Below are 144,179 nucleotides of genomic sequence, written 5' to 3' on the forward strand. Positions count from 1 at the left end.
TAATTTTAAATGTTAGATCTCCACTTTGGTTTTAAAGAGTGGAAATATACAGTGAAAACGCATGCATATCTTGGGGCAGAAGTAATGATTGTGTTTTGCTACAATAAAAATATATTTTTTCCTTTTACATCTGTAGCTTCATGAGCTTTCATTAAAAATTCAAAATCGTGTTTGCTGTCAAAGGTAGTTTTAACTTTCCTTATTAAAATCTATTCAGAAAACCCTATGCCACATAAGATAGAACACATTAAAGAAAGTCAGTCTTGCTCTTTTCCTTTCCCTCCCTCTCTTTTTTTTTTTTTTTAAAGGAGTAACTTAAAATATGTGTGCTGTGTAAGAACGTGTGCTGAAGTTTCATGTTTCAGGTAATCTTCTTTAAAATAATGGGAGTCTAGATTGCATCAGTTAGTTTAAAAACTGCTATGCTATTGGTAGGGACAAAATGGGATTAGAGCCAAAATTTGACTGTGTTACTGCCAAAGTCTGTATCAGATTTAAGACACATGCTTCTGCAAGCTTCCATGAAGGTTGTGAAAAAAGTTTTAATACAGAGTTGGATTACAGCTCTCGAGCTCAAAACATTGGCCACTACACTACCATCTTAAAAGGCTGCTGTAACACGGAGCACAGAATAGAGCAGATTTCTTACATTTTCAGGACCACAGATGGATTTTGAATGCCTCTTTGTGTCTCAATGGAAGATATATTAACTTCATTAACTGGAATCCATACCTGATCACTTGTGAGCACGTATGTGTATCTATACAGATACATGTCTGTTTAAATCCTTATCGTGATTTTCTTTCAAGTGTATCTAAAATCTGCTCTGAGAAATGACATTCTCTAGATGAACTTACAATTGTTTTGAGCAGTAAAGAGCCAGATATTTACTCTCTTATGCTGGAATCCTTTGTGAGTTTATAAAAGAAATTCTGGAAGCTTTTCTTTTCAGTATTGCTGATAGAGAAATGCATTTCGAAACAGACGCCTCTAGCTGTATGACGACGACTGCGTAGTAACCTGTGGATTTTAAACATCAGAATGTACAAAGCGTGGGCAACTGCGAATATTTTCATAGTTTCTTTTCTACATCTGCTGCAAGGATCTGACTATGAGAATGGATCTGTGAAGGTAGGTGATCTTTACTGTCATTCTTAATAATTCAAATTACCAGAATTACATACATTTAATGTGCAAGGTGGAGGTCTTTTTGCTGTTCTGGTGTTTGGGTTTATTTTGTGGTGGTTTAATTGCACAGATGTTTAGCAGCCATAGAGGAAAGGAGAACCTATAAAGAAGTTCAATCCATATTTGCTGTTTAATATTTTATGTCTTTTCACTAGTTATTATTAAGTACTTGTTGTATGCTTTGTTGTTAAGTTAAACTTTTAGTGTCAGTCATGAAATAAAACCAAAATCTAAACAAAAATGTAAGCCAGAGGATTTGGAATATTTTTAAATACACTTTTTAATTTCAGGTATTTAGAATTGCAGGAATTAGTGTCCTGGTACTGAAAATTTTCCTCTAAAAACATGTGTTCACTTGTTTGCCAGAAATCAGAGAAATGTTTTTCTTTTGTTTTATTAGGAGATGTTATCCAGGACTTTAAAATAAGCAGCAACTAGTAATAACAGAGCACATTGCCTGGGAATTAACTTTTCTTCTGTTATAATGCATGCAACAAAATTTAAGCTGAAGCCTCACCTTGAGAGCAGGATTTTTCAGATCTGACTTTCTGCGACAATGTGAGAACATCCAGGATAATCATTTAGAAAAATCAGAACAAAAACTGGAACAAGTTTCTACATGTGCAGTGTGTCCAAAAATGATTAATTCGGTGTGTGGTCCAGAACAAATTATTTGTTTTTCACTAACAGAACAAAACAAGCTAATACTCTTGTTTTCAGTTCAGAAAACCTTCCGCTAGCAAGAGATGACCACACACTAGTCTGTGAACTGCACTGCGTCTTGACCTGTGTTTTAGAAAAGAAACGCTAAGTTCTGTGCTTAATTGCAGACTGCTGTTGCCAGCACAAGAAGTTAAGCAGTGGTGAGCGCTGTGTGCCTCGGGATGACTAATGACTAACCCATTTGCCTGCTCACCATTCACAAGCTTTTAATTTACAACCTCAGCAATCAGTGCTCTGAAGGCATTAGGAACAGGGTAATCAGTCTTGTATACATTACCTTTATGAAATGCATGACAAATCACTGGTTTCTTGCATGTAGGAATCACCTTATTTAAATCAGAAAGTGCTTTCTAATGCAGAATCCTAACCATTGTATAATTGACAGTGATGATAATTCTGTCTTCAGGTGGGACACAAGTTTATCCAGCATAATAGTAAACCGCTGGTTAGTCTCTTAATTAAATTTTGAAACCATACCCACTTTGCCTAGAATAAATGCAAGAGCTCTTCTTGCTGATTTAAATTGGTTTATACATTATTCACTGCGATAGCATTGTCCATCCGATGTATGTATATCTGTAATTGTTTCCATTTTAATTTGGCTACCACTCTCAAGCAGCCAGCATAGCCACAAAGCACTGTATATAATAACAAACCGCTGTTAGTTTCCAAGACAATCCTGAAGGTATCGTGTAGATCACACTAAAAAGGGCTGTGTTTGACATGCATTGGCTACTGATTGCCACAAGGATAAGGCTGGTTTTCTACTTGTTCTGGCTCTTTCTTCGCAGACAGAAATTGTTGGCTAAGCTGTCGATTATTTTTCTTTTAATGTTTTACATAGTATGCTAGATTTCTGTGTTGCTTTAGCATGTATGACCTGTGGGCTTTTGTATGTGTATATATGCGGATACACCCCTCAAAAAGTCATTCATGTTACAGTGTTTAAGGGTACACAGGGTTATGCCTATTCTCAGTGATTCCACCTCAAATTGAATTTGCAGAACACAGAAATGATGTATTGCATTCACCTATCATAACTTACTTTAAAAAAAGTTGCTGAAGATCAATGACAGTATTGCCTGGATAAAAAAAAAAAAAAAAAAAACAAACCACAAGGTCAGGATGCAGGTAATATGCAATTAGTGAGACCCAAGAAGGGTTAACCACCAGCAACCTGCTCTTCCCCCATTTTATAAGGTCAAGCAGATGAGCTTTACCCGGGACACCTGAAGTTTTAAACCTGTTGATGGTTTAAACTATCAGGTGGTGTCAGTGTGGTATCATGCAATACAGTTTTCAGGGGCTAAGGATTTACTCTCTTATCCCCCTTCCTCAAATATCCTAATTAATGCCGTGAATATTAAAAAGCTTATGTACAAGCTGCTGTGATTCAGCAAGTACCTCTGTTGTGCTTGGCTTTTACCAATTCTTCAGAAATGCTATCTTCCGCCGGCTACAGGAGTCCCTTTTTACCCCCACGTGCGCATCAAGGCCGGTTGTCCCCTGCCCATCAGGCCCAGCTCCTCTTTCATCTCTTCATTACTGACCTGGTCCAGTCCCAGGATTTGACCAGTGTTCCCTCACGTGCAGGACTCGGGGTCTCGGTTTCCCTGCTGGGGTCCTGCTTGTGCTCTCCATGTGCCACCCTCCTTCCCATTTGCTTCCTCCTGGGTGGGGATGTCCCACTTCTCTCTCAGACCCTCAGGAGGTCTGTCCCAATTCCTCAGAGACAGGTCTACTAGACCTTTTTGCTTTACAGTCATGTGTGACCATGGTCTCCCCTTCCCTCCTCCTTCCCTAGCTTCTCACTTTGTCTCTGTGGTCAGAACTTCCTGGCTTTCCTTTTCCTGACCCTAGTTTCTAGTTCTGGTCTCCCTGGACACTTTCAGCCTCCTCGGCCAGGTCTTGCCCTCTTCCATCAGTGTTCATCTCCTTTCCCTTCCACAGGCAGATCTGGCAGCTTCCCTTCCCTAGTTGCCCAACCCCTGTGGCCTGAGGGAGAGGAAGGGCATGCCCTCCGCTCCCAGCCCCATGGGCTGGACCTGCAGTGGCCTGCACCCACGTCCTGCTGTGCTCCCAAGTGGAATGGGGTCAGCACAGGCCCCATCTGCTGAGCGTCTAGCTGCTAAACCCTGGCAGGTCTCTGCTGTTGCTCTCAGAGGTTTTTATGTTTGGGTGGATTTTTGCAGAGATAGCAGTAGACACACCTGGGCCAACCAAGGTTCCTCAGGTGTCAAAACTACACATCTGTGATCCACAGTGGGGAAATGCCAGACATTTACAAAGATGAGATTGCCAGAAAATATTTTTGCACAGATAAAGAAGGAGCTTCATCCTCAATTGTGGTCAAGCCATTTTGACAGAGAAAGCAAAAAAATTATTAAAATCGTTTTGAGGCAGACATCTGGTGTGGAAAGTTTCAGCCTGCACATCTAACATCTGGCATTGTTATAAGCAACTGGAAAACGGTCTCATGATGGGAAGTGGGGGGCAGCCTCAGACTGGGACAGCACAGCCATGCAGGTGTCAGGCAGAGCTCCTTAGCTGAACCCACGTCAAGGCTGGCAGCAAGCCCTCTGCCTCACACACTAGTGCTTGGTTCAGGATGCCAGCCTGACATATGAAATCCTCATTGAACAATTAGATTTCCACATGGGTTTTCTGAAGACTAAGCATTATTATTTTATTTTTTTTTTTTATCAGGAAATGCTTTAAAAAATTCCTTGTTGAAGTTTTGTCCTGACAGTCTTCTTACACTTTGGAAACCCTCAGCTAGGGAACCGCAAACTTCTCCATCTCTTTTCCTGTTTCTCCCCCACACATTTTTCCTCTCCTAGAGCAATGACAGACATAGGCTACTTTTTCCAGAATTTTAAAATTAGATGCAAAGAGCTATGTCCTGTATTCATCAGAGCGGAGGTGATTTTTTTGCCAAGAAAAGCCAATGATCTGTCAGAGTTGCTCCTGCCTTCCAACACTAAAACTGCCTCTCTAATGAGGCTGCAAGATCTTGATCTCTGAGAATGTGAGTCTCATTGCTCCCTGCCCTATTCTGCCCCTCATGTTACCAATAAAGTGCTAGCGGGAAGGCAAGAGACAGGGACAACTGGTAATGCCCAAGTTATAACAGACTCACAGCCTTTTCTTTTTGCAGAGGTCTTCTCCCCACGGGGAACTCTCCTTTGGTTCATTGGAGAGGAACCCACAGCTGATAGGCCTGAGGAGTATCATTGAACTAGTGTCCCGGTTTGAGGTAAATCTGCTTTCTGACCAGAAGACCGAGGGGTTAGTCAAGCTTAGCCCTGGAGGTGAAGATGGATGCTCTCTGTTACACGTACTCCTTTTTCCACAGCTTTTTTACTTCTGCACTAAACAGTGATACAGCCTTGAGTGGTCATTTCTGCTGTAACAGATCTTAGATTCAACAATCTCGTATTGCCACTGTGAGCTGGCCAGAGGGGGAAGCCACTTTCCAAAACCACCTGGTGCATAGTCCCTGTCTGCTGATGAGTGTGAAACAGCACTTCGCCATGATCCTCAGTCCCCAGACCACCTAAGTGGAGAATGTTTTGCCCCTGGGAAGGTATGGAAATACCAGAGAGCCATCACACCGTGAGTGGAAGGAATCGGGAAGCTCTTTGCATCTCTCCCTTCCTAGAGCCAGCTGCACTCTGTCTGTCTGTACAACCAAAACAGACAGAGCTCTGCAAAGAAACCTAAGCAGCAGAGCTGGACATAAGCTTTTGTCTCCGTAATTAGGACCGACACTGTTTTTCAGATAGATCTACACAGCTGTCTAATAACTGCTTGCAAACGTTACTCAGTTTCTAGAAAAGAGAGATTCTAACAAATCTTCTATCTCATGGGTTATCTTCCTCAAAGGCAACTCCTGGAAGTACAGCAAACAGCTCAAGATCTAGAAAAAGCAACTCTAAAGGTTGTTGGATACCATTTCTCTCTTTAAACCAGGCTTTTCATTCTCGCATCCAGCTTCCTTTCAAAGTTAGCAAACTCTTTTCAATAAAGGTTATGAAATTGTGGTTTTCAGAAGTGCTTTATTATCCCAGTTTTGTCACTGCTGCTTTTGATTCTCTGTGATTACCATCTCTGATAGGCATGATGAGCCAAAAATGTGTGAAAATGTACTTGCCGCATTCCTGCAGAAATGATCATCTGTGCTTTTCCTTTAGGGGTGGGAAGCTATCAGGGAGGTTGTGAGGAAAGCCAATTTGTTCTGACTTATCTGCTACTGCCTTGACAAGGTACAGCGAAGGATAAGAGAACAATTCTGTATTGTTGCCACGCCACATAGCATCCGTCCTTGGCTCTTATCAATTTGGAAAGGAAACTATGAACACACTGCTACTTTATCATGAGCAGTTCTTGCTCGTGAGAAATAGCCAAAAAATCTCTCCCAGCTGCCGTTCCAGTCCAGTCCATCTCAGCTAGGACTGTAATGTCTGAGTATAGAGAGAGCTCTGAAAAGTACATCAGGCTGTTCAGATTAATGAGATGCAGCATTCAAGCAATTCATTCTATTAGTCAGCTGTTTGAAATGAAGACAGCGCTAATTAAACTTTGACATCAGCCGTGGCCCACATCTGAAACTCTGTGAATCCAAAGGAAGGCAGGTTCAGAAGGCAACAGAGCAACTTTCTTTTAATTTGTGGTCACAAGGCAACCAAAACAAGCAAGGCTCAGCGAGTGTTGCTTGTTTCTGCCTTATGTAGCCTACTCATGCTTTCTCCCTCATGGGCATTTGCATTGTTTTCTAACCACTGATGTGCTGGTACTGATGCAGGCTCCCACAGGAGGCAGAGAAATAGCCTGCCTGAAAATGGAAAATAAACCCCTGGCGCAAACTCTGGCTTGTGAGACCTCTGCCGTTGTGTCTGCAAATTTTGTTCCAATCACTGCTGTCCCTACTCCAGACGAGAGCTGAGTAAGGTTTACTTGTGTCTTATCTCATGTGGACACCGTAACAGTATTTGGGAAAAATAATGAGGTACAGTTGTTGTAGGTGATAACTCATTTATTCTTATTCCCATCAAAAACATTGCACAGTAGTTTTTATAGTTATCACAAAATGACTGGGATATGTATTTCCTTTAGACCTTTCTCTCAGGACAAGTAAGTCCAGTTACAAAACTGGGGATTGCTGCTTCTGGCTTGGCTTTGAGATATAGTCCCAGACTTTGCTGGGGGGAAGAAATGACTCAAAATACTTTGCTGCAGGAAAGTAAACTCAGTATGAGGCCTTTCCTAAAGAAACCCTTATTCCTTAGGAATTCCTTATTCCTCCCACTGTGTGCCAGTCCCTTACCTGCTTCTCCTCCGGCTCCCTACCTCCCCGGCACGTTTTGGAAATCTTCATAATCCTTGTTGGGATTTGGGGAATGTGGACAATATGCTATGTGCCCCCACTACAGCTGCAGAGATACAATTTGCTCATGGGAAGACCAAGCAGAATTTGCTCTTTTTTTTTCTGTCCTTGTGAAAGAGCTATATATGGGCTTCTGTATCAATAAATAGCAGAACAACTGAGCAAAATATTTTAGTTTGCTGGCATTAAGAAAAATTCAGATTCCTGAAGGACATCTGCCTATTTTTTCTATTTTTCCCCAGGTGTGACTTCAAGCATGCGACCACTCAGCTAGTGGTAGAACGCCATCTAGGGTCCTTGCTGCTTCGGCAGGGTCATACTGAATGCAACAGGCAGTTGAACACATGGGATTTGGCAACCAGTGTGGGTGCCACATGGGTTTGGAAAGGGGTAACCGCTCTCCTTATTATCAGGATGTCAGGGATGGTTTTGTGTTAGCCATGCTTTCAGCTGGGAAGCATGCTGGGTTAGTTTTGAGAATTCATTGTCACCAGCTGCAGCGTGGTCACTATTTGTGTGCAGCTGGGGAGGGAATTCCATTTGAGTCGGGTTGAATTGCAAAAATGTTGCATCGTGTTACTGTCTCATATGTCATGTTGCAAGTAGAGAATGCGCCATACAAACAGGCAAAACTTTTCACTTTAATTAGCAATGTGACTCAGAAACCACATTAAGATACTTTCCTGCGCTGGTAGGGAAATATTACTTAAGAAAAATTACAATTCCAGGAAAATGTGTGCATGTGATTGGGGTAACATAAGTTCATTCAGTACTGGCAATGGCTTTGCTTTGTGAAGTGACATTTTGAAACCTGGCCGTCCAATTGGCTAGTCACACTTCCAAAACATTTCTTAAAGTGTCTTGGGGCAAACCCAGAAACCAATGAAAGCACTAACTGAAGGAACCTTCATCACATTAAAAAATATTTTCAAGTATTAAAAGAATACATAGTCATCTGATTTCATTCAGGTGTCTGTTACTGATCCGTTCCAGAATCACTTTCCAAACCCCAGTGACTTCCAAAGAACGGACAAATATCAAAAGAAAGTCGCTATGGTCTGGACACGCTCTTTGTAAACACATATAATATGCTATTTTTGACGTGCATACCCTGTCACAGTGTTAGTCTAGCACCTAACACTGTGTACGATGAAGTAAGTGCTATGTAATGTTTCTAGCCGTCCTCTGTACCGAGCATCACGGCTCCCTGAACAGACTGCAGCAATGCAAGACAATATGAACAAGCGCACAAGTAGAGGCTCAGCAAATGTACTGTAAGACTCCCAAAGCTGTCAGTAGCATTTGGGATATATCAATGAGTTATCACCCTGGACATCAATAACAATCCATCTGTGTCCTTTCGCTGACCAAGCAAATATACTTTGTGTGATCACCATAGGAGGGAACTAGAGGTAAACTCTCAATGTAGATGACCAGGCCTCAACAGGAAGAAACTCCATACCATACTAGACTTACTTTTTTCTTTCATCTCCCCATCCGGGTTTTCCATCACCACCAACAAAATGATGCGCAGTGAATGTTGTTGCCCTCAAAATCACACTTCAGCTGCTGTGACAAGGTTTCCCATGACAGCCAAAAGACCTGACTGTGGGAAGAAATACTTGTTTATTGAGAGTTGTAGTTGATTGTCAAAATATTTGCTGGCTGGAGAAAAAGCTGCTTCATTTTGGTGTAAAGATCTATCTGGCTAAAGGTATATAGTTGTGAGAGGTATTTTGATAAAATATTATCAGTCTCTGATTGCTTTGAACATGAAAAAGAATATAAAATATTCTGAAATTTATGTTTTCACAAAATCATGTGCAGTTCTGATGTTTTCAGATCTTTGCTTTGAATATTTTGGTCCACTCAAACCAAGAATACAGCAACCAAAATATCTTGTCTCTGAGGATTTTGATAATGTAAGCATGCTACTAAAGTGCTAGAAGTCTGATTTGTTTGCTGTAGCACCACAAAATATCTATTCTAGTTCAAAAGGCCATTCAAAATACAAACACGCTGTTCTCTTGAAGCTCTAGGGTAGCTAATATGATTTACTTGTGAAAACATATCATCTTCAGCTAAAGTAGAAGGTGTTTATCACCACCTTGACCACTAAGATTAGGAAACAGACAATTAAGTCTCTGGTCTTCACTGGCAGTGGGACTGGAGCCCAAGGAGACAGACTTCCCCTCCTTAGGGGAGTCCAAAGGGAACTTTTTACCACACTGAACACCTGAGGTGGAGCAGTCTAGAAGTTGCTTCTCCTCCAATTTTGGGTCTTAGTCAGATGATCTACTGACAAGGTTTTAGCAAAAGAGGCCCTCAAACATCACATCTGTATCATTGAGAAATGTTACAGTCTCAGATAAATGTCTCCCTGTCAGCCCCCTCCACCCTCATACAACACCTAGTCAAACTATTAGTTATACCATTTTACGTTCCTCCCAAACACACAAGCATCATATCTGTCAGTCCTTCTTTCTGCACTCTGCCAGTTCTCCACTGCTCTTCTTAGGGGACAGGGCTCTACACAGTTTCTCTTTCAGCAGCCATGACACACAGGACTTCAGGGTGAAGTGGTGTGATCACACAGGCACCCTTTCCTGAGAGGATGCATGGCCAAGGCCAACGCTCGTTAACTCTTGAGGCAGACAGGGGAGAGGTTTTGCCTAGGCTGTGGGTGGGGGAAGTAAAAGTTTTTTTCCCGTGCCTGCTCTTCAGTCCTTGAGCTTCTTCTGGGCAAGCAGGCACTGATGACGGTACTGAGGTGAGTACCATTTCCTCCTCCGCAGGCACGGCAGGAGAAGCTGTCTGGGCATTACAGCCAGGTGATGCACGTCTCACACATGCCTATTTTTGCTGGTGAGAGTTATATGGAGTCTCCCTTCGATGCAGTTGCAGAAAATGCTGTGGTAGTTGGCACAGCTGAAAATATTAGCAGTCAAATCAAGGCATCAATTCTCTGAGAGGGCAAAACAAAAAGGAATGTTCTGGTACTTTGCCTCTGAGCCCCAAAACCCCAACTTCTTTGACTATCATGTGTCTGATGCAACCTTAGGGCTTTTCAAATGTAACACAGTCCTTACTGATTTTATGTTCAGGGAAAGAATTTTGAGGCTGTTTTCAGCCCCTTAAAGAAGAAATTCAGCCCAATTGAATATTTTTTGCTACATACTTGGACAATCTAGCTCTATGCTTTCAATACAATTCTCACTGGAGAGAGCACCCTTTTAAAAAAGTGACAGCTGGAAATCTGCCTCACAGGACCTAGACTTGTCCCCACCATAAGCAGCATATCCCTCCAGGTTATCAATGCTGTAACTGTGGTTACAAGATGTAACGGTCACAAACTTCAACACAGCAAGTTCCATCTTACCATGAGGAGGAACTTTACCTTGAAGGTGGCAGAGCACTGGAACAGGCTGCCCAGAGAGGTGGTGGAGTCTCCCACTCTGGAGACATTCAAAACCCACCTGGACGACATCCTGTGCAACATGCTGTAGATGACCCTGCTCTGGCAGGGGAGTTGGACTAGATGATCTCCAGAGGTCCCTTCCAACCTTGACCGTTCTGTGATTCTGTGAAGATCAAGTGAATGTTCAGTCTGGATAAGGCAGTGCACTGAGAGTGCCTAAACTTTTTGCTAAGCATATATAAGTAACAGATTTGAATACTTATTTGAACAGTCATCATTTGAAGGTGGAATGAATCACTGCATGCTCCTGAAACTTCACCCATGCTTCTGATGGCAAAGCCTGTAATAGTCACTGAAAAATCCCATGACAAGCCCATCTGCTTCAGAGAACAATATTAGTAGGAAGTCAAAATATCTCATTGTTTTGTCTCTCTGTGGTCATGTTCACTATAATTAAAAATAGCTTATTTGTGCACTAATAACACATAGACAACCATGTTTCCAGAGGGGATACAGTCAGAGATGGGACTTCATATATCAGAAGTTCACAGCTGACAGAGAATCAAAATTCTGATCTTATTGCAGCTGTTGAAAAGTGGATGTTCTTTCTCTCCTCAGAAATGAAATACAATGGTGATGATAAAATTAGTGCAAACTAGTCTGTGTCAGACATGTGGTAGAGTTAGATGCCTCATGCCAGATGTTTATAGGGTGATGCAGTTGCTTGTTGATAAGGCAGTAAGTCACTCCTGCAAGCCTGATGTTTTCAAGCTGCAGAAGATTCTCTCACTATTTTATTACCCGTTATGCAACACCCCAAGGATACAAGATGCTGTATTATGGACAATATTTTTTATGATAAAATTTGGCAATGGTTGAGCCCCTGCTATCTCAAAATCATGGCCCATCAATCTGAGCAAGGTTTTCTGTGTTTCCTTGGTACTCCGTTTGGATGAGTGCCTTCCTCTTTTTTCTCTCATCTTTTACTTCTGTTGTAGACACTAGTTTAGGGACCATATCTTTATTTTGTGTTTGTACCTGACCCCATACTCCTAAGAGCCACAATAACGCTAAAAATACCACCGGTAATGATGAAAATCCTCAAAAGGAGTTTCTTTTCCTGCAGAGACTCCACACAATTTTGTCAGCCTCACCAGGAAAACGGTCAAACAAGAGATCTTCAGACACCATGTGGGTCTTTGTGTTGGCCTCACAATGGCAGGAGCTGCCCTGTTTTCCTGCCAAGAGAGAACAAGACTTTTCCACAGGAACTCCCTTGCAGTTCCCTGGCCGCATGGGCTGACAGTCTGTGTGCAGCAAGCTGCAGCACAGCTGGGCAACCACCCCATGGCTTTGAGGCAGGGAATGAAGTGCTTTCCTCTGCCGAGGCAGCTGCCAGTGCTGCATTCAGCCAGACCCAGGTCCTTCAAGCCTTCGTGCAGTTACGCTTCCTGGCTGTTTACTTGTGTATCTGAGAAAAATCGACCGCTGTCCCTCATATGTTGCCTGTGCTTTGGATAAGGAGAGGGGATTTCATTCCATTTGAGTGCTCTCAGTTGAGTGGGATTCAGGTCACCTAACCAACTACAGATGAGGTAGTGACCTGCTGACTCCTTCTTCAGCGTCAATGGAGAGAAAGAGGCCATTTGGAGGCACAATTTATCCAACAGACTTTAGAATGAGATGAACGTGCACCCAATGGACCTATTTTTCTCCATTAACTATAACAGGCGTCTCAGATAATTGGTTCATATTCAGTCAGGTGAATGATAGCCATAGGATCAGATTTTTTTTTTTTATTCCTAATGATCTTAGGGCGGCAGGGAGCTGTAGGCACTGTGTCTCTGAAAGATGAGCCTGTAATAATGATCAGCTCATACATTGTCGTAAAAACTTGGGCAACGCGTCACGGAAGAAAAGGAGGTTATTTTCAGGTGTAACATACATAGCAGCAAAATTCCTTGGTATTTTCATGTGGTGATGAATCATATACTGAGCATTTAAACTGGTTTGAGCCTACTTCTGAGAATAGCCTTTGGGCAGCACTGGAATGGGGACAGTTCAACTTGTGGTTGCATCAAGCCTTTGTCTTCTACATGACTCCTCTTGAACTGAATGCAGCTGCTACCGCTGCATTAAGCACACAACACTCACATAAAGGTTCAAAATATCCTCACATGCTGGCAGTACTCTTTGTCCATGTCCAACTGCCCTCACTGATTTCACCCACCCCCAACTTGTTAATTTTGAAAGATTTAGTTTGAACTTAGCTTAAACCTGTTTGGCCATGTTTGTGATACAATGGCATTAAGAGAATCATCACTGTGTTATGCAGCTACAATCTGCTTTCCCTGGCAAGATAAAGCTGTTACTGTTCTTTTTGTTGCTTAACCGCTGAGAGGATGGATCATAAAACAGTGCAAGGTTATTGAGAGTTTCCTTAATCATTTGTCCTGGCCCCAGACACAGTGATAATGTTGAAGATTTCCATTAGTATTTATGCAGCACTTGCCACAATAGTGTCTGTGACCCTAACTCAGAAAAACATTCCTTTTCAGAAGAGCTCTTGCACATGTGTTTAGCTTTAAGCAGAGGTTTGTGTCCCACGGTGGATGGGGACTGCAAGGCTGGGGCTTAAGGAAAGCAGTAATCTGGGTAAGCTTTCAGGATGTCCTTCTTGGTTCTGTGGGTGTGCTCAAGTGCAGAGTGAAATGCAAGCAGGAGTTTCCTCAGATTGAGCAAAATATGGATTATGATCAACCTTTATTTTTGCCTTCTCGTGCACACAAAATATTATGCACCATACACCTGTTTTCTCAAATAAAAATACTGATAGTTACTGATGGCCTATAAAAGAATTAATTTTGGGTCTTAGGCATGCATTTGTGCTGTGGATCCTCAAATAAATTTAGGACTTTAGAGGGCCTTCCTTTTACTATCGTATTCTAGACATCTTGTCTCCATTGTTCAAAATATCTCCAGGAGATCCTGAAACACAGCATTAATGCAAAGCCCATCTCTGTCAGGCTGGGAAGTTTGGCACTTGCAAAAAAGGGGGGTTCTGCAAACATGGGTTCTGCTGACTCACTCAAACACCAGTTGGAAAAGAGCAGGGTGTGTTTTCTTCGGCAAGAAACCTAGGAGCTTGTCAAGTATGGAGGAAAGGTGCAAACTGCTGAGCTGCAGCACCTGATAATAGACTGTCAATGCTAATTCTCAAGAAGGGGCCCAGTTTGAACAGCACAGAATATGTGTGGGATTGTGCATCTGTATGACTAACAGATATTTGACTAGCATAAATCAACGGGGTAATGAACTCAGTGTCCGACAAGCCAGCGTCCAAGGTGGGAAAGGCCACTGAATGTACCACTGCTTTTTCTCTTGTTCCTTTCCAATGCTAACTACTTTTAGGGTTTTTCTGGCATTCTGAGATTGCTAGGAAGAAGACAGATAGCCCATTATGGTTTCTTTTGGAAGGACAAAAGTTGTAATTATCCAAAAATCACAATGCTAACCCACGTTATCATTTCCTGATGTCAGTAATTTTGCTCATAGCCCAAAGAGAGGAAAACAGATATTCCTCTCTGAGTTGAAGAATAGTTTTGGAACATATGAGAGGTCAATGTTATGAAAAACATACAACTTCATTTAAATATGAATCTGATCTTTATCTCTGCGTATGGGATCCATTCTTAGATAAGATACTTAGAAAAATGATATTAAGACCAGCAGTAAGCTGAAGAGATAAGAATGAGCTACTTAAAACTACCATTTTGATATTTGTTATTGATGAGTCCTACACAAACATTTCTTGTAGGCAATAGCATTATGTATTAAGTTGACTACAGGGCATACATTTACAGGTACTGAAAGTTTAGGATGACATTTTGAGCTTTCCAGTGACATGGCTCCGCAGGTAATTTGTTCATTTTGGAGGGGTGTAAAGAACATTGCCCTGGCCCTTTCCCAACGGCCCCTTCTCTACTTTCTTTCTCTCTCAAGCCTTAATGTACATTTTAAGCTTTCTGGGGCCAGAAATCACAGTTTTGCTGCCTACGTGACCCACGCTAAGTGCAGTGAAGTCCTGATCCACATAGGTTGCAGACATTACAATCAACAACTACCACAGTGGTGATGGCTCACCCCAGCTGACTACTAAAATCTGGGTCAATGTAAGGGAAGTGGAGTGAGGGCATGGAAGGGAGAAGAATGCATGTTCTTCTGCACCAGAAGGCTGAACAGCTCAGCTTGAGGTAGGTCTCATTAGAATCCCACCTGGCAGAATATGGGGAAAGGAGTAAAGATAAACAACATAAAAGCACAATGGGATCCAAGCAGTACAAGATGTTGAAAGCAGTGGAGAACGGGAGGGGAACCTGGAAGCGAGGACTGTGGTTATCAGAGAAAACCTAAAAAAAGGGAGGTAGCGGTATCTGAGAAGTGTGACATAGCATGTGCAGATGACTACAGTCAGGAGAAACAGACTGACGGCGGCTCTGTTCCTTTTGCATTGTGTGAGGAGCTGGATCTCCCAAAAATGTCAGTGGAGGTTTGACCGCTCTCCATGCTTCCCCCTACTCCGTGGCTGAGTGTGGAGCTCCCCTCCTGTTCAAATGCTGATTTTAACTGTTGTGACTTTATATCCCTGTGAAATGAGATAAAGTCCTTGATCATCACATGAGGGGTAGGCTTGGGACATTGTTGAACCTAACACCTTCCTCCAGTTTCACATTTTGAAACTTTTATTCACCTTTCTGTACAAAGCTGCACCCTTCGAAGCAGGGATTTTCAGTCAGCCAGAGTATGTCTATATCTTAACAGGGCTTCAATTTAAACTGCAGTATATGAAAGAAGTCTCCACATCTGTGCAGTGCTAATAGGCCTATGGCCCATCATCTACGGTATTATCTGAGACCATAGGAGGTTCTGTGTTTTCATTTGATCCTGTCTTTTTCAAAATGGGATGACAAGAAATCAATGCTTCAGAAGGATTTTGCGATGACACGCTCTTCAGTGCTGCTGTGTCGTAGCAAGAGGGTGCCTGACTGAAGCAGTTCAGTTTGCAGCGTCCGAGGCTGTAGGGCTGCGCCCTGATGGTGGGGCTGATGCACCTTCCACACTCTTTTCATTTTTTAAGCTTTTAGTTTTGAATGCTTTTAAGTTGTGGACAGCTACCTCTATGGTCAAAGCGTATAAGGATGAGGGGTGTCCTAGATGCCGAACAGTCTGTCCATGCTCTAGCAAGTGTTTAGAAGAACGTTTTAGGTGAGTGTTGAACTAGTCTCAAAGGAGTCAAACCAAACACATAAGGTGATCTTCACTTGTTCCTGTTTTGGTGCTTAGGTATATTGGAACAAAATTTGGTGCCTCTCTTCATATGTTTTATACCCCAGAGAGCTGCGGTGAGATTTGTTTGACCAAAGATCCACCACACTTCTTGTGATCTGGTGAGCCTGGGCTTGCTGGGCAGCCAGCAGAAAGATTTTCAATGTGATTTCAAATGAATCATGCTCTAAAAGCATCTATATTTCTCTATCTTGGCTATAGAGGGAGCTGAGAGTAACTATCTCACAGGCAAAATAGATATCCACAATGTAAAAACCTACAGCTATTTTGGGATTCAGCTCTCCTTTAAAAGCTAGCAGTGCCATCAGCTCACCATCTTGCCTAGTGTCAGCAGTGCTCAGAGGCAGACACCGTACTTTATCTCAACGCTGTTGTTGTTACGGGAAAGGGTATTGGGAAATTCTGTACTGGATAGGGATTCCTGTGAAGAAGTTATAAAGTCAGCTGTAAAATCTGCTCCCCCCAGGAAGAAGTCAAATATAATAAGAAGGGAGGCAATTATTCTGGCATTGTGATGGTAGGCAACTGGTGATCCCATCAAACTGCAGAGCTTGGATAGGTGTTAGGAAACACAAAGAGCAACAGATATACTTCAGGGTTGAAGAGCCCAGGCCACACTGAGCGGGGCTGGAGCTGACAGAGAACTGGTAACTCAGTTCCAAGGTCTCTGTGTGAGTTTTGGATGATCACGGTTTAATTAGGATACATTTCTGATGACTGCAGAGGGAATTCTGCAATTAGCACTGCTTCTTCCATTTCCTTTGACCGTGCTTCTCCAGTTTCCAATATATGAAAACCAGTATGAGAAGGCATAACCTGCACACGTAGGCAGGCTTTGTCAATACCACTATGATGCATCAATATCAGAGGTACATTTTTTTTAATTACCAGAATTCAAATACTATTGGAGATGTATTTTTGGTATAAAACTGACTTCTACTCATATAACTTGTTCCCCTTTCTATACAATAGTACTTGTGAAAGCATAAAGTTAGTTAATTTCAGTGTATTCAGTCCACGTTAAGGAATTGTATAGCTTTAAAAATACAAAAATCCCTAAAACAGTACAAATTCTTGCTTTAAATAAACCCAGAGACCTTTGCTTACCATGAGGAGGCACGTATACTTTTTCTGTACTCTTCCATCTTAGGTTTAAACCTTATTTTGCTTATATAACAATCATTAATAAAAACTCTTGGTATTTTAGTAAAAGAAATGGAAAAGCTAGTCCCAAACTACTGACCCTTACCAGAAGTACAAGGATATGTCTCCCAATTTACAGAATACTGTCATCTCATTTCACAGGTTCTCTGTAAACTCAGTCTAGTTTAGAAGTCTTGGATGCTGATTCAGATAGAACATCTTTTTACTACAAAGAGAGAAAAAAAGTGTTGTCAATAGTTAATAGAGTTCAGTTTTAATATCTTTGGTCCCATTACCATGCCAGCACGGGTTTTACACTTGCATGTTTTGCAAGGTCAAGGAGACAGTTTGTGAATGGGAGTGAATATAAGCTGTGGTTCTTAGAACAAACAAGTCTTGACGCATTGACCTCGAGCTGAATTTCAGCTTTCCAAGATCAGCAAAATTCTGGGTAACAGTTTGTAAAACTATCTTGAAATTCAGTTACTGGTGCTAAGTATTCACATTCCTTCTGAGCTGTCTGTCCATAAGTATTGAGATGGGCTTTCCAGTTTTCACCATATATGAAATATATGAGAAACCATTCACCTATGAAAACCAGCCATCTCTATAATGAAACATGGCAGCTTGCTACAGCACAATATAATGTTCTGTATAGGCACAAAAGACGAGCAAATAACTTCTTCTGAGTTAACTACATAGGGAATTTTAGGTCAGTGGAAGGTAATTACCCAAAAACGAACTTGGCCCGCGTGTACAGGCTAACATCTGTATTGTTGCAAAATAAATGCCACAGATGTTTCAATAACAAATAACAGATGCACTCAGTGCCTGGGTTTCAGATCTCATCTAAAAATGTTCTTCTTATAGGTGACCCTTTTCCCCCACCCCTTCCCCAGTCCTACACAGAGCACTCGTGTGCTACCAGCTCAGACTGCAGGCTGCTACACGCCTCGTACTGCCACTTTCTTATACTTCAGCTTTTGCTTTTAAGAACTGCCGTCTTATTTATGAGAGCTGGCACGGCAGCCCTATATTTGCAAGTCAAAAAGTACAGTCAACTGCATGAGCAGAGAGCGCGCAGCTGAGAGCACCAGCCCAGCGCAACACAGCCATTTGCAAAGATAACCTTTTACTTGGGTTGGAGGAAACGGTTTTCAGCAGATCTGGTGAGTCAGTGGAAACAAATACTCAAAGCCCTGATAAAGGCACAAACACAGATGTCGGGAAGCAGCAGCCAAAGCAACCAGTATTGTTATGGGGTGCTGTGCAATATTAAGTGTCTGTCGAACAGGTATCTTTGAAGTGAATGACAACTTTAAACTGATGGGGTTGGCCCTTGTAGGGAGTGTTCTCCCGTGGAAGCGAAGAATGGTCACGTACATCACACAGGTGGAAAGTGCAATGATTGCACTAACGCGGCTGCACAGCCACGGCACTGAGGCTGGATGGAGATCGTTTTGGCTGACTCCAGCACGACCAAAGCTGCAGTCAGGATGGGAAAGGGCAGATGCACCCTGCACTTTGCAGCACATTGAACGTTGCATTTGCCCGCCGTGTGGATGGGCCCTTGTACTTAGGGCAGCTTCCAGCGGTACCACCTGGCCATGCAGTGACATCTCATGGCTGGCACCAGCGTTTTGGCACTTGAGGTGGCACCAGTTGATCTCATTCAGGTTGTCTATGGGGGTGACCCAGGGTCCATGCTGGCACAGCTGGCCAGCTCAGGCACAGCAGCAGTGTGATATGAACATGAACGATGTGAACCAGCGATGTGAACCTGGTGTCTGGCAGGCGCCCTGGGCAGCCGGGACTCGGGGAGTACAGCCTGCATTTGTCAAACAGCTGTAGCAGCTGTGATGGAAAGGGTAAGGAAGTGGGCATCTCCCCTTCCCAATTTATATGGGCACAAATCCTGCAGATCAGTCTGGCACTGGGCACTGTCAAAGCCCGGGACATCTCTGTGTGCTCCTGTTTTCCCAGGTATTCTTAGCTGTCCTCAGTAACGTGCTGCCTTTTTTTTTTGTACAAGTGCTCCATGTGGTGCGCCGGGGACAGGCTGTAAAGGTACTGGCTTTCTGACTTCTCCCTTCCCTTCCAGAGGACATCTCTGTCAGCATTGGAGCGGTCAGAACAGCAGATCAGGAGAGCATCCAGCCTGGAAGAGCTGCTTCGCATCACTCACTCTGAGGACTGGAAGCTGTGGAAATGCAGGCTAAAACTCAAAAGTCTGGCCAATTTAGACTCCCGCTCTGCATCACATCGCTCCACCAGATTTGCTGCTGCTTTCTATGATATTGATACACTGAAAGGTAGGCGCAGGTTTGCAGCTGAATGATCAGGAATGTCCTTTCAGGACAACTGATTCTTAAACAGTAAAGGGTTAAGCACCAGGGGGTTCCTAGAGTACACCCATACTGGAAACAACAGGGCATTCACAGAAAATGACTTTGCATGAAAAAATGTCAGGCAACAGCCCCAGTACGCCTCCCTGTTTTGTTGCCAAATCAGGCTTATTGTTCTCTGTATACTCTCCAAAAGGAAAATGTATTATGTATGGATTCATCAGTCTGGCAGAAAGGAGGGCAAGTCAATGTGCAAAGAACAGGTTGGAATGAGTGGCTGAGGGGCTGGCAAGCAGCATCGTGCTAAATCTCAGAATTTGCTTGCAGGCAGGACAAACGAGAACTACTGCAGGCATAGAAATCCCTTCTTTTATTAGGTGTGCTCCGATATAAGGCACTGCATCATCATCAGCATCTGGGTGGGATTTGTACAGGAAGGAGGTATTGCCCCCATCTCCATCTATTGGAGGAAGTGTCTAAACTGGGAGGAGTGGCTGACACACCAGAAGGATGTGCTGCTTTACAGCATGACCTGGACAGGCTGGAGAGTTGGGCAGGGAGGAACCTAATGAAATTCAACAAGGGTAAATGTAGAGTACTGCATCTGGGAGGAATAACCCCATGCATCAGTACAGGTTGGGGGCTGACCTCCTGGAGAGCAGCTTTGTGGAAAGGGACCTGGGAGTCCTGGTGGACAACAGGATGACCATGAGCCAGCAATGTGCCCTGGCGGCCAAGAGGGCCAATGGCATCCTGGGGTGCATCAAGAAGAGTGTGGCCAGCAGGTCGAGGGAGGTCATTCTCCCCCTCTACTCTGCCCTGGTGAGGCCGCATCTGGAGTACTGCGTCCAGTTCTGGGCTCCTGAGTTCAAGAAAGACAGGGATCTGCTGGAGAGGGTCCAGCAAAGGGCTACGAAGATGATTAGGGGATTAGAACATCTTTCATATGAGGAAAGGCTGAGGAACTTGGGTCTCTTTAGTCTAGAGAAAAGACGACTGAGGGGGGATCTTATTAATGCTTTCAAATACTTAAAGGGAGGATGCCAGAGGGATGGGAGGAGTCTTTATTCAGTGGTGCCCATTCATAGGACCGAGGGGTAATGGGCACAAGCTTGAACATAGGAAGTTCCATCTTAACATGAGGAGGAACTTCTTCACTTTGAGGGTAGTGGAGCACTGGAACAGGCTGCCCAGAGAGGTTGTGGAGTCTCCCACTCTGGAGACATTCAAAGCCCGCCTGGACGCTGTCCTGTGCAACCTGTTGTAGGTGACCCTGCTCTGGCAGGGGGGTTGGACTAGATGATCTCCAGAGGTCCCTTCCAACCCTGACTATTCTGTGATTCTGTGATTCTGTGTCTCCAGAGAGGAGATCTTGAAACGACCAACCAATGCCTGAGTGCGGGGTATCACAATCTATTCCCTCACCTGGAGCAAAAATGAATATTGCTCCCTGTAGGTGAGAGACTTGAGAGGCATTATGTGTTCAGTGGTGTAAAATAAAGCATCAGCTACTATACTTTGGCCGAGCAAATGCATTTCTTACACAAAACCCCACTGTAGCCTAATGAAGGACAGACTGCGCTATCCTTCTTTGTTCAGTCTTTACCCTGAACTGATATGATCATACCACTTTCCTTTTGGGAAATCAGATATTGCTGATGCTGTTCCAATACCACTTTTACAATAACCACAGCCGCTTTGCACACCATTACTCAGCTAAATTATGGCTGAGCAAAGGCCTGAATTTGCATCTCTGAGCCACAAAACAGAAATGCAGACATGAACGCCAGTCTGAACAGGGTTTTCACATGGCAGGCATGGGTTTAAATTTCTCATAGAAATTTTGTACCAAAAAAAGCTAAATCTAATACACACTGGAAGAACAATTAAGAGGGCTTTAATTAATGATAAACATTTTGTTTATCCACCTTTAAAAGTCTTCACAGAAACATTAACAATCCACAGCCCTGTATTAGAAGTAGCGTCAAATGCTGTAATTCTCTACTCGCTATTGCTCATTTAGCAACCACCAGCATTTCTGACAAATTAAAATTTTCATTTCGTCAAAACAGCAAGACAACAGACGATGTTATAAAGTGCTACTGAGGCAGTGCATTGCAATATGCAATGGACTTTTTTCAATGGCAGAATAGTGTAACTGTTCAGCTAATGAAGTCCAATAACTACAGTCATATAGATGTAATTTTTCTTCTTGGAACAGCTGTTAGGTCACTTCCTACTTTCCCTTTAAAAGTCTAATTCTAGGCACAGAGATGTGAGCTTTCTTATTCAAAGTCAAGCCACTGAAATTTAAGTTAAAAAAAGCCTATTGGGTCATCTTCTCCATTCTTCCATCCAAAGTGGAATTACCTCAGGAGAAAAACTACTTTTGTTCTAATATCTTAATATGTTCAAGGTACCAAAGCTCCTTTTAAAAAATTAAGCCTATAAACATGTATTTCTTTCCCACACCCTTTCCAGTCATTAAGCATTGACCTTTTTGCCAAGGCCATCTGTTTTCTTTTAATAAAGTGTTTTGACAAGGAGACTGGATCAAGGCTCCTCGTTGTTTCACTGCTAGACCATCTTCCACAGCACCCCAGACTCCAGCAGGACCAGCTCAGGATTTTGTTCCTCTTCTCCAGAGCTTTAATGATTAATTCACTGAAAGCTAGCGCCACCCCATCTAACCACAGCCTCCCCTGAGCAGCTCAGCTCACCTAGGACTGCAGTGCTTTCAACCTTGAGTCTGTATAGGAGCCAAATTTCTCAGGACATTCCCTGTGCTCCCTCATGGAAAAGATCAGTGTGACCACGGTGCTTCTGAGGAAAATGTGACATCCACTTTGACCACCACTCCCTATAGCAGCCCTTCTGCTAAAGAAGTGGTTAATAAAGTGAGGACGTGGGCAGTTGTAAAGGTCATCATCGCCAACACTCATTGAAGTGACATCTGAAGTGATTACACGCACATACCTTAATGAGTTTGGCAAACACTTTATTTTCTATTTTAAGGCCTAGGATTGGATTGCTTTTTTGATAGACTAACACTGCTCTAGAAGAGTCTATTGATTTTAGTGATTCTTCTCTCAATTTATGGTGTAAAATCAGAACCGGGGCCCCAAGCTCTTATTTCTTGTACTTTTTGCGAGACTGGAAAGTGGAGTGAATCAACCCCGGGGGAGGACTTTGCAGGAATAAACAAACTGATTTAAATATACATAGTCAGTTGAAGAAGAAGTTATAAATAATAAAAGGAAAGTCAGCTAGGAAAGAGAAGACAAATGTTTATCCAAAGACAAAACATAGTATTTAGATTAAAAGTCTTCCAGAATTATTTTCTTTTTTTTTTTTTTTTAACTTCCCTGTAAATGTATGCACTGCTTGCACAATAGTAGGGGAGGCAGACGACATTGGAAGAGAAAGCAATTTTCTTAATAGCATAGAAGTTGCTTTTGATCTTTCAGAAGCCTGCTGGAGGGGGACAGGCAGGAAAAATGTTTTTCATAATTTTAAGCAGGACTTAAAGCATAAGCATTGATGACTCTCGAGTAATTCCATACCTTGAATCAGGTAAGCAAAAACTAAAAAAATCAAGGCCTTCGCTTAACAAGACTCGAGATAATATCATGTAAATGTCACGACTGTCTCCCTCTGGTTCAGCCAGTTAATGCATTATTCCTTCTCACAGCCAGAATTTGACAGATCAGTCTAAAATAAATTACTAGTCGACAACAATCCAGTATTTGAAAGATGTCACAGTGTTTTGAATAAATAAATCATGCTTGAATTCATATTCCTGCTATTCAAACTCGAACCCCTGAGGGTACTGAGGTGTGAGAGTGTTTGTCTTGGATTTCATTAGACATTTTGGAAACGGTGCTCGCTGGCTGACATCCAGTAGGAGTACTAATACTCTCTGACCAGAATCTGTTAATCATTAATGTGCTTTTGCTGTCAGGCCCAGGCTCTACTGGGTCTGCAGTGGGGTACATGCGAGGAGAGGATAAAATGACAATAAGGAGGTCTACCCTGGAGAAAAGGAGAACAGGGTGTGGGCCAGCTTTCTCAGACAGAGGCCGTGGAGCTGACTCTTGGCCAGGGGAAAATCAATGCAGCTCTACTTAACCCACTGGAATTAACAGAGCTTTCGGTCATCCGCATTGAAAGCTAAAGGCGAATAAATGCAATGACCTCTCTGCCAGTGCAGCTGGGGCAAGTTACTGGGATAATTTTGCACTCAGACTCTCTCTGGTCCTCAGATCAATCCAAGTAAGTGCAAATCGATCCAAGTAAGTGCAAATGGCCTGCCAGCACTTCATTTTTATTTATATAATGCTTCTGCCTCACTAATCAGAGGTTTAACTTTGCCATGATTGCTCATAAAAAGAGTGTTTTCTCCAGTCATAGATGAGGAATGGCAAAAGACTCAATGTGTGCCGAGGGAAACCTGTGTGGAAGTTGCCAAGGAGCTGGGTACAACAACCAACAAATTCTTCAAGCCTCCCTGCGTGAATGTGTTCAGATGCGGAGGCTGCTGCAACGAGGAGAGTCTGAACTGCATGAATACAAGTACAACTTACGTGTCGAAAACGGTAAATGAGGCTATTCATCTGCTTTCTTTTTACCCTGGTGCTCCGAGAAGGGAGGGGAAAGAGGATGTTTGGTTTCTGAGATCCTGTTATGAAAGATCTGTCTGCACTATCATAACAAACAGCAGAATTAATTTTTTATCCCCGTGGAGTGAATGCAGGCATGTGCAATAGCATTTTATGTTCATGTTGCATTATTAAAAATGGATGTATATGTGCTGAGATGGAAAATCAGGCCCTGAGAAAGTGACGGCAGGCTCATGTGATGTTAAGGAGTTTAATCCTTCTTTAATGTACCGTTACTTGGACCCAGGACTTCTTGAGCGTACTGCCTCATGGGAATCCTCTGCACCAAAGGATTAAGAGAGACTCTGGGAAATTTTGGTGTGTAAGGCCAGGAGTCTGAGAGCTCCATTTTCAAAACTGCTGTCAGTGCCAAAAAGGCTGGCTAACAATTTTGGGTGTGCAGTTTTGCGAGCCTAAAAAGGGAACATTTTCAGCATGAGAGGACAGATGCTGTCAATTTGAATGCCTCAGGACCTGACTGTCCCAAATCACAAGTCACTTTGGAAAAGAAAGGCTTAAGCCAGTAGTCGGCTACTGCTTAGGTGCAACAGGCAACAAATACCGGGTCTTTAATAACCGGTGCCAAAAGGGGAGCACAGAGTAGCCAGAGAGCTTCTTTCTGTAGACTCCCTCTAGCGTCTTTGTACAGAGATCCCTTGCTCCAGTGGGTGACTGAGCAGAGCTCCAAGTTTAGTACTTTCAATCAGCTCTACAGATGAAACCATCTGTGTTCATACCTACAGCAGGAGCACAGGAGGCTGGTCCTCTTAGATTAACCTTCACCTTCTGCATCCTTACTTATAGTTGATAAAATCTTTTGACCTGGAGTAATATATTAAACTCTAGTTATTAAAAAGAATTTTCTTTAAATCAGATTTTTTTTTTTTTTACAAAGATTGAGGGTAGTTGTTTTACAAAGAAAATTCAAGTCCTCATGGGCAGTAGGTCTGATTCACTTCTGTATTTGTTTCAGGTTTGTTGGAATGTAGTTCCACCATGTCTGGTTATACTGGAATACACTTGGAGTAAAATAAATGAGGGCCCATCCTTCTTGCGTCAATGTTCATTAATTGCTTTCATTCCACACAGAAAGAGAAAGCTTTTATGAGCTGTTGACCCCACACAAAAGACATCCGATCGGTTCAGGAGCTAGGTCAGGCTAAAAAGTATTTATTTATTTATGTGGTTTTGGAGCAACAGGTCATAAGTTTGTTGAAAAACTGCAGTTCTGCAGACTGTAACATTCCTTTAGCATCCTTCAGAATAACCATTCCCTCAAAAGCCGCCAGCTAAGTTCCATTCCTGGATACACCAGCGTCAGCCCAGATTTACTCGTCCAAAATGAATGGAATTACTCCCATATTAGTGAGAGCATTTTTTTTCCTGGTATAAAATATCCACTGAAGGATATTCATGCCACCTAAAATTAGATGCTGTGACACCTAAATTTAAATGACTAAACAGTCAAGCTTAGGAGTATTTCTCATCCCCTGGATGCAGTGTTAAGCCAAGACACGCTGGCATGCAAAGATGTTACCCCCAGTATTAGGATGATATGGTTTAGCATCAGTACTTAACAAGGGAAAGTGTAGGGTCCTACATCTGGGCAGAAACAACCCCAGGTTCCAGTATAGGATGGGGAGCTACCTGTTAGAGAGCAGTGTAGAGGAAAGGGACCTGGGGGTCCTGGTGGACAGCAGGATGACCATGAGCCAGCACTGTGCCCTTGTGGCCAAGAAGGCCAATGGCATCCTGGGCTGTATTAGAAGGGGGGTGGTTAGCAGATCGAGAGAGGTCCTCCTTCCCCTCTACTCTGCCCTGGTGAGACCGCATCTGGAATATTGTGTCCAGTTCTGGGCCCCTCAGTTCAAGAAGGACAGAGAGCTGCTGGAGAGAGTCCAGCGTAGGGCAACTAAGATGATTAAGGGAGTGGAGCATCTCCCTTATGAGGAAAGACTGAGGGAGCTGGGTCTCTTTAGTTTGGAGAAGAGGAGACAGAGGGGTGATCTTATTAGCGTTTATAAATATATAAAGGGGGAATGTCATGAGGATGGAGCCAGGCTCTTCTCAGTAGCAACCAATGATAGGACAAGGGGTAATGGATTCAAGCTGGAACACAAGAGGTTCCACTTAAATTTGAGAAGAAACTTCTTCTCAGTGAGGGTGACAGAGCACTGGAACAGGCTGCCCAGGGAGGTTGTGGAGTCTCCTTCTCTGGAGACATTCAAAACTCGCCTGGACGCCTTCCTGTGCAACCTCATCTAGGTGTTCCTGCTCCGACAGGGGGATTGGACTAGATGATCTTTTGAGGTCCCTTCCAATCCCTAGCATACTGTGATACTGTGATACCCCATGCTTTGGTTTTCATGGGAAGGAAGATGGCTTGGGATGCGGGGAGGTTGTGTGGGTCACTTCCACAGCTCCCACATGTAGCTGCCCAAGGAACCAGAGGTTCCACAAGGCTTCTCTGAGATCACCCTAAACAATTTGGATGCACTGAAGGTAGGCTGCTTGGTTCCTTAGGCTTGTGCTACAGTCAACAGAGAGACATTTCCAGGATGATTCCCTGCAGGAACCCAGCTGAAGCAGAATGAACTCTCCTCTATTTACTCCTGTTTCTTCCCTCTCTGTGAAGGCTGTGGGGGTTAAGTCAGGCCCCTAAAGACGCATGTTGTGATTATACTCTAGGACAGTTAAATAGCTGTCTCCATAAGTGGTTGAGATTCCACAGATAATATAACTGAGAACAAAGTTCCCAACACCTGTACCTTTTCCATTTGGCCCTAGCATCCAGAAGAGGCTTTTGAGTGCATTTGCAAATACTTTTGAATGGTCTCAGGTGTTTAATAGCTGGTAATACAGCACTGGGACCACCGTTTTGGCAAGTTCCTACCTTGGTGGGAATTGCTTATTCTTCAAAACCCTCAGCGCTCACCTGCTCGTTTATACCTATGGTAACTATCTCTTGAAAGGAGCACGGGCGGGGCACGTGGTGGGAAAGGACAAGAGGTTTTGATTTAAAAATCCAAATATTAACTGTGTAATGGAAACTGAAAAATAAATGTTATTTCACCCACCTAGCTCTTTGAGATCTCAGTTCCCTTGACAAGTGTTCCTGAGCCTGTGCCAATCAAAATTGCCAATCACACAGGCTGTAAGTGTCTATCAAATACCCAGCGCCATCAGTATGCCATCATACGAAGATCCGTCCAGAACCCGGAAGAAGATGGGTAAGCTCCCTCTTTTACAAATGGCTACCCATGTTGTGCAGTTCGAAGCAGGAAAATGATTTTGTTCTGATTTGGTCATTACAATGGTCCCTTCACTTTCTGTTATCCCAGCAGTTTTTCCAAATATTTTGATTATCACTCAGGGTTAGAAAGCTACAACTAAACCTGGTGCATTATAAGTGAATGGACACCAGACTCCAACAAACAGCAGGCTAGTTCAGCAGGATCTGGAGTCATTAAGACATTTAGGTGCCTGAGAGTGGGCTCAAAGTGCACATATTAGCACTATGCTCCACTGGAATTATTTGGGTCTGTGTGCATAGACTTACTCAATCTGACACGGGCAACTCTGCCTGCACGTTACTTAGCCAGGGCACACAGAGTGCTGCGGTCAAGCTAAAGCCCTCTGAAGAGGGACTTTTTACAGGGGTATGTAGTGATAGGATGAAGGGTAATGGTTTCAAACTGGAAGAAGGTAGACCTAGAATAGATATTAGGAAGAAACTTTTAACTCTGAGGGTGGTAAGGCACTGGAACAGGTTGTCCAGGGAAGTCATGGAAGCTCTCTCCCTGGAGGTGTTCAAGGCCAGGCTGGATGGGGCTTTGAGCCACCTGGTCTAGTGGGAGGTGTCCCTGCCCATGGCAGGGGGGTTGGAACTAGATGATCTTTAAGGTCCCTTCCAACCTAAACCATTCTATGATTCTATGATAATTCACAGCATGCTGGGTCAGGATCAGTGTAAACCATGGCTTTGCACTTTCTGGTCCAGTCCTGGTTTGCATCTGTCAGGCTCATTGGCTGGGAAAAGGGATCTCACGTCTAACTTCAAAACATGGTATAAAATACCTGTAGTTCTGGTGAGAACAGGCTACATTAATTTAAAAAATACTCTAGAAACACAAACTGGAAGTCAGCTCAGATGTCTCTGTCTAGCCTCGCACGTAGGCTTGCCCCTATAACTGCCCTTCAGTTAGACATCTGGGCTGGGGGAGAGGAGGCATTGTAGCAAACCCACTCCAGGCCTCACTCAGCCTGCTGGCCGCTCTGAATCCTCTTCCTACACAAATACAGAAGAACCTCTGCCTTCTTCCAGTTTGTTAGCTCCCTTCCCAGAGCCAAGTGCCTAAAAGTCAAACCAGCCCCTCTGACCCTGAAAACAGTCCACTGTACATCCTTAAGCACAGGCAAATTTAAACTGGAGCTGCACTTGCTGGCAGCATGGCAAAATTGAATAGTTACACAGAATGAATACTGTAAGACAAAAGGGTACCCTGGGTGGGATGGAGTTGTGTTATAGAAAAGCGGACCTGTGAAACCGTAGCTGTTTCCTAGGGATGTAATCTGAAATGCATGCCGTACCCGCTCCCTCTAGTTGCTGGGACCCAGACAGCTCAGCCCTATCAGCAAAACCATCCAGTCCCAACGTTTTCTGCTTGCAGCAGTAATGCACACAGGTGCTGTACCTTCACGCAGTACAAGTGGCAGAGCCAGCATACCTGCAGGCTCATTTTGCCAAATGACAACACTGATGCGCCTACTTTTTTTTTTTTTATTCCTATCTTAAATTTTTTTCTTCTTCTTCTAGATGCCCTTTTACCAACAAACTTTGCCATAATGGATGGATCTGGGACAGTGACAAATGTGAATGTGTTGTAGATGTGCAGCACCCCAACAGACGAGAAGGTAAAGATTAAATTCCAAATGGACACTTTTGCGTATTGTCTCCAGGCTGCTTGTGTTTCATTTTGGTTTTATTCCATTTTTTCATGAGAGTTACAGTTGATAGCTTGATTCCACATCCCTAGATAGACTTGGCTTATGGCTTTCAGGTGGCAGAAACTCACCTGAAAATAAACACTCATGTAGTCATCCTCATCTCATGGTTTTTGCTTGGACGTTTTACTCCCTCTATATTGACAACCTGAAAAGGAAATAGTAAAGTATTAAAAAGAGTTAGTGAAGTAGACACCTTGGATATTTTTTTATTTTACATGGGCCTTAAACTGTATGATGGACTTTAGGGAAAAGTTTCTAACTGTAGAAAAAAAATATGACCTGGAATATATTGCACAGGGATGGTGCTGAACCTTTATTGTGGGAAATTCTTAAGAACAGACATATCAGGAATATGAACTTTCAAAATATTTTACTATTTTTTATGATAATACTGAGGTATTTAGAAAACTTTCAAACTGATGTGCCCTACGTACCCAGGAGTATACAAGTATACACTTTCAGGTCTCTGGAAGGAAATGGAAGAGGGTAAAATTAGTAGAAGTTTACACTACTTCCCTTCTCGTTCAGTTTTTCTCAGAAAACCTTAATCTGTCAAAGAAATTTGCAGGAAATATTCTGGAGGCTGTGTAAGTCTAAAGATACTTACTAGCAGTAAACGTTAAGAGAAGTTAAAATTTCTCCAAGCCCTGTATGAGATTTTTTTAAAAATTGTTTTTCTCATGGAATTGTACTGGTCAAAATAAAATTATTATAGCAGTAGAGCAGACAGAGACAGAAGGAAGCGCTGTCTTTGTCGTTTAACCTACCTGCAGCAAGCGAAAGAATAAAAAATTCAAGGCAACAATAAAAGTAAGCTGGCAAGCAATTCCTAGACGAGCAAGCTACAATAAAACTAAATAACCTCATAAACTGGTCTGTTGATTACAATCTCCTACTGTTAATAAGCAAGAGATCCGTTGTGTAGTGGCTTCTGTAGGATCTGTTCTCATTCTGGATCAGATCATTTGACCATCAGGTTATGTAGTTAAGCTCTAATTAGACTTTTCACTCAAGAAAGGATTAGTACTCTCTGTTTCAGAGTACGCCTAAAGGACTGTGTATAGCCAGAGCCCTCCCAACTGTTAGCCTTTTGTAAGGTCAGCTTGGAGCACTAAAAATTGTGGCTTGTTGAATTGCAGCTTTTGTTGCCATAGACTCAGCATTTCCTCCGATAAAATATCATTCTCTGCAGTACATTGTGTTTGGCAGTGGCTGGGATAAAATTAACTTAAGATCTTAACTGTCTTTGAGGTTGAAACAAAGTGAGACTGAAACACTCTACACCGCTTCACACATGCCAAGCTTTATCACCCCAAGGAAGGGGTTTGTCTTCCAAGAATTTGGGGCAGATTCCTTCCTCCCTTCCAAGAGGACTTGGACTTTATTCTGTCTGGATATTGGTTTTCCAGCATTAAGAAAATAATAATGAAGGTTTCTTTCAAGTAACATGCAAGCCTTTTCCGGACACTGAGATCAGAGCTGAGGCTGCAGAGGTCGCGGATGCAGGTTACATTCCACACTCCGTAGGTTAAATCCAAGAGCTAATTGTAAAACTGCAGGAAATTACCTTCCCAATGACACATTATGTGCCATGACCTTTAACCGGGGATGTGCTGCTTGCATTTTAATAAAGCTTTCACAAAATGTGTTCCCTTTTTGCTAGGATTAGCCTCATATTGTTACTCCAGATGTGTATTTTGAGGGAAGATAGATGAGGTATTAGACAGTGCGTTCACTTGGCTGGGGTTTTGTTTCTGAAGCAAAGTATTTCCTACTTTCTTTAACTGACAAGTGTGCATATGCGCCTTATCAAAGCGCTAGACCAGCCTGCACCTTACTAGACTTAACATTACTTTTGCAAAAATTTCCAAAGTATATGGATAATGAAGTACATTGAGTAGCGCATGTGACAGTTTGCATAAATGTGCATTTTTGTCATGAGTACAGACTAAATCCTTTTGGAGATTTTCTTTTTCAAACCTGCTGTCCAGTAAAGATTTGTGCATTCCAAAACCAAACACTAGGCCCTTTTAATATACAGCCCCAAAATGAAATATTTTTATGCAGAGTTCAACCCACAAGAAACAGCAGTGTTAGAGTATGTGAAATAGTGAGCACAATCGTCTCATGTCCTTTTCTGCACTGTCAGTTACAAGAGAAATTCTGAAGAGTAGAATCTATCAGAGGGAACATGTGTGAGCCCTAGTGATTGCAAAGAAAGAGTTGGTCTCTTCAAAAGAAGGATTCAGACATGTAAAGCTTACCACTAAAAGTTGTATGTGTTATTGCAGGACTCCCTCCTCTTGCCGAGCTGGCCATGTGTGGACAACATATGGAATTTGATGAAGAAAATTGTGAATGCATCTGTAGACAGAAGTGTCCCACAGATTTCTTTCAAAGTAAAGAGAACTGCAGCTGCTATTTGTGTAGGGAGAGCCAGGAGAGCTGTGCTCTAAAACACAAGATATTTCATGCTGAAACTTGCAGGTGAGTGTTCCCTGTCATTCAGTGTCTACGCTGCTGGATCTGAATTAGCTTGAGTAGATGCTGCAGGCGTAAGTGCTGAATTAGCTAGGAGGTCCACCCAGGATAAAATACCTGGCTGCAGTTAGGGAGATAATAATAATAGAGATGATGTTTACAATACTTCATAGAACGAGGCTAAGGTTTATTTAATTAACATGCTTTAAAGAAATCTGGACAAGGACGCTATTCAATTACCAATATTTATTTCTTCCCCCCCCCCCTCAATCTTAAGGGAATGATTGTTAAAACTGTGCTACAACTGAAATTATTGTGTGACACAGGAGATTTAGTGACGTACCGAGTCCAGCATTTGTAGGTAGGTAGAACCTATCCTGTGTTCTCTGTCACAGCCAGATGCAGACTCACGGATGTCTAGGGACAAAAGCTCCCTGAGTCAGCACCCACACACTTCATTCCTTATTCGGTTCATTCCTTATTCAGTTTGTCCTCAGAACAAGTGATTTTCTAGAGCTAATGCAATTTTGTACACATATGAAGCTCTGACTCCCCTGAGAAGCTGGAAAATTGTTCTGGGGCTGTTAAACTCCATGCATTTCCCTAATCCTTTCGCGTAACCAGTTTTGAGATTTCTCTGGCAAAACTTTGATAGAAAATACCCTTTTAAAATACTCCTTTTTCATGTCTTAGTTTATTTTCAAAAATTTCCTTCTCAGAAAGCCTTGGCCACATGTAGAGATCCAGGAGCATGCAGGAGCTCTGTCTGAAACCTTATGTAAGGATGGTGAGCATCCAGTTTCTCTGGGTACCTTAGCAGAGCTGCACTTCACTGAATGGTCACACATAGCGTCCATTCTCATGGGCTTTGTAGGTTCATTCATAGAGAAGAAGCTGTAGAAGTAACCTTTGGGGCTTTAGGTTCAGCTTTGAAAATACGGACAAGCATAAAATAGTTGACAAGAAGTACAAAAATAGTTAAAGAATCAGCTGAGCTGAAAGCGAGCATGAGACACTTGGTCACTGATGTGTTGCAGATAGGTGGGAGGTGATCAATGCAATCATTTGTTTATGAGTTTGGTTTATAGAAATTGCTATAATCTGGAGACAGGACTTTTATGCCCAGTATTGCTGGAGGACCAAAGCTGAAGTGTCAGGTGAGCTAAAGTACTTCACAGATCTGAGAGCAGCACTATCTACCGCTGACACTCTGGACTTCAGTGCTCACAAGAAATGACAGCATTGCTTAGGTCGTGACTGTGGACAAATGGACAACAGCAAGACGTGTTGCTGTAGACAAGAAGTGTCAGGCAGTAAAGTCTTGTCTCCCTGTGTCGTAGGGTGTCAACGCTTTCCCAAACGTTGTCCAGAGGGCATTGTGGTGTTCAGTGATGAAAAAGTTGAGGACTGTAACAGTGAGGAATTATCACATTACAATTCTTCTCTCTTTTTGCTTTTTTTCTCCTTTACCAAACAGCTGTGAGGACAAATGTCCATCCCAACCCAGAACATGCCCAACTGCAAAACCAATGTGTTCCAGGCATTGTCGTTGTCCGAAGGAAAAGAGAGGTTCCCACGGGTCCCAAAGCAAAGAAACTCCTTGACTGAGCTTCCCCTATTCACCGAAAACCCACTGCTTCGCAAAGTAGCTGTCATTGACTTTCAAACAATAGTAAACATGAACATCTTCCACATTAATAGCAGGAGAATGAATCCACTCGGCATTTATTTATTAGAGTAATCACTAACTGCAGGTGAATCCTCTGGGACATCGGCAACGGTCCTCTAAGAGGTTGAATTGCTGGCTGCGTGGAAGAAAGAGTGGAAAGCACCAGTTCATTGTTACGTTATGGAAGCTGAAGCTGGTATATTGGTACCAAAGGCACAGTCACCAGCTGGTCTTTCAGAGCCTGAGACTAGATAATCTTAGCCTCTGAATCCCTAGCTAATGCAGCTCCTGGGTGAAAATTTCTTCAGAAATTCAGTGTACAGGATTTGGCTTCTAATAGGATCAGCACTGAGTTATTTGATCTACTGTCCAGCTTTGATTATCATTTTGAGTTTATTGTACAACTACTGTCAGATGTGCCATATTTAAGTGTATATAAGAAAATAAATACATCAGTTATTCGAGTGGTTTTGATTTTTCTCTCTGTTATTTTAAAACTCTGCCCAACAAAAAGAAAATGAGCAAAACCCCAAAGCCATGTCAAATACAGCCGCCTTGTGTTTGTCCCACTGGAACTGGCTTCTGCCCAAACCCAGGTCGAAACAAGGTCACTTGATCCAATAGTTTCAGTAAAGAAGAATCATTTTTCCCATGTCTGCCTGACAGCCATGTGTAATTTATTTATTTGTTCCCGGTGTAGCGTGTTAATCTCCCTAAGGGGATAACAGCCACACTAGCACTGACTCTTCAGTGATTTTTGGAAAGGCACCGTTCACTAAACGATGGTTTTCCTTTTAGCTTACCATGCTATAAAAATATCTCCTTTGCACTGAAATTCCTTTCACCAGTGTGAGGCCTGAGTAAAAGTGTTTTAACCAAATCAAGTACAAGGACAGCATTGTTTTCTGAGCCACTGAAGTCTGGGCTGAGCCTGTCCAGAGAAAATACCATGAGCAATAATGCTGAACTGGAAGTGATAGTTTCAACGACTGAATCATTTTTTCCCCTTTGCTGAATTCTGCAATTCTACATGAAGGGAACAGAGCAAATGAAACAACTGCTACAGAGATGGAAAGCTTGACACAACACAGGGTTGTTGTGTCAACGAAAACAACATAGAAAACGGCTTTTTGATATGCATCTGAGATTTTTTTACATTCATATAGGGAAAAACTACATTGCTTTGAAATAAAATTAGAGCCAAATCCTGAGAGATTGATTGAATTGTTGGACAAAGCACCAAACAATTTAATGCGTCTTTTGTGCGGGTGAGGTGTTTAGGATTCCACCCTGGGTGACTGCTCTGAGTGCCTCCTAAGCTGTCTGTGGTGTAGGTCTGTGCAAACATACTGGCAGGCTGGTTTTGTTATCTGTGCCAGGAAATGGCCTGGGATCCTCCGACCAAGCAACGTGGTCTGACCCGTGAGCGTACTGGGTGGAGCCCCTGCAGCAGGGTTACCTACTGGTCTGCACTGGGCTTGCCTGCTAAGGGTTTCCTTCCAGAGCGAAGGCCGTGTACAACAAGCGTGTACTCTGCACGGACATGAAGGGGAATGTGACCCCAGCGCGAAACCAGGTGAACCAGCTTGGCAGCAGAAGCACAGCCTTACATTTCCCTCGCTCCTCCGAGAGGCTCTAAATTCAGACACGTGTCCACAGTGGGTGAAGTCCCTGAGATTTATGAGAGTCCATAAAAGGAATTAACTGCCCCATCACTTCTTACCTCGCTCAGTCGGGGGCACCCCGACCTCGTGGTTAGATTGCTGATAGCCTCCACCATTAGCACATTCCTCAGAAAGCCAGGGAGCTGCAGAGGCAAACCAGACCCTTAACTGCTGGCACCAGAGGCATGAGGAGTAAAAATGCACCTTTGTGCGAAACTATACAACGGTATTTGTACAGCTAATTTCTGTGAAAGAGTTGAAGCTTTTGCATTTCCTAGCTTTTCTTAAATTGAAATTTAGCAACTGGAAACCTGTATTAATTATGCCTGAGTCTCCTCAATGATGATCTGTAGAGGCTTCCTCAGTTTTCTGTCCTGACCAGTGAATATATTAACTTCTTTTTACAAAACAGAACTGCTCCAACCTGAGAGACAAATAAGTCTGCTTCAAATCCAGAAGGCTCTTAGATAAAGCAGTCACTGAGGGGCTGAAAACCACATTCAAAAGCTTTTCTCATTGAGGCAGAGAGGGATTTGAACATGAGCCACCTAACCCCCAGGAGAGTGCAATAGCCATTAGGACACCCAGGCTAGAAAGGTACCATCGATGACCACCACTGTGAACCCTGCTCTGTGGTTTTCACACCTTCCTAGACCACTGAAAATCAGTCTTGTGCCTGGAGGTCTAACCCAGGACTGAAGATCCCAATGGGAAGGAGTGAGATGTTGCCATGTCCACTGGCTTCGTTCAGCTTAAGCCTGTGGGTGAATTTAACCCTTAACCTCAAAATTTTGTGCTTACCTCTTGCGGATCACTGTGAAATGCTTAGGTAAATGTTTTTAATAGAAACATACTCAAACAACAGAGAATGTGTGATCATGAAAAACACATCTGAAGGTCAACGCAACATTCAGCATTATTTTCACATTTAATCCCCAACAGATTCTTTTACCTGTGAGGGATTTCCACTTTGCAGCAGTGATATGGCAGAAAGCTCGTGAAGTCAGAACAGGTCTCAAGCTTACCGTGATGGAGGAAAAGAAAACTGCCTGTGGTAGCATTCACAAACAGGAGCGGCCTAAGCAGCTAGCATGCTTAAATATTTATGTAGTTTATACCTTTCATGCTCCTTACAGATTCTCAGCCCTAATTTCCAGAAGGCTTATAAATGTACTTCTTTGTGCTTCAAATCATATTGTCAACTCTGGTACACAAAGTTGAAACCCACACTCAGACCTTTGCAGGATAACAGACCTGTGGTGCGTGTGTGTGTGCACACGTGTGAGTGTGCACACACTATCCTCACCCTCCGCGCGTTCCCTCCTGGTGCAGCACAGGACCTCACACAACTCCTGCTCTCTCCTGTAATCCACTAACCTGTCACCCAGCGCCTCTGGCCCACCAGGCTGCAAAATGAGGTGGAGGTGAGCACCCACACTGTGATGGGGCTGGCAGGGGGAGGGGATGCCGGTGTCCTTTACTCAAGGATGCCCCACACACCAGGACAGCACTGCACTCCCGCAGCCTTCCCCTGCAAGTCAGTGCCATGGATCCATCCCCTCCCTCTTCACCTAACACGCGGCACTGTCCGGGGCAGAAAAGCAGAGACACCTAAGAGTTCTGAGTTGATCAGATTCACTCTTACCTGTGCAGGAACATGAAAATCATAGAATCATAGAATGGTTTAGGTTGGAAGGGACCTTGAAGATCATCGAGTTCCAACCCCCCGGCCACAGGCAGGGACACTTCCCACTAGACCAGGTTGCCCAAGGCCACATCCAGCCCGGTCTTAAACACTTCCAGGGATGGGGTCTCAACAACTTCTCTGGACAACCTGTTCCAGTGCCTCACCACCCTCAAAGTGAAAAATTGTTTAATCTAAACCTGCCCTCTTCCAGTTTAAAGCCATTCCTCCTCGTCCTATCACTACATGCGTGAGTAAAAAGTCCTTCCCCAGCTCTCCTGTAGGCCCCCTTTAGGTACTGGAAGCCTGCAGTAAGGTCTCTCCAGAGCCTTCTCTTCTCCAGGCTGAACAACCCCAACTCTCTCAGACTCTCCTCATAGGAGAGGTGCTCCAGCCCTCGGATCATCCTCGTGGCCCTCCTCTGGATGCGCTCCAACAGGTCCATGTCCTTCTTATGTTGGGGGCTCCAGACCTTTAAAATACCTTTGCCTAGCCCTACAAACCAATTGCTTGAGTATGAGCATTGGCCATCCTTCCCCTCCTGTTGTTTCCTGTAGAAAAAAGGCACTTCCACCTTCTGAAGCCTTGACCCGCCTACATTTTGGGCTGCACTCGTGCACTACTCTGTTTGCAGCACAGGAATCTTAAAGCTTCTTTTCTTTACAATAAATTCCCCTCCTAGCAGATCCCTCACCTAAAGCCCTGTGTCCTGGTTTAGGCTGGGCTGGCCACTAAATGAACAACAGGACACCCTGTGCCCGTCTCCGCATTGCAGGGTGCTGCTCTTCTCCTTCCCGCCCTCCTGTATGATTAGAAAATCACCAAAGATAGAGCATATATGGCATATTTGTAACATTCTCTAAAATACTATGTGGAAAAGCTCAAGTGTTTAAGCACAATGCTGTAAATGCCAGTGCTGCCTGACGGTCTTTGTTGCCACAGCTCCAGGAAGATGCAGATGTCGCTAACGCTGTGGCACGGCCATAAATCCTTTACAAGGAAAACCATGACTAAAAGGAGGCTCTGGATGGAGATGGAAACACAAGCAGATAATTAAAATTTGATGATAATTTATAAAACCTCATAATGTTATTTTATTTGAGGAATTCTGGGTTCTTCGATCTATTAAAAAATATTCAACAAACTTTAAAATAGCAATGCTTTTGCTATCTTTCATATCAATACATCAGAATTTAATAACAGAGATTTAATGCAACAATTCAGAAGACTTAAATGAGGTATGTAAAATTCATAGCAGATCTGTTTTTTGACTGATGTCATTAGCTCTTAACCTATGACTAAATGACCTTCTCAGAGGGAAGGTTATTGAGCAGAGGAACGTTGTCTTTGAAGTTTGAAATGCCTTTTATTACTGTGTTCAGCATGACTTGCTTTTTAAGCATATGGACATGATTTACAGATTTCATAGCCAGAATAATAATGCTAAAACTTCCTGTTATGTTATTTCTTAATTTTTATATAGTGAGAGAGATCTTTAATGTGAAATTTGGATTATGGCCTCTACATATTTACATGTATAACGGGAATGAGAATACTTAAATAATAATTGTTAATTCTAAATAAACACACATGAAGTTTCTAAAAACATCAGTTTTTATGAGTAGGTAGCTTTCACTTGCATGCGCTTTTTTCATGGAGGGGGCTGGGAAAAAGTCTGAATAATAGCAAAATATGTACATCTCATTTGAAACAGTCAGGAAATCTTTATCTACTTGCAAAGAAATGTACTTGACTTCTAGAAAGACAGAGGTATGTGTGATCTTACAAAATGCTGGTGACACTGAAGAAATTCAAGCAAATCTTGAAAGTACTGCTATAGCTTATTTCAACGGCCATCCTATGTCATGTACTGTGACATTGCTTATAGCAAGCATTATTCATAGGAAGGCTGACAGACCGTATATAAATCCTGTCATACTCATATACCTTGCAAAGATATAAATCTGTATGTATCCTTTGGGCATCAACTCCAGCTGACTCTTAAGGTCCCTTCCCGTTTTCCAGCCAAAAAAAAAAAAAAAAGTGAATCTGCTTGGGTTTTTGTTTGTTTGTTTGTTTTCTTGTACCACTGTAAGCCAGGATTTATGCTATTTAAATCAAGAGTTATTTTGCTTTACAGCAGTGTAAAAAAAGGCAAAGGAAACCTTGAAAACCCAAAACAAAGCTTGTGGAAGCTCCTTCATCTGCCAGTTTCCTTTCTGTTTTCTAAATAACTGATAAATGTATTTCAACTTTGAAATAGCAAAGACATTGTCACCTTCCAATTTTGGACTCATGGAATGAATTAGTCTCTCCAGAACTACAAGGTGGTTACCAGGACAAGGGAATCTATGTTCTCATTTATTACAGTCTACATTAAAAAACAAACAAGTCAGGGGTTACAAATGATGTACTGCCATTTGTTTTATTTCTCTCAGACTCTTACATCAGCAGTTACTCAAGAAGTTCAATAAAAATTTTCACTCAGGGGGTAGAAAGTCTGTTTTAAGTTAAGTTAAAAGGAAACTGCTCCTTTAGCCAATAAAGCAAAATGAGTATATAAAAGCATGCTGTCAGGGCTTGGTCTGTATTTTGACTTCTATGCCATTAACACCCTTCCTTGTTTCCACTTTTATCGTACTTTAGAATATTACTCAATGTGAAAGGTCCTCCCAGGGTGAGAGCATGGAGGATCCACGACTTAGTACGAACTGCTTCATTTCTTAAACATCAAAAGCTACCTTTAAAATGTTTGCGGTTGAATAATCAATGATTTAATTTTAGTCTGCATTAGTATATGCTACGTATTTAAAAATATAACAATGGTTATATTAAAAAAATCCAGTTATTGAGTGCAATTACAAATTAAGTGTCAAGAAAAGAAGGTAACAAAATAGGAAGCATTCCACCTAGTCTTCTGCCCCACTTGTTTTGCTAAGTGGTATTTGTAATTGGTGAAGACTGTATCTCTAGTGTATGCCTTAGTATCATAGGTCCAGCTGAAATGGTGATGCAAGATACCCAGCCTAACCCATCGGTTTCTGCTAGGTGACTCATTGGTGTGAGTGAAGCAAGTGTGAAACCTCCCCTTGACCCCACATCCCACTGTCTAAGCGCGCTTGTGTGCCTCCTTTGCTCTTCTTTCTTTCTTGGGAAAGCGCTTCTTGCTCCCTGCGAATGGGCTAACTGTTCGTGATTGTGTTTGAACATTCAAATACGGTTGCATGGTGGTTATTTGGCTTCACTCCTCAAAATAAAATAACCAATACAAGTGTTGAAACACAAGGAAAAGCTCAACGCATTCATAAGAACTATGCAACCCTTCTTATCAATATTGTCTCCATAATAAATGGCAATATTTTCCTGTAGCTTAGTTACAAAGGCATATAATGAAAATACGCCTAAAAGTCTCTCTGATCTGCCATTTCCCTGTGCATCCCATTTTAAAGCCACCCACAGCTCACTCCCAAAGTTTTTGTAGCTAATAACACCTATGCCTCTCTACCTGTCCCCTGAGGCCTTATCATCTTGCTCTGCTCCACATTAATTAAATAAAACTCAGAGCACTTGTTTCCGACCTGCACAAAGCTTGAAATCTGCGGCTTCCGTTTTAAACCTCAAGAACGGTTTGTGTGCCTGGAAGCCTCTCCGAGTTTTGCCAATTCTAACAGTCAAATAAAAACTACTGCTTCCTCCACAGACTTTACCTTATTTTTATCTTTAGATATTCAAGGCTACAATAACACTATTGACTTAAAGAAACCCTTGTTTCATTTAATGGATTTTAAAGTATAATTACAGTGACTTATTCTTGCTTTGCAGCTTAAATCTGGATATAAACTATCAAAACATTGGATAGTTCATGTTTAGTTTTTATAAGAAACTCAATTTTCTCTTGATTTAAACTGTAGAAAGCAGGCGGGTACTACACTAGTGGATATCACGAGCACAGAGAACAGCGCCTATAATGTTCTGGAGTATACGTGTAGCAGAAGCATTAGAGGTAGGAAATAAAACATACGAGGTGCAGGTTCTTCAGCTTTGCACTGACAATATTTTGCGTCCCCTCCAGGACTAATACATTTTAAGTTTCCAACAGCTCCATCTGCTGTTGTCACTGCACCTTTTTTTCCCTCCACTAAGAGGTCCTTTCAGTTAAACCCATTTTGTTAGTATTTTAATACTGAAACCCATTTGAGAGTTCCAGCACCTCAGTTTGTATTGACTCTATGACATAAATTCCCGGGATTTTTTAAAAGAGTTTGTCAAGTATGGTGTTAAAGGTACAAACAGAAGACCTCTAAGACACGCCTCTTCTTCTAATGCAGCTAATGCACAAATGCCAAAACACTCTGATGTGGCCTTAAGGCTGCAGAAATGGAAATTCAGATCTGCAACTAAATAGACACTAAAATCTAGTAAAGCTGAGAAAAAAAGTAAACCCAAGTCTAGTCTGGTCAACAGGCTGTGGCTTGATAATAATTGGTACCAGACCAGTGTGTTACTGTATCTCGTTTGATCCCAATCAGATACAGACTGCATTTCTCTCAAATTAGTCAGAGGACTCGCTAGAGAGTTGATGCCGGCTGCACGCTGGCTGCAGGACAGAGATCCCTTAGGTCTGCCAGTGCAAAGGTAACTGGTCCTTCTGATGGATTTCAAATGTCAGGGAGAGCACAGCCATCACTTTGCATTGTGTGCCCAGGAATTTATTCTGCCGTGTTCAAGGAGCCCTTAAGCTGGATTGCTGACTCAGCTGAGAAGGCAGAAGACAGCCAGCACCTGTTTGTGACGACTGCTTCTGCTACGGACCAGGAAGGACTCTGAGACCATGTACTCGGGTGCCGAAATGGTCTCTGCACTGAAGTGGTGAACGACTTATGCCTGGGTGGTGTAAAAGAGGATTATTTGCAGCAACTGCCAATGCGCTGCAACCAGCTGTCCCCTACTGGTAAGGACAGAGATGTGACCTGTGTGTAAGCCCAGGGAAGCCACTCGTGGTACACCCTCCCTGACTGCTCCCAAGCCTTCATGCTCTTCCCCACCTTCACTGTCCTGATTTGAGAGGGAAGGGAAGCTGGACTGTGGGATGGGAGAGAATTGTAGTATACAGAGGGTGACTGAGTGAGTGAGACCTCGGGGCGTGCGTGAGCGGCACAGGTTACATACAGATGTGAGACCTAACACACACATAGCCTTGCCAATCAATTTCTCACTTCTGTTAGCAAATTCATCTGCCACAGATGAATTCCAACCTGCTTGTAAGGGAAACATGCCTGTAAAATGGAAAACCAACTTATTCTCTGGCACCTAAGAGAGAAACCTGGCTTAAAGAAAAGAAACCCTTTTTGCAGTTTGTATTTAATGGGCATTTCCTTCAGGGACTACACTGCAGTTTGTTAACCTTTCAACTTGAAACCTGTATTTTAAAAGTACATTAACGTGTCATTTCATGCAGCTTCTGTGTGATTTCACGAATACAGGAGAAAGACCATAAGAAAACTCAGACGCTTGCATGAGAAACCCGTATTTTTTCTTGGCTGCTTTCTGGGCGGTATCGCAGCCAGATACAAGATTGGCTCTAGGCAGTAGAAACCAGGCAAACCCAATCTTTTTAAGGTATGGTAGAAATCTTTTAGATCCTCTTTTAATTCCTACCATAAAAAATAACTTCTGAGGTACACAGTAGAGCCCTCACTCCCTCTTTGCAGGAGTGTCAGGAGAAGTGACAGGCTCTTCAGCCTTACCATATAAAAATAAACCAAATGGAAGGTCAGTTTGTCTTTTCCTTCAGGACAAAAATTCCAACTACTGCTTTCTTTCTCATTTTGGAGCATATTTAATTCCAGCATGATCAGAAACTGAAAACACTGTGGTTTTTCAAACAGGGTGTTGGGCTGTCTCTTGATCTCTCCTGCTTGGTTTCACTAATCAATCTTGCTCTATGCTTGTATCTATAGGCCATGATTCTCCATCTGGTACTACTATTTTTCATTATTTTTCTCCATTTGGGGCTTCCAATAGTTTCTGCTTTCCTGAATCCTAGGAGAGAAAATGTCCTTCACCATGAGTCGGTTGTGCACTCTTCACACCACTATTCCACATCATAAGATTTCTTTTCTAGGAGCACTGTGACTCCCTCGCTGTGGCATCAGGCTCTGGAGTGGCACTGCTTTGCAGACCTGTTGTAAACTACTTTGTGAACAACTGATTGCCTGTTTTTGTCAATTACTAATGTTTTGAAATAATAAATGTGCATGCTTTAGGCATATTAAGTGTAAGCAAATGCATTCATTTAATACAACAGCTTATTACACAAATTACTAATGCTTTGAAATAATAAATGTGCATGCTTTAGGCATATTAAGTGTAAGCAAATGCATTCATTTAATACAACAGCTTATTACACAAATTACTAATGCTTTGAAATAATAAATGTGCATGCTTTAGGCATATTAAGTGTAAACAAATACATTAATTTAATACACCAGCTTATTACACACAGCAAAGCCACTTCACCGAACGGATAGTTTTTTGCTGAAGACAGACATGCAATAGAAGCAACGCTGTCCACCAGGCTGGGGACGGAGTAGCAAACTCGGCATGAGAGGAGGCTGAGAGGGAGATGGTACAGCGGAGTACCAGTTTTCCTGCCTTTTCAAGAACACTGAAGAGGTCTCCTTGAGGCAAGACGGCATCTGCTACCAGAACAAAGCCGTTGGAGTCTCCATTAACTCAATTTATGAGGGTACTTTAGGGAGCATTTGAGGACCAGGCTTGGAAGCAGTAATTACTCTGCTGTCACTGGTTTAAAGTCTTTACTCTCTACTTTACATATCCCATAGTCTCACTCCGACCTTGTACGTGCTTTAAATGAGGGAGTGAGTGCACCGAGTTCAAGCATGTAGAAAGGAAGAAAATTTGATTTTCTCTTTAGCTGTTGATCCCTTCACAATGGGTACTCCTCAGATAAGGGCAGGACAGATTCTGGATCTGCCCAGGATCAGTGACAATGTTATGAATAAACAACACAACAACACAGCCAGAGAAAAGTGTCTGGCACCCCGTCCTTGTGAAAGAGCCATGGACAGAAAATTTAGCTGTACCTTTGCCATCTTCACAGTAGCAAAGATTCCTTTCCTTTCCATTAAGGCATTTCCTAGGCTCCTTGGTATACAAATTTTTTTCAGTCATTTGAGCACAACAACAGGAGGATGCTGCTGATATAGATGGAATTGAGTTGGACCACTGACAGGTATGACATTAAGCACAACTAGCTCTGTTTAATAAAGAACACATATGTCAGGTCACCAGAGCCAACATGCTGGGCCAAATGACAGGAAGGCTTGGTCACAATACTTTTCCTGACCTCCTTCAGAAAGACGTTCAGAGCCTATGGTCAGCTGCTGAGAAAGCATCAGCTCCTCTCTGAAGTTCAGATAAATATAGAGGGACAAAAAAATCATAGCTGCTATGGTATAAAAGAAGGTTTCTGAGATTAAGTGGATCTGTCTTGTGGAAGGTTTTGTAGGTTAGCGCCCATATCCTGGATTTGCACGGTGGTCAGTCAGCATTCACTTATGGAACACATCAAATCCCACTTCTTTTGCTGAAGAGAGGGGCTGCTACGTTGTATACCAGTTATGATTTGGATTTTTTAAGCTTGCATACCAAGAATTACAACTTCTTTAGACAGCACACAAGAAGAACTACTCTAAAAAAAAATCAAAATAATTTCCCAAACAGTTAAAACCATAACCATTGTTTCTCTGACAGATAAAATGGGAGTGACTAGTACAGCTTGATCCTTCAGGGCAGACTGATACTGAGGGAGGTCACCACCATTATTCACCAGGGATCACATCATGGGGTGCTGCAGCTGAGAACCTCCAAATGCTTTCCTCCTTTTCCTGGCACTACTTTGGGTTTTTTCCCAGATGTAATTTAAGGCAACTGTTTTACATCCAGGCTGCAGTTTCTTCTGAGAACTAGGACCCCTATGGCTCTTCCTCCTTCACAGCAAGATACCTGCTGCTGCAGGTGAGCAGCCTCCCCCTTTCTGGCCTCGTACTCAGCTTCTCATCCTGAAATTCAGGTTCTTGCCAGCAGGGAGGAGCACCTGATGACAAATTCAGGTGTGCCAACACTGGTCTCGCCTTTCTGAACACATGAGAAAAATACAAACAACGAGCAATGTTTTTCTTATCCAGCATACAAACGTCTTTCACACCTTTCAGTCCCCACAATGAAGTGCCTGATTTCCTCCTTGGTCCTGCTTGGGATCAGCATCTCCAAACTATGTCTGTCCAAGCATCAACCTAACCAGGAATCCAGCCAGCACTGCAGCCTAGGTCAGCTTGTACTGTCACTCACAACACACATATTTTCATAGGAGTGATGACAGAGTCAAATCTGACAAAATTCATATCAGAAATCTTGGCAAGGAGAAGTAGCTGCGAAGCATTATTTTGGGAACATATAGGAAAGGCACGAACAACCCTAGCCTGGTGAGGTCACATCCTTTTTGGCAGTCAGCAGGGCCGGTGCTGGAACTGCTAACAGCTGATTGCAAAGCTCCTCGAGAAGACCAGAAACACACAGCCAAGCGACACCTACCCAGGCTGCTGGAACACAACTCACACAACCCCACCGTGTTTCTCAAAGTTCAACCTCCTGGACCGCCTGTAAAAATCACGGTGTTTTTATTTTCATTTAGAGACAGCAAACTTCCAGCACTTGCAGCAAAAGAGAAAGTTTTGGGAGTTCCAGCTGTGACTGAGCCAACGACTAAACCAGAGGAGCTTCTCCTTTGAGGGCAGGGGAAAGCCTTTGGCGTTTTAAGGCAATTCTACAACTTTACATCGCACAGCTCACTTTTTTCATCACTTTGGACTATGCCTTTGGGTGGATAAGCTTTTTGGTTTTTGTTTTTTGTTTTCTTTTTGACAGCAACCGGCCAGCACGTGCTTCCCTCCACAGCAAAGGGAACACTGTGGCAGGAGAGCAGATAGCCCACTGCCTGGGGCCCGGTAGCACGGCCACAACACCGAGGGGAGGCCTGAGGCGAGGGGAGACCTGAGGCGAGGGGAGGCCTGAGGCGAGGGGAGGCCTGAGGCGAGGCGAGGCGAGGCGAGGCGAGGCGAGGCGAGGCGAGGCGAGGCGAGGCGAGGCCCGGCCCAACAGCCCCCCGGCGCCCCTCCGCCATCCGGCGGGCGCGAAGCCCGCCCCTCCTCCGCCCCGCCCTTTCTCCCCGCCGCGCGCTCGACGTCCCGCGACCGCTCCCATTGGCCGCTTCTTTTCCCGCGTGACGCGGCGCCGGGCGGCGATTGGCCGCCGCGCTGCGGCGGGCTGGAGGCGGGAGCGCTCGGCTGCGGCTGCGGTGGTGGAGGCGGTGAGGGGGAGTGGTACGGGTAGGGTGGGCGGGTACTAGTCGTGCGGTTGCCGTGGTGACCGGATGGCCGTACCCGGAAATGGGCGGGCACCGGGAAGCGCCCAGGGAGCGCCGGCGGCCGACAGGTACGTGCACGCGCGCGCGCGAACGCGCGCGCCCCCGCTCGCCGCCCCCCTCCCTCACTACCCTCCCCCACTCCCTCGAGGCGGCCGCCAGTTGCCGGGGCCATCGCCCTCTTAAAGGGCCCGCGAACACTCCCCCCCCCCCCCCACCTCCGGTCGGCCTTGCCGGTGCTGGCGGGAGCCGCGGTGCGGCCTGCGCGGGAGGGATGGCCGGGCCCGCCGGCGGGGGGGACGGCGGCGGTGGTGAGGGGGTGGTCGATGGTGAGGGGACCAGAGGTCCTCGCGGGCGGGCGCCGGCGAGTGATGGCGCCTTGTGGTTCCCCCGGCAGGAGCGGGCCCGGGATGGCGGCCGGGGTCCCGGCGTGGGGGTCGCACAGCATCTGTATGGTGTCGGACTTCTTCTACCCCAACATGGGGGGCGTGGAGAGCCACGTGTACCAGCTGTCGCAGTGCCTCATCGAGCGGGGCCATAAGGTCCTGGTGGTCACCCACGCCTATGGCCGCCGGAAGGGCATCCGCTACCTCACCAACGGGCTGAAAGTCTACTACTTGCCCCTGAAGGTAATGTACAACCAGTCCACGGCGACGACGCTCTTCCACAGCCTGCCCCTGCTCAGGTACATCTTTGTGCGGGAGAGGGTCACCGTCGTCCACGCCCACAGCTCCTTCTCCGCCATGGCCCACGATGCCCTCTTCCACGCCAAGACCATGGGGCTGCGGACGGTGTTCACGGACCATTCCCTCTTTGGGTTTGCGGATGTCAGCTCAGTGCTTACCAACAAACTTCTGACAGTGTCACTGTGCGATACAAACCACATCATCTGTGTCTCCTACACAAGTAAGGAAAACACGGTGCTGCGAGCAGCTTTGGACCCTCGGATAGTCTCTGTCATCCCCAATGCTGTCGATCCCACCGACTTCACTCCAGATCCATCAAGGAGGGATGACAGTACAATAACAGTTGTTGTTGTCAGCAGACTTGTTTACAGAAAAGGTAATGGGGGCTAAAATGTAAGTTTATTTTGGTTATTTTTTTTTCTTTAGGGTATAGTAAGAAAGGCCTTGGTTAGGTACCACTTGCAATGTATCTGTGGTATGGATTGGATTTTAAACAGGAGTTGTAAGGTGGTGGGTCTGAGCTTTTGTGTCTGTGCATTCAAGAAGAAATGTACATTTCAGTTTGTGCTTGTTGGGTTCCAAGGTGTATTTCTTTTGTAATATTGAAGATATTGAAATTTGTAAAATGTAAGGTTTGGCATGTATTTGGGATATGATTTAGGCCCTAATCTATATATTCTGTTAGAAATGTTTTAACTGTTTTTCATTTAATCAAGCAACAACAACTTAAGTGATTTTTTTTTTCATAGTTATCTCCTAATAGATCAAAAGTTGTCTTTTTTTTTCAGAATTTTGTGTTCAGTGGTGTAACTGTCTTCAAGAGATTTTTTTTTTTCTTCTTTTGAATAGAGTTATAGCAGTAGGCTACATCATGATAAGTTCTAAAATCAAATACAAGTAACGGCTTGCCTTAAATTTTCTACTCTTAGGTATAGATTTGCTTAGTGGTATAATTCCTGAGCTCTGTCAGAAATATCCAGAGTTACATTTCTTAGTTGGAGGAGAAGGACCGAAACGAATTGTACTGGAAGAAGTCCGGGAAAGATACCAGCTACATGACAGGTTTGTTCTGTGCATGTCTATGAGCCTTCAGTGTTCTTTAGGGGTGGGGAAGACAACAGCAATACCCTTTCTCCCTGCCCCCCTCCCCCCAAAAAAAACCCCAAAACTTGAGGCTGGAAAAGATGAGAACTATTGAAGGCAAGGCAGATAGACCAGACGCTAACTGAAGACTTATGGAGTGGGACTCTGATCCTGCAAGTTAATTCATAGAAATAGACCCTGGATGAACCTTCACTGGAGACAGAAAAAAGCTGACTTAGACGTAAATTTATTATATTCCTCTCTGATACTGTGATGCTTGAACCAAATATTACCATATGGCATAAGGTGTTAGACAGCTAGTCCATGTCGCTGCTGCCTGTAAGGATGACTGCTAGTGATTTATTTTATTATTTCAGTATGAAACTCTTCAGGATAGCGCTTATCTAGTATGTGTTCTTGTGGTACTACAAACGCATTCCCTGGTGCTACTGTTAGAAAAATGTTTCTGTGATGCATATGCATTTGTGTATTTCTTTGGGGTTTTCATGTTGTTCAAAAACAGTTTTATGTGGCAAGGACAAGGTTATTAACTTTCCATTTCCTTTTCTCCATTTTCTGTTACCCATTCTGTACTTCAGTCTGATAAAATTGTTTGTTAGTAGCATTCTCATTTAATCCTTTTTTGTTTCCCAGTATGTCTTCAAAATAATAGGTCCTGATCATTGTATCCTAAATACTTTTTCCCCCCCCTCAGACTCTGAGATTGATCGGACCTCATGTTGAAAATCCAGAAAACACATTTAAACGAAGAAGGGATGACATGTCTTAACTGCATGAATCCATGTTCTCTTACAGAACTAGAAAGCTCAGTAGCAATGTTTTGAAGGCAGTTGCTGTAAAACGAACAGAGCAACATTTCCCCCCAACTTTATTTTCAGAAGTTTGTTATCTTAGTGTGAAAATAAGAAGCAGAGTCTTCTATTTCTTCCTTGCTGGAAAAGTGTAAAGAAAATGGAACAAAGGCATCTGTGTTAATTCTCTCGCTATATAAGTGTGAACCAATGGTACATTTTTCAGAATGTGTAACATTATACAGCATTATTACAGTCCAAATCTAGTGTTTCTCTCCTTTTTTTTTTTTTTTTTCCCCCCGCTTATATGCAGGGTACGTCTCCTAGGAGCCTTGGAACACCAGGATGTCAGAAATGTTCTGGTCCAGGGGCACATTTTTCTCAACACTTCCCTCACTGAGGCCTTTTGTATGGCAATTGTAGAAGCAGCAAGCTGTGGTTTACAGGTAACAAAAAAAATAAAAAAATCTCAACTGTCTAGAACACGTGTATCCATTTTAAACGAAGTTCATGATTAAATAATATGTGCTTGTAACATTTGATTTCATCTGAGGCTTTGTCTTTACAAAGGTGAGAAAATATTATCCCCATTTACAGATCACCTGGAAGCTGAGACAGAAGGGTTAACCAAAACTGCTTAAGCTCCCAGAAGAAACTTGTGCAGAATTGGGAATAACATGTAGATCTGCTAACTCTCAGTTCTCTGAATTAACCAGACTGCCTCCCCAAAATGCTATTTCGTATGTACCCCTTTACAGAGTTTTGAGGTAGTCGGTGTTCATGTTTACTTTGATGTGCTACTTTAAGAGGAGCTGCAGAAAAATGGCTCATAAGCATGGGTGACTGGTCAGTCAGGCATACTGAATTACCAGACTAAGCCATTGTCCAAGAACTGTTTTCTTCCTGCACCAAGAACTGACGTTTGTTTTCTTATGTTAACTGAGGATGTATTTGCCTTACCATATAGGGATTCAAGATAAGAGTTGGAGAAAGAAAAAACAGTAAAAAACCTTCTGGCTAATTTACAACTCAGATTGACAACACAAAAAAAGTTAAATCAGCAGCCATAAAGAACTTAGATTCTCACATTAAAATATAAAGAAACTTTTTTTAAAAAGACAGACTGATAAGAGTATCTAATATACAAGAAGTAGAGATAATGTGAGGGACTTTTGGTTTTTTTATTCCAATATCCTTTGACAGTAGTTGCTACCTTGTTGTGGTAGTTATTCCCCTGTTGTGTTTTATTTTCTAGGGGTGAGGAAGTTCTGCAGTTTTCTTATTTTTGCCTGCTGTAGAGGGATGATTGCATAATTTGGGTCTTAGTAGTTTCTGATTTCCCTTTAAAAATAATAATTCAGATTAAAATTACTGAACTTCTAAAGAAATTCTTGTAAATGTTCAATAGCTTAGGAAGCATAAGATGAAGGTGGATGTGGTAAAACTGTCCTCTCCAAGTAGAGGTAACTGTTTTCACAAGGGACTATGGAGAGAGAGAAAGTTCAAAATCTGGTTACACAGATTTAGTTGTGTAACGTGACAAACACCTTTAGGAAAGAAGCTGCATAAACCACTCATTAGACCAAGTCTTCTGTTTTATCATACAACCAGAGTCATTCTGAACATCGTTAAAGTAATCTGCTATGCTCAGTCTTTTCTGGGGCCTAGACCTTTAGTTTGCATACAGGTAGAATTCCCAAAGCATGGTATCGGTCTTTGCCTTCATGGCAACCACTCACTGTATTTATTTTTTTCCTATTGTTCTGAAGTGCTGCATCTGAACAGTGTAATAGCAGTGTCATCACTCTGTTTTATTGTTATGCAGCATATATGCTGTTTCTTTTGTTTCTTTCAAAGGTGGTGAGTACAAGAGTTGGTGGGATTCCTGAGGTGCTTCCAGAAAATCTCATTATTTTATGCGAACCCTCCGTGAAATCTTTGTGTGCTGGATTAGAAAAAGCTATTGCCCAGCTCAGATCAGGAACACTACCATCTCCAGAAACTGTTCATAATAAAGTAAAGACATTTTATACATGGAGGAACGTAGCAGAGAGAACAGAGAAGGTACGTATAACCACTTCTTTTAAATCCTTTTAAAGTTCATTTCTGAAACAGCTACTTCTTTGAAAAATTACTATGTACATTCTCTGTGTAACCTTTCTGTGTATTTTTTCAGTGTGTTTCCTGTCAAACATACATGGTTTAAAAAGGTTCAGAAAATACTTTTTTCCCCGCCTGAATACATCCCTAGATAGGTGTTTCTTTCCTATTTGCATTTTTTTCTATGCTATAACTGCTGATAAATATTCTGAAGAACAGTGCAGATCTCATATTTTTTCCAGTCTTTGCTTTAAGTAACTTTTCTGGCATAACCGTAGAACATGCTGTACAAGGTGTATGAAAAGGAAAAGAGAGTTCATGGTGAAGTTTTGTCTGCTGCGTGCTAACAAGTGGTTTAAAATTATGAGGTAGTTTAATGCCAGTAGGCTGAACATAGCTGAATTTACGTAAGCTGTGGATGTAACGAAAATAAATTATCGCAATTCAGAAATTGTATTTCAGAATTAAAACTGTGCTTCAGCATAAAAACTCTGCTGTTAGTGAAGAATGTTAACTGCAATAATATTATAAACTCCTGTGGAGATCTGTTGCTTCTGACTTTAACCCCTATGTTTTAGGCAAGAGAGTAACTGCATCACATACCTCTTAAGTACATGGTAGTTTACTTATATATTTTAGGATTTATATATCTTAGAAGTCTCCTTGAAGTGTCATGTACAACCAGTTTATTTTATTGTTTTCAGGTACTGTCAGTACAATTCATTTTATGATTTTGTAACTGAAAGCAACATTTCAATTACAAAGCTTTTATAGAAGTTAGACGAGATTTCAGTTTTCTTTATAGGAACTTGCTGGGCTCACTGATTCAAGAACAGGGAACTGCTGGAGAGGGTACAGCAAAGGGCTACAAAAATGATTAGGGGACTGGAACATCTTTTTTATGAGGAAAGGCTGAGTCACTTGTGTCTTTTTAGTTTGGAGAAGACAAGAGTGAGGAGGATTTTATCAATGATTATAAATACTTAAAGGGAGGGTGCTAGGGGGATGGGGCCAGACTCTTCAGTGGTGCCCAGCAACAGGACAAGAGACAATGGGCACAAACTTGAGCATAGGAAGTTCCATCTAAACATGAGGAGGGACTTCTTTACTTTGAGAGTGTCAGAGCACTGGAACAATCTGCCCAAAGAGGTGGTGGAGTCTCTGACTCTGGGGATATTCAAAACCCGCCTGGATGCCATCCTGTGCAACCTGCTGTAGGTGAACCTGCTTTGGCAGGGAAGTTGGACTAGATGACCTCCAGAGGTCCTTTCCAACCCCAACCATTCTGTGATTCTGTGTTATAGGACAACTTCTAGGAAGGAAAATGTTAGTACAATTGGAAGAAATATGCATGGAACTTATGTTGTACAAAAAGACAGTTGTTTGTTAGTGCATTGTTAAGTTACCTGTAGGATGAAGTCTGTAATGTTCTCAAGGAAAAATCTGAATCCTTTCAGCCTTTTTTGAGTTGTGTGTAGTAGGTATTTATGTTTCTGTTCTATGAAATGCAGGACTTTTTTATTATTGGTTGTGGTTAACATATATTTAATCACTAGAAGCATGTATTTTCACATTAATTGAACTTTAAGAATTTTTCTAAGAATTATTAGTGTTTCTTTAAATAAAAATCAGTATCCTATTATCATTTGCTTGATTTGGAAGATTGCCAACTCATCTATGAGTTCATCCATCTTTGTGTTGAAAATCTAGCAATTGCATGTTCAGACTCTTTCTATGAATGGTGTGAATATGAGATTAAAATGCATTCGATTAATTAAAAAAGCCAACCCTCTGTATATAATAATACATGAGACACAAATTACGCAGCGTTCCTATTTAATGAAATACCCTTGAGGTCTGTCCTTTTCCTCCTTAAATAAATTAATGACATTTCTAGAACAGTACTCATAAATCGACACGTAGACTCTGCAAAGCTTTTGTCCTTTCTAGTAGTTAGGAATAGATAATTTGTTTTGCACGCTGATGACAAAGTACTGCCTGATTTTTGAGGTAGATCTTAAAACGATGTTGCTTCTTACTTTCTGTCTCTTTTCCCCTTAGGTGTATAACAGGGTTGCAGACGAAATGGTTTTACCAATGGATGAGCGACTTGACAGACTAATGTCTCACTGTGGCCCAGTGACTGGTTGTATTTTTGCTCTTTTTGCTGTTCTGAACTTCCTTTTCTTGGCGTTTCTGAGGTGGATGACTCCAGATTCCATTATTGATGTTGCAATAGATGCCACGGGACCTAAAGGTGCATGGACGAAACAGTATTTTTTGGGGAAAAAAGGAAGAGTTAAAGAAGACCTTTCAAGTTCCTAAAATGTTCAAATGGAGAGGAAAGAACGCATCAGCCACTAAAGGTTTTGATGCTTGCTGACAGAGACATTACTCTTAAAATTCTTCAGTTTCTTTCTGAAGTTCTCGGAAAGAAACTTGGTTAAATGTGCTACCTCAATTTAGGATGATGTTTTAATTTAGTTTTGGATTCATGCAAATTTATGGACATCTCTTTTGCACTTAAAGCTGGGAGGAGAACATGGGGTTTTATATGTGTCAAAAGCCTTTGAGACAAAAAAACAACGTTTTTCTCAGTAACTTGAATATTACGGAAAGTGACTGTAAACTTTAGTGGTATTTGGGAAAGCAAAACACAGAAATTATTAGCTTACAGTAGTCCCTGCTAATCCCTGATATTTACTGTGATTTTTATTTTGAGACCTGTTTAAAAATACTTAATTAAAAACCTAGCAAAACACACCTTTACTCTCCTAAGATGAAAATGGCACTTGAAATTAGTCATGAAGTCCATTGCCATAGAAATTTCAGACTTAGTTCTAGCAGTTGTCCCCCAGTGGCAGTGTTTTCCCTGCATAGTGTTATTATTTCGAAGTTCTTCCCTAGCCAAAAATTGGATCATCCTGTTGCTCAATCAAAACTCCGTAATGAATTTTTGATATTTTCAGAGGTGCTAAATTTGTCCCATTCACTTACATGTGTGAAAGTGATGTAAAGCTTATGGTGTTTCCTTTAAGTACATAGGTGAAGAAATTATATTATTTAGAAATAATATAGCCTTCAGAAACAGCTCAGGCCTGAAAACTGCTCCAGCAGACTATGCCAAAGTGTGAAGTAACAAGCGTGTGTACACGTGTGTGTGAGAAAGAAATGTGTGAAGCTCTTAACAAGCACCATGGTGTTCTCTCTTGCTCTCCCTACTCCCACCAGCCTTTGTGGTTTTGTTTGGTTGTTTTTTTTTTTTTTTTTTCCTTCCCCTTACTTGTGACCAAAATGGCGTTTCTGGAAGGGACAGTGTTTTGCATGCATGATTTCACCTAGACCACTGTCTGACATGTTCTGCAAGTGAAATCTTGGGAAGGTATCCCTTAAATGGAAACAACCAATAGGTATGCTGGGTTAATTTCTTTTTCAAGCATCACTGAAGACTAAAAGTCTTACGATGTTATGACTGAGTATTTTGTAGTATTGGACACTGTATTAATATTAAAACTGTGCAATATGAAAATACTGTTTTCAAACCCTTGAAGGGCAGTATTTGAAAGACAACTTCTGTCAATATCATCTTGTTTGTGTAGAGATGTAGTTACCCTAACAACGAGATTTTATAATTTCATTGAACACATTTTCATGAAACACAGAAAGGCAATGTGAAATAAACAGCATATACAAAGTCTTTTTTCTTTTACTAGATTTATTAACCTTTGGTATGTAACATATAATATCCATTGTATTACAATTTTTCAAACTCTACATTAAAAGTGGAGGTCAGCTAAAATGGTGCCACACAGATTATGGACAAATGGGTAGAATTATGGTAACATTTTACTTTTTGAAGTTACTTTTTTTTTTTTTTAATAACATTCCAGTTTATAACAACTTTTTTAAAATACTGATTATCATTCCAGGGAAACGTTATATAACATTTTTAATAATATTTTGTTGATTTTTGTTTATTTCTTTTTGGTTTCTTGCAATGTCTAGAAACAAATTTTCAACAGGATTGTGAGAATCCATTCAAAATACTTCTCATTTTATGGAACATTGTGTACTTATAATAAAACCTTGTTTTAATCTTGTTTACGAGACAAATTTATAGTTTATCTAAAATTTTATTTACCTTTCCATAAAGAATGGATATTTTTCATTAATATGGTGGAATATGCAATTAGAAAGTACAGAAATGTACTCCATACTGCTGCTTCCCATCACTGGTGGTTTGGCTTCTTTTGAGAAAGGTGATGATTAAAAAATGTTCTGCACAAGCTGCCACAAAAATTTAATCTGTAACTGGTTTAACTGCAAATATGCTATTTCTCAAGTAATACAACTTGTATTGCGCATAACTCTTTGCGGGACTGATTCACTTAATTGCCTTGTGCAGTGTAGTAAGGGATGATGTCACCAAATCATTCACCATTTTAAAAAGCATCACCAGGTGAAATGGAAAAGTTTAAATAAAATAATCACAGTAATTAAAAAACTGAGCAGAGATAATGAGTGTATTTTAGGAATATGTATTTAGAAGTTAATAAAATAACTATTTAAAAAGACTAAAATGTTTCAGCTGTGCTTGTAGGTAACATTTGATTATTGCAAAATGCTAAGGAAATGTTACCAAATAGAGACTGACACTGACTGAGTAATGCCTTGCATAGAGCAGAGCCTCCTGTGTGGAGGAGGAGGGAACACCCCAAAACCTTCTAAATAGATGGTCACCCGCTTTCATAGAAGGGACCATTGATCTGCAATAAAATTCCATCCCACAGGCACAAGGAAAAAATGTGTTTCCAATACATTATATGCAGACACTGTGAATTAAGGTATAGACAGTGTATTGATAATTGAAAATTGCGTGTTAAACCAGAACAAGTATCAAATAAAGTATGAATGTAAGATTTGTCTTTCAGATTGTGTTTTAGGGGATGTGGATATATCTGGAAGAAGGTAAATGCACTGCAATGTATTTATTTTTGTGGTCAAGTTTTTCTGCACCTTTTTAAATAAACTTATTTTTCCCCTTTTGATATTTGCTAGTCCTTTTTTTCACATCTGCTTAGGCTTCTAAACAAATAATTGTAAAATTGCATCTTTTTGGCGCTCCAGTAAAATATGGACTATGTAAATAATAGCTACAGGAACAATCAATCTCAAAAGAAAGTGGTTTAACAAACTTTTTCTAAATTAAAAAATATTTAATTATTGTTAATGTTAATTGATTTGTTATCATAAAACTACTCGTTATATTTGCTGTACATCTTTTATGACAGTAGTATGTTGACTTCCACAGTTTTTCCTAATTACTGTAGCATTGACATAGTTGGATAAAGGTGGATATTTTTTTGTTAAGGGAAGGAAACTGAAGGCAAGATGCGGTTATACATCTGAATTTACCATTGTACTGAAATTTGGCATTTTTCTTGTAAACTTAACAGGTAGATTGGATTGTTTTCGGATTCTGACTTGCTTCAACGCTGGTATAACTTCTAGAGATAGCATTTGTATGGGATTCATCGAACTTTAGCCGTACATAAGTGAGTTGTCTGGTACACGCCAGTTCTTTAAGCTGGCTGTTTAATTGGGAGTGAGTGATGGCGCGCGCCTAGAGAAGGAGCCATCCCCTGTGAGCACAGGCGTTGCAGACAGACAGGGGGAAATCGATTGCCTGCTAGAATTTGCCGTCTTCCTGCCCAGGCAGCAGCAGGAGTTTAGGTAACCAGACCTTAGGTGGTGCGATGGGTGACGGATAGGTGAGATGAATCCCACATTGGCTTGTGTGAGAGCCGGCAGTGAGTCACTACACACATCCCTTTTTAAAAGCGGGAGTGTTGTAAGTGTGCTGGCCTAAGGATGCAAATGAGGGAAGGCTTGTATGGGAAGCAGTGTCATTTATTAGATCAAACTGACAGAAAAGAAGTAGCTAGGCAATCCATATATCTTTGTTCCGATCTCTTCCCTTCGAGACAGAAGGTTTCTGTCTCCTTTTCTTCCTCAGTTGTCTTACTTTGATTGAATATATTTGATATTCAGACTTTCAACTATATACATTAGAAATACAGCACTAAAATTCATAGTGTCTTGCATAAGAACAGACTGATACCTCTTTTAATTTCTTTGAGAAGAGGATCCCTCTAATCTTTATTTCCTTGCCAAATTCTTCAGGCCATATCTGACATTTCTCACTGTTGGCTAAAGTTAAGGTGAACCGTAGTGACAATGAGTTGTTTTCTAAGTTGGACTACGTTTTCTTTTGTACTTATTCTTTACATTCCAAACTGAGGATATATAAACGTTAGCTTTCCAGTTCCTTGGAGGGTCTGGCATAACTCCTTGTATTCATTCAGCATCTCATGACAATTTTATTGAAAGATTAATATATTTTCTGGGTAATTTGATTTAACAATTTAGTAATTAGTCTAGCTGAAAGCTAGAGTGATTCATGGAGTAGTGTTGCCATCCTGCAGAAGAAGGCGGCATGTTTTTCTGCGGAGGACTGAGTTGATCTATCAATGGAATTGCATAATCCATCTCATTCAACTCTCAACAATGCTGCCAAAAACAGTGAGGGAGGAAAGATGAGATTCCTGTTTTTGCGTTGTCGTTGCTGTTCCGTTGTGTTATACCCATTCTCTTGCCTATGTAATGTTGCTCACCCTTCTTTAGTTTCAGAAATACTGTACATTTCTGAGTGATCATGCCAGATCTTGCTACAGGTTACCTGACTACCACCTTCACCAGTGTTAATATTTCCCACCACGCTGTTCAGCCATCTTCCCACTGATGATTTTCTTTTTTTTTTAATCCACCACAATCATTTTTCTAGTGTTCTTGTACGTTAAGAGCAGATTAAGAGATTACATGAGTTTTTCTCAAGTGACTCCATCATTTAACTGAAAATCTTTAGTTGTCTCGTTCTGAAGCCGGGAGGGTGATTTTGCTACTACACAAATGGAGCTTTTCCTTCTGGAAGAGTCACGTTCCTGTGATCGCTTCCAAGCGGTCAAACTTCCTCATGGCATTTTAGGCTACCTGGAAAGCTTTTCATTATTAGTAGAGTTTCACCCACAATTAGGGATAAAAGAATTTCAGTGGAAATCATCTGATCTCCAGCTTCTTGTATTCTTCTGAGGGTTGTGGACTTGTCCCGTTCTACCTACTATCTGACAGACTGATTGTGAAAGATCAATGGAACTCCTTTGCAGGCAAAAGTCTGTTTTGTGGTCTTCAAACAGCACTCTGAAAAGGTGCTGTTCCTTCTGGCTTACATCCTACTGAGTGCCAGTTTTGTGGATCCTCCATCAGAAAGATTTCTCCGTCATTTAGGCTGACTTTTTCTTTATAACAATCTTAATTATTTTTCTGTCTGTTCTCTTTCTCTGCAACCCGTATTCTGTTCTTTACACCTTTTGCTATTCCCCTGGCTGCAGGATCAGTGTTTTCACTATCTCACATTTTTCCAGGGCTAACCAATAATCCCTTTTTTGGTTCAACTTTGTTTGCTAATTTCTCCTTTTTGTTTCCCAGTTGAACAAACTTAACTGTTTTTCTCAAATTCTTGAGCTGAACTTCTTTTTCCATATAATCTGTGTCTTCAGCTCTCTTGTCCTGTGGCAAACAGCATTCAAGTGAATAAAACCAGGCAAATTTCGCCTTTTGGATTCATAGGTGTTACAGTTTCTACAGGTATATTATATTACTGTGGAAGTAAAGGTATACATAATATTTACGTAAGGTGTTAAGTTATTGATAAAAGTGTAATGTCTTGGTTTAATTCAGAATTTTAGAAAAACTGGTTCCCGTGAAAAATGAAAAAATAGCTTGGAGTGTTTTTTTCAGTCTGTCTGCATATATTTTATATAGCATTCTAGTGCACCTGGGAGGGCGGAGTGCTGAAGACGGCAAGGTACTAAGTCAGCTGGATGGCTACAAAACAAAACAAATTGCATCTACAACGTCCAGGGAAATAATTTGCTGTAAAATCTTCTTCTGCATATCCCCCATCTCCTTGGGATCTCTAAGAGAGGAGAGTCATCCCACTCTTTCCCTTGACAGGTGCGTAAATTGAAGGGTAAGAGAACTTGGGCAAGGAGGGGATTTGAAGAAAGAAATACATCTCCTTCTTGCTATGCACATAGGAAAATAGGAATCAATAAAAGTTTAAGTGAGAAGGAAATGGGATATTCTACATAGATTCAATTAATTACATGCAGAAAAAAATAATCTCCTCTCCATGTGCCTTCAGAAAGAAAAAAGGGCAGTTAAAGAAAGGGTGCATCTTCCTTCTTTTCAAATCTTGCACCTTTTAATCAATGATGGATAAAGTAAAAATATTTCCATTCTTTCAAAACAGTAAGATGCTGTTCACAAGGGATATTAATGGATGCTGTTCTTTATGCCTGAGTGACGGAAAATGCCAGTATGCTATCATGTGTTTCTGATTACACACTTTCAATATATTTTTTCCCCTCCTAGAATAACTTTGACTTCTTAGCCCTGGCTTTGAAAATATGTGGTTTTGTTTCAAATTTTTTCATGATAATGCTTTTCTTTGATATGCTTGCCTTTGTTCTGTCTCTGAGTACCAGCAAGGCCGGTTACCAAGACCTGAAAGACAGAAAAGTATCCTTCCTGCAGCATCTCTGAACAATTTCTGCAACTTTAGCTATGCAGCCTTTGAAAATGAAACTGCTACATCAAAGAATAAATATAATGTGGATGCATGGGCTTTGAGGCGGTATGGAGAGCGTCTGTCTGAAAATTTATTCTAATATCCATACTCATGTGGGTTTGGAAAGGATTTTGTTTGTTTCCTGTATGGCACAGGATGTTCAAACTATCTTATCCTTGGTTATTGTTATTTAGTATCAAATAGCCCATACCAAATAAAACCAGTATGTATTTTTGGTAACTGAGGAACAGCAGGTTCTGGAGGGTTTAAAATAGATGACATATGATACCAAGAATAGCCCGGTGCAACCCAGCCGACCTGAGAAACTATTCAAAGAGCAAACCAAAATGGAGGGCAGTTCTATACTCCATGCTTTCACTAACATTTATTTTGCCATTTTTGCTTTGTTTTGCTTCAAGCTCTTAATTAAGATTTCCTTGGCTCTGCTGACCCATTTCTATATTGTTAAAGGCAACAGAAAAGAGGCTGACAGGATAGCAGAAGAGATCTATGGAATAGTCCCAGGTAAAGTAAAAATATGGACACTCTAACTTTCAAATGTATATTTGCTACATCTTTGTAACTTGAGGCTTTAAATCATTGGGTTGCCAGTAAATGAGGAGTCTGTTGCTAAATGCGTGGGCGAACGTTTTAACCTGAAGTGCCTTCCATCTCTGGGGTCTTTGCAGCGTCAGTATGTGTTGGCATGATCGAGGTGTGCAAAATATGAGACTCCAACAATTACCCAGCTAGAATGAGGACAACATTCGCTCCAGGCGCTACAGTAAATAAAAAGATTGTTCTCGGAAGCAAGGCATTCTTTAGCGGCGGTTACAGATGGTTTTACTAAATAGCTAGCTTTACTGCCAGCGAATATTTAGGGAAAAGCTTTAGCGTGTCGGTTTTCTGAAAGGGGATGCAAGGAGGATATAACTAATGACTTTATGAATCCAAGCCAAGAATCCCTGTTTTGTTAAATCAGACGATAAAAACGGATACAGCTAAAATTATTTGGAAAAATATACAGCATGGGAATATATTGTATTTAGTTGGTCATTTAGTAGGTAATTTTTTTTTTTTATTATTTTTTTTCCAAGCGCTTTTACTCCTTCATATCACTGCCATAATAATGAATAGACAGGCGTTTGCATGCCCGGTAATTCCACTAATTAAAACGACACAGTATTTTAAACTCACTACTAATGACAACATATGTTCCGACTTGAAGATTCATATCAACCTTGTGACATCAGAGATTTTCATGTGACTCATTTGTTGGGCACCTGCTGCATGATGAACAGTGCCACCACGAACAGGCACATGAACGTGAGCAGAACGTGGGTGGTGCAGGATGGCCGCCCAAAGCAGCGTTATTAAGATCTGGCCAAGAGAAATACTGCAGGAAAGCATTTCTTACAAAGCATTTGTATACAGGCGTGTCCCCCTCTGAGTTATTAACTTACTTGTTATTCTCCGGAATATAATTCCAACCATATATTACTGTCATTTTTTCCAAGAGGCTTCACGCAATTGTAGTCAGACACGCGGCGAACAGCGGTTTTTCCTTCATGCAGGTTCTTACCGAAGTGCCTTGAAGTTTAGCAGACTACAACATATTTTTATCTGCAAGTTGCCATTTGCAACGAGCCATTAAGGATAATCTTTCAAAACATAAGGTCATGTGATGCTGTTGCTGGGGCACTATATTGGATTACAGACGCAGCTCCACAGCCTTTTCTCTATGCGGTGAAGTAGCGCAGCGGCGGCAGCAGCAGCAGGGCTGCTTCATTTATCCGTAGAAATTTAAAAAGACGGAGTGTTTTCAGCCATGTCACTCACAACTGTGAAAGGAAGATGTGCCCTCTATGGGAACTACATTTGCCACACGTTTCAGGGAGGTAGGTTGCTGTGGCGAGCGTGGGAATACGCAGCAGCATGTGTTTTCACGGTGAGGCGTGTGTGCGTGCGTGACACATGCGTGTGACGCGTGCTTGCACGTGCTACGCTATATGCATAAGAGGCTGAATAAGGCACTGTAGTTCTGCTGTCTGAGTTACTTCTGAATCTTCCTGCTGTATAAGGGCCCTGGGGTTTGTCACTTGTAACGTCTTCTAACTTTTGAACTGAACTTGCACGTTTCGGTCACCAGCATGATGAGGGACGTGGAGTTTTTGGATGTTTTGGGGAGAATGTTTCTTGGTCCCTCCTTGGTTCCCATTTTCATCATTTTGGCTGGTACGTCCTACTTGGTCCTGAGAAGCGTGGTCACATATTGTGCCGTCTGGTCTTTCCATGCCAGCCTTTTGCCCTAGGAATCCAGGAACGACTCCCTAAATAAATGGGGGGAAAAAAAAGTAATAACCATAGTTAAAACCATAACCCCATGAGCTGAAGTGCATCCCGGATCTCCAGTAACAAAAGGATACTCCCTTAGCCAAGACTGAAACCTCTGCCGCGTCCTTGGCCTGAAGTCCCCAGGGATGTGTCTGTGCCTCTCATTGATTTCTCTCTGCCTTGGGTAATACCTGAAATGGAGATAAATCACCCTTTCCATTCTCTCTGGTGTGCAGCATAGCTGAAAAAATTAAACAGGACAAGGGTTTCAAATACAGTGCTCATGGGGTTGCCGTACAACAGAGCATGAATGCAAACACTGGTATTGCTTCTGTCCTGTGGCCCTGTAAATGCAGCTGGTCTTCGGAGAAATACTACCGCACACTGTGTCGCGGTACAGTTATAAATTTGAATATAGGACAAGTAAATTTGCCCTCCACTTGAGTTGCAGGGATTTAACCTGGGCTGACAGACTATGCTTGTAAGGTAGCAGCTAAGCTAAGGAATTTCTTTTCTCGGCACGTGAATAGATTAAGATAAGAAAAAGGACAAGCCAGCATACATGGAGGAGTCTGAACAGTTCAACAGCTCAAAATGATTAAGGAAGAAAAGTAAAGCCTCAGGCAGAATTTGTTTTTCCATGTCTTTTCTGAAACCTTCCAGTGAGGAGGAGGATGAAACCTGTTACCTGGTGGTCTGAGCTGGAGGATATTATTTATGAAATTGTCAGTTCAGGAAATAAAACTGCCAGGAACATGCCAGAATTCAGTTGACGGACAAGTCATCCCCGTGTCTCCCTGCTGTGAGTCTCTTAGGGAAGTGCAAGAGAGTCTGGAATACGATTTTTGACAAAAGGTCCTTAGGGCAGAGGCTGATACAGCTTTGAATAGGAGAATTGCCGGGCTCTGAAGTCCCTGGGTGAATCCCAGCAGCCCTGAACTCACGGTCTTTGCTGAAGTGTGTTTTTAGCTGTTTTTAAAAGTTCTGCCAAGAAGCTTTTGTTTAGGTCCCTCAGCGAGTGGCCGGTTTTCTCAGGAGCGCTGAGCGCTCAGCTGCTCTGCTGAAATCAATTTATCAAACAGTTTCACTGCTGAGCCCACATTGATTTCAGTCCTGATCTGCATTTACACGCTGCTGGTTTTTTTCCCTGGCCTCCCAGGACCTGCTTTTGTTGCTTACCTGAATTAACTCTTCCGCATTTGCTGTTCCAGGCAGCTGGGCAGACCGATCCCCTCTTCACGACGCTGCCTTCCAAGGACGCCTCCTGTCTTTGAAAACCTTGATTGCCCAGGTAAAAGCCCCCAGGTAAAAGAAAAGTTTGGGAAGCAGCGGAGTTTCTGTTGAATCGCATCTGTGAGTAGGCGAGCTGGTAACAGACACCAGCAGGCCATGAGAAATACAGTTGTATAAATAATATCTCTGCGTGCATGCCTTTGGGCATGTATTAGTTTGCTTAGTTAGGATGCTGGGGAGAAGCCCAGGACAAAGACTGCTACAGCTTGTGGCTTGCTGTACGATAAATGATGATCCTTGGGCTCTTTCTCAATGATAAATGATGCAAACTGGTCTTGAGAATAGGGACTGTACATATATATACACACACATATACCAGCTATTTAAAAAAATCGGTTGAAAGCTGTAGAAGTACATCTTGCTTTAAAAACCAGCAAGCATGGTCTTCCTAAAAAGAGCGCTGTCAGCCTGAAACCCTCTGCTCCGAATGAAACCAAGAGTTCAGAGCAGAGAAAGAGACGAGGAAAGAATATACTAGAAAGGACAAGAAGCTGGATATGCAAGTGAGCAGCTGCAAAGGGACAGGTTGTGGTTCTTCGTGCTTTGCCAACCATCTTACTTACCACCTTTGCTTAAACTCCGTGCCCTCATGTGGCACGAATGAGCAACTGCCCCCCAACACCCCCCCAATCAAGAACACTGCAGGGAAGTTAATGACCTGAGTGTAAGCTCTGTGACTTGGCCATCAGACTTTTTCTATTCAAGGTTAATAATTTTTACCAGGGAGGCCACAGCTCAAATGGACAACGTTCTCAAGGAGTGGAGCTGTCAGTGTAAAAGTCTCCCTTCCAGACATCTATTGAGGCACGGTGGTGGCTAAAAGAGGTTGCTGTTTACAGCCAGTTTCCCTCCTCCCATTTCCTCAGCCCTTTTTCCTTCTCCTGCTGTTATCAAATGATCTTATGGAAAAGGAAGTGATGGAGGTTAGAGATGATAAGGAAGAGGGCTCATTCATTCAGGGCTTTGCTGGTTTTCTGACCCTCTCTACCTTCGTTTATGCTGACCTTACACCATCTTATCAGCGAGGGGCACTCAGTGTCGTGGTTATACACTAGATGCTCCGCTTATACATTCGTCATGGCTATACACTGGAGAAGCACCCAATGTTGTGATTATACATCATGTAATTAATCCACCCTTTCTCCTTCTCCCAAAGACATTTCATCTTGGGAGCGAAGGATGAGGGCCCTTGCTAATGCAAACAGATCAAGGCAGCAATGTCTGTAGAGAGTGAATTGGAGCTGATTCACCACCGCTTGATAAATGTAGGGAGGAAGCTGTTCATGGAGCAGCATAATCATTGCTCATTGCTTCTAATATACTTAAACTAGTGGCCTAAAATTAAATATGGAGCTATACTTCAGAGTATAAGTGGGACACTCGGAAGTCTCTGCCGCAGGAGCGTAGCTTTCAAGAAAGCCAGTGAGGCTTCTGCTCCCCGGAGGATGCCTGGACATAAGGGCACGATGGAGTGCTGGGATTTTAGAGGAGCTCAGGAACTCACCGATGCCTGCTCCAGCACCAAAAGAAGAGTTTGATTTTTCAGATACAATGGGAAGAATTTATAACCATCTGAAAACAAGGATTAATGTGAGCAGTGTTTGCCAGACAGCTGTAGTAAGATCTATAACTGAATCTCCATTTCACAATGGAAGGGACAGCTGTTTTGCCCAAGATTTCAATAATTATTCTTTCATTTGAAATGACTAAATTTCATTTTTTAAATATGTATATATGAACGATGATTGAGAATAGCTCTCTTCTTCTCAGGACTATCTAGAAGACGTTCCTCTTGAAGGGTTATGGCGATCATTAAGTATGAAACATCCATACAATTAGAAAATGGAATAATCTCAACTTTTTTCAAGTTTTTTTGTCTATTCCCCTGGCACCGATGTAATGCATGGGAAATTTTTAGCGACAGCTTTTACATTAATAATTCTTTCACGTAACTGAAAAACAATTGTTTTTCTATCACAGAATTTCTACCTTATGCTGGTTGCTTTTAACACTGATTGCATAGGGACTGATGGCTTTTACAGTGTTAGATTGCTCACAGATACTTCTGCCCATCTCATTCGCTACTGCCTACCAAAAAGTGCATTGCTGCCATCTTGTGAGCTGCCGAGTTTATAGCACGTCAGGTGGGGACCAGCTGCCTTGCAAAATACCACACATCAAGTGGAAAACAGAGCCGCTTCCAGGCCTGTTCTCACACATGGCCGTAAAATCGTACTTACAAGAAGATTTAGCTGCATTCTGGAGAAAAAACATATGAAATTTGCTTTCCCCTTTGTGAATATGTTGGTTTCTGTTTTCACAGGAATAGATGTGAGAACTGTCACTTAGAGAAACTCCTGTAATGAGGCATTTGTAAATCACAGTTCCTTCTGTGTAAAATGTTTCCTGGGTAGTCAAATTAGAGGAACAGATTCACGGGTGGGATTTGTCTCATCTATTTTAAGGGTCTACCAGGTATTTAGACCTCTGAGTGAAACACACTGGGCACCCCATATACCCGGTGGAAGTATTTTTAGAACACAATTCAGCTAACACACTAGAAACAGCTTCTTTAGCATGGGATGAATTGTATCCTGGGACTGCCTGGTTCTTCCCCACTGAAGGAGCCGAGGGCTCCAGCTGAACTGCTGATACCTGTACCAGAGGCATCCCCATTCAGAGACGTGAATCCCAGCAGCTGTAGCTCCTGCTGCTGGACTTAATAGGGAAGTTAACATCACCCTAATAAGTTAAAGGAATGCAATGTCTTTCCTGCGATTGAACAGTCATTGTAAAGGACTAGAAACAGAAGGCATAGCTTGTCCTCGCTTACTCTTTGAACTCATCACCAGCTGCTGTCTCTGGAGATGAGCACCGCAGCACTGAACAGCATTAATCCAAACTGTTACCTTCTCTGGACATGCACCCAGTGGCGCGGCTCTCCCCCGCTATGATCCCACTGGCCCCAGGGGAGCCATGGGGTTCGGGCAGGGCTTTCTCCTCACGCCCCCACCCTGCATTGCAGGGTTTCAACGTGAACCTGGTGACGACAGACCGTGTATCAGCTCTCCATGAGGCCTGCTTGGGTGGCCACGTCGCCTGTGCAAAGGTGCTGCTGGAGAATGGTGCTCAGGTGAGTCCCAGGGACACTGGCGGGGATGCGGGCGCCTGGAGCACAGATGATCCCTGCCTCAGCGGAGATGTTGCACAGGCTGCCTGAGCAACACGGCCAGGCTGCAGACGGACAAAGCATCTCAGGCAGAAACAGGGAAAAATAACATGGTGCTTTGTTTCCATGGGTGATGGATTTTCCTTTCTCTGGTGGTTGCTTGGGTCACCCCATTACTCTGTTTTGTTTTCCCTTTGTATGTGAAACATTGTCACATTTGATGGAAAGGGAATGAGAGATGCCAGGTGAAAGTAACTTTGAAGAGAAAATTACTTATTCCTTTTTTCACAGAATCACAGAATGATAGGGGTTGGAAGGGGCCTTTGGAGATCATCTAGTCCAACCCCTCTGCCAAAGCAGCTTCACCTAGAGCAGGTTGCACAGGATCATCATAGGGATGCCATCCAGAAGGACCTGGACAGGCTGGAGAGGTGGGCCCAAGCCAACTTCATGCAGTTCAACAAGGCCAGCTGCAAGGTTGTACATCTGGGTAGGGTCAATCCCAAACACAAATACAGGCTGGGCGGGGAATGGCTGGAGAGCAGCCCTGAGGAGAAGGACCTGGGTGTGCTGAATGATGAGAAGCTCAACATGAGCCAGCAGTGTGCGATCGCAGCCCAGAAGGCCAACCGTATCCTGGGCTGCATCAAAAGAAGTGTGGCCAGCAGGTCAAAGGAGGTGATTCTGCCCTTCTACTCCACTCTCGTGAGACCCCACCTGTAGTACTGCATCCAGCTCTGGAGTCCCCATCCAGCATAAGAAGGACATGGACCTGCTGGAGCGTGTCCAAAGGAGAGCCACAAGAATGATCCGAGGGCTGGAGCACCCCTCCTATGAGGAGAGGCTGAGAGAGTTGGGGCTGTTCAGCCTGGAGAAGAGAAAGCACCGGGGAGACTTTATAGCGGCCTTCTAGTACCTAAAGGGGGCCTACAGGAGAGCTGGGGAAGGACTTTTTACTAGGGCATGTAGTGATAGGACGAGGAGGAATGGCTTTAAACTGGAAGAGTGCAGGTTCAGATTGAACATTAGGAAGAAGTTTTTCACTCTGAGGGTGGTAAGGCACTGGCACAGGTTGCCCAGAGAGGTTGTTGAGGTCCCATCCCTGGATGGGATCCAGGGATGGGACCAATCCCTGGGATCCAATCCCAGTTGATACCTTCCTAGATATCATTTGTCCTTGTTCAGTGTTCAAGGCCAGGCTGGATGGGGCTTTGAGCAACCTGGTCTAGTGGGAGGTGTCCCTGCCTATGGCAGGGGGGTTGGAACTTGATGATCTTCAAGGTCCTTTCCAACCTAAACCATTCTATGATTCTATGATCACATCCAGGCGGGTTTTGAATATCTCCAGATTGGGAGACTCTACAGCCTCTCTGGGCAGCCTGTTCCAGTGCTCTGCCACCTCAAAGTAAAGAAGTTTTTTCTCATGTTAAGAAGGAATTTTCTGTTTTCCAGTTTGTACCCATTGCCCCTTGTCCTGTCACTAGGCACCACTGAAAAGAGTCTGGCCCCATCCTCTTGACACCCACCCTTTAGATATTTATAAACATTGATGAGATCCCCTCTCAGTCTTCTCTTCTCTAGGCTGAACAGATGCAGGTCTCTCAGCCTTTCCTCGTAAGAGAGATGCTTCAGTCCCTTGATTGTCTTCGTAGCCCCCCACTGGACTCTCTCCAGAAGTTCCCTGCCTTTCTTGAGCTGGGCAGCCCAGAACTGGACACAGTACTCCAGATTCAGCCTCACCAGGGCAGAGTAGAGGGGGAGGATGAACTCCCTCGACCTGCTGACCACACTCTTTTTAATGTACCCCAGGATACCATTGGCCTTCTTGGCCCCAAGGACACATTGCTGGCTTGTGGTCAACTTGTCCACCAGGGCTCCCAGGTCCCTCTCTGCAGAGGTGCTTTCCAGCAGGTCAGCCCCTGACCTGTATTGGCGTATGGGGTTATTCTTCCCTAGGTGCAGGACCCTACACTTGCCCTTGTTCCATTTTTTTAGGTTCCTCCGCCCAGCTCTCCAGCCTGTCCAGGTCTTGCTGTATGGCAGCACAGCCTTCTGGTGTGTCAGCCACTCCTCCCAGTTTTGTATCATCAGTAAACTTGCTGAGGGTACACGCTGTCCCCTCATCCGGGTCATTGATGAATATGTTGAACAAGACTGGACCCAGTACTCACCCCTGGGGAACACCACTGGTTACAGGGCTCCAACTGGACTCTGCGCCGCTGATCACAACCCTCTGGGCTCTGCCATTCAGCCAGATCTCAATCCACCTCACTGTCTGCTCATCTAACCCACACTTCACAAGCTTACCTATGAGGATGTTATGGGAGACTGTGTCAAATGAAGCAATAAAACATTTTATCTGCTAATAAAATAACATTTTTCTCAGTTGGACCTAAGGTAGAATGCATGTTAAAAATGGAGATACAGAAATGGATGAAATGTATAAGAAAATATTTCATTCAGCTGGGTTTTCCAGTACAGTTCATATGACAAGAAACAAAGCAATACTGAAACAGGCAATCAAGTTATCCTCTGCAAAAGAAAATACATTTGTTAACTTCCTAAACTGTATAAGAAATTTCAATCCCTTAGAAAGACGAAAGGAAAACCCCTTTCCTCTCAATTTTAGTTGATTTTGGTATATTAATGGCATTGCCTTTTTATACCTCAGAGGATCATCTCTGAACTACTTCTTGCTTTCCTAAGAAATCAGCCTTTTCCTTCTTCACTTATCTCCTTGCTCATCCTTGGTTATCAGCTTGCCTGAATCACTGGCCCTGCTGTGAAATGATGCCGACACACCCCCAGTGCCTCCAGCAGCTCCAGCCACATCTGCCCAATGAGACTGGGGGAAGGCGGGGGGCAGTCCTGGGCTGCAGGGCTGCGGCATGTAATCTGTCTGAAATACAGATACCCCCAAAGCATCTCTATTTATTTCCTTTTGCTGTTTTAGAAGCTGTGCAGGATGAGGGATAGTTTAGCCCAGCCATCAGCAGAAGGGAATCACAGAATCATGGAGTTTTAAAGTTGGAAGGGACCTCTAGAGATCATCTAGTCCAACTCCCCTGCCAAAGCAGGATTGCCCAGAGCACATTACTCAGGACTGCATCCAGGCGGGTCTTGAAAATCTCCAGAGAAGGGGACTCCACAACCTCCCTGGGCAGCCTGTGCCACTGCTCTGTCACCCTCACCGTAAAGAAGTTTTTCCAAGGATTTGAACGGAACTTCCTGTGTTCTAACTTGTGCCCATTGCCCCTCGTTCTGTCACTGGGAACCACTGAAAAGAGCCTGGCTCCATCCTCCTTCAACCCACCCTTTAGATACTTGTAAGCATTAATAAGGCCTCCCCTCAGACTTCTCTTCTCCAGGCTAAAGAGTCCCAGCTCTCTCAGCCTTTCCTCATAAGGCAGATGCTCCAATCCCTCAATCATCTTAGTTGCCCTTCACTGGACTCGCTCCAGCAGTTCCCTGTCCCCCTTGAACTGGGGAGCCCAAAACTGGACACAGTATTCCAGTTGTGGCCTCACCAGTGCAGAGTAGAGGGGGAGAATGACCTCCCTCGACCTACTGGCCACACTCTTCCCTATGCAGCCCAGGATTCCATTGGCCTTTTTGGCAACAAGGGCACATTGCTGGTTCACGGATAATTTACTGTCTACTAGGACCCCCAGATCCTTCTCCTCAGAGCTACTTCCCAGCAGGTCCGCCCCTAACCTATACTGGTGCTTTGCATTGTTCCTCCCCAGGTGCAGGACCTTGCACTTGCAAGGGGAGGCAGACTGAGGAAGAGGCTGGGATTTGTAGGGACAGTGATGTTGAAACAGTCTTAGTTGAAGCCTTGCAATTTCAGGAAGAGCAAGCTGCATTTTGGACTCCAATGTCTGAGCAGACAGATGTCCCCCATGCTGTGGTACCTGGTATGTCCCCATACCATGCCGGCTTGCCCACCTTCTGGCCCTGTCATGATTATTTTCCAGCAAGGTCTGTTCCCCCCACTGGTCTTCCATGAAGGTGAGCAAGCAGAGGAGGCACCAAGGAGCAGGGGCTGCCTCCTTCAGTGTACCTGCCTAATTTGCAAGCGTAGCGTCAGATAGGGGAGCATGGCCTGGCACTAGCTGCTGCATGGTTGGAGCCTGCTGAAGGCTGTAAGGAATGAAACACTGGAAATGGCAAAGACTGACTTTAATTGTGGGAAAAGCACCTCGTGAGAAAAGGAGTTAACTCATACAGCATCATAAACAAGTCGAATCATAGAAGGGTTAGAGTTGGAAAGGACTTTAAAGATCATCTAGTTCCAACCCCCTGCCATGGCCAGGCACACCTTCCAGTAGACCAGGTTGCTCAAAGCCCCATCCAGCCTGGCCTTGAACACTGAACAAGGACAAATGATATCTAGGAAGGTATCAACTGCAGACGTTCAGCTGCTGAATTACCCAGAATAAATCAATAGGTTCTTAAACATCACTGCCTTTCTCCACTTTAAAGGCAAAATATCTTGCTAGTTAAATTGTGTGAGCTAAGGTATTTCTACCCTCGTGCTCTGACCCCTTTGCAATTTAGCTCCTGTGCTTGCGCTGGTAGCAAAGTCCTCCAACTTCCCTGGTGGCCCAGGACTTCACCCCTTCCTCTCCCATCTCTTTCCTCTTTTCCCTGATTTGGAGACTGAAGAAATTGCCACGTGCTTGCATAATCCATTGCTCTTCTCCAGTGTGCCACAGAATTAAGGACATGGATATTTGCTGCATAAATTGCCACTGAGGGTTTGCCACGTAGTTAAACGTAGCAGCTATAGCGCTGAGCACAACTCAGCCAGGGACTGTGCTGTCCCAGTGGAGAATGACGGACGGTGGTTCTTGCCAGGTCTTTACATCAGAGGTGGAGGAAGGAAATTCTTTCTCTCTTACACACACACATGCATACAAATACAAACTCTTTCAAGCTCCTTTTCTGTTTGGGATTAAGACTACATTTCCGTGAAAATTTCTTTTGCTGGAAATGTGTTTTCAGGTGAAAATATTAAACATGAAGTAAATGTTTTCATTTAAAATGCAAAGCCATTTTCATCTGAGCATATTCTGGCTTTGGTATGGTGCAAACTAGACATTAATAAAGAAACTTAAGTTTTCCACAGAAAAAAAAAATAAAATCTGCATTTTCTGAGCAACTCTAGGAAGAGTGTTCATAGCGTGCAGTGTCACTGTCTTATGGCGCTACCTATTTGGGAAAGAGGGCAGACCTCAAAGGAGAATGTTATATATGTTGTGCCACAACGCATAACTCTGAAAGTTGTCAACAAAATTGATTCTGAAATTAAGCAAGACAAGCATCTTTTTCTGGTGCATTTCTGGTGTGCACACGAGGCACGCTGCAAGGGCGTTCCCCTTAAGTCTGATTATCCTGAGCATATCCTGCTGTTCCAGGTCAACGCAGTCACCATCGATGGGATCACTCCTCTGTTCAATGCCTGCTGCAGTGGCAGCGTGGCCTGTGTCAACATGCTGCTCGAATTCGGAGCCAAGCCGCAGCTCAGGAACCACCTTCCTTCGCCCATTCACGAAGCGGTCAAGAGAGGTAACATTCAGGCTGTGAGTGAAGCTATCAGTAACTAAGTAAGGAATACATCTTCTATTGATGTTAAAATATTTTTCAAAACAAAACTTGTCCGTACTGGTAGGGATGAATAGCCTTGGCGTATTCACAGCTCTCGTGCCTCTTTGGTTGTACCTGCGTGTATTCTGCTCTGCAGCACTTCAGTGATGGCTCTTCTTCTCTCCACAGGTCACAGGGAGTGCATGGAGATCCTTCTGGCCCATGAGGTTGACATTGACCAAGAAGACCTGCAGCACGGGACCCCGCTCTACGTGGCTTGCACGTACCAGAGGACAGACTGTGTCAAGAAGCTTTTGGAGCTCGGTACACCTAGAAAAAGGGCTGGGGGAGAGCTGTGGTGGTGTGAGCCAGCACTGCTGGTCTCTCCAGGCTGTCTCTCCACTGCAAACTTCATGGGTTATTTCCACAAGAGGTGTTTGGGCAGCCTGAGTCTGTGAGACTTGTTTGAGGCTATTAAAAATTTCACCTGCATTCGTGAAGAATTTATGATTTCCTCAGTAAAAAAAAGTGCCAATGACAGAGACCTCCCTGAGACCGTCTGAATGTGAAAATAAAATATTTGTAGTTTTCTAGAATGCTGACAGGAAGCACAGACAATTCTGGCTAATATTGGTGACCGAACTCAACTCTTGATTGTGATAAACTGCCATGTTAAGCATTACCTTCACCTGCTTCTCAGTGGATGAGGAAGACAGCAGTAAAGCTGCTTGAAAGAATAATCACTGCGGGTCCAGGCACAGCCTATGAGCCAGCATAAATTTTTGCCGTCAGTGTGCATTAGCTGACTTACACCTGCTCCGAGTGTGGCCCTGCTGTGCCTGGCGAGCCCGGGGCAAGCATTTCACTTGCTGTGCTCCCAGAGGCATTACAATGAGAAACCCGCAGGTTTGGTGTTTTGTTTGTTTTTTTTTTTACCCCTGGTAATTGAATTAACATAATCTATGTTAGATTTTTTTTGCTATTAGCAAATTTACAGAGCATGTGGTAGGCTTTGAACAGCTATTGGGTTGAAGGTCAAGCTGCTCAGTTCTGTCCATCGCAGATGGGGTTCGGTGGCTCAGAGGGCGTTTACACGGCAGGTGTTTGACCTGCCGAGTTTTGTGCTGCTGCTGCTACTGAGAGAAATGAGGGAGGCCTGCGCGCCGTCCATCCCCTTCATTTATTGAGGCTACTGGTGGAAACCAGCCTGTGTGATGTGGGTTCAGACATTTCCTGCTGCCTGCCAGATCTAACCATGCACTCTTGTTCACTCAAGGAGCCAACGTTAACATGGGGAAGCGATTAGACACCCCCCTCCACGCGGCAGCAAGGAAATCCAGCGTGGAGGTAGTCGTCTTGCTGACAGACTATGGTGCTAACCTGAAATGCAGAAATGCTGAACTCAAATGTCCCCTGGATCTTGCCGTACCCAACAGCAAAGTGGAGCAGGCGCTTCTGCTTCGGGAAGGTAACGGTTTCCTTTCTTCTCTTTTGTTAAGTAGAACAGTATTCATTTCCTTTACCTAAGTACATTTTCTTAACTGCTTTTATCAGTAATGCTCTACACAAATTCTCTTTGCTTCCCTACCGATTTCAAGCCTGCAGCACATGACACAGAAGTGAACGAGATCTCGCTGTTTTGTTGCTAGATCTACCACCAAGTGTTCGGGTTTTAGTGGGTAAACGGATCAGTTGTTCCGTGCTTTCTTTTCCTGTCTACTGAAGGAAAATTATACTTATTCACGTATCAAGATTCTAAGGATTAAAAACTGCCGTGGGAGTTTGTTCATAGACAATAGTTTAGTACCACCATCTTGTGTTCAACCATGGCTCAGTGTTCCTGCTTCCCGCAGAAGAAGTGACACGAGTTTGTGTGCCCCTGGTCGCTAGGAGAAAGCAGAGCTATTTGCCAGGTGGCTATTCAGCTTGACGGCACGCAGCTCTTCCGTGCGGCTCGTGGGGCTGCAATCCCAGCACAAACCAGCAGTGCCCTTTGCGGCTTACTTTCAGCCTTCCTACAACTACTCGTCTTTCCAGTCTACTGGAAGAAACTTCTGAGCAGAAATGAACCTAGATCCGCGCGTGCCATTTTCACCGGCACCACATAACAGCCAGAACTCGCTGCATCCAACGGCAATATCACTGGGATATGGACATGCTGAATTAAGCCACCACCCCCTCCTCTAACCTCTGTGTTTCCCGGCTCACTGGTACCCTGATAGTCGGTCTGTGTCCCCCCGGGGCTTTGCCGACATGGAGGGTGAATGGTGCTCCCCCATGCCGGCAGCCTGCCACCTTCCCAAGTCTGCTGGCTCCTTACCAAGCAGCAAAGCACGATGTGCACGGAGAGCCTGCTCCCAGCTGCAGAATAGCTCTTGGCTGGTAAATTAATATTGTCAACGTTGCGCATAGGCTTTGTGCCGGCCCCCTGCACAAAGGTGGGTTTTGTGGAGGAAATGAAACCTTCGCTTAATATCCTTCTGTCCTGCTCCCTTTCTCCGTGGCTTTTCATGCAGAGCTTTAATTTGTCATGTCTAAAACCCTCTGGGAGGGCTTTTGCTTGAATGCCTCTCACCTCTTGTCACTTCTGTCCCCATATCTGAGATGTTCAGGGCTCAGCAACAGCAGGCAGCGCTTGCAGTTGTCCTGCTCCAGTTGCCCTGTGTGAATGAGAAGTTGTGTAGATAAAGAAATACCCAATATTAATAATTTTCTCTTCCTGAACTTTCTTTTTAATTTCCACTTTCAGCTTGTCACCCTCTTCTCCCTTACAGTCACAGGGACTATAGGGGCACTTCAGCTCCTCAGTTTCCTCACCTTTCCCTTTAGTCCCGCTTTCAGATACTTTGCTGTTTCTAACATCTACAGCTGCCCTTTTCACCTACTACTTCTGTGTTTTTTGAGATCCTTCTGTTTGAAATAAGCACCACAAGGACCCATCTTGATGAGTTTTCTTTATACTGTCTCACTTTTCTGCTGTGGTTACTTAGATGGCTCCCTTTAATTGCTCCTTTTCCTAGACCTTAAGTCATGTGAAATATAAAATTTCTGTCTCCTAACTGCTTTGGGAGATGGTAGCTTCTTTCATCACTTCTAGTGACAGTAGTACAAGTGCTCTTTTCTATATGGCCCATATTTTTCTATTAATTTCTTCTCAGAGGGGGCATTATCGGCCTGTTTAAGGCTTCTAAATTTTCCTGTAGTAAAAGCACAGTTTATGAAGCTTACCTGGGAGATATAAGGACAAGCTTTTCAGCACACATCTCTACCCATTGCTTTCCAAACACTGCTGTGATGGCTACTGTTTGGTCAGAAACTGGAGGGGCAGGGCTGAGACAGGGCTCGAAAACTGAACACCTCTGAGCAGGCATGAAGGTTCAACCTAGAGCAGCTCCAGCAAGAGGAATGCAAATGGGAGGCAGGGACATGTTCACTAGCAAGTTGCATTTGCACATGCAAAGATGTGGTTGCAGAAGCAACGGAGCCCCATTTCCAGTGGGTCTGTGCCTGGTGTGCCCCTCACTTGACCCATGGTGGGGTGGGCTGGGAGGACCTGGCTGGTCAGCCCACAGAGAAGCCACCGGGGCAGCACTGCTGTGCGCAGTGCCGTGCAAGTCACTGCCCAAGACGGCCTCACCCTTGTCCTGATGATGAGTCCTCCCTCAGCTTTTCTACCAGTGGACTCTCCGATGCTTAACCGGAGTTTTTCACATGTGGCAACCTTTCCCCTAAGGCAAAGGAAGGGCAAAAAGGCCTCTTATCTTTTTATTCTTTTTTATTATTATTATTTATTTTTTTTTTAACTTCCGTGCCTTTTTGAACAAAACTTTTGGAGGCTTTCTCTCTTTGAGATGTTTCCCTTTCAGTCAGACTTAATTAAAATTGGATGACACATTAAGAAACTATTTTGAGGAGCACTGATAGACTGACTGACATACATAAATATCCAGAGACCATGTGGTCACGTACAAAGGCTAAGTTGCAATTACTACTTGTATGGGTACCTGCTGAGACCAGTGGTTGGAAGAAGCATGTTCTGTATATATGAACAGCTGACTGTATTTGCCATATCCACCCAGTTATGGCTGGTCTACATTGAGCACCTCTGCAGCTCCCCGTGATCCCTCTTGTCTTTATCCTCACAACACCGCTGGGACTTGTCTTATATCCTGAGCAAGGGCTATGCATCCCAGTGCTCTCTCTCCTCTGCAGACACCTTTATGGGACTTTAAGTGTATGCTCCAGAAAAGATGCAGAAAAGCCTAGCTGTGCACGCAGAAAAAGGATTTCAGTGCTCGTAGTTTTCAAATCACTGAAACAACTTTGACAACACAAATTAAATATGAACAATAACGTATTTAGCTCTCCCTGACTTCAGCAAGTCATTGTGTAGTGCTTGATCCGATTTGCAAATCTTACTGATGTTTGTTGCTTTCTGACTTATACCCATGGTGGGGTCGGGGGTGGTTGTTCTTGCTTTTATTTTCCCCAGGTCCTGCCAGCCTCGCCCAGCTGTGCCGGTTGTGCATCAGAAAGCATCTGGGTCGGTCGTGCCTATATGCAGTCCACAAGCTGCACCTGCCTGAGCCACTTGAGAACTTTCTTCTTTATCGATAAATCTGTGACTATCTTTACACTGGAAAAGAAAGAGGAACAAATGGTTTTTTACTCGAAAATTTTTACAGCAAAGAAAAAAATCAAAGACATCATTTACTGTCTACTGTGGATACCAAACATTAGCTGCTATGTGATGGTGCAAATTGAAATACCTTTTCAAGGAGAATGATATTATGGATACGGTTCCTTCACAATCTATTGCCAAATCCACTCACACCAGCCTGAGAAGCTGTAGTACATGAGCAGCTCAGTTGACCTGTGTTTGTAGATGCACGTGCACACATCCACCCACCCACAGGCACACAGAGGTTTCCCCTGCATTTAGTGTTACACTTATTTGTGTAGTACCTGTGCAGCTTCTTCCTCTTGTCTGTCCAATCTCACTGTCAAAACCAAGGTAGTGGCTGTTATTCTTCCACTAGTGTGGGAATGAAAGTCTTCAGTGCCCAATGTCAGCCCTACGTAATATACTGAACATCTTTTGTCAACTTTGGCTTCACGTTGTGCCATCTCTTTCCTATAGTTTAGTGGAGTCGTAGAAACTTCCAGCAGGCTCCGGCTGTCCAGCCACTGTATGTCCCCTTATCCCAATCTCTGTTGCTCACAACGCTGACACATCTTGTCCTCTGAAGTGCAAGTGATGTTACCAAAGCCAGTGCAGGAGTTTGGAGTAAGGCCACAAAAATGTGTGACAGTCTGAAATGTCTTCTTCATGTCTTCTAAAAAAAACAGTCCTAAGCTATATCACCTGAAATATGTCTGTGTTCATTACATGAATAATTTTTCTTAGTTTAATTCCATGAAAGAACTGCAAATGTTTTCAATGTCTGTCCTTTGCAAGGTTCAAAGAAAGGCAAAGGAACGAGCTGCTGCTCTTTTGGGCTTTGTGTGTCTTGATGTTTCTCAAGATAAGTCCTCACACTGCAGAGCAGGAGAGAAGCAGGGCCCCTAAGGATGGTTGTGTATCATCCAAATATTCTCCTTGTTGGATATTTCTCACCAGGAGAAGTTTGCAGGCTTGTCTGCGCCCTCGTCCCCTACTCTAGAGGCTTTCATTACCTCCCTGGGAGAAAGGATTTTTAGAGTGTTATGACTTTGCTCATTGCGGTACTAGTTTAAATATCATCAGGGTTAGTAGCTTGGACACAGAAGAGATAAAAACGTGCACCTCTTTGACCTGAGAAATGTGGGATCCAGTGACCGGTGCAATGCCTGTATGGCTCTGTAAAGGTTTGTTTATTTTTCCTGTGGAGGTTTTTCTGAGGGGAGAAATGTTTCTTCAGACCCAAGTTTTGGTAAACTTCTGCCGTGAGACAGGCAATGGTGTTTAACTGGTTGTAGTAAAAGGGGAAGTAGAGTTAAAAGGAGAGTCTCTCTCCACTCAGCTCAACTTCACAGGTCCAAGAGGCTGATGACATATTTTCAGGCTATGAGATGTAGTGGTTTCGTTACGAGCTACGCATGCTGGTACCAATTTTCACTGCCCTTACATCTTAAGTCAGGGGCAACTGGCCTGCTGGAGCCTGAGTACGGGACTGGCTTCCAGCAGCCTTTGAGCTCCTGTCCCTGCTCCGTCAGCAGCAGCCTCTCTGGCTCGATGCTAATCCCTTAATTTCACCATGACAGTTGCCCTCTCTGAGCCATAGGTCTAACATTTCCCGTACTTTCTTAAGATTAATTCAGCACAAGTAAGATAAATTGTGCTCCCAGCAGTTCGTGTTACAGCCAAAAAGGAACGTAGTTTTCAGCCTGTGTTTGCACATACTGAATGCTATCTGACGGCAAGAGCTATTGCCCATAAAGTTGTCAGTGACATGAATGACCTTGTATAGTACAGTACATCATGAATCTCAGAGATTTGAACTCTATATTCTCAAGAGTCTCTGAAAATCAAATACTATCAAGAAAGAAATGTCTATTTTAGTCTGATGTCAGCAGATTTCTCTCAGTCTTATCTTTACTGCCGGTTTATCTGCTCTGTTTATAAGGTGGCAGTCAGAATAGCATCCGCTATCTAAATAGAGAGACAGAGCCTCAGCTGTGGGGGTTGTCAGACTTGCATTGCAATCAAGGAGCTGAGGCAATTTATGGGATCTATTTCAGAACGTGTAATACTGAATTGATTTCCTCCTGCAATCATCAATGAAAGCAGTATTTCACTTGCATAGGATTTTAAATTGAAAAAATATATCTCCATTAAGGAAATGCAAAGTCTATGCAGCCTCTCAGAAAGGTTTATGTTAAGAAGCAAGAGAAGCTGCCCTATATTTATTGCTGATATTAGCTTCCTATCAAAAAATCACTTCACCTTTGCTTCCTCCTGGAGACATCATTCTTCCTGAAATTCTGTATATCAGAGACTCTGTAGGGAACAGAGCCTTAATAAATCAGAAGAGGAGCTCAGAAGTCCTGATGTTAAGAAATTTCATTAGAAACTTTCTTGCTCTTATCTCAAAAGATTAAGTTACCCATTTAATTTTCGTTGACTATGCTTTGTGTTTTAACAATGCACGGAAATATTACTGAGGAAATAGCTGGCGGAGTTATTTCATTCTTTTTGCACATATTCTGTCTCATATGAAGACAGGGAAAGACTGGGACAATTTTCTAGGAGACTACTGAATCTTAGTGATTTTTCAGAATGAGTTTGAAAAAAATCTTCGGATGTGTTTACAGCAGCTTTTCCCCAAGCAGGAGAAGGGCTCACTAAGCTCACAAGGTCTCTTTCATTCAAATAGGTGGCATCTTCTCTGTCATTCTATGATCATTGACAGAAACCAGTTATTTGTGTAAAATACGGTTTTCCTGGGAGCGAAGACATTTTTCTGTGCTGCAATGTCCATTGCTATACCACATCTATATGATTTTACTCCCAGCAACTGCCAGTATTATCTGCTCCAGTGAGAAGTGATGCATGTCTCAACAGGAAAAATTGCACAATATCCTGGCTATTGGAAAAGTTTTTCTGAACCACAAACACACACTGATTCTGAGTACAGACACTGGCTTGCAGCATAAGGTGTGAGCTTGGGCTATGGATGCTCCCTAACCATAGAGTCCTTGGTCCTGGGTATATTTTGCAGGAGTGGCTTACATAGGTTACTGACGTACGGTATAAAACCAAAAGACTTCCTTTTATCATTCTAAATCTGTTGATTCACTTCTCAGTTCTCTTTTCCATCTATTATGAGAGTTCCAGTGTGGATTCAGAAATGCCAGTGATGAGGACCTCACACATTTCAGCCTAATCAAATGTTGACTTCAAATCGTTCATTACTCAGTGTATCTCTATCATTGCTCATGATCCAAAGCAAAACAAAATTAAATGGGTCTTGTGTAAGCCCTTTCTTTATCTCTAATCTAAAACAAGCAGTCTTCATATCTACAATCTTTTTACCAGTAGATGCATTCCCATGTCTCAAAACATCTTTGCAATCCTTTTTTTTTGCCCCCACTGTATCTTTTCTCACACCACTAAGCTCCTGCTTATAGACATGCCTTTCCTGGTCATTTTTCTCCTGGATTCACATATTTCTCCTCTGTCACTAAGAAAATAGATTTTAATTTCTTCTTTGAGGAGAAGAACTCTTCAACAGCAGGCATTTTAGCCAAGGTCAGCCTGTCTCCTTGTTTGTGTTATTTCTCTTGCTCACCAGGCTGCTGTGTTGGGGTTGCCCTCTCCGAACCTGCACAGCTCAGCCCTCCCATGCCCCAGGGGAGGGCACTGCTGTTCAGAGAGTCATCACCCCACAGCACGCGTCCTGCTCACAGGTTTCTCAGTTGGCCGCATCCTTGCAATGGAGCGGGACTGTACTGGCCACTGTGTTTATGCAGAGCTGGAGCAAGTAAGCAGGCCAGGTTCTGTCTGGGCTATGTCCAGGCATGGCACCTCTACTTGCTGCCTGTCTGGCTGCACATAACCAGTTTTCTCTGTGTCTGATCAGGGCAGGAGACATGCCACTGTTGTTCACAGTTTGCACTGATTTGTAAAGACAGTTGTGATGATGCTCTTCTTGCTCCCCCCTTGTTGCTATCTCAGCACCCGAAACCTGGCTCCACAGGTTTCCTTGTAGCTTGAGAGCACCTTTTCCTAGACCCTTATGTGCAAACAGTCTGGCTCATAGGCCACCTCCTCAGGGACATACAACAGTGAAAATAAATAGAGCAACATATTTTGAGAGGGTTTAATGAACAATGTTTCCCATGGTAGGAAGGAAAAGAAAAGTTGCATTCTAATTTGGCCCCTAAAAGTTCTTTGTTTTGATCTCCTGACCAACTTGTTGGGTTCAAGGTGACCTCTGTCTCCTATGGCGCTACTCTGCTATTGGCATTTAACAACCCTCCATCCTCTCTAGGACTCAACTTTTCAGAGCAGATGTGGCAGTCCCTGGTTTTCTGTCTGTCCATCTGAATCTCCTATTCACAGAGTTAAACTAAAAAGGTGGGGGGAGGGGATACTAAGCTGCTGAAACTTGTGATCTTACTGAAGGGGCTGGAATTTCCCACATCTGCCATGAGGTGCTAACATCCCACCTTCCCAGGCAGATGCAGGCTCTGAGGGAGGCTGCCTATCCATCCACCTGCGTGCTCCCTCTTCTTGTGAGGGGACGTGCTCGTGCCACTTTGGACAGAGGGACCAGGGGCTCATCTCCTCCTGACTCTGTCTTCCCCCAAGGAACTCAAGCCTGGTCAACATCCACCTCACGGCATTTAGACTTTTTCTCACCACCCATGCTAGGAATTAGTGTTGTGCTGCCCCTGCTCAAACCCAGGCGCAGGGAGTCAGCATCCCCTCCGTGCCACTCTTTGTCCTCCACTTGCTGTCTGCTCTGCAGGGCAGGAGGTACAAGGGCTGCTCGACGCTTTTCTGTCCCAAACCTGACCTCCGCAGCGTAACTCTGCTATGGGCATTTAACAACCCTCTGGTCTTTATTGGATTGAAAATGCTGGCGGTGTGTCCCAGCAGGGCGTCAGGGCAAGTCTGTTGCTAATGAAAATGAAACACTTTCACTGACCCTTAGTTGAAAAATCTGACTGATCTATATGCTGGGCTGACAGTTCATGATGTCTTTGTGGGTTTTTTTTTTTAGAAATTAACTTTTTTCACACACCAATTGCTCCTCACTGTGATTTTTGTAATGTTCCGTGAGAGATGTATAATATGTTAATGTCAAATACAGATTATTCTACACAGACCTTCTGTCTAATTTGATTTCTATTTCTTGAAAATTCCTTTGTCCTTACATTTTATACCATTTGTATGGTCATCATGCCTATTGCAAGCAAACAGAAAACTTCATGAAGTTTGGAATTGAAAATTCTTCAATAAAAGGTACCAGGAATTGTGGAAGAAAGCACAATTTGCTTATTCAGTTGAGAATAACATCTGGAAGGGTGGAGAGAGATGAATCAGCAAAACATGCCGTTCTAGTGTTATGTTTAACACGTCAGCCAAAACAACACATTAGTCAGCAAACCATTGCAACTAATATATATACTTACTACCTACGGATAAAGTTTCACATGCGTGAAAGATTTTTAACTTATTTTTCAGTGAATTAAACTTATACATCCAGAGCTTTCCTTCACAACAATCAGAACAAAACTATTGTAAATGCCAAAACCCAACACATAGTCAATATAGAAACTTCTGTCAATATAGAAACTTCTTGCACACAGTCTGTGGCATTATCTTTTACAAATTTTTGTTACCAGAATTGCAAACACTAACTTGGCTCACTTTCATTCAAGTGCAAAACTGAGGTCTGAGAAATAGTATTATCTTCCAGCTATGTAAAAAAATTAAGTGATTTTTGTATTTATGGTAGCGAGGTATTTAATGCTTTAAACTACAAGGTGTAGCAAACACTGTGGTGACTAGGAACAGGGGAAAAAATAAGTCTCCCAAACCAGTCTTCATGGAGAAGGGAGGGTTTGGGTTTAAACTCGTGTTTTAAACAACATAATGAACTAATATACAGGGCTTTCTAATTTTGGCCTTTCCCTCAGATGTAGAGATTCAGTGGAAAAGATCTGAAGACGGTGAGAGAAGAAATATACTGCCCTTTAATAGCTTTTCAGGCCTGGAGGCTGAGGCTATTTCATCTGATCTCCACCGTAACACAAGCCACAGAACCTCACCCAGTAATTGCACTAACCAATACTGTGCTTTGGGCTACAGCGTGTTTTACAAAATGTGGAGGTCAAGCAGGCTCCCCTGCCCAGCTGGCCTCTCCGGGAGCCGCTCCGACATTGTTTCGACCCCGGCCCTGGGGAGGTGGTGGGATGAGGGTTGTCTTCTCCTTTGCCTATATCTGTTCTTGCTCAGAGCCAGGAGCTGCTACCACTGCCACTGCCAGCAAGATGGTGCGCTGTGCCGGAGGGTGGTGCCTGGACAAAGCCTGCTGAGCTAGTGCCTGTCATTCTGGTACCATGAACTTGTAGGAAATAAGATGAAAAATAAGGTCACTGAGGACAAAAATTGCTATAGTGACTGTGTGCTGGGTTTTTTTTTGACATTTGGTACGTGAATTTTTCAGCATTCTGCCATATATTTAGCTGTGTGTTCCCAGGGACTCGCTAGCAGTATGATTTCTGGAGGATGGTTCATTTTCTGCCAGGTCTACCTGCTGGCTATAGAGGTTAATGTGCCATAACAGTGTAGAAATTAGACAAGATGGGAAGGGAGGGAGATTTAGAGATTTCCAGAGAAAACTTTTTCTAATATTTTTTTTCTGTCCTGGAACTGTTTACGAGTAACACGTGCTTTTCTCTCTTAGGAAGAGAAGAATTAAAGACTCCACAGACCTTATGACCTACTCATTTTGTGATGCCTGTGTCATGCCCCACCAACTTCACAAACATTAATCCTGACTTTTTTTTTTTTTTCTGGGGTGGTGAGGAACATGCATTATGCTTTGTATTTGGAGAAGGGAGATGTATGAACTTACTGAATCCTGAAGGAAGTTAGTTTAGAGCTAGGATGTTAACAACCTTTGATCCCTGCACTTTTCTCACACTAGATGCTGGCTAAATACCTTTATTCCTCTGGTCACTATGAACACATGGTTATAGGTAGTGAAAATGGCCCTGTGTTTCTTTGAAGGCTGGTGTAGCAATGCCTCATGAGGATGACAGGGTTTATTAACAGTGGAAACAAAGCATATTTTTTCACATTTTATGCTTTAACAAAAAAAAAAATTATACTGACTAATTATGGCAACTGGGAGAGAACTTAAATTAAGAATATTAATAGTAGTGTAACACTGACTGAGGAAAGTGAAGATGATGGGGGCAAAGAACATGCAGTGATTAAAAAGTTGAGAATTTTACTGCATTTTCAAATACTAAATCAGGGTATAGCTATCCCAAATTATGTTTCAAAGAATATGCGCACTTTTCAGATGGACCTTCGTGAATTGTTAACTGTTTGAAGATCATCCTCAAACTCTGAGCCACTACGGTTCTTTTTCATGATGTCTCCATCATAATGCAAGCTGGAATATTTTTAAGGACACTGACCCAGAGGCACATCATAGAATCACAGAATCGTAGAATACCAGGTTGGAAAGGACCTCGAGGATCATCTGGTCCAAACTTGCTGTTGCTTATTATCTGTATCTCATTATCCTGCAAATAGATGCTTGCTTTTAACAGTTTCAGAAGGTGAGTTTCCGCTGCCTGTAGCCTGAGATGTGTATAAAAATACTTTGGCTTTGTCCCAGGAGCTTTGTGCCTTTCATCACTGAGTACCTGTCAAAGACCGCTCATCTCCAAATATCCCAGAATGGCTCCTAATTCGTAAGTGAGATAATTTTGGTTTGCTACTTGTGCCTTGAGTGTGACTGCAGATTTAGAGCAAGGCATATATATGAAACACGGCATCCTGAAGAGCTACAGTGACTGAGGAACAGATTTTCCGGGTCGGGGCTTTCCAAGACTTCAGTGAAAAGTTTCCTCTAAAACGAAGCCAACAAGTAATGCCAGCTTGTTTCCACAAGCAGGTTCCCACAGGCTGTTGGTGTAGACAGGGCAAGAAATTTCTGCTTTTTTGCTAGAAGTAAGTGCTTTCCAGTTCTGCCCCCGAAGCACTCCCCTCCCACCCACTGCAGGCAGCCGCAGTAGGAAGGCACCGCAGCTGCTCTGCTGGGTGGCTGGGGGGACGGCAGCTCCTTTGACATTTATTAAAGTCTTTGAGCTGAAATGACTCATTCTGTGCAGAAAATTTCCCTGCTTGCTACTCAGCTATTGTAAAAGGATGAGAAATACATAGGCTTTTCATGCTTGCAGCAGCTTGGGAAGAAATATGTTTTTGCCACTGACCATGAAATCGCTTGTTAGCATTTATGGTTTTTTTATGTGTCTTAGGCATAGCAACTAAAAAGGCTCATCCTTGGAGCAGTATAAATCTATAGCAAACTTAGTTGTCGGAGGAAACTGTAAGCTGAGTGAGGAGGTTGCTCCAGATCTTCAGATGCCTGCCCCAACAGTGTCATGAAGAGAGGTGATGAGGAAAGAATATCTGGCTGCAACCCACTCACCTTTTCAAGATAGAGAATGGTTTAGGGAACTCTTGTTTTGGGGTCTGCGGCTGCAGGCAACTTCCAGGTCTGCTCTGAAAAAGGTGGGTGTGTGGAGAACGAGCCCCTCCAAGCAGTCTGAGAGGGTGCTCAGGCTGGGAGGATGCAGGAACACATGGGTCTGGCCCCACCACCTCCCTGCACCGCTACCAGGGCGAGGGCTGGGTGCAGACCTTTTCCTCCCCACCACCAGCCAAAGGGCAGTCTGGGTTCCCCAGAGGCTCTGTTGTTCCTGTCTGGGACATGAGGGATGACCCTGGGACCTGGTGTGCAGTCCCAACTTTGCATTTTTGAGCCAGAAGGTATGGATAGCTCTTATTCTGAGCAGCTAATCTGTTCGGTAACAGATTTCTTAGGACTGAAGATAACATTTGGAACAGTTCAGATCCTGTGGGCTTGACTTAGGCTACTCCACAAGCCCCCTTCTCCACAGTACCTCATGCCATCTTATGGCAGTGGGGCAGGGACATAAGCACGTTGTTCAGGAGAGTCTGATTTTCACCCACCTTAGTAATTTGCTAATAATCTTTGCCAAAAGAAAATGAGAGTACCTGCTATGCCAGCAGGGTGCTGGAGGGGACAGAACCAGATGTAAGGTCCAGGGACATTTTCTCTCTCTGCCCGTATTGCCCAAGCAATTAAACTGGCAGTGTAGTTTTCCACGGGACATTTTTGGAAGCCAACAGAAGCCCCAGTTCAGGATGATTGTTTAAGGGATCACAGGCTAATTTTTGTGCAAGCCTACTAATTGCATTTTGTAGTAATGACAAGGTGTTGGTAAAGTTCCCTATGGGGCAGTCCTGAGAGACTATGTCTGGTAGAACAGCTGAAGCATGCTGGCTCTTCCCATCACAAGCAGAAGTGTGGAAAGATATGTCACATGAGGGAAATTTCTAGAAGAAAGCTCCTACAAGGTCTGGAGAGCAGCCCATGAGCGTGGGTGGAAGAGCTTATTGCAATGCAATTTGTTAGATAAGCAGCAAACATCTAACCCCAGAGAAACTGGGGAAGAGAAGCACCGGAGCAGAGGAGCCCCTTAATCAGATACCTCTGTGGCACTGAGCTTGCTTGTGATACATTTGGGGTTTCTCCACCCTGGTCTAATCACTGGGATTGGTGGAAAATGATCGTAACTTTTTTTTTTTTAAATGAAAATTGTTTTCCTGACAAAATTAATGTCTTTGTGGAAATTATTTTGCTTTCTTCAGAAATGGCTATTTTACACTGGAAAGTTTGGGAACCAAAAATATTTGCCAGCAAGCCAAAGAATTCCCATTGCTTTCAAAACTAATAATAAGAAGTTAGAAAAGAGGAGGAGAGAGAAATTGAAATCTGCTCTATGTCTGCATTTGGGTTTCACTTAAATTCAGTATTGGACAAGACTACCTTACAGTTAGCCAAATTCCAGGAGACTAGTAAAAAAACACCACAGCTCTCATGTTAACTAGGTTGAGGTTTTTGCTGTCATTACACCTACCGTCTGCTTATTGGTGTGTACTTGTCACATGAGATCCTTTCACCACACTAGTAACCTGGCAGTGTCGATAAACCACAATTACAGCCCACGAGACAGGATGAAAAAATCCAAAAAGAGTCTTGGAATCGTGATTGTATGAAAAAAACTTTCAGGGTTTGGATTCTTTATGCGTGGAGTGTAGTGTACAAGTTTTAAAGCCAGTTCCGAAAGCAATACCAATATTTATTTTGTAGCATACAAAGATGCTTGTGGAGGTGTTCACTGAGAGACATTTGGCACCAGATGGTGAAAAATGTAGTGTTGCTGCTCTTCTCTCTGTGAGGAGGATGCCCCCAATCCCCTTTTTGCACAAAGAAAATACAAGGAACTTGCGTGCAAGCTCTCATGCTAAGTTTGTCCTGCTCCCTGGGAAATTTAGGTGCTTCTGTACATCTGTAACGAGTTAAAGCACAGATCCAGGTGCTACGGGCACCAAGATGTGTTTGATACTTCCTTCAAGGTTTGTTGGTTTTGATTTAGAGACTCTCTTGTTGAGTAAAACTGCCAACTTACATAAAGGAACAACAGTTACTTGCAGAAGTCTGTCTGGTCCCCAACCAGGCTGACGGGATGTTTGGAAAGGGAAGTTTCTGGGAGGGTGAGAGGAAGGGAACATGAAAACATTGCATGCTCAGAACAACTGTAAGGGAGGGAAAGCCTCTGGAGGAGAGACTTGATTTGAGGAAAGGCAGTTAGGGATACAAGAACTGGACAATATTACAAATTTCTCCAAGGGAGAACCTTGTTACTGTGTCTGCTCAGAGATTTCACAGCAGCTTTCCAAAGAAAACCCAGGTACTTCTGGAAACAGCGCCGGTGATTTAGTACACCTGCAGACAAGCTCTGGCAGATTTAACTGCTGTGATTTAAGACGTGGCTGTCCCAGATGTTTGCCTTGCTCGTCAGCTGGAAATTACTGTGCTGCCTTAGAGGAGAATGTGACATGTTCTAGTGTCTCAGGGCTCAAGTTTACAGGCTGGAGAAGAGAACTGCTTTTATGGGGTTTTGAGCTAATACAACGGACTATGTACTAGTTGTGGCATCGGGTTGTGGCCAGCACTGCCACCCCGTGTAAGGGTGTGGGTAATCTCTGCCGAAGGTGGGGAAGGGGGCAGGGGGCAACAGCTTAGACCACTGCAGCTAAATCTACTGGACCTGCCTGTCAAAATCCTCCCCGCTAAGGTGTAGGTGCCCCAAAGTCAAGGTTTTGTAGTTCAGGCATTGGACAATGCTGGTCTTCTGCTGGAGTGAAGATGTTTCACCCTGAGCTGTTGCATCCAGAGGCTGTGCGGCACAAAGTGCATAACAGTGCTGAAGGGTGGTAACAGTCAGGTCACTTGGCTGTGAATTTAGCCATATTTTTAAGGTGGGTTTCAACTGATTAAACGTACCCACCTACAGCTCTCCTCCTCCTTTAGGGCTCCCTTTTCGAGTCGTTGAAGGCTGACCCTAAGGGCCTGATTCATGTCCTCTCAGAGCAGACATCTAAAATAGGTCAGATGAACCATGGTCTTAAAGTGCCTATTTCTCTTCATTAGCTCTAAAGGAAAACTAGGACTTCTGGCTCTGATTCTGAAATTAAATTGAACAAATCCCATGTTTTATGTCCAATTTTCTGAATATTTTCTATAATTGTGGTTTGCATCCTCAGAAACCAATACTGAATTTGCATGCCAAGACAGATTTACCAGCAGTGTGTTTTCACTGTTTGTAGCAATATTTGTGCTAATAATAATAATAAAAAAGTGTTACACTTGTCCAAAACAGTAAAGAATAATTATTTTCTGTGATGAATAATTGATGTGCACTATTTAAAAAATGATGAGCAAGTGGGAGAAAAAATCAAGATAGTAGAACATTTAATTGAATTACTTATAAAAAATGCATTTTTGAAAGAGAAAATAAATGTGATTCCATTTATAAGATATGGTGTAAACAGAAAAATAATATTAAGTGTCATAGGTTCAACTTTACTATGCACTTTTATCCACCAAGGATGGTTGCATTTCAATGTCGACAAAGTGATTTCTGTAGCTAGCTCTGTTTACGTAGAACTTAGGGATGTAGATGCTATTTAAATGGAAAATAGTATTGTAATGACTAAAAGCTCTGGTGTGTCTCTGTGTTGTGTAAGCTGTTTCTGATCTGTATTTGAAGTTGTGTGCTGTTTATCTTGAGATCCAGGTGGATGTTAAAACATGTTCCTTGTTACCGGAGAATTTTCTGCTTGCTTCCAAATAAGATTTGCAAATGAATCAAAGCTGTCTTGTGTATTTCCGGCACCCATCAAGGCTTTATAGACCCTGTAGGAATCCCTTGACTTTGGGATGTTTTATCTGGGAAGTTTCATTTAGCTTGATGATGCCATTCACATCAAAATGATGCTTAGCAAGTGGCTCTAGAGGGCAAAATAATATTATGGTAAATAATACTATTTGCCACACCAGGCCGAAGCCAGCACACTGCCTCTGTAGGTATGTCTGAATTACTAGCTGAAGCAAGAGCTCAAGAGACAATTAATGTCCATCGAACTCTCAACCTGTGTGTTTTCTAGCTACTCGCTGCTGTAATCTGGCTGCATATGAGCATAAGGGCACCTACAGTATAACTCCGAGGAGCACAATTCTTGGTCAGCAGAGAAGGTGAATACAATCTCAGCTCTGAGCATGCCCCACACTTGCAAATGAGGTGAAGGAGAGCTTGGGCTCACATTAAAGCAATACTTCGGGGCTTGAACCTTCCCTCTAAAGCTCCCTAGAGCTCACTCCTCCAGGGACTTACGCTTCATTGCCAGTGTAGGTGTAACCAACAAGGCTTTAATCTTGGGAGGTATGTGTCGTACAATGGAGGTTTCAGGAACCTCATATGCTGGTTTCCTGGCTGCCCATACTGCTGTGGGGAAAATCACAGCAAAGAGAAAGGGATGTAACTGTGCAATAGGAAAGAAAAGCGGTGCTTCTTTCTTTTTCACTCTGTGTCACTAATTCAGCCTTTTTACTCATTGTGCCTCTACTAAAAACTCAGTTAGCAGAATTTAAAAGTAGACTCCTTACAACTGTAAAAAGTACCAGCCTTGTTAACGTGTGTAACACCGAAAATTGCTGAAAGGTGAAATCTGGCCAAACAGAAAATAATTATTTGAGAAGAAGGTGTGCATGTGCTAGAGAGAGGCTGTGGTGGACACCACGAACAACATACAAAGGGTGGGGACCCAGGAACCTGCATTTTCACAAACCGCAAGAAAAATATTTATGGACATATGATTTGAAAATAAGGTCTCATTCATGACGGGTGAGGACCACAAAAGCATTTTCAGAAGTGGCAAAGCCTTGGAACTGCCACTGCAAATGCCAGGTAGAGAGAGAGAGAATGAGATGATGTTTCCTTCAGTTTTTTGGGGTCAGCTTGTAAATCCAAGTAGACCATCTTGTCCCTTAATAAGTGTAGAGGAAACTGCATTGTTCTGGGTGTTTGCTAAGGCACTCACTTCTAATAGGTCCCTAAGCAGGTACTTTTCCTGCTCTCCCACCACGTGATGGGAGAAACTTGGTTTTAAGTGAAGTGGGTAGAAGAAGTAATTTGGTTATATATATATGTACACAGACCTACACACACACATGCACACATACACACACATATGTGTATATATAGCATGAAATTAATCCCCAACTTGGGCAGAGCTCCCTGCCCCACCTAAATCCTAATGGACAAAGGGACCTGTGCTGGCCTCTCCCTGCATGGTCCTAACCCTGCTAAGACTGCTGTGCAAAATAGCAATGTAGATGGGTCAGACAGGGCTCCGGGGAGACTGAACCATGCGGTTTCAGGGACTTCAACATTTCTTTCAAATGAAAGCTTTACCCTACTCTGTGTGTAGAAGTAATAATCTCGTCTCATTGCTTACTGTTTCCTTGAATTTCCCACCTAATGGCTCATCACAGTCTATGCCTGTAGGCCCTTTAGGATACAAAGATAGGATAAGGTATATTTTGAAATAAAAGCAGTATATTCATTTGACAATTTTGTGTGAAAATTTGTTGAATCTTATGAACTTTTTGTAGCTTTGAAGTAATTAGCTGTGCCATCTTTTTACCTCATACTCTTACCAGAAAGAGCCAAAGCCAGCTGAATGCCTAATTTTGGGTAGAATTGTTGCTAAAACTATTAACACCTGAAGAAACTCTGCTTGCACCAAAAAATGGGTTGGCTACATCCCAAGTAAGGGCCATTTTTTCTCCAGTGCTTTAGCGGACAAGTGGGGTTTTGTAATGTGAGACGTTTCCAGGCTGGAACAAAGATGGGGGAATCATCACAGGAACTGAGGATGCTCCGGCTAAGCAAAGACTTCAGGACCAGCCCAGGGGACAGGTGTCTAGTTATTTGGGAATATACCATGACCCAAAGGAGGAATCATGCCCAAAGTGTGAAATTACAGAGTGTGGTCCTGTAGCCCTGAAAGGAGCCCCAGTTCTGAGGTATGGATGTGGCAACTGGATCTTGTGATTGTTGTGGCTTCACCCCAGTTTCTGCATCTCTGATGCTGGCAGAAGACAGGTATGATCAAACCAGAAACTCCTTTTGTGAACACTGTGTCTATTTACTACATGATATACAAATAATAAAAGGACATCAACAGCCCAGAGTAAAGTACACCTGTGTGCTACCAGCCTGCTCTGGACATCTCAGAGGCTTCCCTTTCAGAAAGGGTGATGGGGGGCAGGGATATCCGCGCCCCTGGGTGGGGTTGCAGGCTCATCAGCCCCGACAGGTGCTCTGTACAACCTTACCAGCCTCCAGGAAGACCAGGCTACAGCTTATCTGTCAATGAGAGGTTTATGTAATGCAAAGTGACCAAAATATGTGCAACCAATAACAGACTGTTCAACTGATTACCCTATAAGTCAGCAGGTCTCTTGGTCAAAGGACCAAATGGCCCAAGTCTCCCTGTCCATGGGTGGCTGGGGACTATGGGATTTCTCTCTTGCAGGCTCTTTCTTACTATGGTTGAAGCTCTTCGCTAATGCTTCTTTGCTTATAACCCCTATCATTGCATATTTGGATGCATAAGCTGAATGTGGAATTGCTGACATGTGTGCTAATACTGCTAAAGATATGTTTATATGTAAGATGCGGCAACCTAGCCACTAAACTCAAGCAGTACTAAAGGGGAAATATTGTTTTTCCATTCCTCATTTTACACGTCAGTCATCAAAACCAGTAGTTATACCACTTTCTCCATTTACACATTTTTCCCCCAACATTTTTAACGCGGAAATTTCAATGGCTAAGACACAAATGTAATTTCCAGTCAAACCAAAGTGTCAGCTCACATCCAGCATGCAGGGCCAAACCCAGAAGCCAGGAGGCGTTCAGCAGGGAGAGCCCTAGAAGGGGCAGGCCTGGGCCTCATCCATATTTCATCAGTAGTTTTGCACCCACCTGTGCCCACGTTGCCTTCACAGATTCCCTGCTGGTGGGGTTTGTGGGTGACGTTCAGCTGCTCTTTGTATTTTTTAACATAACTGATTATTTGTAATGATACAGACAAAGAAACCCTAAATATGATTCCAGATCTCTTGCATGTGTTGTAGGGAGGAATAAAAATGAAACCCAGTTGCTTAGGGTCAGCTGAGTTAGGATCAGAATTAGCCCAGGATTAGCAACTTCGTATCTCCAAATACACAAATGCAAATTCTGCTCCAGTAGACAAATTGAAAAAACAACCAACTTCATTTTTATTTACATAGTTTAGTCTTTTTCGTGGAAGTTCTGCCTACTTTCACTTGTACGCAAATGAGAAAATACTCAGGGACAGAAAAGGATTTTGTGCTTGTAAATTATACTAATTTGTGGGGAAAAAAAAGATGGAAGTGGAGATGATCCATGAAAGCAGAATTTTTGCAAACAGACCCAGAGAAATGAGGGGAAGGTCCTCCAGAAAAAAAAAACAAACACATTGCCATTTGTTCACTGGTAGGTTCGTGATGTTTGTTTTAGACCGACAAATTGCTTAAAAATGAAGGGGCACTGCTCCAATACGAAACCCGCGGTGTGACTGTGACTCAGTGAGATCGATTGAAGCGGCCGGGCGCTGCGATTTCCACGCCGTGCGGACAACGCAGGGCCTCCCGTGGGAAGCGCAGCTCCCCGGACATGTGGTTTCAATATCCATAGGGTGCGCAGCTCTCCGTGCCTCGCACACCACCTGGGCTTGGCAGATAAGAGGGGTGGTTTTGCACAGCGCGCAGCATCCAGGGAGGCGCGCGGCAAAGTTGCCGGCAGACAACTTGCTCGGGAGTGGTGCAGATCCGCGCCCGCTCCTACCTCTGCGGGTTTTCTTTGCAAATCCCCTGCAGGCAGAGTTTGCTCAACTAGTTGAACTGGCTCTTTCTGTCTTGTTTTTTTGGCAAACTAAGAATTTCCTTCCTGATAAAAACGGATGGCGGGCGCCCCGATTGGGCGCCGCGTTGGAGAGGATGTGACATCAGGCACATCTCTCGCTTTGCCGGATCGCTGGCTGCCTCCCAGGGCAGCCGGGCAGCTGTTTTGTTAAATCCCAACGCAGGTACTCGAGTTTCTGCACAAAGTGCTGCCGACACCATGTCCCAGTCTGCTGCACGGTCTGTTCGACTCATGCGCACGGCGTCTGCTTAATAAATTACTCCCACTGCCGGGGGCTCAGCGGGGACGATGGAATTTGAACTCTCAAGACTGACCACGAAGTGAAAAAACAGAAATTGGACAGACAGGGCTGAGATGGATGATGAGGGAACAAATCAAAACGCCAGCAAATTGCAAGGAGCCGGAGGCCAAGCGTCTGCAACGTCTCTATCAAACCCGCTGATGAGGGGTAAGTAACGCTCCTGCCTCGCTGCAAACTTTTGCCTCTACCAGCAGTGGCAAAGGGCAGGGTCAGGCTACGGTGGTGTGCTCCTCCTGATCTCCTGCTTCCAGGGCAGGTCTGCAGTCAGTCCCACACAATTTCCTCGTGCCCTCGCAGTTCAGAAGGGACTTTAATAAGCTATTGCTATTTAATAGTGAATTTTTGGTTGTTTTTTTGGTGTATCACAGAAGAGTGTCCGATTCTGTACTGCAGTTCGTACAAGCAGAAACAAATGCACTACTTGAACCACGGCACGCTGAAAAAGAGGTTGCAATGTGGCATGTTTGACTTAGATTAATGCCAGCTGGAAGCTCAGCACTGGCTCAGTTCCCCTTTTCTTTCTTTCCTTCGCTTCCTCCTACCTTTCCTCCCTCCCTTTCTCCTGCTTTTTCTTTTCTTTTTCTTTTTCTTTTTCTTTTTCTTTTTCTTTTTCTTTTTCTTTTTCTTTTTCTTTTTCTTTTTCTTTTTCTTTTTCTTTTTCTTTTTCTTTTTCTTTTTCTTTCTTTTTCTTTTTCTTTTTCTTTTTCTTTTTCTTTTTCTTTTTCTTTTTCTTTTTCTTTTTCTTTTTCTTTTTCTTTTTCTTTTTCTTTTTTTTCTTTTTCTTCTTCCTCTTTCTTTTTTCTTTTTCTTCTTCCTCTTTCTTTTCTTCTTCTTCTTTTCCCTTTTCTGTTTTCCCTTTGTCCTTTTCTTTTTTATTTCAGATGAACAGATTCAAGTGTTGTCACCCAGGCTGAGCTACCAGCCCTAGCAGGTTCTTCTGCAATGGCCAGGGAGCTGTCATCAGTTGTGAGCAATGCTGTTGTGGTCACTGGTGAACAGTTATTCAGCCAAATAGCCTCACTCTGATCATTGCTCTGTTGTCTGGCCCAGGGCTACTGAAAAGATGACATGGTGACAAAAGACAAGTAGTTTAACTTCACATAACAGTTTAGCTGGACGTGTTCCCTGTAGCTCTGTTTTCTGAGAAGCTACTCCTTCAGCTCATGGTGAGTGCAGAGGGAACGAGGTAAATTAAGATAATGTGGATTTACACTGTCCTCACGCCTTTTCTGGGCTGTTCAGGATGTTCCATTAATACCAAATAGAAAATTAAGACCCTCAAGCCACAATGCAAAGATGATCAGTATATCTGCTGTGTTGTCTGCCTCTCCTCATGCGTGTCACGTATGCACATCCTGCGGCTGGGGTGGGAGGGAAGGGACGGGGATGTTATTAACAGTATGAATTGAAACAGGTCCGCACTGGTGATGAGCTCCAGCAAAATGGAGGCTGGAAGGAGGGGAGCCCACATGCCACACTGCTGCACACAGATAATTTGGTCCTTTGAAAATCAGTCCGTTCCTCTTGTGCCTGTCTGCTCCTTAGGAGAGTCAATAAGCTCTGCTGGCATCTTACAGCGGGAATGTATTTGGCTTGGGCTACACGTCACAAACTTTAGTGAAAAGCTTTAGAATATGAAAAATACCATTTGTAATACTGTTATATATAATGCCACAGGCATATGTGTATGCAAATATGTATGCAAGAGCATACCTCCGCTGAAAGGATCTCAAAGCGCCTTGTGAGCTGCACCGTGTGTGACCACCACAGAAGGAAACCAGCCTGGGGACAGGCATGGAGTGTGCAACACCCTCCACATGGTCAGAGGCTAGAAAAAGATACTTTCAGCCAACACCACAAAACCAAGCACTCTTCTAGAAAGGTCCCATGGATGCTCTGTTGTCCATAGGGAGCAGTCAGGGTTTGCATGTTTGTGTGGTTATTGCTATAAGGTTTCCTCTGTATACACCACCCTGCCAGACCTGACGTGCCCAAGCGATGGCAGTGCAATCAAATACAGCTAGAGGTTTGATGTAACCTCTGGGCTGGCTGGGATTTTCAGCGGTGAAAGGGGAGCTAGGTGATCCAATGCCACTGAAAGCCAGTGTGGTTTTGGATGTCTAGGTGTAGAAGGCCCTGAGGCCTGACTCAGCTTGCCTGTTGACTAAGGTGTGGGTAAATTTCAGTTTTGGATAAACGGTCTCATTCCTCTGTGAGAGAGTAGTTGTATATATTTTTGGCAATCAGAAATTCTCGTTGCTGTGGTGGTACATGCTGTGAACACAGCTGTGTCACCCACATACACTGGCCTTGCTCCTTCACGGGTAGCTCTGGTAGGCAAAGTGTTCTGAGGACTTTCCTGAAAGCCACTGTTTCAGGATTTTAAAAGTCTGTGGCTGGTTAGCACTGGCATTTGCTTAGGCTTTAATCAAAAGCCTGTGTACGGTATAAATACTGATCTTTTATATTAGTGACAGCGTGCCTCCTGTGCTGTGCAGAAGAGGAGAGTGAGACCCCAATGCCCAGTGCAGAATCCCTCCTTGTCCAGATGCGAAAAACGAGCTCCAGCCTGCAGCAGGCAGGAAATAGAAACTGTGGTTTGCTGGAGGGTGATGCCCTTGGTGCAGGAACTGGGGAAATTTGCCTTCCCCTGCAGGGAGGTTGCCCCATCGGTGTTGCTTCAGTGTGGAGGTGTTTGCTGCAGATGGAGCTCAGGCAGAAGAGATGGCAGCTTGGGGCCATGCTGTTCACGACAGCAAATTTGGAAGTACATCGTGGTAATTAGTCATCAGACAGGCCTTTAAGCCCTTTCTTTCCAATGCATCCAAGGCTGATGTGAAGCTACCGTAGGCCTCCACTTCCATTTAAGATAAAAGTCTTGGTTCCTCTCAGTACAGAATTCCCAGCTGGATTATGACGTTTTGGCACGTACCTCTTTTTATTTTCCACTGAAATTTATTTTTGGTGCTTATGTGGTCAGTCTTTTAATTCGTTGTTAACACTTGGCAAAATTGCAAGCTAATGGCCAGTCCATAAGTGACTATGGTCTGGTCTAGCTCTTTTAGAGCCTGAGCAGAAACCTGCCTTTTCTCAAGCGAACACTGAATGGGTAAATTCTGCACATGGATGTGAGGGCATGACTGTGCACCTCCCTCTTTGTCACAAGAATGCTGACACGATGATATAACAACTTTTTAGTTTGCACAAAACCCCGCCGGTATTTGTGTGGCTAAAAAAAGATCAAGCTGCAGCTCAGAAAACTTGTTCCTCAATCTACATTTTTAGAATTACTATAAACTCGTTTCCCTTGCAACTCATGTAGATCGGGCAAAGGCATTGGTTTCTACATGGGAAAATCAAACACTTTTTACAAAACCTGGTACACAACCAATGGTAACACAGGCAGGATCAGCAAGAACAACAGCATGATCAGATAAGCATCATTTGACACACATCACTTAAAACAAAGCTATTTTAGTCAACTAATAATACTGCGCTTTAATAATTGTAGCTTCTGGAAATGGCTGTCCATTTGCTAAAGCCAAAGGATGTTTGTGAACTTACTGGAACTATGTGTTTGTTGAGAGACATGGCCCATGAAACATAGAAGGAGGTGAGCAAAGCTCAAATGATGGCAATAACGAAGAATATAATTTTCTTTAAAAACTAATTGACATACATTACCCAGATTTCCCGAGTTCATTCCTCTTTTAATTTCATGTACTCAGTACTGTCCGTAAAGCTGTATTGGGGTTACATCTCTTCCATCCTTTGGCCTTCTAATTTTGAAGCATCTCCCAAATATGAATCATGTCAGGGTTGATGAATCTTTCTGTGCCTGTGAAGTTTGAGTTGCTTCTCAGTTTCTCATTTTTTTCCCTTTGACTTTCATAGTGTAAGTAATACAAGACTGTAAAAGATCACTTGACTCATGAAGCCTCTTGTCTTGTTAGCTATTTCTGTATGGCTAAATAAGAGAGATTGGGACCATTTCTGTCTTTGAGACCAAATGGTGCAGACTGATCTGTCTTCACCTGCTTAAAGCTCAGTGCTGAATTATCCTCCTGCCTTTCTTTACTTGGCAGTGCAGATTTACCTACCAAGTCTGCACAGTCTCAGACAGTGTCTCATAGTCACAGGCAGCAGTGGAATAGATGGCAGGTTTCAAATTGCCCACCAAACACCAAGTCTATAGGCATGGTCAATAGACCGCCTAACACCTTCACAATTCCCTGGCAACAAACTTATGATCTGAAGGAAAAGGCCCAAACCCACAGCTATAACAAATACATGCCCCATGCTCAGAGGAGGCACAGCCCCAAGGCTGATGGTCCCTCCCAGACTGCTCTCCAAACCATGTCCCCTTCAGCCTTCAAAGCTGATTGCCATTTTAACTGCACCTATGAGTAGGATATACCGACCAGCTAACAGAAGCTCCAGCCACCAGATCTGTGTCCTATCTCCAGTCACGGTCCGTCTCTGATGGACATGAAAGAAACCTAATTTCTGGCCCCAAGGGGCGCTCAGTGGTAGTTTAGATCAAGTAAATATAAACCTAGCATAAACCAATGAATGATCTAGTGTTTTATACAAGCCCTCCTCCTTTCCCTTCCCCTACCTAGGTAGCAGTCATAACCAGACAGGGAAATGAAGAGAAATAGTGAAAATCCTGAATCAGCTGTTTGTCCATGTCTTGTAAAATGCATCAAATAATGCTTGTGGTTGGCAAAAAGATCTTTCAGAAAAGCACTCTACGTGACTTTAGAGGTTTGCTACCAAGTTTAACCCTAAGAATCCCCTCCCATACCTCCTTGATCCAGCTGGGGCTATGCTGACTCATTTCCGTGCCATTTGGTCATTTCCAGTAATTATTTTTGGCATGAGGTATTTTTCTGAACATCAGTCTTTATATACCAAGATCACTTAGGAACACTAGTTAAAATTCATTTCTGACATGGACCTTCCATGCCTTCCCAGTTGTCTGGCAAGGTGACCTGAAGTCAATCTTTCACATAAGACCTTATAAGAGCAAATATGAACCTGTTTGCTTTATATGGACACTTAAAATATCAGTGCATTTATCACAGTAATAGTAACAGTTTCTTTATGACCTACTTCACCACTCAGAGGCTGGGCCTGTACCCTCACTGCTGTGCAGCATGCGTCCCGTCCCCTCGGCTGTCCCTACAAGCGGAGGCAGACCCTTCTTTTGAGCTTCCTTCCATATGTGCTGTACCTCACCTCATGGTTTCAACAAGGCAGAGAATATAGCTTAAAATGCACCGCTGCACAGGGTAACACCAAACACTGAGAGCTGAGAGGCAAAATCAACAGGTAACACGGCTTATCTCCTTGTACTTTGGTACCTTCTCTTGTTAGGTATTGTTGACTTTAGCCCATCTCTGAGCAGGGGTAAATGACTGAGGAGCCATACCCTCTTCAAAACGTAGTCCTCCTGTGCTAATTGGTAAAGTGTAATGAGCTTGACAAAACAAAAGCACTGGAAATAATTCAAAGCGAGGGACAAGCTCAGTCAGAGCAAGGTGATGCTCTGCAAATCCCCCTCTCATCTTCTGAAGGAGAGCGCAGCTGCTCGGCGCCAACACGGGATGAGTTAAAAACACATCCAGAGGGAAGCCGTCCTCTTGTCTCGCTCCCTCCCGGCAGCTGCTCCAAGGAAAGCTTGGCAGCTCATGTAATAAATTAGAGAGGTTTACCGGGGTCATACAGCTGAAGTAAAAAACACTGATGAAATATTCCACGGAGCTGTTAGCTTTTTTTCCTGTCTTTCTCTTTATACAGACTTTGTTTCAGACTGGTCTCCTTTACACGATGCCTCTATCCATGGCCGTGTGCTTACTCTGAAGAAACTCATCAAACAGGTACCCCTCTGCTGGGTTGATATGGTCTCTGCTGGGTTTGTTCAGTTGTTGAATGCAGTCTGTGCGTTACTGTGAAACCTCCAGGGTGAGAAAATCCCGTTAACCAGAATGCAGTGAAATCTGCATGTAACAGATTTTTTTTTTTTTTTTTATACGAGTGGTTCCTTGACTAGCACAAGCTCTGTGCACTAAGCTGGTGATGTGTCAAAATATCCTAGAATATCCTAGGTTGTACTTTAATTCTGGTGCAGGTAATGGGACCCCAGTCTCTGGGATCTCTGTGCAGCTGGGGGATTCTTTCTGCAGCTCCTCCCCCTGCGAGCAGCGTTTGGTGCTGTGGGTGGGGGGTAGCTCCAGACCCAGGCGAGGCTCTGGTTGAGGCTTCAGTTCAGCCACCCACTCATCTATTTTTTAAGTGCCTGGGAGTATCGGGGGCCCTGCGCCTACTGCATGGCTAGGGAGAAGCGATTTCTGAACCTCACTGCTCCGTTTCTTCAAAATTCTTGGATTTAGCCTGTGGAGGATTTTATGGAAAGGGAAGGGTTATTGGAAAGTTGGAGAGTCTTACAGCTTAACCTTCTGGAACACTAGGACTGCTAGAAGCAAAAGATCCTGTAGAATCAAGCCAATGGCTTCTAACGCAGGGGCTGACTTTCCTTCAGACCATGCCACGCTCAGACCAAAGACCAGAAAACACCTCAAAAGCATTTCAGGATTCAATCCAGTCAAACAACTGCAGACACAGCAGGCAGGAGGTCAGAATGCTTCAGTGATGATGTAAAAAGGCAGCAGTCATGACCCTGCCAAGAACTCTAAGAGCAGTTTTTAATTATTTTTTTTTTTTTACTTCAGAGTTTGTTATTCAAGGTGTAGTAGAAATAAAATTATGCACAGTTCCTAAAAGGATGTCTGTATTGCCCTGTTGGACAGTCCACTGCCTACAGCTTTCTGCGCCAATTAGCAGTGTGTAGAAGGCACAACCTCTGGCATGCTGTGCCAGTGTCCGCTCCAGCCAAAGCACTACAGCCTCTTTCTCTGCTTACCTGTTGAGATGAGCAACTCCAGGCAGCCGAGTAAGATGTGGTTACATAAAGCTTTAGAGGTCATAATAGAACGGGTTGGGGTTTTTCTTTTGTTTGTATGGGGGTTTTGGTAGTTGGTTGTAATGATATTTTCTATTAATTCATCAGGGGATTGATGTGAATCTTGTCACAGCAGACCAGGTGTCTCCTCTCCATGAAGCCTGCCTAGGGGGTCATGCTGCATGTGCCGGTGTCCTGTTAAAACATGGTGCTCAGGTAAGTGCATGATGGGCAGACCATTGTCTCCAGTGTCAGTACATTGTATTATCGCATTTTAATGCTAGATGATGTACTATTTCCCAACAGCGTATCACTGTGACCTACACTGTACTTAGCTCCGCTTAAAGGACATGTTATAAAATGCCCTTCTTAATAAAGCCATCGAAAAAGCACAGATATAAACAACACTTGTTATTATTCTTTAGATGAAGGTGTGATGTTCTCATCATTTACTGAAAGAGTGAGTCGAAGTTCCTCTTGCAAAGGGTTTATATTCCTGCAACAGTTAAGGGTGCATTTTATTTTCTGGACATACTAATCTTGTTGGTGTCAGTATGCAGAGTTTTAAGTAGAGGTGTAGGACTGTTAGGATCAACTGACGACAAAATGGGAAGAACATGGAAACAATGTACAAGTACTATGGTGAAATGGGTCTGTCTCATGGCTTTGACTTCATGAGCTAATGTTGAAATTACAGTGAATAAGAAAATTAACTCATTATACATATATTGCCTTTCAGTTTACAATTTTCTTAAAAAGAGGGGGATGCACACTTTCAACTAAAAATGGACCATTTCGGGACAGGGCAATGGGCAGGCGTGTTTCTATGATTCTTTGATTTAACTCAGTAACTTGGTAACTCCCAAGAGACCCCAGGGTGGCACCGGTTAGATATTCGTTTGCAGGAGAAGAGGCACGGGGGCAATTTTAAAAAAGACTTTTTTAATGATCTTTTTAATAAAAACTTGTAATCCCCAGAAGCAGTAGGCAGTTTTTGCAAGGAAATAAATAAAAAGTATTGAGAACCCTATTTGCTGTTGATAAACTTGATAATTTTAATCTGCTATGAAATACTGAGAAGACGAACACAAAACCTGATTGTGTTTTTTCCCCCCCCAGGTGAATGGAGTTACTGTTGACTGGCACACGCCGTTGTTCAGCGCTTGTGTCAGTGGCAGTGTGGCTTGCTTGAATTTATTGCTGCAGCACGGAGCCAGCTTACACCCGCCCTGTGACTTGGCATCCCCCATCCATGAAGCTGCTAAGAGAGGTAAACCCATGGGCACGAGCACCCCTTTCCATGTTGCTAGAAACTTGTTGAAGTAGGAAAGAGAGATAATAAGAAAATAATTTTCTTGATTTGGGTCATGTGAAATACCTTCCCAGTTGGTCTCATCATGAGTGGTACAGTTCCTCTCACCCCTGGTGCTCACCAAGGGCAGCTCGTCTGGGCTCCCGGGGCCTCTGAGTTCATGTGGTGACACCTGGAAGGGCTTGCATTGTCCAAGTCAGTTGCCTACAATGTGGACATCTGAGGGAGTTGTCTGGCTATCTTCAAAAGCAGTGGAGAGAAACACAGCATGATTTGTCTCATTTTGGTAGACCTCTGAAATGAGTCAGATAAAATGCGAGGGCTTTAGCCTGTTTTGCTAACCGTGGCTTTGCAGCTCCTGTTTTCCAGGTTGGAAACACTGGAGTGGATGAAAGCATTACGCTACCATCTTTTGGCAAAACATTGAATCTTTGCCAAATTACACCGCTGCAGTAGAGAATTTGCTGAAAATATGCCTGAACTCTATGAGTCGACTCTTCCTTTATCCCTTTTAAGGTCATGTGCAATGTGTCGAATTTCTTGCATCCCATGGGGTAAATATAGATCACAACATCAAGCATCTGGGTACTCCGCTTTATGTAGCTTGTGAGAACCAGCAAGTGAACTGTGCCAAGAAGCTGCTTGAGTCAGGTAAAAAGAAAAATAATGGATGGTGTACTTTCGTTTCCTGCAACATCTATCTTTGGATTCTCTTTGCATCAAAGATTTAGAGGAGCTCCTGCTCTGGGACCTGTAGATGTTTCACTCTTAATGGCAGCCCTGGGTTAAATGGGGTAGAAGGGTAACCAGGGTCTTCTTGACCCAGGAACCCAGCTTTACAGCTCCCAACACAATGATGGGCGATCCAGGATTCATATGGCTGGTGTTGCCTAGAATAAACACCATCCTTTCCAGTGTCTGTGATGCTGCAGCTATTTGAAGTGGACAGTGGAAAAATTCCTTTTTCACTTTTCCTCCCTCTTTACCCAAAACAATTGACCCAATCATTTTTACATAGCATTTCTGCAAGCATGTTTTAATTCCCACTGAATTCATAAAAAGTTTGAAACATTTCCAACACAGAAAAACATTCAGCACTATATACTTTGCATCAAACAGACCTAGATATAAGTCTAAGCACTTGGACAGTTATACAAGAACATTTCTTGTTATTTACCGCAGTGCATCTCTTCTAACCAAAGGGGCCATGTAACCTAAGATAGCCACATTGCTAGTACAAAAATGATGGACCAACAAAGCCGCTGTGGAAAAAACAAGCAAACATCACATAGATCACCTTATGCACTATTTAGCACAGTCATCTTTTTTGGAAGAAGTCAAATACAAATTAATCTAAATATTAAATGTTCGAATATTATTTTCTGTTTTCTGCTATTCGCTTTTTTGCTGTCTTCTAGATATGAGAATATGTACTATAAACACATTATAAATAGTTTTGAATTATTTCTGCAGCTCACCCTTCTTAGGATGTTTTAGGACCCATTAGCCCAGGATAACAGATGAGGGAACACTCATCAGGGATGCTTGCTTATACTCTCCTCTACCAAGGGCCTCTAGAACTTTTCCATCCTTGCATTTTTTCTCCAACAGATACTCTGGCATTTGGAAATCCCACTGGCTTAAGCCTCTGATACAGAGCAGGTTGAAACCCTCCATGTATTTTAAGGGAATGGGGCACTGGGATGGGGAGCAAAGGTGGGCTGTAGGTGCAACTACATCTTTGTCCTGCTTCAAGATATCCACAGGCTGAGCTGTGGATGAAGGACTTCCTCATGTCCTGTTCCTCTGGGATAATTTTTTTGGTCACAACTCCACTACTCCTTAAATAGTGTGAGTTGTGCATATGTAAATTCTGGTACCAAGCCCCAGTGTAAGGAAATCCACCTCTGGGTCGATGCTGCAGCATTTACAGGTATTTCAGAGAAATAGCAGCTAGTGCAGGAAATGGAAATAGGCTACTTTATAGTCATTATTCTTTGTCATCTCTTGGTCTTCAGGAGCAAATGCGAACAGTGGCAAGGGCCTGGACTCCCCTCTGCACGCCGCTGCCAGGAATTGCAATGCGGAGCTGGTGACGCTGCTGATTGACTTTGGAGCAGACATTTGGGTGAAGAATGCTGAAAGCAAGAGGCCGATGGAGCTGGTCCCACCAAGCAGCCCTGTGGGCCGACTGTTCCTGCAGAAAGAAGGTGCCCCTTAGTGCTTGTTTCATTTGTTCACTTGGGATTTGTTAGGGAAATAGCACAGAAGATGCTGCAAAAGACTATGCTTTTCCATGCTACAAGCCCCCTAAAAGTGAGGATAACTGAGTTTATCTCCATTCACTGACACATGGACACTATGTTTTCTAGTGTCAGAATATAGTGGGGAACTAATAGGGATAACAGTCACAACAATAACCCATCTTGCAACCTCCAGGTTGTGAACCTACTGCATTGGGGAGCAATTGCATAGAGTCTGCAATAAAATGCAAAATAGAGTTTCAGGTGAAAAAAACAAGCAAAACACTCCTTGGAAATCAATGGTGACTTTTTCTGATTACCTAAAGCACTGAGGTCAGTGGGAGTCTCTCAGTTCCCTTGTTTCTGAGATGGGAGTAGAGCCAGGGGTGTTATCTGGAGTGTGCCAACAAAAAACACAGGCAGAAAATCACCTCTGATGTGAGCTGAGGCTAGCTGGTGAGCACTAGGGCTGGCATCTTTGGTTATGCACTAAGCTGAGGGTCAGGTACGCGCGAGATACTGGTCTCAGCATAAATGCAAAATTGCAACCACAAAATTGTTAATGCATGTGATACTGAAAAGAAAAAAAAAAAAGTATCTTGAAAGAGTCTTCCAAGTTCTTCGCCCTTTGCATTTATTTTTGGGCCAAGTTGCAAAAGTTGGGCCAAGGTGCAAAAGAAGTATCTTTAAAATGAAAGACTCTATATTAGGGGTTTTGTGGCAATTAAGGAAAATTGCACAAGAATGATATAATGAATATATATATACACACACATTTATAAACTAGGCTTTTTTTTAAAGGCAAACACTATGTGCTGATTAATCCAGCAGTATCAAACTATAGGCTTAACTTTGGGAAGTGCTTATTTTGTACCTGTAAATGAAATAGTTCCAGTCCCATTTTATTTTATTGATTAAGAATACTTTAACGAATTATGGAAAGAAATCTTACTTGCCCATCTTCAGGAAAAAGGTCCCTCATGTTTAATCATTGATGTACTTGTATTCTTCGTTACATGTTCTCATTCAGTCAGTAAACTATACACATTACTAAATACTGTATTTTCTTTATTTTAAACGAGTTACTGATGGTGTGGTCCATGACTCTTATTATTCCAGTTACATGTTGATGTGATTGCTGTCATGAACAGATTTATACCAAGGTAAAACTGGAATAATAAAGTGATGAATCGGGTCCTTCTTGAAATAGTAACACAAAAATAATAGCGTGGAAACAACTGTGCTGTACATGTTATGTATGAGCAATGGATATTTGGTTTCCTAGCCTAATCTATGTTGCACAGAGCGGTGATCTCTTTGACCTCCAATCCCTGCTGCGTTAGACTCCCGACTCCTGTGGCACTGCATGTGTCCTGCTTATTTGAGATAAAAAAAACCATTTCAGGCACACCCTATGGAACTGGCCCAAGAAGCACTGCTGGAGCTCAGCTGACAGTACGGGTAGTAAGGAACTTTTCTAAGTGAAATTCAGCAATTGAAATCAGAGAGGATAAATGCCTGAAGGGCATTTTGTAACTGAATAGTGTTTGTCCCATGTTCTCCGACATGCCCTTCTCCAAGTGGGATCACGCCTGATGGGCAGCTGATGTCTAACTATGTTGGCCAGCTGAACGGTGCTGCAAACGTTACCCCTCTGGTTTCATGCAGAGGTTTGGCAGTGAGCAGGAGGGATCAGAGTCACCCCACCAGCCCCACGACACCTAAGCACAGGTATGGCCAAGCTGCTGCTCTCCTGCCCTGCTTCCACGCATGGCTCCTCTTGCTCCACACCATGGGTGCTGGGGGGTAGCAGCCCTGCTCCCATGGCCGGGGCAGGCTGGAGGGACCACATCTTTCCACCAGAAATGAGTTGGTAAGTGTACCAACCCATAGTTGCCCTAGGATTAGCCCAGAGCAGGCATACTATATGTATGGTGGTCTCCCCTCCCAGAACTTCACCATGCTGCAGGACCCCTTGCATACTCTGCTTGCATTGCAGGGAGAGTCCTACGTGCAGGTGGGAGAATTAGCTGATAATCCAGAAATGCACTGTGTTTTTGAAGAGTATGCTTGCCCTTGCTAAATATTTTCAGCCTAGTGACACTGCTTGTGTTTTGATAAGTCTTTAGTTTTTCTTTTTGGATGGAAGCTTTTTTAAATGAGATGTTTACAGGCAGGGCATTTATCTGTGGGCTCAGAATGGCCAAACTCGTGTGCAGTGTGATGCTGCAGTAGCCAGTCTCACTTGCCCCAAATCAGCCTGCCTTGTCTTCTTGAGCCCAAGCAGAGGGTAACTCACCTGCTGACACCTACCAGGAGGGTGCAGCCCTTCGCGCAGCCCTTCGAATAGCGCAGCGGTTTTCAGCCTTGCAGAGCTGCTGGAAACGCGGTGCCCTGCATGAGGAATGGCTCAAAGGCTGATTAAAGCTGTGACCTCGCTGCATTTTCGCTGCAGCCCCCGTTCCTTCCCGCTGCGCTGCACCCTTCCACCAGCACTGACATTTCGACTCTCTGGTGCCTGCTATCTCACCTGCCCAGCAGGCCGGCATGGCGGGTGGCACTTAAACTGTCCCCTCCCAGCTCACTTACCTCCCCCTTGCTTTTTACAGTGTCTCTTCTTATCTCCTCCCAGCACCCAGTTCCCATGTCTGCGCTTGCTCCTGCCCCCACTGCTTCTTATCTGCCCTCCCACACCCCCCTTCCCCCCCCCCCATTCTCCACGCCTGTCACCCCTGCATGCTGCACACCGGGGCACAAATGACGTGTTGGGGGCCCGAACTTTGAAAGGCGACGCAGTTAAAAGCATCGCACAAGATCTACCTCTTTGTGAAAAGGATAAACCCCCCAAATCAGGTATTACGCCATTATACTTAAATATAAAAGAGGCACCACAGATTCTTCAGCAGGGCTTGCATTTATCAACATGGGACCATTTAACCTGGAAGGTTTAAATAAAGGATTATATAGTATTTCTTCTGGTATGTGTTTGTCACTATTATGAAATATGTTTCGAGGAAGCGATGGGCTGCAGACTTGGATCTCACTGGGGGAGTAAGGGAAGCAAAGAACTTTGAAGGAAGCATTGATCATCTCTTCTACTCACACAACACAACACGAACTGCTTCACGCTTGTGCAGCTTAAAAGGGGAAGAATGATGCCGCTAATGCTAACTGTGGCTGTGTAACGACAGGGAGTGACTAGGCTTGAATTGAAATGCAGGCGGGCTGATGTCCTGTGGTGGGCGCAGGTCTGGCTTTTCTCTGCCAAGCGTCTTGGGGTGGCCACAGACCTGAGGTGGGTTGCAGGAGGTGGGAAGAGCTGTGCTCTGTTAGAGGTTAAAGTCAAATGTGAGTAAGATGTGGGGGACCGTGCACAGCTGAGACGTGCGGCAATCCACAGCTGCCGTTTCAGCTTTACTGTCTTGGGACGATAAAGGCACATGTGTAACCTCTTCCCTGGCTCTTTCTCTAGGCCCGCTGTCCTTGATGCAGTTGTGCCGCCTGTGCATCAGGAGGTGCTTTGGACACAAGCAGCATCAAAAAATAACTGGACTTCTCCTCCCGGACGAGCTGAAACATTTCCTTCTTCACGTTTAAGCCTTTCATATTCAAAATGGTGCCTTTAATAACCCAGCAAGGTTCGTTGAGGAAAGACTCTCTTCTCATCAGCAGTGTTGCCAATGCCTGCAATGCTAATTTGTGATAGCTGTTGGTCTCTAGTAAAGCCCTGGGTCCAAGAAGCACAGGACTGACCAACTCGCTCAGTCTTTGCCACCACCGCCCCCAGAAAATCTGTCATTTGGAAAGGAACAATGCTGCGCGGTTGCATGGTGAAGCTTGGAAACGTTACTTGAGAGCCCCCTAGAAAGTCTAGAAAATGAGTATAGCATTTTAAAGTAGATGTCTCGATTCTCTGCATCCTGGCACAGTTTTGGAGGGCTCGAGGTTGACAGCCCCTTACAAAGAAAACACATATCGCAGCCCAGCACTAACAGCACTTCACGTATATATTAAGGATTCTGACGATAGCTACACTTCCTCTGTAAAGTAGCGCTTACGTGCCTGTCATCTGCGAGGGCTGTACCCACACCATGGTACAGAGAAGAAAAGGGAACCCAACTGAACCTACTTGCAAAGCAAGCAACACCCTCTGGCAGATGTTATTTATTTTCTAAGTATATCACACTGCAGATAAATGAGCACCAGCGAACAATCATCTTCATTTAGGGCAGCATCTGAAACACACGTTTGTGCCGTGACAGCAAATACGTCACTGCCGATGACAGCTCCTTGCAGTGCAATAATAGTGGGGGGGAAAGTTTTTTAATCATCCATTAAAATCACTCCTTCCTGATGCTTTGAGACATAAGGGAGCCACACTTCAGAACTACACATTTTCTCCTTGTTGCATATTATTTTTCAAGGACACAGGCTAACAGGCTATCACTTTCAGGCATTGAGTGCTCCCCCTTTCTACCCTGAAAATTAAGTGATATTTCCTAAGTGTTTCTCAGCACGCATCAGAAAAACAACAGCTTCCATCCCCTTGCCACACCCAAGAAAAGAGATCATCTTAAGAGTGAGATATTTTCTTTTTTTCTTGGAGAGGTGTTGCCTCATTCATGGCATTTTCCATGGGAGTGGTAATAATAACACCTCTAATGCAGGGTCAGAAAATAAACAATGAAAATACTGAAATTAAAGTCCATTCCAAAATAAAAAGATAATGGGTAATTTCTGTCTCCCCCCCCCCCCCCTCAGTTGCTGAGCTGCTGGCTCAGCGGGTGTCTCTGAAACAAATATGACGTGTGGTTCTTATTCCACTGAGGTCATAAGAACAAATATTTCCTCCAGCTAAACTTCAACACTGGGTGTTTTTCTTTCCCTCCCAGAAACACATCCTGCTGCCACAAACCAAAGAGCAGTTATGACGGCCCTGTTCTCTCCCGGGCGCTCCCCTGTCAATATCGGCTGCCCAATACACATGGCAGCAAGGATGCTGAAGCTCCGGCTCCTCCACCCGCTGTCCCCTCCTCCTGTCCCCTCTCCAGCTCTGAACCACGGTGCGTCTTCATCACCTGGGAGCAACAGCACACCCACCGCCTCTCCTGCGGGGCTGCTGCCACGTCACTCCTGTGTCGGAGGGGCAGACCAAGCACTTCGGCGCTTTTGGAGATCCTTTCCTCCGTGACTTTGCTGTGAAGACTCCTGCAAGTGTGGGCTTGGTGTGTGAAAACTTCACCAACATCGTTAACGCCAGCAATGAGACATACCGAGTCTTCATCTTGGAAGTGGAGAGACCAGCAGCCTTCAAATACACGAACTTATTTTGATGTTTACTAGTGCAAGCCTTCCTTTCGCCTATGGGAAGTTAAAGAGGATGAATCAAGTGCTACCTGGATGCTCATATTTGGTGTAAATTACAATTCAAATCCCCAGCTGGACAACATGACTATTGGTTATAGGTATCCAGTATGATGGTTTGATTTTTTTGTGCCGACCAAACAAAGCAAGAGAATTTCTGTTCATTTTGTGGGACATCATTAATTGTACCCTAACAGGACAAAATGACAAACACAGAGCCGTAACTCCCCTTGTGATAGAGACACCTAGAAACCTTCACTGGTCTGACCAAATCCATCACACATAATTTGAGCCACGTAAAAATTCACTGGCTGGTTTTAGACGACCTTTTGTATTGCTTCCCTCTTGAGGGGGTAGAAAAATAGACAGCTATCTTTACGCACGGACTAGAAACAGGCATCTTGGATAGGCCGATCCTCCTAAAATCAGTATCTTGGTTAAGCTGAACCTGCATTGAGCAGGCAGGGAGCAGACAACTAACCTACTGCTTAAGTTTTAAAGATTAAAGTATGAAGAATCCCAACTTTGGTGACACATCTGAAAGCTGAAGATCCAGCTTATTATATTTTAAATAATGAAGAACCATTTTTTTACTTACTAGTTTTATTATTTACCTTTAGGCATCTTATTTTGTAACTTCAGGCAATGGGTTTATAGGATTAATGCTAATACCAGGAGAAAATTGCTCAGAGAAGGTAGTGAGTGTTTCTTCTAGATTGCTTTTCTTCTGGAAACTTCATAGTGTGACTCTGTTTACTTGAATCCCTCTGATCAAGTGTAATTCGGATGAATTCTCTATGCTCAGTTTGTACCATCTCAGTGTATTTGCTTATTTATTTTAATATAAATTGTGATCAACACTGGCGAATTACAGCTTTATGCATCAATACTTATCCAGTTATAAACTGTAAAAGTTGTACAAGATGCAAACTGAATAAGCTCATTATAGGTGAGGTTTGGACCTTTTTCTATATTTTAAACCATTGCAAATGTAATGCAGGACTTGAAAGATTTTCAGGAATAAATTTTATCAGATTCTTTGCTATTATTTTGTTAGCAGTTTAATAGTAGTCAAAGCCACAACTGTATAGGATAATTGCTCAAAAATAAATGGTTTATACTCTTTTTTATTTTCATTCATTTTTTAAAGGACAATGCATTTTGTGGATTGTCTGATACTATGGATTTTTGGACTGAACTCTAACTGTTTGCAGTGCTGCCTACAGGCAAGTAGTGTACAGTGTACAAGTGTATGCCTTTAAATAGACCTGTAGTAAAGATGAGACTAAGCTACAAATACTGTGCAAACCTTGCCTTTTGCTCATGTTTTAAGGTAAAGTTGGACTCATAATTATTTTTCTACTCACTTGAGGATTAGTGAAAAAGAGCCAGAGATTTCACAAAGTAGGAAAAGATGTAAATTAAGTGGTCACCATCTTTAGTTTGTTTTCTTTTTACTGATTTGCACCAGTTGGTTCCTCCCGTCTCCTCAGCAAGAGGCACATGCAATGATTTGGGTGCTTTTGTGTGTGTCTACACAACAGGAACTCTTCATTGGCAGTGGGTGTATGGTCAGAAGTCCGAGGGTGTCCACCAGCATCCAGTGGACACCCATCCAATGAAGAAACGTGGGAAGGCTGTAATTCCCTCTCCGTTAGCTGCATCCCTGGGTGTTTCCTCAGAGAGACCAGCTGAAAGAGAGAGAGCAAATTGCTTTACAAGGTGGTGTTTCTGCTGGATACAGAGCTGCTTCTGAAAACTGTGGAACTAAACAACCAACACTTCAACAAAAGAAGACAACTGATTTAAGCAAGAAAATTCTCATTTGATTTATTGAAAGATGTCTGATGCAACACAACATTGTTCCAAAATTGGTTTGGATCTTCTGCAGTAGCTCGGTGGGATCAGCCACGTCCCAAGACTTGGTAGTTGCATGCAGAGGTCCACAGCTGCCTTTCCCATTTCTCACCATTACATTTTTTTCTGTTAACTGGAAACCACAGGCATTCTAATCTAGTAAATGTAATACACAGCTCTGGAGTGCATGCAGAGAATGTCCTTTTGCCTTTCCACTGACACAAATTCATTTCAAGATGACTAAGAAGTAGATAAATTTTACTTTACTAGCTTAGCAAAATGGGACAGACCAGTTGCAAAATAGCAGATAGTGGTGCTAGAAGAGAGCAAAGAGAATATTTGTACGCCTAAACATGGGATATACTCAATTCCCCTCAGACTCATGTTCCTGAGAGCCACAGGTCCAGGACTTGAAGCTCCTAGAGCCACTTTTTCTTGCTTAACTCGTGCACTGTATCTGTCAAAATGGAGACTGCCTTGCCCTGCAGTCCCAGCCAGAACCCTGCTGACTTTGGATAAAAATTCCTGAAAGTTATTTCTCTGCGTATCGAGCGATAATTTGTCATTCCTTGATACATTGCTCAGCTCGCTGCTCCAAGGGATACCGACTTTCATGCACACAAGCAACATTTGATGCAAAAGTGCTCTCTAGAATGCCTTGGGGAGTCCACTTTTCTTTAAAATGACAGCAGTGAACTATTGCTGGGAAGAGAAATGTTTCAAATTATATCCTCATTCAACACCGTAACCCTTATTCCATCTGTACCTGAGTGCTGGGGTAGCACACCTAGACAATACCTGGGCTGTGTCACCGTGCAACAAGGTCTTGTTTCTTCTCTGTGCCAGATGAAGCCTTTCCTTTCTGAACAACTGCCCTTTGCATTTTTAAAGGGCTTGAAACTCATTAATCATCACCAATTCAAGAGACGCAGGACTAGATTCATGGCTTTAGTGCCTGTGAAGTAAAATTGAGTTTGGAATCTGTCAGCCGTCTGACTTCGCAAATTAAACTGTGGAGTTTCTGCTGAGTCTGGGGCTTTTGAAGTCCCCAGAGCCTTTCTTTCTGTGGTCTGAAAAGTACAGCGGTAGCAGTTATAACAGCTCTTTGTCTCATGAAAGCACACAGTCTCTGAATCCCAAAGGTTCATACAGACCCTGGAAAGTTGTTATGAATACGACAAGTATAAGGTTGTCTCATTGTCATTGAAACTGCACTTTTTATTAGATTATTCTGGGGAACGGGAAGAGTGTTGGTTTTGTCTCTGATTAAATAACTGTCCCAAAATAGGAACTGTTGGTATTACAAGCTTCTGCATGGAGCAAAGCCCCCAGCTACTGCTCTGCTCTCTCCAGTCCTCCCCGAAGGTGTGTCACCCCCTTACATGACTCCCCTTTGCACCCTCCCAGTGAGCGTGAGGGCTGAGGCTGGCAAACTTTTTATCCAACTGTTTATACATAATTTTTCCTATAAGCTGATAGGTGGCACCTCCACCTTTCCAAGTCTCTTCGATGAGACCTATAGAATTCCCTTTCCATAATAACTGCACTCATATTCATGGGTTCAGAACAGGTGGTAAAAGTATTTCTACTCCAGAGCTCAGTGGGTGCAAGGTGCGGGAATATCCTGACTTCCTTGCAGTTAAGTCTATTAATTCACCCCACGTAAAAGGCAAAGCACTCCTCTGGCCCTGGGAGTACCAGTTTACTCTCTTCACTCACTGACCACTGGAGGGAGACAACTTTGCTCACAGCTCCCAGTCATTTTTTAGCCAGACACCCTTCCCAAAAGCTCTTCCTCACAGAGTAAAGAAGTAGTCTAAGTAACAACGGTAAAGAAGTAGCTTTTTCTCTCTTTCAAGCTATAATTATTTTTATTATTTCTGAGGCTATAAAGTAATAAAAAAAAACAAAAACAAAACCAAAACAGCTCCAAACAGTTCAATCCAAATGAAGAAAATTGCTCATTTTCCTTGCAGGAACAGTACAAAACTTATGAAAAATATTATCCACCAGTTGGGCTATTGGGACATATGCTTTAGAGGTGATGGAAGCAAATTCAAATCCCCTCCTAGAATGAAATAGATTCAATCTCTATCTTTGCTATCTCTGGCACTTTGGAGATAGATCTTCCTTGTTTTTTGTGAATGTAAGCCTCTCTCTCACCCAATTTATCCAGCACGACAGTCTGACTTGAATTCAGTAATAGTTTCTCCCTGATAGTGCCTCGGTATATAAGAGCATAAGACTGTGTCTTTGGATAAGGGCATCCCTGGGGCAGTGAGTGGCATCTCCAGGGGGCTGAAATGGGGTCTTGGGCCATGGGCAGGGTGAGGGAAGCCGTGGGGGACTGCCATGGGGCAGTAAGGGCCTGCGGTACCCTCAGGGCTTTGACGTCTGGGTAGCCATGTAAATTTTCAGCATCCGTGGCATCCTGTAAAGAGGAGATCTATAGCTCCACCACATATTTTGCGTATAGATAATTGCCCCCATTTGTTCTGCAACAGTTTCCAGGTAATTTTATCTAAGAAAATGAACAATCGTTCCTTAGTCTTTCCTTGGTATTCCCTTGATAGTCCTCTCTCTCATCCCTCCCTCACAGCTTCTTTTTCTCCCAGGCCAAAGACTCCCAACCTCTTTAGTCACACCTTGCACAGAAGCTGGGTGACTGAGGTATCATAATTTTATTAGTAAATAAAGTAACCTCTCCCCCTCAAAACAGAAAAAAAAATGGTCAGTGCTATCTAGTGCTTCCGGCTGCTTTCCTTGCATGCCCTGTAGTGTTTCTCAGATACTTTTCTGTTCCTGGCTCATATAACCAGACCGCATAATCCAAAAGACATACCTAGTGAAAACACCCTCAGCTCAATTCCTGGAGGGGTTTTGCACATGCTCAATCCTTTCAGTTATCTCAGTCCGTAAAAATGATCTCAATTGTTTTGCATGCTTATGCTGGATTAAAGGGTGACTGCTACGTGCAAAGCTCCGGCAAAGGGCATAGCACAGAGAGCTCTTCTTCTCCTGAGATGCGGAAAAGGGATTGTGCCTGATCCCCGTGTACAGTCTGGAGTTTGTGTCCGCTCTTCTGTGCGCCTGGGCAGCTGAGTGGAGAGGTGTTAAGGCAAGGCCTTACTTTCCTGTTAAAAGCGATGGTTAAAAGCCGCCAAACCCCCACCTCCCATGAAGTGAAAGCCAGAACATTGAGAGGAATGTGGGACAGGAGTAACTGAATAAATTTCTGCCTTGGGAGGCTGAGACAGGGCTTTGCTGCCTTTCCCCCGCCACAGCAGTTCCCTGGCACTGGCTGCCTGTTGCCCTCCTGGGGCAGGAGGGTGAGGGGCAGAAAAGCGGCCGCAATGAGGGCTGTCAGCCCACTGTCTTTGCCTGCTCCTCTGGGCAGTGCTAGGTTTAGCCAGCAGATGGTATTGCTGGCATACGCCTCTGCAGAAAAGTTTTGCGAGAGGAATAATCAGGGGGAAAAAAAAGAGCTAGGGGAGTCTCAGTGCCGGGAGAGAATGCAACCTCAGGCTCACACGGACCAGGGAATCACCCATCATTGCCATTTCCAGCCAAAAGCCGTGCAACTTGTATTTTTTACTGTCCTACTATTGCCCAGCCTTTCCGCATCAATTGTCCAAAAGTGGGATTCAGCAGGATGCATACAATGCTCAGGGTTTCTCCTAACTGATGGATTAACTGTGCTTTTGATTTACCTTCCTTTTATGGTGAAGACTAATATTTTTACCATTCATAGATGCTGTGAAGAAAGCACTGGGGAACTCTGGAAAAAATGAACGCAAACTCTCTTGCTTGGTTACTGGTTGTCAATGACCTGGTAATTAGAGGTATCCTGCAGCACTCCCAGTCTTAGAAAGGACTGTTCATTGACAGTTTTTCACATAGCAGTTTGCATAAGATATTTTTCTCCCAACATCCATTAACAGTTGACAGAAAAAATGTCAGTTCCAGAAAATGGAACATCCATACCTCCTGAAATTACATATAATTAACCAATTAGACACTGAAATCTGCCTCCGTGTTCAGAAAAAGTACTTACTGAAGTATAATACCCTTCAGAACCCTTTCTGTCTTCTAGGGAAGTAATTACTATTGCCGGCTTCCCAATTTCACAGGCTGGCTGTTACTGCTTTCTAGACAGCAGCTTTAGGCAAGAGTCCTTCCCGTAATTTATTTTGAGCGAGAGTGTTTCTTGGAGCTCCTTGGAGCCTTCTCCTAAAAAACATGCAGCACAGGACTTTACAAAGCCATTTGGTGTCACAGTGAGGAGTCATCACATCTGTGCTCCACGCTGTGCAGTGGCTCTGATTTCAGGGAAATGTCTTATTTCCAGGTCCACTCTACAATGTCTTGTTTATACTGCTTTCCACGCTCGGCAGTGCAGCAGATGCATGCATTGCATATGACGATCTAATTCAGCTTCGTATCTTCGAAATAAGTACCTTCACATACTGACTATACGTAAGCTGGGCCTTTAAAATGTTATATATTGTGAATGATTATAGCAGATTTTCACGTATCCTTCTGGGCAAGGTAATTTAGCGAGTCACTTAGTAAGTGACTGCCTGAAGATGTGCATTTGCCTTGTGCAAACAGAGGCAGTTGCTTTGATAGTGCCCTCATTTCTCTGACTCTTATATGGGAGCTGCCTATAATACTGCAAACATCAGCTAGAAAGAAATTTAGCAGGCGAGAACAACATCACAAACCGAGTGTGTTCGTGCTACTTCTGTGCAGTAAATTGCAGCTGGCTGGCGTATATAGGGTACCCAGGTCCTCCACCGGTTTCTTCTGGCTCCACAACAGCCATAAAGGAAAGGCGACTGGAGCTCTATCACCTGCATGCTTCTGGGCTCACGCTATTAGAAATCACCCTTGCAGCCTGAGTCCGTGAGAGGGGGAGAGCTGCAACCGGCTGGGTGGAATCCATGCACCACTGAGTTGTAAGTGCTGGAGAGTTTCTGGTTCATTTAGTATGGGCCCCATCTTAAGCCATGCATATTTTAACACTAAATTCCAGCCATGGTCATCCTGAGGCCGCTCTTCCCTCAGCAGCACTGTATTTTGTGTGCTGGTTGGTAACATGGTGCGTGTGGGCTGGGATGAAGAACCTCATTTCATATCACACATCAGCCTTTGAAACTACTTTGGTGACAGTAAAAGCATAGTGGTTTCACTACCATTTTCGGAGTCCTCAGACTTCTATTAAAGTGCAGATATTCTAATATAACCAGGAGAAAAAAAAAAAAGAAAGATTTCTTGGTGGAATTTTTGTACAAATGACTTCTGTTCTCTTTTCTGATCACTTTAAACAATTATCTCTAAGATCCCATTCTTCCTTTCGCTAATGCACTTATTGACTCATATCTATGGAAGCACCTTGCCTCCTGGCTCCTTTTGCTGGCTCATTACATGTATTTATTGCTGCATTTCTCTGAAGCAATTTCATTAAATTCTGCTTTATGGTTATCCCAGAAACCTACTGTTAGTATACAGTGCCCTTTCATGCTCGTAGCAAGTGCAAGTTCATTCTGGCTCTTAAATTTTATTAAACTCTTCCAATCATTTAAAAATGAAAAAAAAAAAAAAACAGTTAAGTTACTGCAGGATTTTGTCTCTTTCCATTAACAGCAAAATAAACCTAATTTCCTGCAGCTTTCTGCTTTATAGCTCAAAGCTTTGGTGTGGATTACTTTTTTGAGAGCTATTATGATTGCCCACAGGCAGAACAAGTTCAGTAGAATATCAGCTGCTGAATCTCCAAAGAAACATTCATTGGGGAAAAACTTGCAGCTCTTTGTTTGCAGCATTTTGTAGTTACTTAAGAGGCATTTCTGTCCCCTTGGCCTCATGAAAGGTGACCCGTTAGCATTTTTAAAGTGCCACAAATATGAGGCATGAACGTGAACGTTATTGAGGGATTTGGAAAGCACTTTTGAAAGAGTCCAAAAGGCAGATTAAAAAAAAAAAAAAAAAAAAAAAGAGAATTATACATTGACTCAAAGCCACTTTTGTATCCAAATCCAGGCAAAAAAAAAACCCCAAACCCAAAACAAACAACAAAACAAAAACAAATAAAAAACCTCAAACCAAAATAGTTACCTATAATTTTTGGTAACTATTGTTCATGCTCTAAACGACATAGTCACACAACTTTCCTTGACATCCAGATCACCAAAGCCGTTTAGACCCCATAGTATGCGAATTTTGCTCGGAACAGAGTGTGAATGAGAGGCCCTATGGTGGCCAGCCCTTAGTCTAGTGCCATGTTCACTACCTTATGCAGTCCTGTTGCATTTTCAAACACATTCCAGGAATTAACTGCAAGGAAACACCCAAATTCCTAATACTCCACAGTGTAAGGTGTGCACATGTGCCCTTCGGCTCCCCAGTAGTTCCTGCATCCCTTACAGCCAGCTTCTGTGACTATCCTTCCTCTAACATGTGGATGACCGGAGGATTTATGCTGACCTAGCTTCACTTGCACTGTGGCATTTCATCCATATGCCAACGCAGTACCTGCTGAGATGGGAAATAAGTGGGTGAGCAAGGAAAGGGTGCCAAGTTGTCCTTAAAGGAATCAGAACAATTTGGCTGGTTTGTTTCCTGAAGTATTGGGTGCTGTGCTTCTGCCAGAGAAAAAAAGACAAAACATGGCAAAAAATATTGGTAGAAAAATGAAAAAGAAAAAAACCACATTTGTCCTATAGCTTTGTTGAGGAGGAAAACTGTCAAGGGAATAATAAGCACAATGTAATGCGTCCTCCCACCCATCCCTTCTTCTCCCCTGTATTTGTAAAAGGAAACCCTGAAGGCTTTGCTGGTCACCGGTGCTTTGCACAAAAGCTTTAGCTATTTCTCCAAAACACATATTTTTACCCAGGATTTCTTGACTTCAGGACTGGGGTTTGGGTTAATGCACTGTGTAGCACAGTTAGTTATGTTTGGAGAGTGCTCAAGCTACGGCTGCTGCCAAAGCAAACTGTCCAATTGTTCAGCAAAAAACGGACACTGGGAGAACATAGCAGTGTTACTTTTGAGACAGGGCTGGTGTCCTGGCTGCAGCTGGGAAAGAGGTAATTTTCTTTCTAGTCATTGTTGTGAAAGGAATGTCAATAATACCTGTTGGGTTTAGTTGTTACTAAGTGATGTTTACAGTGTTCGAGGACTTTTTGCAGCTTTCCATAGAAGCATAAACAGAATGATGGGATGGCCAATGAAATATTCTGTACCATGCATGTCATGCTCAGTATATAAACAGGGGTTAGCCCGGAGGTGGGGGATCCACGATCACTGCTCGAGGTGGTGCCAATTCACCGGGCGGTGAGAGTGACCTGTGTCATTATTATTATTATTGTTATTATCATTCTGATTTTTCTTTTTCTGTTATTGTTTCTGCTAAACTGTCTTTATCTCAACACACAAAAGCTTTTTGCTTTTCTTTCCTCCCTTTAACCCTCCCTTTTTTCCTCTTCTCCCTACCTTTCTGGGAGGAGAAAAATTGGGGGGGGGGGGGGAGGGGGTGAGCAATCGACTGCATGGTTCTAGTGGCCAGCTGAGGTTAAACCACAACAGCTTCCTTCACCTGGTCTCCAACTGCAGTTCATGACACTGACTTTCGTGTTTAAATTCGTAGATGCTAAGGCCCTAGGTGCAAAGTTTGCTTGGCATGACTGTTTCCATTAGCACCACTGCTTCTTGGCCACCAAGAATGCTGTGAAGAATGTTCCTGCAGAGCTGAAGCCATGGAGCTTTGTCACACAAGCGAATGACTGGGGGTAAACCCCAGTAATACAGTAAAAAGAGTGTGATTTAAGGCTGTTCTACTGTATGGATGGTAAACCTTTAATGGGTTACCTTTTTAATGGGGTACCTCTTTAATGGGGAATATTATACAAACCTGGAGAATAAACTCTCTCCTTTTTAGCACACAAGTCATTAAACCAAGGATCTCACAGGACAGAGACCCCAGTTGCAGTTTCTTGTCACCCCTATAGAGAACAGGCACTAACTTCTCCTATGTTGATTCTCTGGTGTCTAATAACAACTCGGCAGCAGCCTTGTTCCCTGAGCGGACACAGATAAGCTACAGATGTGCGAATACATGTGCTGAGGTTGTTTGCTGGTTTTGAGGCCAATGGCAGAGACCTGTCAGGCCCCTACCATTAACTTCTCCCCCTCCAAAACGAAGTGACTGCATGAGCAATCAGGACCGGTCCCTCCTAGCCTGCGCTGACTCCCAAACCAACCCCTTTGAGGAACGCTGCTTTTCTAACAGTGTAGGAGTAGGGGAAGAGATTTTGAGTTTGTGTGTCTGGGAAGTCCTGTCTATAATACACTGGTAAAGACATAGCTATAGAGTTTCTCTCCTCTGCCTGGACAACTGTTTTCATGATATGTTAAACATGATGGGTTCAAAATTTATCGGGTGAGAGGGTTGGCATGTACATGCCAAATGCTTGTATCTCTTTCAGAAGCCATACGCTGCATGGAGTATGTATGCACCCTCCTCAGGTGCCAGAATAACAGGGATGATGAGGGATGGGCCAAGGAGAAGGAAAGGGAGGGACTGTGGGCCATTAAACAGGTGCGTTGATGTCTTCCTGCCCTTCTCTGTGAGGAGCTGTGGCAAGCACCCATGTTAAGCTACTCAGCAAGGAAGGCACTGGGACCCTGTCACCCTCAGGGCTGGCGTTCTCCAGGAGAGGACTGAGCTTTGGAAGATGTAGCTGGATGAGAACTTTGGATGTTAGTGGTGGGAAGTTTGCTGGACTTAACCTGAATACAACTGGCAAAGGCAGCACCGATGTTTCACAACCCCCATTCTTTTCTTTGAGTCTATAGTTTTCAAATATGCATGAAGCAAAAGAAATAATTTGAAATTATTTTTCCTCCTTTTTTCTCCTTTCAGGTGCATTCCTTACTAACCTGTACCAACTAATTATAATCACAAGAAAAAAGGCTTCAGGATGAATCCTTGGGCAGTGCTAGGAGTAATGCTGCCCCTTCAGTCTCAGTTCAGTTTCCTTAGACCTATGAATCCTGTTGTGTTTAACTATATGATAGCTGTTCTTCCCCCCGACCCTGCAACTTCACTGCAGACGTGCGTGGAGTAATGTGGTTCCTTCTCATTGCTCAGTGTGTTGGTGCCCTGCCTTATTCACTGTAGACTGTTCAAATCATGCCCTGATGATGAGGTTATTAATTTCCTCCGATGCTTTTCTTTGGGGCTGATCACTACCATGACTGTCTTCTACACAAGCATTAGTCAATGCCTTGTTAGAGTTCCCCAGCAAGGACTCCCTGCTGTACAATCAGGGAGCAGAGTCACAGTAAGATTCCTAATTTTGGATGCCCACTTGAGTCATCTGGCATCTTTTCCCCCCCAGCTGTTTAGTATTAGCATTAGTGTTAGTAAACACTGTAGACACAGCTGGTTTTCATTTTGGTGGAAACTGTGAGAAAGTTATTGATAATCAAGCTAGATGTAGAGAAAATCTAGGCAGCATGGCTGCTTCTTTTTAAATGCCATGTTCATGTATCTCGCCTGGCAGTGTGTACAGAACAGTTGACAACAGCAAAGCAAAACCCACATCTACAGGACAGCCTTACGATGCCCTGCACCACGGTCTTATCCTTCCCTCAGGAAATGTAGCTTCCAGCTCCCCTGAGAAGTAAATCTTACAGGACTAACTGTGTCTCTGAAGTCCAGAGAACCAGAGGGATGAGGAGTGAATGCTGGAGATGGTGCTGCTGTTTCTGATAGCAGGAGACAGTGAGCTTTGCTCCCAGCCTTGCAAGGGCTATTCTCACCACAGCCCCTGAGGTCTCAGTAGACCAGCATTACCGGTGCTACTTTCTCTTCCTCATTCTCATCCTTCCCCACCACTGTTTCTTCATATCTTCTTCTGCCACCTCTCTCTTCCCTTTCTTCCTTCTCTTTCGTCCTCCCTTGCTCCTCCTTCTGCTTCTCCCTTCCCCCTTCAATTGGCAGTGATTGGAGAAATGCAAACCCGTTATGAAATGCAAACCAATAATCCCAGCATACTTTATTAGTTTGGCCTCTGTTTCAGGCCACACCATATTTTCATTGTTGATACGGATCAAGGGTTCCTCCCTGGTAGTCCAGCATGTCCCGAAACCCTTCTTTGACCCCATCACCAAACTCATCTCTGATTCTTCCTCCCTCCCTCTGTAATCTCCCACTTGTCCACCCACACCTTTCCTGTGTTCAGCTTCCAACTCCATACAAACTCAGTCTTTCCCTCCCTAGATTTTTCACCTCTTTCTGGCACTTCCAAGCTCCCAGCTCCAGCCCTGACTTCCCTCCAAGCATTCCCTGATTTATCTTTCCTTGTATAATTTCTTTCTGCAGTCATTCCCACTTCCCTACCTCACAAGTCTTGTCCTCATTTAAAAAGGGTGGGTTTCTGTAGTACCATACTTGGGAGGCAGCAGAGAGAGCACAAAGGAATGGTGCTTGCTGCTCCCTGTTCCAATGGCCAGCACGCTATGGGCACCAGTGTTTAGGAAAAGCAACTGAAAGGAAATTCATCTTCACCCGAAAGTAGGATTGAGGTTAATAAAGCTCTAACTTCTAGCCTTTAGTTTCCAGCTGCTAGCAGCGATCTTCAGACCAACACATGAAGGACAAGATGACTGGGAGTAGTCGACAGATTTATGAAGGGGAAGTATCACCTGACCAACCTGATAACCTTTTATAACAAGATTACTGACTTGGTGGATGACAGCAGAACCGTAGGTGTTGTTTATCTCAACTTTAGCAAGGCTTTTGACACTCTTCTGTGACATCCTCATAGATGAGCTGTTGAATGGGCAGATAAATGGGCAGTGAGGTGGACTGAAAACTAGCTGAACTGCCAGGCTCAAAGGATTGTGATCAGCATCACGAAGCCAAGCTTGAGGCTGGTCACTAATGGTGTATACCAGGGATCAATACCAGTATGACCTGGACAACAGGGCAAAGTGCACACTCAGCAAGTTTGTAAGTGACACAAAACTCTTGCAGAGGAAGGCTCAGGGGGTCATTTAACACCAAGTTAAACATCAACCAAATGTGTTCTTACATGAAAGGTCAGCAGTCTCCTGGTCTGCATGAGGCAGAGCGTTGCCACCAGGTCAAGGGAAGTGATCCTTCCCCTCTGCTCAGCACTGGTGGGGCCACACCTGAAGTGCTGGGTCCAGCTCTGGGCTCCCCAGCACTACTAAAGTGAGTCAAGCACAGGACCACAAAGATGATTGAGGGACTGGAATACCTCTCATACAAGGAGAGGCTGAGAGATGAGGCTGCTTAACCTGAGGAGAAGACTCAGGGGGATCTTATCCATGTGTTTAAATACCTGAGGGGCGGTAAGTAAAGAAGACAGGCTCTTCTCAGGGCTGCCCAGTAACAGGACAAGAGACAGTGGGCACAAACTGAAACACAGGAGGTTCTAGTTAAATGTATGAAAAGCTTTTTACTGTAAGGATGATGGAGCACTGGCACAGGTTGCCCGGAGAAGCTGTGGAGTCTTCAAAACCCTACTGGATGTAGTCCTGAGCAACCTCCTCTAGCGGACCCTGCTCTGGGGTTGGGCTAGATGATCTCCAGGGGTACCTTCTAGTCTCAATTATTCTGTGATTTATTCTGCTAGTACAGGTAACTTCCAGAGGGGAAAGATCTTGGTCCACAGTACACAGTTTGCTTACATTTCTCCATACAATCACAACAGCAACATTCAATTACCTGCACATTACCTTCAATTTACACTAATTGGAAGCAGATTTATGAGTGCAAGCCTGACCTCTGTTTCTGGCCCTCAAAAGCTTTTTCATGGAAGTTGAAGGGAATGCTGCTGGGTTTTTTTTGGTAGGAATTCACAGACTTTTCCTAGAGCAGGCAACACCATTCAACTCCTCCCCATTATTTTTCTTTTTTTACTAGCATTAAAACTGGTACAGAATAAAGTTTTGCAGGACAGAGAATTGCAGATGTGGTGTACCAGGCAACAGATTTTAAGGAAAATTTTCTACCTGACCAAGAAAGATTTCTAGTGACAAGCAGAAGTCCTGTAGCAACAGCAGTGGTAAACTGTTCACCATGGAAGTTTTTATTTGAAAGATATGCTTATATGAATTTAATTATTTTTAAGCATGTAATATGGTATTACGACTGCTAGTAATAGGCCACAAGCTTTGTACTGAGTTTGCAAGGCCTCAGGACTGAAGCTTGTTAGGCTTGCTCTGTATGAATATTTTGTGACCTGCCTGCAGCTTTGTTTTACTTGCTTTAGTTGTAATATCATTTTTTCCTAATTAACTGGGTGCCTGTGGCTTAAGACTTAAGGGTAAAAGCATGCTAGCAAATATTAAAATGCCTCCAGGTAGATCCTGGGGTGAAGAAGGAGAAACCATCAATGTCAACATCATGTTCTTCCCAGAAAAAGCTTTCAAACACTGATGACTTGCTGTAACAACCCCCCACCATCACCAGCATGAAACCACCTACATTGGGGCCCAGAGGAGCGGGGAGAAGGTCAGCACCCTCTGAAAAGGTGGAAAATAAGAACTATTTGTGTATCAGTTATGACTGTATTGTTGTTCTTTCTTTACCTGTAATAATTAAATCTGGACTAATAATGGTTATACTATTAACATGTAAATTCTTGAAATTCTTGGCTTTATATGTAAGGTGTGTTTCCTCTTTGCCCGTGAGCAAAATTTTGAGCAGAATACTTCCTTGTTTTTAAAATCCAGATCGTAGCATGTCACTTGATAATCACCAACAAATCCACAGACAGTGGATGATCTTAAAACCCTCATGATTTCCATGACTCCATACCAGGTCATGGTAGTTCTGTAAAGTCCTCCACCAACGCAACTTCCATACGTCTACTACAAATGTTGTAAGAACATAACTATGAGACAGACTTCTTGAGTCAAAATGAATCCAGTTTAGCTCTCAGATGCTATTTCATCTAACAGTTCACATTTAAGTCATTCACAATAAAACATGTTTTGATGATTGCTGGAAAGGTTAACTAATTTTCTAAATCTTCCAAAGTATTACTTGGGTTTCTGTACCATTCTGTCACTGACCTGTCAGGAAGGAGCAAAAGATGGACTGTAAACACAATAAAACTTTTGTATGTTAAGACTTCCCAAGCAGGTAGGCTTTGAAAGAGTCCAATGCTTTTCTTTTGTTTTTCTCCTTAGATGACAAGGAAGAAAACTGGGGCTAAAGTGGAACAGCTAATAGAAAAAAAAAAAACACATAGAAATCAAAATTGCCATCTCTGCATTGACCTCAACACCCCAAGAGGTTAATGTCCTCATGTCAAGGGGGCAGATCACCTCTACCTTAATAGACTGAAAGACTCACCATAGGAAGTTGCAAGGCGTCTGTCAAGGACTTGATCAAGTTCAAGTTATTTAACTGGAGAATTGCTGACACTGCATCTATCTTCAAAAACAGAAAAATTAAATCTGGACAACAATAGAATTGATGTGTCCTTCTTCCCCCAAACTACCGTTCTTGATTTTACCTGAAATTGCATGGGGAGATGCTTTAGTGGTTGAGGAGGTAGAACATAAAAATATATTGATTGTCTTAGTAGCCCCGCTACCATTCCTTCTTGTCCCTGACAATAGGGTGACATCATTACTGTTGGAAAATTTGGGCTCTGTAAACAGTTTGAGTCATTCTATGGGATGAAGACCTTGCTGAGTAATATCTTCTCTGAAGGGCATCCTTTGCAATAAAAAGACTGTGATTGTGCAAGAAGATGTCCATTCATACAAAAGATTCTTGTAGAAAGCATCCCCAAAGACAGATTGTGAGTCACAATCGTTCCTCTGCTAATATGACACTTTGGAGATGTGATCTGTAGTTTAGGCAAGTGTGATGCATGCAGGTTCAAAAAGGTGGGATGACTTCTTTTCTTTCTCTTCCTGTGGGACATACATTAAATAATGACCTCTAAGGGAAAGGCGGAAGGTATTTTCTCTCCAAAATTTGCACTTGTTAATAGCAGTCCTCTAAGGATCTCTTTGTAATTTATCAGGAAACACTATAAATACTTGTGGTGTAGGCCACTCTGGACTGCCTGCACACACTACTCTTATTGGGTTCCCTGTTTTTGGGAAAACAGACCATTATGTGTTTCTCAGTTGGTCCATAATTTACTCTGCCACTAAGGCAATAAACAGGCATAATACTTAAAAATATTAAATGCAAGAGTTTATACATTGAGATTTCAAGGTCAGGCTTTCCATTGCAAAGTAAGAAGCAAAAGGTTATAGGTTAAACAAATACATACAGTCAGAACTGTTTCTTAACAACAGTGTGTTCTTCTTGATGCTCATTTTCTTTTACCTTAGGTTTGATACTAATGGCAAGATCCCTTCTTCTCAATGGTGCCCTCAGTTCTTACTTTAGGGCTTCCTGCAGGGCAGCCATCTCAGTGTCTTCTCTCCATTTTATTATTCAGATATGGAACGTGAATGTAAATGTATTATTTGATGGCTCTGTCGGGAAGCTTGTATTTTGGGTTCTTCTCAAAGATTTTATCACTCTAGGGGTCATCCCTGAGTGAGTAGGGAGTATATATGGACTGTGAAGATAATATGAAGGCTCTTGCTGGAGGTGGCTATGGGATGTTACCCCATCGTCTTTAGTCTTGCTATCTCGCTGCTGATGCACTCACATCAACTGTTATACAGGCTGTTGGTTATAAATGTCTTCAGGTAAGCTTACAATTTCTATTATGTTGCTAGTTTTCTGTACAGAGTCCGACTGGGTTCTATACAGACTGCTCTGTCTGAGCACGTCTATAGGAGGGCAAGCATCCTCTGTTCTCCACAACAACTATTTCTTGGGATCCTGTGTCATGACAACTCCAGAGGTCCCTTCCAACCTCAGCCAGGCTAAGATCCTGTCATTCTGTTCAAGTCACTGCTCTGCCTGATGCAGACCAGGACTTGCCATCAGGCTTTCACACTGATTTCTCGAACATCATGTCCAAGTTTTCCAGCATCTCCTCTGCTCCCATCCTTGCTTAACTCTGTACCAATATCTAGTATTAGCGGAAGGTGGGATCACAGTGCAAATGAGCACCCTCATCATAAAACCGTTGACCATTAGGTGGTTGATAGTGCACTTTCTCCACCTGTGTTTGAATAGAAACCTAACCTGTGAAATGTAGCTGATGCACCTTTGTGAGAAATCCTACCTTCAAGTGGTTGATATTTTGTCTTTCATCAGAAAAAGTCCCAGTAAACTCTACTCATAAATAGCTTAAAATGCATCATTTATCAGGGCTTTTCTCCTTGCATTTGGAGACTATTCTGTGAGTGGATAGACATCAGTATTAGGAAAACTTCTGTCATATCAAGCCTGTTTCCCTTTCACGCCATTAGTCCAGGAACTGCATTTCTGTTCCTTCTTAGCTCTCTCTCCCTGCACATCAATTGTCTTCTGTGAAATCATAGGGGAAAATATAACCTACCCCAAGGGAAGCTCCAGCAAAGCTGTGAGACAATGTCTATTCCCAAACAGAAAAAAAGAAAGAGGGAGAAAGAAAAAGGGGCCTACTGTGTAGAAAAAGCAATTTCTAGAAAAAAAATCATGACTAAAGCTTGCCAATGTATTGAATGGTAAGACTAACAGTGATTTCAGCTGTTGGATTACAAATAAAGTAATATTTCTCTGGAAGGGTGTATATACTCTGAGGAGCCAAAAGAGGAGCTGAAAATCAACACTGTATATTAAATGTACAGAAGGTGTAAGTCTTAAGAAGAACAACTGTAGGCACAAGAATTTGGATTTTCCAGTGCCAAATAGAGCTGACAAGGTAGGATGAATTATACAAGCAAAAGCAGAGCTGTACAAATTTGGGTTATTAGCCAATGTCCCAATAAGAGACTGGAAAAACAACAGAAGGAACCTGCAAACATCTGTGAAGTATTTTCCAGTATAAACATAACAAGCTACATGACTGTGATGTACATTAGTGGGTCATGGACTGACAAACACTAAAGCATTGTTGCTATGGTGAACATGTTGTCAAATGTTGTTTCAGACAACTAAGCAAGAACTGTTGTTATGGTTTGAGAAACCCACAACAATTTGTTGTCGTTTAGACAATTATTCTATCACCTGATGACCACCTCCTCCACCCCCCGCCAGGAAAGGGAATCGGGGAAAAGCAAGGAAACACCAGGGCTGAAATATAAATAGATTTAATAGGATACGACTAAATAATTAACATTAATAATACTAAAGAACCAGTATCGATCCTAATACCAATATAAAATATACAAGGATTGTACTCAGCCAACTCTGTCAGCAGGAAGCTGTGCAGTCCCAGCAGTGGACAGCAAATGTTGGACACTGCCACCACTATGGATTCGGGAGGAAGGGAAGATCTCAGGGGTTCGGCACCAGGGCAAGTAGTTCTGTGGATTGTCGTCATCAAGGAAGAGAGAGCACTTCACAGCAAACTTTCTAATTTATATTGAATGTGACATTCATGGTATGAAATAACCCTGTTGGCCAACTTGGGTCAAGTGCCCAGGTCTCGCTCCTCCTCGTCCCTGCACCTGGCAAGCTCAAAAACACCGAGATGTTGAAACCCACACACCACAGCTGGCTATAAATATTTTAATTAATTCAGACACTAGAGTCTTCTAAAACTGCAGTTTTCCCAAGCAATGGAATAGAAATTAGTCCTGCGTCACTCAAACCAGAACAACTATCAACATGGCTCCTTTTTTGTCACATTAAAGCTAGTCTTGAGGGTGGTTTTTAAGCTATATTGAAGAGAATCATTACTGACAACTGATAGTTAACAAGTCATTAAGCAAACAGTAGTTTTACAGTCTGCCTCATCTGTCTATTACAGCAAGCGGCATATCTGGTAGAGTATGTAGTGTCTTGGGCACCCACACTTTCTCACAATTGTTCTTGACCTTAAAACATAAGTCATTAGCAAGGATGTGCACAATCTTCACTGGTGAAAATCAGTAGCACTCTGCATCTGCTGAGGTTCAGTTCATCCTCACCACATTTTCTTTTTCAACCTCTACACCATATGCAAAATTCAAAGAGAAGTGCCCACTAAAAAGGAGAAGAACAATTATTTCTCTGCAGGGGACATTTAGTCTCCTCTAAATGATCCTTCTGACATGAGGAAGGTTTTCATGTATAGGATATGGTGAAGCAGGGATAAAGGATCTTCCCTTTTGTCCAGCACGCCACTCCCTTATAGCTCTTCCTGAGGATAAGGGTGACCTGGGCTCTCACTCCCATCTGAGGGGGTTTAAATCCTTCAACTTTGTCTCTTTGGATGTATGAGCCTGTGACAAGATGAGGAGCGAAGAGAGGACAGGGAACATGGTTGACTTCAAACCTTGTCTTTGTAATGGAGACAAAGAGTTAAATCTGGACGAATTGAAGTGGGATTTCAAAATAAGATATTTGGCTTTTTGGTCAATAAGAAGTGAATTCTGTTAGTAGGAATTAATGTTCTCCTGTTAGGCATCTTTCAAAGTATCATCCAAGTGTTGTCATTTAGCTCTATTTGGAGGGAAGAGCAGCATACTTTTGAGAAAACAGAGGATCCCAGAGATTCCAGCTAGGTTTTGAAGCTGGTCCCCATTATTTTGGCAACTGTTCAGAAGGAAGGATGTGACTTGTAGGAGGTGAATACAAGGAGTCCTGCTTGATAAAGACACACATTAATATTTTGAATTCTGTACCATATAAAATATCCTGTTAAGCCTTCTCATGAAAGCATGATAAAATTTCTAGTTCATGAAAAGGACTGGTACAGCTCCCAAGGGAAAGAGCAATTAATGGAGAAAGAAACTAAAGAGTCGGCCTCACAGCCACACCAAGGAGGTCAATGTCTTCTGAAGCGGCATGCAAAACACTGCGTTCACAGACAGTCCCACTGTGTTCAAAGGGTTTATTCGAAGTGATGCAAGTTAATTAGAGGAAAGTTGAAGGGCTGTCAGATAATGCTAAGCTTCATTAAATATTGGCTCCCTGGCAAAACCTAGGAGAGAGACATGATACTTTTGTTTTAATTGCTTTATACTTTTACAGTGTCTTGGCCACCTTAAATATCAACCGCCTACACAGATATAAATAACCAGTCATAAGACAGAAGACAGTAGGGGAGCCTCACTCTCTTGGCAGGGGTTATGCTAAGCCAAGAAAGTCATTACTGAACATATTTTTGTTTACATCAGATAGACAGACAACGCGACAATGAAGTACCCCCAGTACCCATTAGGTCTTTCATAGAGCTAGGAAATGAGACGTATGAATTGTGACAAGCAGAATTATGCAGAATCAATTTTTCCTCCAACTTGAATAAAATTAACTGATCTTACTTTCTTGAGGCTTATTGGAAGATTTTTTTGTTTTGTTTCTTTTTTCTTTCTCTGTACAGACCATTTTCTGCTACGTCAATAAAACTTTGGTATTTTGGAGAATCAAACAGGATTTGGATGAAATTTGTAGCATGTGAGCAAATGTGGATGCCGGCTGAAGAATAAAGTCAGCAGCAGAAGTGCATGAACTTGGAACAGTCATGGGATCAGAAAAAAGTCATTGAGTGCAGTGGTTTTTAGGACTCTCAGATCCGTAAATCCATTCCCATGGCTATTTCTACAGCATACAGACACAGTAACTGGGAAGAGCAAATCATTTCTCAGCAAGCTGCAGTACACTACAGAGAGGTTTACTGAAAAGTATTTAGGGGGTCTGCAGATCAAAAAAGGTTTCAAACCACATGCTTGGTCCAGGCTAACAAGCGAAGCAAGAGTTCACGAGTCTCTGGGGTCCTTTACATGTTCGTGGCTGCAATTCTGAGCTGGCTGACCACATACATACATCATCCTCAGCCCTGATGGAGAAATATCCCCTTACTAACACACTCCTCTGACTTGCAAAGTAAATCTTTGTGGGGTATCATGCATTGTTTTTAGAAAGAGAATAATTTTTAAATCTACAAAAAACATGTATGGTCATTTATCAGTACAAACCATACTGAGCATTTGCTCAACAAGTCCCGCATGAAAAATCTTGACTTGGTTTCACTAAATTGTCCCTTCCAGAGAGATTTGAAATATAGGGGGAAAAAAATCAAATGACAGGGAATCTGCCACATCTCTAGCTGAGTTGTTGCAATGCCTCACTGATGATTAATTGCATTTCAATTTCGAGTTGAATTTGCCTAGCTTCTGCTTTCAGATGAATGTGTTTTCCCAAGGCCCTCTCCCCTGCCCCTTTCCAGAAATTGTCAATTATTTTAGTAACCGATGCAAAATGCTTATTCAAGATGTTGGGATTGGGGGGCGGGCGGTGAGGAGCAATCAATACTGTGTGCTTTGCGAGTAAAGTGATCTCCAACCTCAGGGATGGCACAGCAAATTGCAGCCTCAGCTCGGAAATATTCCCAGGCAAACTATACCATAGCAAAGTTGCAAGTTGCAGCTTTGATTTTTTTCCTATTTACAGCATTGCCCAGCCTTGCTTTTATCAATAAGCATCACGAAGAACTCTGTGGAAATCCTGTCATTAAGTTAGCATATGAAAACCTTCTTTGCCAGAAATTTAGATACAGGAGAACAACGAAAACAACCCGCACTTTCTGATGATTCTCGTGGGGTTTGTCTAAAGCATATGGCATTTGCTTACAAACCTCTGGTCATCGCCATCTGATTTTCCTGCCAGGTACGGCTCTGTTACTCTTTCTGGTTTCGCACGCAGAAAACACCAAGCCTACTGCTTTGACTCAGTTATCTCGGAGAGAGTTCATCCCTGATGAGCAGCACATACCTGAAGCAGCCTCCTGCATCCCTGTCCGTACTAGGACATGGAGAGAGGCCACACAGCCCAGAGCACCCAAAGCGGGGCTTGCTGCGCCCACCAGCGTGACCTGGTGCTGTGGAGCCAGCCTGCAGCACCGCTGCTTCCCCAGGCTCCGCAGGGCATCTCGCAGCCAGGTCTCCTCCAGAGCACTGCTCAGAGGCAGTGCAGACAAAGCCAACTGAGTTTTATATATCAAGTGGCTACTCTTTGGTCTCTGTTGGGAAAGACCACTGCCTGCACCACCTTAGGGTGACTTGGCCCCCCTCTCTCTCCCAGGGAAACAGCAAGAGGAGAGGGAGGACACGGTCTGCTCCACCTCTGAGGAGTTCACCTTCCAGGCTAAACAGACAGGAAAGTAGGGAAGCTTCCGGAAAGAGATCATCCCAAGGAAGACTGGACCGTATTGCACACGTACAAAGTTAAGTTGACAAAATTACACCGGTGCTTTTTATCCAAGTGATACATTTTGCAATTCACCATTAATTCAATATCTAGTACCCATCCACGGGACAGGGGTTTATCAGGATTATATTACCCCGTGGAACTGGGGGCCAGGGAAAATGGAGGGTTTATTTTCCAAGGAAAGCCAAAGATGTCTTCGTATCCCTAGTCAAAGCACCAAAGGATCCTTGCATCCAGAATAGCAGGGCTATGGCAGTGCACACATTTCCATTCACACCCCTGCCTGGCAAGGAGCATCCTCATCCTGTTTGTGTAGTGATTGGGGCAGCTCTGCCCATGGACATCTTCCTCACTGGGATGGGTGGCTCAGGTGATCTAGAAGCACCATGCACAGGCAGTGCTTGGGATTGGGCTCCCCGCTTTTCATGCCAGTGTTAAAAAGCAAAAGTGAGCTCTGGATGGAAAGCCTGACCAGCTCTGCCGTGCAGCTCCCAGCAGGGACCTGTGTTTTTTTAAGGTACACCAAGGACTCACCTGCAGTCCAACTAGAAACGTCACCCCCACTTCTTCTAGACCTGTGGACAGCATTTTTCACTCTGAGCTACTGTGAGCTTCTCACTTGCCTCGTTACATTGTCGTCATTATCAATGACAATCTGCCCTTCAATAATCCCCAGTGAAAGTGCATGTATATCTGCTTGCCTTATTAAGTGGATGAATCCATGTGTGAATTAATTCAGCTGTGTGTTAGTCAGAAAAGCTTGGCAGACAATACTGCACTTGGAGTTGTCTGAATTTCTCTTTTTTTTTTTTTTTTGGTCTGTTTTGTGATGCCCTTCTCTTCCCTGTCACCAAAGCACATTAGGTGGAACTAGATACATGTTGTGTAATTCTTGCTTAAAGAATAAAATGTGGGTTTTTTCTAGTTTACTAGACGATGAGTGCCTTGTGACACATGGTGTGACAGACCAGGCAAGATGGCATCGGTCAGGGAGATGCGTGAAACCCCCTTTTCCAGTTTAGGGGAGTTATCCTTTAAACATGGAACATGGTTTTCCATAAATTTCTGGCAGATGGAGGGTAGGCTGTGTGTTTGCACCAAATAAATCATCTGAAGCTTGGGAATCAAGGATAATAACTTCTTCTGTGTTTAGCCTTTTTTCCTAGGAGTTATATTACTTATTCAGTCCGTGGTGTTCCTCATGCTTATTAGCTGGTGAAGATCTTGAAGAAAAGTTTTCTTGTAGACCCTTATGTGTGCACATAGAAGAGGTTTAAGGGTATTATATTGTAAAAAAGATGACTAGTGTAGATTATTTCTTGTCAAGATAAGCCTGAGAGGATAAGAACATTCTACTTATATACTGGAAAACAGAAAAAAAATGTACAATACCTTGTAAGGGACCTTGTAACTTTCTCCTGTGTGTCCCTTTTCATGCTTAACCTGAGTTGCCCATCTCTGCCAGGCTGGGGACTGCCAGTGAAATCCCCACCGAGGGCTGCTGTGCAGGCACACACATGTCCTTTTCTGCTGTGTATGTCCTGTTCCAGCACGTGCTGCTGCCCATCTTGGTGGTGGCGAGTGCGCTGCTGGCTCTTGGCAGAGGATGCAAACACAGCTCAGAAAGATGTCTCATTTTGGCAAGGGTTTTCTCCAGGGTAAGAGTGCCTTGTGTTCAATATGAGAAGAAGTTCCTGCTGCACTTTTTAGTTTAAAAGGATTGGATGTCTCTAGGTAGACAGCAGCTAACTTTATCCACCGAAAATTTAGAAGACGCCACCCTATAGTGCCTTCTCCCCCTTTCCCCTCCCACACCATCCATTTCATAGTCTGCCACAACGGCTTCTTTGGCTACAGGCGCATGAAGCTGTAGAAAGACTTTAAAAGTACCTGATGATATGCATTGAATTTGAAAGCAAGTTTTCTATTTTTGTGTAGTAATTTTAAAGATTTTTTTGAACCACCACACAAAGGATAACCTTTATGTTTGCGTTTTTTTTCCTAACTTTGTTTAGATTCAGAAAATTCCTTTTCTGTCTTTTCCTCATCTATATAAACAATCACAGCAGGCTAATGTGTTGTGAGCCTGTGTTCATTAGAGATTGCATTTTATTAGATAACCTTCAATCAGGTTGCATCCAAGGTGAATGTAGCTTATGTCTCCATCTCAGTTCCCATCTTGTGAAAATACCAACAGTGAAAAACATGAGAAAATGAGAGTGCCTCAGGGTAGCGCACTCTGCCACCTGACTTTTTAGATACCTGACCACCAGAATGGGGTCTACTACTCCATAAAGCAGAAGAGTGGATAAATGAGGGGTCTCAGAGCAAGATATTCAGGAACTAGTATGTTGAAGAATGAGACATTTAATATCTCCACTCAGAAATACGAAGAACACAAATAGATCTTAAATCCCAACCCATGTGGGATGTAAGTACCTACCTCTTGGCTGCAAGTCCCTGTCTGGCAGTTTCACATTGAACCCACCCCTCCACTCCACCCATATCCCCAGGTACATGCTTAGACAAGATTTGCCATAAGAACTCAGTTGGATCATCAAGGCTCAATCTTTTTCTCCAAGGCAATAGGACTAAGGGTATTCAGGTTGTTGGTTTAAAGGGTATTCAATTTATTCAGGGTATTGGGGTTTTAATTTTGTTTGTTTTGGTTTTGTTGTTGGTTTTGTGTTTTTTGCTTCCCTCCAACCTGTGTTCTAATCATAAAGCTACGGGCTATTTTGCAATCTCAGATATGCTTTGGACATGAGGGGAGATATGCCTGTTGAAACTCTTTCATGTTGGGCAAGCCTGAGCAGGTGTTTGATCTAGTAGCTAGACAGCTGGTTTTGGAAGGGGAGGACATAGGCTGAGTCAAGAGAAAACAGTTCCTGCACACTGGCCCTGCTACTTGACTGTCACCGTGCTGTGCTGTGCTCTGCTGTGATGGCCCTGAGCTGACATGATGTAAGGATATCTGGTGGATTGGATCTCTCCACCAGCAGAGAGAGGTATCTAGCTTGTGAGTGCCAGCAGAATGTGAGTGTGGACCAAGAGAGGGGGATCTGGGCTTTTAAGGCTTGGAAACATTATTTCTACTTGGAATACTTGAATCTAGCTTGGGTTCATACAGATGCTATGTGTGCTTCCAGGCTTTCAGCAGCAGATGAGACAGGCTTTAAAGGAACACAACTTCAGACTTAGGCAAGATTTAAGTACTAAAAGCCTTTGGTGGCTCTATTCCCAAGTCATTTGGAGTAATTAGCTGCCTATTCTCTCAGGAAAATGAAGAGCAGAAGAGGATATACGTAGAAGGTCAAAAGTTTCCCATTAATCACTCTCAGTATGGTTTGTAGATGTAAGAAAAGCTAAGCACTGTCCCCTGTCTTCATTTCCCTGAATGCTAATCTCATCTGTGGACTCTCTTGGTCTCTACTGCACTTCCAAAGTTTTGCTAGGACTACATCCAAGGGGAAGTCCCTGCATTTTTAAACACAGTTCTCTTAGTGCAGAGTACTTCCAGTACACTCATTGTCCACAATAGACATATGGGACATCATCTAACATAAAGCTTCATAAATGAGCCATCTGGAGAACACCATCAAAGCTACAAAAGAAATGGCTGCCACCACAAGAAAAGCGTGCTCTCCTCTGGGAGGACCTTTACACAGAACAGAATGTCTTTGCCCTGGTGCAGCTGGATTGGCTTCAAATGAGTTGCACAATTCCCACTTGTGCAAAAGAAAAAAATGGAAAGTGAAGCCCAACATTTGTGCAAATTAGTCTTCTACTATTTCCTGTTGGAAATATTCGTTTAGCCTGAAAAAAAAAAATCATGATGAGAATTTTGAAATGCTTATTTCTAATGCTTATAGATATTGTCTTTCTTTGTGCAGTATATCCTCAGGCCTTAAAATGCTGCAACATCTCGGAAATGAATTAGCCAAGGCACTCCCAGGTTCAGTTTTTATAAGTTGGTAAGTTGTCCTTTCAAAATTATTTTAATCAAGGTACCCTGTGAAAGGATTCTATGGTTCCATGATTATTTTAGAGGACTATCAAGTAAATGTAATGAAATGACTTTCAAACTCCTTCCTCAGCCTTTAAGTAAGTAAATTCTTTCACGTTGTGAATACAGGTGAGTGAGGAATGGGAAGGGCAAAAAATAGAAATAAATTTCCTAAATAAAACGTAAGTAGGATGTTTGCATTGTTTCAGGTTATTTTAAAGGGCTGCTCTGTATTAAAGCACTGGAAAGCATATCAAGGAGATAAATCATGCAGCCCGAGTTGATTAGAAAGTGTTTTGATGCAGTAAAAATTTATTACATACTAAAGAACATGGAGCTTTTATAGGCTTCTGGATTAGAGATGGCAGAATTACCAGTCATTGAACCTGTTATTTAAATTATTTTACTATAATACTCCTCTCATTCTAATTTATAGTGTGATATTCTTCAGATGTGACAATGGCTTGCAGATCTTTTAACACCATCACTTTTAGATGACTGCATCAAATTGCCATTAATTACATTAAGATGTTACTTTTGTTAAAAGCACTTTTTAGAAAGGCTTTGTAAGTTTCATGAAAGCTAAAATACCTCAAGAATTCTCAAGACCTCTCTTGGCAACAGCTGAACTCACAGCTGGAAGAAAGGCTGTAAATGAGTCTACTTTTACCTTCTGTGCGTCGGTGACCATCAATGTTTTAGTAGAAGACATTTGCTCTGTCCATCACCAGTGAAGTCCAAGGCATTGATGCCCTGGAATGGCAACTGCAGTTGTTCTACATGGGAGATCACTAGATCTGCACGGGAGATCCACTGAAGGCTTGAATTTGGATCTGCACTAAAATTAACACAATTTAGCACACTGTCTGTCGCTCTGGAAAACTGAATATGGCAGAACACTACAGTGCTCATTCCTTCATTCTGCCAGAGAAGGCTCCCTTCCATCCCAAACTGGCATGATAACTTAAAAAAAAAAAAAGATAAATATCAGCTTCATCAGCAAAAATGTATTTCCATTTCATAAACAAATATTTTGTGGTAGTTTCAAGTTAGTTTAAGTTTAAAGTTAAAATTTTTGCTATAATTAATCTGTAGCAACTTTGAAAGGAAAAAACATTTAAAACCCAAACCGAGACTTTTATTTTGATAGCTTCAGTTCTCCATTTTCATTGCTTTCCTGTGAAACTAGAAGTTGGCAAAAAGTGATACTTTCCTAAGAAACTTTGGGTTCTGCATAGTCACGGTGGAAGGTTCGAGCAAGTTTTTCTTGAAATCTCGCAGTTTTCCCGATAGATTGCACTGCGATGCCTGTGTCAGGACATAGGTGCAACCAGAATTGTAAGCTGCTTCCTCAAAATCTGCTGCCAGTGAAGAGCAGAGATTTGTCTCCTCAGATTTGACACCTGATGCCCACAGTCCCTGAACTGACCACTGCAGATTGGTGGTGGAAGGGACATAGTGAAAACTCCTCTATTTTATGGAAACAGATACTCCCTTTGCCAGGAGCGCTGAACCTAAGGCCCTCTAAATCATTTTGAAACCCTTATTTTAAATGTCAATAAGACTTTTATTACTAGGCCTACTTCCTCCAGCAAAGTAAGTGGGTAAGAACTTGTTTACAATTGCACGTTGCTTACTCCGCTACGGTTGTGAAATAAAACGGAAGGACATATGCAACTTTGCTCTTTCTGTTACTTGGGATTCTCTCATTTGTCACATTCAATGCTCTGGAGGACGGTACATGCCCCTGTTGAGAACCAGTTTCATCAGACACCCTTTTAACTTTTATTCTTTTTGGAGAATGCGTTTGTTCAGACAATGACACTACAAGGGGTCACAGGTTGATCAGAACTCCATCCTGTGCTGATAATTTTCAAGGGCTACTGAGTCAATGGTGGGTCTCTGTGACCCAGCTCTCAGTGTTTTTTCTGTCATGTAATTTCACTCTGGGAAGCAGCTGAAAATGATTCTTATCTTGTTATATTGTATCCCATCATCAATTCAGCACAGACAATAGGAGGAATCAAGTTCTGCCTTCTTGGTTCTTACCGCTAATAGCTGGTCAGTAAATTGATGTGACAGGCTGATTGTGACCCACTCCCTCAAGAGTTCTTCACTCTTAATTAAAAGCCAGGGTTGCTATAAATACGTGCCAAAGTGATACGTGTGTACCTGTGTGCACGAGTGCATGTGTGTGCACGCATCAGTGACATCCTCCTCTCATCTTAGCTAGAGCTTATTTTGCAGCTCTCACGAATGTTGACTTAAAACCACACGAGAAGAAAGTGGGAAAGATTTGAGCTATTGTACAATGAAGGGGTGTGATAATTTAATGACCCGGGATTCGCGTGAAGCGTTATACTGCTAATAAGATAACTTATTGGAAAAATAAGCATGCTTATACTTTGTAACTGCTGTTGGAGAATAAATGAGTTTCCTACCCCTCAAGCTGCCTCTCTGATTTCTGCTATATAATGTCTTGTTCTCAATATACTCCATTCCTCTTATCACTGTCAGCTAACATGAAGCCCCTCTGGCTTTTCCTGGATTGCTTTCCTAATGGAGTTTTAAAAATTAGTTTATAGCTTTCTGTTCTAATTTTTCTTCACTTCTCTGGTTGTACTTGTTTTAATTCAGCTCTGAGCAGTTTTAGAGCTTGTGTGTTAAAGTAGAAAGCATAACCTTAGAGAGGAATTTTTTAAACTCCTTGGTTGTATTCCCATTTAAGAGATGAAATAAAGTAATAACACATAATAATTTTTCCAAATAGGTGTTAAGGTCCATTGGAAGGCATAAAAAAGGTGTCAATAAATATGTTCGTAACTAGATTAAATCTGCCAGCCCCACCTGGAAGAAAATACTTGGCAGAATTACAAATTTGTTTTCCAGATTATTGGTAACTTGCTTGGACTTCAAAGACTTTTATGTGTGTAGGGAAAAATTGGAGATTAAATGATCAGTAATTACAACTGGTACTAGAACAGAAATTATTTTCTCACATGCAACACTTCAGGTTTTTGGAGTGTATTTTTTTCTGTGCAGACCCCCAAATACTAGTGAGGAATTGGCTCACCCACAGAGGCTAGGCTTTCATGTCAGGAAAGAAATAATTTTGCTGCTATGATCTGGCAAATTAAGGTGCTACGACAATACGCAGAAAATATTCAAAAATCATGATGTGCCTAAGGAAAGGAAATGAAAACAATTCTAAAAGGAGAAAAGAGATATATAAAAGCAGGGATATCCAACATTTTGAAGAAATTATAAAGAAGAAAATATATATTTAGGAAGAAATCTAATGCCTCTTATTTAAGTTCAGCAATTAATATGGATGATGACATCTGCAGATGAGAACCTCTGCATGAAAACAGGTTCAAGGACAGAGGAATGAAAGTGGGTTCTGGTCCTCTCTTTCATTATCTCAATCAACAGTGAGAAACGTTTTTATAAGGTAATTGGATATGATCAAGCCATTTCATCTTAGTCTAAAAAGGTAAAAAACATTCTTATTGACTATTTGGTATTCAGAACGTTTCTTTTAATCTATTGCCCATAAACAACCCTGCCTCGTCATTGTCTCACACCTCTATAATATATTCATCCTGTAATCACCACTTACTGCAAGTACAGTTAGGTTGATGTATGCTTCCTCTAGAAGGAAAAGAAAACTGTTAAACTACTTGTACTCTTATTTATTGGCTAACGTGTCTCATACTCCATTTCCTGCATTATATGAGATAATATTTAACATGAGGTTAAATATTATCTCTCGGTCTGCTGAAGGAGAAAGGCTACGTTTTTCTCCTCTGAGCTCCAGGAGAATGAATCAACAGTTGTAAATCAGGTGATTCACAATGAAGACTTCAGTGTAAGTCTCCTGCATCTCAGAAACACACCGCTCAGTGGGCTGTAGACTCTGGCCCCGAGAGTACATAGATAGATAGATAGATAGATAGATAGATAGATAGATAGAGAAACCTATATACAGATACAGGTGAAAACCATGAAGAGACATCCCATATATATATATATATATATATGAGATGGATTTCAGGAGGAGGGAGAGTCTGGGGAGGCAGTAAGAGGGCAGAGAAGGGATTAATCATTGTAAGTCGGAAGGTCATTTTTGTTGGGCACACTTTGTTGTGTGCACTTTGTTGGCTGAAAGAATCATAGAATGGTGTGTGTTGGAAGGGACCTTGAAGATCATCATAGGAAGGAACACCTCTCACTAGACCAGGTTGCTCAAAGCCCCATCCAACCTGGCCTTGACCTCCAGGGATGGAGCTTCCACAACTCCTCTAGGCAACCTGTTCCAGTGCCTTACCACCCTCAGAGTGAAAAACTTCTTCCTGATATCTGTTCTAAATCTACCCTCCTCTAGTTTAAAGCAAATGGCCTTAAAGGCTTTAAAAGGCTTCCGAAAGCCAGCAAATGGAAACTTTGCCTGAAAAATGGGCTCAGCCTTTTTTCTCGAACCAGATTCAGAAATCAGCAACTAATTCATACACTTGGGCAGGAGAGACCTTGCTGCTAAAGGACATGTTCTCTACATGACAGGTTATTCCAGATTCCATGTCCATACTGCATCACTAACGGTGTCCCCTCCGGTGTGGGAAGCACAAGGGGTGTTTCCAGACTCCTGAACTAATACTTGGTTTGTCCAGTCAGTAGTGCTGCCAAGGCTGGCAACACATTGTTATGGCCAGAGCACACTGTCAAAGCAAACCTAAAGTGCTTTTACTGGGTTATGAAAATGTTGGTTGACAGTGGGAGATATGATTTTGGTGGGTAACACAACACAATACATACAGGCAGAACTTTTCATGGGTGAAGGAGATCATTTGTAATATAACTTCTGGCTGAATGATTCAGGAGACAGAATTCAGTGATGGGTGAATGAGGCATGTTTACACAGGAAGGCACTGCCATGCCCTGCATATCACTCTTGACGGAGCAATTCAATACAGTTGTTACACAGACGATGGTCAGGTTTTAGAAGGAAAAGGGAGAGGAACGTGTGGTAGCTTGGAACTAGCCAAAGGCTAGCCTCGCTGCAATAAAAAGAGAGGAGCAAACCCTGAGCTTTGAGAAAAGGGATGGAAATCTTTGAATCTACAGGCAACAGGTTTCTCCTTCTTCAATTATTATCCAAGATAGAAGCAAGAGTTTTAACTATCTTTTAACCTGTGTTGAGGAACTATAGCTGCTACAAATAAATAACTATTGCTTCTGATTTAATTTCATTTCAGCGCCTGTGGGTTTTTTTACCTTTCAGACCAAGTTCATTTCAGACAAAAGGAACAGAAGGTTTCTCCACCAAAAAGAACTAGAGGTACGGGCTCTTGCACCCAGCATTTCCACGCATCAGTACGTAGGTATCCTCTCTGATCATGAAACTGCTGAATGGTCTCCCCTTCTCCTATAAACTGGATCTCAAGAAGCTTCTCAATGAAAGTTTACTTTCATTTTCTAGCTTTTTTATAAAATGGTTAACTTCTTTGCAAAATAAAAATGTTTTTCGACAAACAGCCATTCTGGCAAAATGCTTCACCGAGTTTGCATACCATACACTTTTAGTTTTAAACATAACCTTCTCTGGAGGCATACACTTTAACAAAAGCAATCCAGCTTCCTTTTGTTGATCTATATCAAACAGTAATAGGATTTCTCAAACATCATACTGGAAAGGATTCAGTCATGCATATTGCCATTTCCTAGCTTCACCTTTCAGTATATTAAGCCTTTTAATCCCCCTCCCTCATGCAATGTCCGCTCCAATTATGTCACCTGATTCTGCATCTTTATTGAGTTTTACATCACCCACCCATAAATCACTGGTTATTGTTGCATTCTTTGGATCTCTTCCCAGGTCCTTCTCAGACCATGGGCATCGTTTAGCCTGAAGGTATATATGCACCTAGACGAACTCTCTCTAGACATCCACCAGTGTATCCTAAAGACAGGCACACTGGCAATGAGAGAAGGAAGAAGAAGTGATGCAAAAGGAAAGAGCTGTTTGCATTTTGCAGCTGAAGTTAACTGTAAATTGTATTGTAAACTTTAACGGAGAACTCAATCTAGTCTGAAGGGTTTTATCACCACAATTCCAAACAATTTGTTCCATTGACTACATGAAAAGGGCGAAAGGGATTATAACTGGTATCATTTCAGGGGTTATTGGAGCACTGCATTTCTTCTGTTATCTGTTCCTTGCAGGAGAAGCGTTAGTTTATGGTGGCTGGAGGGAACTTTTTTCCCACAGGTCAGTACTCAGCAGCACCAGTCCCCCCCTCCCCCCAGTCCTTTGTAGACTGGTAGGAAATGGCCTCCAGCTCCCACCAGGACAGCATCTTTATTTTTATCCACTGCCCACAGGAAGACTATGCATTCTGCCTTCATTAGTGTCACACCGATTCTTCTCACCTCCTCTCTCACCCTCCTTTCAAAAACACGGGAAGTCTTAATGGTAAAAAAAAGGCCAAGATTTATTTGCCAAAACTGAAAGGCAAACTTTTTTTGGGGAAAAAAATGGAATGCATGTGAAGCCGATTTTGTGCAAGTTTGAGAATTTTGCCTCAGTGCAAGGTGCTTCACTCTCTCTCACCTTTCTTCAGTATGTACCAGCTGTGAAAGTTCTGTGTGAGGGTTTGTAACAACCTTCCAGGTGGCAGCCTGAGCCCTGGATACCTTCCCCTTACTCTTTCCCTAACTCATAAACCTCTGAGTTTGGTTTAAATCTCTAAAGTGCGGTGGCTAGGATAGTTACTTAAATGGAAGAGGAGGATTGGAAGGAACACCTCCAGCCCTCTGTGGGGGCCAAAAGCTTCTCTCCTGGACATGCTTATAAATCTCTGCCTTCTCCCTTCCTCACTCCTCAGCTTTTACGGAGTTCTTTGTCCCAAAGGTAAAAGAAAGCAATATAGCGATGGTGTAAGCTGAATAACAGAAGGTACGTTTTCACAAAGGCGTGAACTGCAAAACCTGAAAGTCCTGAACTTTTTACCCCTTCATTGCATCAGACTTGTTTTCATCTTATACAGTTTCTCAGTTCTTTTCTCTGGCTTTGGAGGTAGTGGGGAGTTAAAGGCAGACAGACAGGTAGAGGCTGTACGTTTTAAATCCACTCCAACATGTTTTCCCATCTTTCCCCACTCCAAAGAAAAGAAGAGGATTTGTGTTGTGTTTTTTTTTTTTTTTCTTTAAGCTAAGATCACCTAAGAAAGTTTTTCTTTCAAAAGTTCATGCAAATTTAGTTCAATTTCAGTAAATCCCTATGCAAATACTCTTCTTTCAGGATGCAAGTTGTCCCTATAGGCTTAGTTAAGTCACTTTCAAAATGTATTATGCTAAACTAATTTAATTCTACTTTAGGTCTGTCAGCACCGAAGGCAATACAGGGTACCTCAGGGTATCCAAGCCAACTTGGGTGCTGGAAGATGTGTAATCATATCAATATGGAGCTCTGTCCCAGATGGTTAGCTTCACTGAGAAACAGCATCCCTTAGCACAGGTCAACTCCTGTAAGTAATGCAGCAATATTGCTTCTGGTTCGTGGGCCTAGCTGAGGCACACTGTGTGGCATCACTTTGGGCAGAGGGACATGCACCCCCTTAGTTCCAGGAAAGAGTCTCAACTGGTGTTTAATGAAGTTTAGCTCTGCAGTCCTCAAGCTCTGAAGATTTGCGTCTTTGCAGTAATTGCTTCATTTCCATAGTGGGGAAAGAGGGCATCACCCCAGTATGAGAATGGCTGATTACACTCAGCCAGATTAAATTCCAATTTAATTTTACACTCATTGCTAATTTGGATCAGCTTCCCCAAGTGTTCCTTGAGCCCACTAGGAAAAAAATGAGTTTTGTGTTCGAAGGAAAAAACTCTGCTTTAGACAAAGTAGCTGATACTTCCATCATATTGATCTTCGTACAGAGTGTGAATGAATCACAGGAAGGAATGAATAGAACAACTCTGTGGGGACAGAGTACACAACTGCCCTATAGTGTACTTACTCTGATGAAAAAATAATAATAACCCTTTGTTCCCACTTGAGAAGGTTTGGAATATGGCAATAACAAAGCCTTTCCGTCAGGCACCGCAAGAATGTGAACATGGTTAGCCTGCCTGACATCTCTAGCTGGAGCGAGTTAAAAGGCAGACCTTTTGTTGACACTTTGTTCTGAACTGGAAAACATTTTCTTTTTTTTTTTTTTTTTTAAGAAATGTTCTGTTAGAAAGATATAGAAGTTAAGTCTGAGAACATGTTTACTTTTGAAACAGACTTGATCTTAGAACAGCAATGCCAAAACACCCAGATGCCTGGCTACGTGGCAAGGAAACTGGAAGACCAATGACCACTGGGAATCTCAGGACACCCAGACCATCTGCTGATCTGTGGGGACCTACATCCTACTTCCCACCATATATCTCCCCAGGTGGCAGCTCAATAGGGCATAGCCTGGGCAACACGGGCCCCAGACTCTTCAGAAACTTTGCAGGGGAGCTGGCAGGAAGGCGGGACATGGCTGTCTCCCAGTCTCAGGGGAGTTTTTGTAAGTGATGTAACTTCACACTATGAAGTTCTGGAAAGCTTCCAGCGTGACTCCCCCAAAGTGGGAGGATGTTGATGCAATGTGCCATGGTGACTCCTTCTGATCTCCCTGGTAGTATCTCTGGGAGCAAGAAGTGCTGTTTGATGCCTGCACTTGCTTTCCTTTCTGCCTATCCCCATGCTATGAGATGCAGTTGAATGGAACCGATGCTGTGCTGAAGGGAAGACTCCTGGTCTTCCTCTTTGGCAGTGCCTATCTACC

The 144,179-nt window shown here is 43.1% G+C and overlaps 4 protein-coding genes across 7 annotated transcripts; all 4 read left to right on the forward strand.

The window, feature by feature from the left end:
• Nucleotides 1-541: 541 nt before the first annotated feature.
• VEGFD (vascular endothelial growth factor D) lies at nucleotides 542-33,822 on the forward strand. Its single transcript, XM_082486056.1, has 7 exons — nucleotides 542-1,131; nucleotides 19,306-19,516; nucleotides 23,954-24,144; nucleotides 27,289-27,437; nucleotides 29,024-29,121; nucleotides 31,506-31,701; nucleotides 33,173-33,822. Exons 1-7 carry the CDS (start codon nucleotides 1,042-1,044, stop codon nucleotides 33,297-33,299), a joined length of 1,062 nt encoding a protein of 353 aa, XP_082342182.1. The 5' UTR covers nucleotides 542-1,041; the 3' UTR covers nucleotides 33,300-33,822.
• Nucleotides 33,823-46,196: 12,374 nt separating this feature from the next.
• Nucleotides 46,197-53,163, forward strand: PIGA (phosphatidylinositol glycan anchor biosynthesis class A; the record flags this gene model as incomplete). 2 transcript variants are annotated; one of them, XM_082495098.1, is made up of 6 exons in its annotated part: nucleotides 46,197-46,228; nucleotides 46,555-47,219; nucleotides 47,773-47,905; nucleotides 49,052-49,184; nucleotides 50,596-50,802; nucleotides 52,900-53,163. In XM_082495098.1, 5 exons carry the CDS (start codon nucleotides 46,568-46,570, stop codon nucleotides 53,161-53,163), a joined length of 1,389 nt encoding a protein of 462 aa, XP_082351224.1. The 2 variants fall into 2 exon arrangements, with proteins under 2 accessions (XP_082351224.1, XP_082351223.1); XM_082495097.1 differs by lacking the exon at nucleotides 46,197-46,228 and having other exon boundaries at nucleotides 46,529-47,219.
• A 6,711-nt stretch (nucleotides 53,164-59,874) lies between these two features.
• On the forward strand, nucleotides 59,875-76,529 carry ASB11 (ankyrin repeat and SOCS box containing 11; the record flags this gene model as incomplete). 2 transcript variants are annotated; one of them, XM_082498263.1, is made up of 7 exons in its annotated part: nucleotides 59,875-60,052; nucleotides 63,073-63,152; nucleotides 66,180-66,287; nucleotides 71,744-71,894; nucleotides 72,102-72,236; nucleotides 73,189-73,380; nucleotides 76,405-76,529. In XM_082498263.1, 7 exons carry the CDS (start codon nucleotides 59,875-59,877, stop codon nucleotides 76,527-76,529), a joined length of 969 nt encoding a protein of 322 aa, XP_082354389.1. The 2 variants fall into 2 exon arrangements, with proteins under 2 accessions (XP_082354389.1, XP_082354390.1); XM_082498264.1 differs by lacking the exon at nucleotides 59,875-60,052 and adding an exon at nucleotides 61,285-61,425.
• A 16,851-nt stretch (nucleotides 76,530-93,380) lies between these two features.
• LOC309686154 (ankyrin repeat and SOCS box protein 9-like) lies at nucleotides 93,381-108,769 on the forward strand (the record flags this gene model as incomplete). 2 transcript variants are annotated; one of them, XM_082498710.1, is made up of 7 exons in its annotated part: nucleotides 93,381-93,474; nucleotides 99,130-99,209; nucleotides 100,400-100,507; nucleotides 101,411-101,561; nucleotides 103,622-103,813; nucleotides 107,319-107,484; nucleotides 108,739-108,769. In XM_082498710.1, the coding sequence occupies 6 exons, from the start codon at nucleotides 93,381-93,383 to the stop codon at nucleotides 107,441-107,443; spliced, it is 750 nt and encodes a 249-aa protein (XP_082354836.1). In that variant the 3' UTR covers nucleotides 107,444-107,484; nucleotides 108,739-108,769. The 2 variants fall into 2 exon arrangements, with proteins under 2 accessions (XP_082354836.1, XP_082354837.1); XM_082498711.1 differs by lacking the exons at nucleotides 103,622-103,813; nucleotides 107,319-107,484; nucleotides 108,739-108,769 and adding an exon at nucleotides 102,120-102,398.
• Between the last annotated feature and the right edge of the window lie 35,410 nt (nucleotides 108,770-144,179).

This window comes from Vanellus vanellus (assembly GCF_965231255.1).
Source record: "Vanellus vanellus genome assembly, chromosome: 1".
Lineage (NCBI taxonomy): Eukaryota > Metazoa > Chordata > Aves > Charadriiformes > Charadriidae > Vanellus > Vanellus vanellus.

What these genes read in the sequence shown, in the direction of transcription:
- VEGFD (XM_082486056.1), top strand. Translation starts at nt 1,042, where the DNA reads ATGTACAAAGCGTGGGCAACTGCGAATATTTTCATAGTTTCTTTTCTA. An exon ending in TGATATTGATACACTGAAAG is followed by an intron (nt 19,517 to 23,953) that starts GTAGGCGCAGGT and finishes TGTTTTCTCCAG; the next exon opens with TCATAGATGAGGAATGGCAA. An exon ending in GCACCCCAACAGACGAGAAG is followed by an intron (nt 29,122 to 31,505) that starts GTAAAGATTAAA and finishes GTGTTATTGCAG; the next exon opens with GACTCCCTCCTCTTGCCGAG.